Source organism: Dermacentor variabilis, chromosome 7 (genome assembly GCF_050947875.1).
Source record: "Dermacentor variabilis isolate Ectoservices chromosome 7, ASM5094787v1, whole genome shotgun sequence".
NCBI classification, from domain to species: Eukaryota; Metazoa; Arthropoda; class Arachnida; order Ixodida; family Ixodidae; genus Dermacentor; species Dermacentor variabilis.
In genome coordinates this window covers 54,181,386-54,325,564 of record NC_134574.1, presented here as the reverse complement: position 1 = coordinate 54,325,564, position 144,179 = coordinate 54,181,386, and the positions used below count along the sequence as shown (strand labels likewise).

General features: G+C 45.2%; 2 protein-coding genes across 2 annotated transcripts in view; both read left to right on the top strand.

Moving 5' to 3' along the window:
• Positions 1-38,999: 38,999 nt before the first annotated feature.
• On the top strand, positions 39,000-102,416 carry LOC142587444 (AB hydrolase superfamily protein YfhM-like). The gene is made up of 7 exons (XM_075698467.1): positions 39,000-39,292; positions 56,732-56,961; positions 68,815-68,951; positions 78,693-78,805; positions 91,090-91,267; positions 99,018-99,154; positions 101,972-102,416. Exons 2-7 carry the CDS (start codon positions 56,773-56,775, stop codon positions 102,388-102,390), a joined length of 1,173 nt encoding a protein of 390 aa, XP_075554582.1. The 5' UTR covers positions 39,000-39,292; positions 56,732-56,772; the 3' UTR covers positions 102,391-102,416.
• Positions 102,417-141,498: 39,082 nt separating this feature from the next.
• Positions 141,499-144,179, top strand: part of LOC142587445 (uncharacterized) — a 6,863-nt gene continuing 4,182 nt past the window's right edge. Inside the window, exons 1-2 of the mRNA XM_075698468.1 lie at positions 141,499-141,743; positions 142,992-143,053. Coding sequence (XP_075554583.1) covers positions 141,551-141,743; positions 142,992-143,053 — 255 coding nt within the window. The 5' untranslated portion in view covers positions 141,499-141,550. The remainder of the gene's footprint in view (positions 141,744-142,991; positions 143,054-144,179) is intronic.

Below are 144,179 nucleotides of genomic sequence, written 5' to 3'. Positions count from 1 at the left end.
GATTGGAGGTATTTATTTCTTTATTTTATTTGCAATACCGCCTCTCTCTGTCGAGAGCATAATCGGGGGGCATATGGAGCTTATACTGTAATATATATATATATATATATATATATATATATATATATATATATATATATATATATATATATATATATATATATATATATATATATATATATATATATATATATATATATATATATATTCGACACATATTCGAGCGTGTAATTTCCTCAGCTTTATAGAATAACACAGAAAAGGACAAAAGTGTTCGCTGAGTAGTCCGTACACTTAATTTGAGCATGAAAAAGAAAACGTACAATAAAATGTAATACACAAGCCAGAAGGAGAAAACACAAGAAAAAGAAAGGCATTGAAGGGACTCAAAAAGTCGTCACGATGAGACAGTCAACATGATGAAATGCTTAAATATGCTGGTGGTCTATTTAAAGCTAACGTTTCTATTTTCGTACGGGACTCAGAGAGTTAGTGCTTGGCAAATCGTGATCTAATTGGTTCCGTTTCCGTATTGCAGATGGGAAAATGATGAGTCTAAATGCGTCGGCCTTGTGAGAATATTCTGCCAATCTTTGGGGATGCTTATGTTGACTCTCACGTGACCGTGGAGAAGCGACATATTGACACTGGTCAATTTTATAAATAATATGAATAATTTGAAAAAGAAATAATAATTGGGCCTATTTCGCCTTAGCTTCTAACTTGTGAAGGCCAGAGGCAACCAACAGGTTAGCAGGGCAATTCGTACGTTTATATTTGTTGTAAATAAACTTAACAGCTTCACGTTGAATAGTTTCTAGTTTGTAATGTTTGACTTCGAATGCGGAAGCCATACTGTATGAGCATTCTCTAAAACAGCTCTCACGGATGTCGTGTAGGCTTGGGGTTTGTTGGACGGTCTTACGCATCGTTTAAGGTAATACGGTTTGCGCAGTGGAGTGGTAATCATGCTTGTGATGGGAGTGTCTCATTTCAGATCAGTTGTTAGAGCAATACCTAAATATTTGTGGTAATTTTGCTAGAGGTTGGTCATTAATAAGGTAAGTGCAGTGGGAGAGTACTTTCCTGCTACAAGTGGTCAGGGTCACGGATTTCTTTATGTTAACTGACATCTGCCAACAGTTGCATCAATCCACCAGATACTAAAATACCTGTCATGTAGAAACTGAAATTGAAACTGAAACTGAAACTGAAGGTGATCACTGTGACTGGCAATTTCTTTGTAAAAATGCAATCATCAGCAAATAAACGTATACTGCACTTTATGTTGCTTGTCATGTCATTATTAAATAATAAGAATAATAAGAATAATCTCCGAGGAACTTCGGATGTTACTAGTACTCTTTTAGATGGCATATATTCTATTAGTGCGAACGGGGATCTGTCTAACAAAAAGTGGTTAATCCACGGGGTCATTTCCCCTTTTCCAAGCAGGTTTTATACTTTCGCCATTAGTTTTTGTGTGGCAGACATAATCAAACGCTTCAATTATATTTCCTAGAACCACAATATTACTTTGCTTACGGATAGCATAAGCAAGCTCATTAACTACTTCAGTGAGCTGTGAAATGGTTCAGAAAATGCCACAAAAACTGTGTGGATTAGGTGATAGGTAGTTTGTTGTCTTTAGGAAATTAGCGATATATATCAGGATTACATGCTCGGGTAAATTACAGGATGAGGTTGGTAATGACATTGGCCTGAATGTACACAACGTGTGTGTCTCCAGATTTGTGGAGTGGAGTTACCTTTGCGACTTTCCAATCGTCTGGGAGTTTGGGAGTTATAAGTGACTTACGAAAGATCATATCATAAGAAGCCAACAAACACTGACACCAAGGACGACATAGGGGAAATTACTTGTGCTTAATAAATGAAATTAGGAAACGCAAACTTAATGGAAATTAAAGTGGACGAAAAAAACACCTTGCCGCAGGTGGGAACCGAACCTACAACCTTCGCATTTCGCGTGCGATGCTCAACTAATTGAGCTACCGCGGCGCGGTTTCCCCATCCACTTTCTTGGGTATTTATGTGTCCTAGTATAATCCTGGGTGTGTTAGCCAGCGCCACCACTCACAGACCTTGGCGGTGGACGTGGAACGTCCTTCTTGCCACAGGCGTCACGAGAACGTGATCTTTTCAGGTGAAGGCAACTGGTCAATAAGCCCACATATGCTACCTGAAGGCATCAATGTTGCCGGATTCGAGACCCTCGTTATGTAAAAAACCAGAAGAAAGGGGGTTAACCAAGGGGCCCGATTTATATTAGTCATATCATAAGAAGCCAACAAACACTGACAGCAAGGACAACATAGGGGAAATTACTTGTGCTTCATAAATGAAATTAAGAAACGCAAACTTAATAGAAATTAAAGTAGATGCAAAAACAACTTGCCGCAGGTGGGAACTGAACCCACAACGCTGGCTAACACACCCATGGTTCTACTAGGACACATAAATACCCAAGAAAGTGGACGGGGAAACCGCGTCGCGGTAGCTATATTGGTAGAGCATCGCATGCGAAATGCGAACTATTAAAAATCGGGCCCCTCGGTTAACCCCATTTCCCCTCGTTTATTACATAAGGAGGGTCTCTAATCCGGCAACATTTATGCCTTCAGGTAGCATATGTGGGTTTACTTACCAGTTGCCTTCACCCGAAAAGATCACGTTCTCGTGACGCCTGTCACAAGAAGGACGTTCCACTTCCGCCGCCATGGTCTGTGAGCGGTGGCGCTGGCTAACAGACCCAGGGTTCTACTAGCACACATAAATCCCCAAGAAAGTAGATGGGGAAACTGCGCCGCGGTAGCTCAATTGGTAGAGCATCACGCGAAATGCGAAGGTTGTGGGTTCGGTTTCGACCAGCGGCAAGTTGTTTTTCATCCACTGTAATTTCCATTAAGTTCGCGTTTCTTAATTTCTTTTATTAAGCGCAAGTAATTTCCCCTATGTTGTCGTTGGTGCCAGTGTTTGTTGGCTTCTGATGATATGACTAATAAAAATCGGGCCCCTTGGTTAACCCTCTTTCTTCTCGTTTAATACGAAAGATCAGGCCGACGTACTATTATGAGCAATATGAGAGGGAACACAGGAATGCGTAGAAAACACCCTATGACCCAGCTATGGGTCATATGCAGCCGCCGTCGGAAATAATATGGAAAGGGGGACGCTGTTATAACAACTGTTCGCACTCCCGCCATGCGTCTGCAAAGTGCGGAACTTCGCATCGCCAGCAGACAGTGATAACACTTTTACAAATTACGCCACTGGTAACTTTTCGTGCCGAATCAATACAAAAGGTAGCACAGTTCCTTACTTCGATATTGATTTATGGTAAATCTTGTAATACGGGAAGAAATGAGCTGTAAGGGTGAGTTCAAAGTAAGTTTATTGGCCGTTGCCGAATAATAAATAAGATATTGAAGCAAATGAAGCAAGCCAATAGCGTAATCCCAGCTTATGCTCGTCCTTCGTTATGTTCGTTGGTGGCCTAGTAAAGCATCATGTCGCCGCCGACTTGAACGACGGCCTCCATTCTTTGGGGCAGAGACGCGTAGAGAGCCTCGATGAATGCAGTGTCACGCTGAAGGCGCTTCTACTCACGTTCTATTGCTTCCCATAGTTGGTCGGAGTTCGCCAATTCTAGGGACTTCTTCGAAAGGTTCACTTGCATACGGCCCCGACCATGCTATATAATATTCATGTCGCCACCCTTCGCGCACCATTGATGTTGGATTACCCCCCGCTCTTCGAAAAGGCGGGAGAAAAGGCGGGTGAATGGGAGAAAAGCCCTGCTGGAAAAAATAACACCCATCCGGGTGTGGCCCACTCAACACATAGGGGATCATCTGGTGCTCTAGTAGAGTGCAATACGCAGCACTGGCGAACCTCCCATCAATTCTCACCAGTGTGCCTAGGCCTTCGTCGGAAATCGCCCCCAGACGTTAACAGACACGCGTCCGCTGGCGGTCACCTCCTGGATATTCTGCGTGTGTTTTCGGTCGCTCAAGTTGTCCACGCCAAGACCACCTCGAGCGTCTTTTGCACATTGAAATTGTTTGTCGCTGACGCCAGCCACAATGCAAAGGTCTTGGTCGTTCATTGTTGATCGGGATCGTCTGCGGTTCGGCGCATCGTTTATACATCCTTAGTCTCGGTAAGCCTGGATAATCTGTTTGACCGTTTTCAATGGGCAGCCTGTCACGAGAGCAATACTGCGCTGCGTATAGCCTCTTTTAGGCATTTCTATTATATCTTCCCGCTGTTTAAGAGGCACTCGACGCATCTTGAGGCGACAAAATCACGGTTGACTGCTCAGCTTGGGCCACTGCAGTGTGCCATGTCAATTTTCCTGAATGAACTTGGTGCAACAAAGTCACACGAAAGACAGTTTATCAATGTTTCTTTTTCATTTTTCTTTATTCTACTCGTCTGTCGTCATTGGTTAGAGCGCCGCCGCTGTTCGAAGTGCCACTGACAACCGCGTGCGTCGATTCAAATAAATAATCGGTTTGAAATACAGGGCAAGCTTGGTTGCTTATCAAGCTGTTGCGCGAAGAAAAAAAAAGAATGAATGAAAGAAAAGAAAATGAGTGGGCGTAAGTCACTGCGACGATAACCGTCTTATCGGCTGTCAGCCTATACCATATTATCGGCGAAATGACGTAAGCTGCTTTGTAGAAATGCCAGCGTGATGGGAGTGCCAACAGTTAATGGAAGAGCGCCCTCCTTTCCCCCCTTTTCCCAGCGCCATCCGCGTATCGCTCCGAGTCTGTTTCGAGGTGGATTGTCACGCGTTCCTGTGTTCCCTTTCATATTGCTGATAAAAGTACGTGCTAGACAATGCCGCATATTTGCCAAGGAAAACGGTGTGGATGCCATCAGGGGCGTTAGCCTTTTTGGGAACAAGTTTTCGGAGCAGATTAAGAAATCTAACGTCAGTGGTGTCTAAGGAACTAATACTAGCATTAATAAGAGTTCCGAGGGGAGGTTCAGCGTCATCTTCCTTGTTTACTGAGCGAAAATAAATAGTAAAATTCGTTTGCTGTAGTGATGTTTTCTTTTGATGAGGGTGGGTACGTAGAGAACGTGCCCATGGTGAAGCATCCCCAGAATATTTTCGAATTACTGGTAACAATGCACGGAAGGGCTACCTTGTAGTATTATTGTTCCAATTGTTTTGTCTTTGCTTTTAAGCCGGCAACAGGGGTAACTAGTCTTGACTTTTTGGTTGGGTAACTGGCACCCTTTCTAATTGCACGGCGTAATCGTTCAACTCGTCGCTTTGCGTGGATGACTTCTCGAGTTATAATGGGTTATTTGACAGGGGTCCTCTACACTTTGGAGCTATGATGTTACCCATGCGATGAAGTACAATGCTCTTAAAATAGAGCCATAGCGTGCTAACAGATAGTTGCTTCTAAAGCCATTGCATAAAACGATGGTAATTTATTCACAAGATAGGCAGATGTGCTACCGTCGTGAGCTCTTGCAAAGTTTGGCACTTTTGCACAGAGGATAAAGCCCTTAGATGTGCTATGTAATGGTGGGAGACATACTAATAGTTGGTGTTTTGATATACTATCAGTCACAAGAATCTGTTTTTATTTGCAGAAAAATTAGTGCTGAGAAATATCGCGTCGAGAATATCTGCTGTGGAAGCTTGTGTGCGTGTGGGCTGCAATACAACCTTTTGAATGTTCAAGCTTCCCATGAGGTCAACTAGCGCATTCAAGGCAAATGATGTGTGGTGCATTGTGACCAAGTTAATGTCTGGACGGTTACCATCTCCCATGAGGATGACTCGAGAGTTACGCATATATTGTTGCAGAATTTTTCTGAAGGGCCTCATTCACTCATGACCAGCGGGTGCACTACGAGAAACACACCCGGTGATCATTGAATTGCCATTGCACATAATGTTGCAAAATACTTTTCAGCATGTTCAACCCTTCTTTGGAACATAAAAGGAATGCATTCATTTATTAGTGGGCCCACGCCGCTGCCTCGACGTGATCAATCTTTTGTAATCACTGAGTAGTTTGGTGGTGCGATTTCATGGTTATGGATTGCAGATGAGAGCCATGTTTTAATGCCGCTGGCTGTAAGGATCACGATCAAAAAAAAGATCTGCTCAAGCTTGCTCAGTATACTCCGGTCGTTTATGTTCATGAGCGTTAGTTCCTTGGCTGCGCAATGCTGCGAGTCACTGGCCGGCTTATTTCTTCGTCGTTTTCCTTTCTTTTTTTTTGAAATGATACTTTATCATTCTTTAAAGTTCAGCTCTTAGACGCCCATTCCTGTGGCGAGCTTCGGCGTGGTCCGACGGCGTCTGTGTAACCGAGCGAACGGTTACGCCAAGGAAAAATGAAAGAGAACGCGGAGCGCAGCGGGAGATGAAAGAAAGGCGATCGCATAGAAGGAGGGTACAGCGGAACAAAGGTGGAACCATGAGGCGGAAAGCTGAGCAGGAGACAATGAGAGACGGCGTGCGCACGTGCTGAGTTTTGGCACCTTAGTTATGCGCAGACGCGTGGGTGATATTGACACGTGTAGTTCTTTGTGTTTATTGAGTGACACTTTTCACCGCCTAACAAATGATATCGCACAGCGCAGGACGCGCCTGTATGTATCGGAAGTTTCTGGAATGTTATCGATGCTTCCATCCGCTGTCTGTGACCGAACGTTGTGCAATCTGATCGCATGTGTGCGCGACGCGAATAATGTAGAACTTTGTTGACGGCACGCGGATCCCAGCGATTACTCTAGAACATTCGACGACTGATGTATAAAAGCCGACGCACTTCAACCGCGGATCAGACGATCGGCATCTGTGTTCGCCGCTGTCGTTGAGCTTTAAGTGTAGCCTGTTTTTGTGGGCACAGGTTCGCCCAATAAGAGTTAGCTTTGTCTTTCACAGTATCGCTACTGTGTTCTTTAACGTTACTGCCACGTGACATCTGGTGGAGGTGCTTTTCGTTCATGTACCGGACGCCCACGACAAGCCGTGATCCAAGCCCGGACCGCAAAGAGAGCACCAACGTAGTACCGGACCATCGACCAAGCAGCCGTCTACAACAGCTCACCCCGGAGCACGGACTTCTACCTGAGAAGACCAAGAAGATTCTGGCCAAGACAACCACAATGGCAGCCCCAGTGTCCCCCATCGTATTTCAACAACCTAGAAAGCCTCCTACCTTCCGTGGAGCTGCGCCGGACGATCCGGAAACCTGGCTCAAAACCTTCAGAAATTTCTCGACCTTCAACAACTGGACCTCTCCGGATAAGCTACGACATGTGTACTTCTCCTTGGAAGATGCCGCGAGGACTTGGTTCGAGAACCGGGGGTCCACCCTTACAACATGAGACCTGTTGCGCAGTAACTTCCTGAGGACGTTCACGAGCGTTCTCCGAAAAAGAAGGGCCGAAGTTCTGCTGGAAACCCGAGGCCAACTACCCAATGAGACCATCGACATATTCACAGAAGAGATGACCCGTCTTTTGCGGCACGCCGACCTGGAAATGTCCGAAGAGAAAAATGTGCGTTCCTTGATGCGAGGCGTAAAGCAAGAATTTTCGCCAGACTACTAATCCGAAACCCACCAAAGACCGTACCTGAGTTCCTGACATAGGCCACGGCTATTGAGAAAATTTTAGAAATGTGCACTAGGCAATATAACCGCCAAGTGCTCACGCCTCAGCGCGCCGTCCAAGCACTGGGCTCCGATGATCTCCAAGGGACCATCAGGGCAATTGTGTGCGATCTGCGCAAGGTCTTGCCTTCATCGCAGCCTCAAGTATCCTCTATCGCTGACATCGTGAAAGATGAGGTTCAGCGATCGCTTGGAGTTCCTGAGTTGCAACCTCAATTGCTGCAGACCCAGCCCGATTCGATGACCTACGCCACCCTCGCACGCCAAGGTCCGCGACCGCGCCAGGGCCCTGTAACGCCGCAATTCCGCCGTCTGCCGCCGCCGCCGCCAGCACGACCGCCCGTCGCACAGCGCACCTACGCGAGGAAGACGCACATTTGGTGCGCCCCCGACCAGCGCCCACTCTGCTACCACTGCGGCGAAGCGGGCCATGTGGACTGCCGTTGCCCATACCGCAACCTGGAATTTCGAGGCTTCGCCGTCAACCCACCGCGGCGAGGGAAGGTGAACGCCCTCGTGATATCGCCGACTACCTCGCCGCTACTCAGTGGAGCCCTCGACGACTGTCCCGTTCACCGTCACCAGGCCGCTACCTGTCGCCGCAGCGCCGTCCATACACTGGCCCAGCACGGGGCGATCCGTGAGCCCATATCCGGAAAACTAAAAGCAGCAACCGATGGGAGTTGCGGTGGCAGTTCGTCGAACTGACGAAGATCCTCCGCCGCCTACAAAGACTACGAAGAGACTACCTCTACGACATAACAATGACACGCCGCCGTCCCGACGAAGAATGGAAGCAAAGAACACGCCGACGAAAGACCACCTGACGACGCTACGTACCAGCCACATTTCAACGCGACGCAGCCGTGATCCGACGCCAAGGCCTAACTGTAACGCAAGACAAAGAACCACCGAACTGGACGTGCTTCTCCACGGCCACGCAGTCACCCACTTAGTAGACACAGCAGCCGATTACTCCGTCATGAGAGGAACCATCGCCGCCCACTTGAAGAAAGTTAAGACTGCATGAGAGGGCCCACAAATTTGGATCACGCCGACTGGAATCTGAAAGACAAGAATTACTATTCATGACCAGACTTACCCTGCCACCTTCGTTATCCTCCAACAGTGTTCACGAGACGTCATTCTCGGCATGGACTTCCTGAGCCAACACGGCGCAATCATCGACCTGAAGTCGAAGTCAATAACGATGTGGGAAGATTAAGCGATACCGCCGGAGAGCCCTCGTAGTCACCACGCCTTGTGTGTGCTCGAAGATCAAGTGAGCGTCCCACCTTGCTCCAGCATTGTTATTTCGGTTGGCACCAAAACGCCCGCTGACGTAGAAGGCGTAATCGGAGGCGACCAACGTCTACTGCTCGACCGTGAAGTTTGCGTCGCAAGAGGGATCGCTCGACTGCACGGAGGAAACACGAAAGTGTTGCTGACAAATTTCAGCCAGGAGTTCAAGCACATCAACAAGGGCACGACGATCGCATACATCGAGGAAATTCTGGAAACGAGCAAAGCGTTTGCCCTCTCAGATTCTGTCGCATCTAGCCCGACGGCCGTAGTTCCCAAGCCAGACTTCGACAGAAATCCAAGTATCCCCGTCATTAAGCAGCAACAGCTCAGAAGTCTGCTTCGACGATAGGAAGACTGCTTTACCACGTCATCGAGGATTCGACATACACCAGTCGCAAAGCATCGCATAATAATCAAAGAGTGCGCTCGACCACTCCGCCAGAGCCCTTACCCAGTTTCGACGCTGGGACGCGAAGCTCTAAGACAGATTGACGAAATGCTGCGCGACGACATCCTCCAGCCGTCGGAAAGCCCGTGGGCGTCTACTGTTGTTTTAGTGAAGAAAAAGGACGGAACCCTGCATTTCTGCGTTTATTATCGTCGACTGAACAAGATCACAAAGAAGGACGTATACCTCCTCCGACGGATAAACGACGCAATGGATTGGCTCTGCAACGCCAAATACTTCTCATCGATGGACCTCAAGTCTGGCTACTGGCAAATAGAAGTCGACGAAAGGGATCGCGAAAACACCGCCTTCATGACGCCAGACGGCCTCTACGAGTTCAAGGTCATGCCATTCGGACTGTGCTCGATGCCTGCAACTTTCCAGCGCATGATGGACACAGTTTTAACAGGATTGAAGTGGCAGACCTGTCTTGTTTACTTGGATGACGTCGTCGACTTCAGCGAAAATTTCGACGATCACCTTAAGCGGCTTGCGACAGTACTAGAAGCCATCAAGTCATCAGGGCTTACTCTGAAGCCAGAAAAGTGTCGCTTCACTTCCGATGAGCTTCTGTTCTATTTTTAGGCCTTATCATCAGAAATCTGGAGTCCCTCCCGAACCGCAGAAGACAGCTGCCCTCGCAATGTTCCCGCAGCCCATCGACAAGAAGGCAGTGCGTAGATTCCTTGGCATGTGTGCCTACTATAGACGCTTTGTCAGGGATTTTTCACGCATCGCAGAGCCACTAACACATCTAACCAAATCTGATGTCGAGTTCAAGTGGGAAACGCCGCAGGCCGACGCATTTCAAGAACTCAAACGACACATGCAGTCACCTCCAGTACTTGCACACTTCGACGAGGACACCGATACCGAAATCCACACTGACGCCAGTAGCCTAGGCCTCGGTGCGGTCCTAGTCCAGAGGAAAGATGGCCTTGAACGGGTGATATCTTATGCTAGTCAGTCGCTGTCAAAAGCGGAAGGCAATTACTCCACGACTTTAAAGGAATGCGTCGCCATCATCAAGGACGTGTGGCAAGTCCATTGTGTACGTCTTGTGGCTGCTGCGAGACACTTCAACACCTTATATTTGAGTGTCCCGTTTTCAGTGCGCAGCGCATGTCGCTAGTGAGAAACTATCATCTCCTTGGCCTGCGGTGTGAGACATTCGAGGAATGTTTATACCTCAGTGGTGGTGCGTCTAAACGTGATCAGGCCCATCGCGCCCTACTTACCTTTCTAGATTTAACTAACTTAGGTTTAGGTTTGAAGCGTGAACATTCAACATTCTGTAGTAGCGTGAGCTTCAGTGACCGGCCCTACTCTTTGTGAACTGTACTCTGTTCTACTTTAGTCTTTAGATTTGTCCTGTTGCTCTTCCTTTCCTCTTTCCACTCCTCCTTCCTATCTTCCATTTCTGTGTTGCTGTCACCTCCCTTCAGAAGAGTAGGCAGGCATTGTGCCCCTTCCAGTGGCAGCTACCAGCCTGCTCTTCGCATTCCCTTTCCTGTTAATTGTGTATATGTGTTTAAAAGAAATAATAACAATAAATCATTTGGGCTGCAACAAAATTCTCCCCTTACCTATATGGAAGGCCATTCAAAGTCGTCAGCGATCATCACGCATTGTGCTGGCTAACTAACTTAAAGGACCCTTCAGGACGCCTGGCGTGGTGGAGCCTCAGGCTACAAGAATATTACATCACTGTAACACACAAGTCCGGACGAAAACACTCAGATGCCGATTGCCTATCACGCGCCCCCATCGATCCCCCGCCACAAGGCGACGAGTACGACGACGCCTTCCTTGGAATAATAAGCGCGGAAAATTTCACTAAACAGCAACGAGCACACCCGGAGCTAAAAGGCCTCGTCGAGTATTTGGAAGGGAACACCGAAGTTGTCCCAAGGGCATTTAAGCGCTGATTGACTTCGGTCACGCTACAAAACAACCTGCTCGTTAAGAACTTCGCACCGGTCCGCGCCACCTGCGCTGTGCGGTAACATTTGTTAGGCGGTTAAACGTGTCGCCCGATAAAGACAAACAAGTACACGTGTCAATACCCCCCCCTTTTTAAAAAGCATCGACACGATGCTGCACACTGAAGTAATAAAGAAAAAGACCCATGGCAAAGAGAACAACAAAATAAGGAAGTTCGTCAGCGTCCGTAAAATGTTTTGATGTCAGTCATATTCTTGTAGCCTGAGGCTCCACCACGCCAGGCGTCCTGAAGGGTCCTTTAAGTTAGTTAGCCAGCACAATGGGTGATGATCGCTGACGACTTTGAATGGCCTTCCATATAGGTAAGGGGAGAATTTTGTTGCAAGTCACAACCACATCATATATGCATACAAGTCACATCAAGACGGAACAACAAGAAGGTAGTTGGCCAAGCCAACTACCTTCTTGTTGTTCCGTTAGCGCTGCGTCCAGAAGTACTGCACGCCCTACATGACGACCCAACCACTGTGTACCTCGGATGCTCCCGGACGCTGTAGAGGGTACACGAAAAAATATTACTGGCCGCATCTGACCGCCGACGTCGCCTGTTTCGTCAAGAAATGCCGAGACTGTCAGCGACGCAAGACACCACCGACAAGGCCAGCAGGATTACTACAGCCGATCGAACCTCCCTGCCGACCATTTCAGCAGATCGGGATGGATTTGATGGGACCTTTTCCGGAAACATCCGGTAAGAAGTGGACCGTCGTGGCGACGGACTATCTCACCCGCTTCCCTGAAACTAAAGCTCTATCGAAAGGAAGCGCAGCCGAAATGGCGAAAGTTTTCTTCGAAAATATCCTGCTGCGACATGGTGCCCCAGAAATCCTCATCACCGACAGAGTAACGGCCTTTACAGTTGAGCTCACTCAAGCCATTCTGCAATATAGCCAGACAAGCAACAGGAGGACAGCTGCCTACCTGCCGCATACGAATGGTCTCACGGAGCGCCTGAACAAACCTCGGCGACATGCTAGCAATGTACGTCGACGTCGAGCACAAGACGTGGGATGCGGTCGTGCCCTACGTAACCTTTGCTTACAACACGGCGGTGCAAGAAACAACACAGGTCACGCCGTTCAAGCTGATTTATGGCAGGAATCCGATCACTACTCTCGACGCCATGCTGCCGTACGTCTGCGACGAAGAAATTCTTGACATCACCAACTTTCTCCAGTGCGCCGAAGAAGCCCGACAGCTCGTCCGCTTGCGGATCAAGAATCAACAGAGAACCGACAGCGGACACTTCAATCTCCGACGACGCTTTGTCGAGTACAAACCGGGGTTGTTTTGGGGTTTGGACCCCGATACGCCGACGAGGACTGAGTGAGAAACTATTGCGACGCTATTTCGGACCCTACAAGGTCATTCGACGTATTGGCGCACTGGACTATAAGGTCGTGCCAGACGACATTTCGCATTCACAGCGGCGCCACGCACGATCTGAAGTGGTTCACGTGGAGCGTGTTAAAACATTTTACGGACGCTGACGAACTTCCTTATTTTGTTGTTCTCTTTGCCATGGGTCTTTTTCTTTATTACTTCAGTGTGCAGCATCGTGTCGATGCTCTTTAAAAAGGGGGGGGGGGTATTGACACGTGTACTTGTTTGTCTTTATCGGGCGACACGTTTCACCGCCTAACAAATGTTACCGCACAGCGCAGGACGCGCCTGCATGTATCGGAATTTTATGGAATGTTATCAATGCTTCCATCCACTGTCTGTGACCGAACCTTGTGTTTTCCGATCGCATGTGTGCGCGACGCGAATAATGTAGAACTTTGTGGAAAGCACGCGGATCCCAGTGATTACTCTGGAATATTCGACGACTGATGTATAAACGTCGACGCGCTTGACCCGCTGATCAGATTTTCGCCGATCGCCGACTGTGTTCGCCGCTGTCGTTGAGCTTTAGGTGTAGCCTGTTTTTGTGAGCACAAGTTCGGCCAATAAAAGTTAGTTTTGTCTTTCACAGTATCGCTACTGTGTTCTTTAACATCACTACCACGTGAGAATATCATCTGCGCTTCTGAGGGTGGGAGGAGTCAGGGTGCCGTGAGGTACCCTGGCCAGGTGGGGAGGGTACGCTCGTCCGCGGCGTCAGCTGCTGAGGTCATTCCGCGGTACCAGCGCAGGTGACAGGGATAACTGCTCCTGGAGAGGAAATGGAAATGGTGGCATCGACTTCCCTACGATGCAGGGCCGCTCTCGTCGTTGGTGGAACGAAAGCGTGAGAAGAAAGGCATGGTACCCTGCTTGACGGCTGTGCGGCGACGATGGCTGCGATATGACGCCAAATTAGAGCGTGCCGTCTGTATGGAAAGAAAGCGCTGCGTGAGCAGACGTATGTCTGTGGCGGCTGCTGTTAATCGCACTTACGCGTCACCCTCGCGTTGGCTCTCGCGCTGACTTTATGAGCCTAAGAGGTATGCCCTTGTTTCTTTAGCCTTGCCTAGGCAGGGGATGAGTTTTATAGTTACCTATTCCAAACGAAGGGTATCCTGGACGATTTTTCGGTTAGCTGTATGCTCTAGTACCTAATTAGTTTCCTCTTCAACTTCAGTAATACAAAAGACAGTCACATTTGACCTACTATTAATGAATATCCATGCTGTAATTTATTTTTTCAAGCGTTTTGGCAACGCGATTCATCCTAATCACCTGATTTTTCTAAGCATCAAGTTCTCTTTCCGTTATCGTTAGAGAGTATAATTTGCTTTCTATCTCAATCAGTGGCTTTACACTAATTTCCTTGTAGCGCACTACTACGTGCCACAATGGTCCGGTCACAAACGACGCCACGACGCGCCCAGCACACGGACGGTGCGCAAGTGGTGGTATTTGCGGAATCTGGCTTACGCCTCATTGAACATACATGGTTAAAGACAGTGATTTGTGAGCACCAGGCAGCAGCGTCTGTCTAGCTCTTCTTCACTCAAAAATTGGTGACTCCGGACTGCGCATAGGACACCGCTCTCGGTGCTGTCTTGCTGCAGTTTATTGCTGCAGACCATCTGCTTTTTTTTTCAAAGAAGCTTGCGACCCCTGAGCGCCGCTAGAGCACGTTCGGCCGAGAGCTGCTCGGCAGCTATTTGACTGGGACGCACTTTCGACATTTTCTCTAGGGATGCTCCTTCCATGTCCTTACCGCAAACCACTGACTTCCGCCCTAGCGTCGAGCAGCACCTTTTACACTCCCCGCGAAGTGAAACAGCTCGCCTACATTTCCGAATTCACCAGCGACATTCCTCACGCAAGCGGAAAATCCAACGCCGTTGTCGACCCACTTTCCCGCGCCGCCATCAATGCAATGCACTACGGCTGACTGGTCATCGACTTTACGACCATGGCTACAGCCCAAATTGTCGACGCCCTGCTCCAGCTGCTTCGTACGAGCGGTACCTCACCGGCGTTTGAAGATATCTTGCTTCTTTACTGCGGCGCGCCCCTCGGTTGTGATACATTGACGAGATATCCTCGTCCTTACCTGCCTCACCCGTACCGCAGTACCGTCTTTGATGCCCTCCATTCGCTGGTTCATCATGGCATTCGCACAATACAGCGGCTCGTCATTTCTCGTTAGGTGCGGCCCAGTATCAACATAGGCGTTCGTCGCTGGTGACGCGCGTGCCTCAACTGTCAACAGTCATCGCCTCACTACGACTCCTCTTGGAACGTTCCCGTCCCCACACGCCGAATTCAGCCATCTACACGTCAATATTGTTGGCGCCCTTCCTCCCTGTGTTAACCTGCATTGAAAGGTTCACCTGATTGCCTGAAGCGGTGCCCTCTCCTGTACATATTGCATAATGGCGGAGTCGATAGCTCGAGCTCTTATCACACTCTGGATTAGCCGCTGAGGTGTCCCTTCCAGAATTACGACGCAACGTGGTCGTCAGTTCGACCCAACATTGTTCGCCAATCTATCTGGGCTCCTCGGCGTCAGTCACATCAAGACTGCCTCTTACCACCCGATGGCCAATGGGATCATCAAACGTTTTCCCCGGCAACTGAAAGCTTCACTCATTACTTCGAATTTTCCTTCATCATGGATCGACCGCCTTCCTATTGTTATGCTTGGCTTCCGAACCGCTCTTCGCACTGACTTTTCCACGAGCACCGCCGAGCTTTCGTATGGTACCACTCTACCAGTCCCAGGCGAAGAATTTGACGGCTCGCCCACCGTACCTGCTGACATATATACCCTACCATATGCGCAGCACTATGCGTGCTGTCGTTACCCCTGCCCACCTATAACAACGTTCTTCCCGGCGTGTCTACATCAACCCTGGTCTTGAGAACTGCACGCACGTCTTTGCGCGTCACGATCCTGTGCGTCCTCCATTATGACCCCCGTAAGACGACCCGTTCAACTTACTCAAGCGTGCACCTAAATACCTGCTGCCAATCCCTCAAGTTTCCTTGTGATCTGCGAGAAGTGCGGTCTTGGGTTGGTTTTGATATCTCTTCCAAGCAAGAGCAGGCCCTCCGATACACTGCCGTCTTGATCACACAAGAAAAATGGCCATGGGCATACCAGCACTAGCAAAAACGGATGGCGCGTCCGCGTGCACGTCGTACCATAACGGTTCCTGACCTGCACAGTTTTGGCAAATGGGTTAATCATGGTCTGCATGCTTGCAGTGCTACCACAAGCAGTGACCAACCTGTTGCCACTGCGACCTTTTATAGCTCCGATGTGTGGGGGGGCTGTCTTGAAATATGTTGAATGGTCTACGCGTGTAGCTGTTCGTAGTTGCACGAGACGATCCAACGAAAAATTTGGTGGAAAGAAGCTCGTGGCATTATGCCTTTGCGCAGCCCAAGTCGCACGGAAGCACTACGCCTGTCCAGCGCTTGCGCGATAAACCGACAGCGAACAAGATATACACATTTTAGTTTTAATTGTGGTCTTCATGCTGGTAGTACTGAAATGTTCAGGCCACGGCGGCCGCATTTCGATGGGGGCGAAATGCGAAAAACACCCGTGTACTTAGGTTTAGGTGCACGTTAAAGAACCCCAGGTGGTCAAAATTTGCGGAGTCCTCCACTACGGCATGCCTCATAATCAGAAAGGGGTTTTGGCACTTAAAACTCCATAATTTTTTTTACTGCAATGTTCAGTTAGGTATAGTTATTTTCTCCCTGGGGAGGACAGCAGTAACACGAAATTCACAAAATAATTTTCAGAATACCGTGGTGTCCGCACGTCTACACTGGGAGAGGAGGAAATTTTCGTCTGCGAACGATAGTTCCACTAATAAAACCACCTTGGAGAGCCTCCACCCGAGGAAATAATTGGATTGCGTAGAATTCAAAAGAAGAAGGTAGTTAAGGAGCACAGACAATAAACTTTATTCGTCATCGATGAGTAAATGTGTGTCTTTAGTCGCACATGCGCGAAACATGTAATCCCACTGTCGCAACCACAGATTAGAGCAAGCTGCGCAAAAAGCACTTCTCGCTGTCTAATAAAGAAATAGATACGTCACTTACGCATGCCTTCGCTTTAAAAGATATATATAAAGCTTCCATCAGCTTCCGGGCAGTGGTATCTTGGCGCTTGCCCAATATCTTTATTTTTCGGAAATCTGGAACACACATGCAGCCTTGACACTGCGCAGGCAAACACGCATTACCTTTATTTTTAATTTAAAGCTCCTGTTCCCTTGCGCGATCGTTAACACAACGTCCGGTTTGCCCAACATGGTGAAATAGCGTGTCAGCCACGACATAAGGGCAATGAGATGACATAGAGTGTACAATGACGATGGCGTGACGACAACCCTATGATGGCAACCAGCCTACAGTATTGGAATGACGACCGTGGCACGACCACGATGGCATGACTGTGATGATATGACAAAGGATAAATGATAGCAACTATCGGATGACGACGCAATGACGATGATGGCATGACCGCGGCATCATGAGCACGCATGAGTGATAATACCATTATTACGTTAGAATGATGAACACGACAGCAGGGAGACGTCGTATCAGTGCTGGACCTGAAATTTGTCGCGAACACTCTCAAACTATAAATTAGCTAAGAAGATGGTATTTCTGATAATAAAAAAGATTTTACAGACCTTTTTTCAGCTAATATCACAGGCGCATCACCAAAATTATCCTTACATTGATGTTAAGAACCATAGAAGGTCAGATAATTCCAGCATCAAAGACTATTTAGAAACTGCGCTTGAGGTTTTCACAGTCCTGCATTCATATGATATTAGTGGTTTGTGGGCAACATTTAAAGGTGCCGTAAAACATTCTGGAGAATATTTTATTCTCACAATGTGTAAACAAACGCACAGAAAACCTGGATCACCCGCAGTATCATCCACTTGAAAAGAAAACTGCACACGATACGCAAAACAAGACAAAATCTATTAGCAATCGCGCATCTGGCAAAGTGTTAAAGTTCGAATTAAAAAGGCGAGAGATAACTTTTTCTGTAATATTCTGACGAACTTCATGCACAATCAGGCGTAGAAATTCTGCCCCTATCTGTCATAACCTGAAAACCCGATGGTGCAAATTGAAATCGCGGAATATCTCACACATAACACGCACGCCTATTGCTAACGCTTTCAATGCTCATTTCCAATCTGTGTTCACACGCTGTTCCCGTACAAGTGACGTTTCGTTTGTATCTGATTCAGTGATGCCCGCTGTCGTTATAACTGAGTCAGGTATACTGAACTTGCTGTTGAACATGGACACAAAAAAAAACACGCGGTCCCGATAACATTTCCAATGCGTTTCTAAAACGACATGCTGCCCAACTAGCTCCGTTGTTACACAGGATTTTTACAGTGTCTTTTCAAGCAGATCATTACCTTGAGACTGTCGCGTTCCAAAGTAATCCCGATTCACAAAGATGACAATAGGTTGCATAGAAACACATACCGACTGATTTCTCTAACAAGTTGCTGCTGCAAATTAATGGAGCACATGATTAACCTATCCATTATTAGTTACCTAGAAAGCAATAACCTGATATACCCTAAACAGCATGCTTTTAGGAAAGGCCTTTCTAGGATAACATAGCTATTGGAAATTCGCAGAGATAACAAATTCCGGACTTCAAGGAGGCGCCATATCGGTAGATTTCTCCAAAGCCTTCGATCGCGTACCTTACTGTGAACTGATTGAAAACCTTAAATTGGTATTGAATCTAACACTGACACATGGATAACGTCTTATCTCTCACTCAGATCACAATATGAATAAGTAAACAATGCTGAGTCTGAGAGCCTTGACATGTTTTCTGGTGCGCTACAGGGGTTCATGCTGGGGCCATTGCCCTTTGTTGCGTACATCAACCACATCCCAAGAAGTGTTAAGCCTAACGTAGCAGTACGTTTTTTCGCAGGTGATTGTGTTGTCTACACAATTGTTCGGTCCCTGAACAATCAAATTAAACGAAATATCTCACTAAACAGCATTGCAAATTGGTGTGAAAGGTGGGGAATTAAGTTCAACATGAGTAAAGCAGCACGCATGACATTCACACACAAGAAGTTGCCTGACTTATTCACATACAATATAAGGGGCTCAGCATTAACAAGATCAGATATTGTAAAATATTTGCGAGTGATATTTTCGAGCTCGCTCAAATGGGGCACTCAAATTTGATAACACATGTGCAAAGGCATTCAGGCAACTCAATTTCTTGCGCTGGAAATCAGTTACAGCACCGTTCCATGTCAAATTAACTGTGTATAAAACCCTTGTTCAGCCGAGACTTATGTATACCAGTATTGTACGGTTCCCGCACCTGTCTTACCTCATTGATAAACTAGATAGAATGCAGCGCATGACACTCCGTTTTATTTATCGCAGATGCTCAGCGTGTGACAGTGTCACTGCTTTACGTGAACAAGCAAACATCACGACTCTAATATCAGCATGGCATATCGCTACCATGAAGTTTTTTTCCGTTCTTTATCACGGGCGCATAAACATAGCCAAAACAAAGTACATCAGGCCACCCTTCGAACATTGTGAAAGACCAAATCATAATAAGTGCATACGACGTTTTTATGCTCGCTGCAACACATGTAAATATTCATTTTTTCCTTCTGCAATTGAAGCCTCGAACCATTTGCCAGAAGAAATTGCGGATGTTGACTCTATCGAACAATTTGAAGCCAAAATACGTGCACTCTTCTATGAGTAGGTCTACCTGCGAATGTTTAGTGCTCTGCTACAACGTTGTGCTGCGCCCCGCCCAACTATGTTTTAATTTTTCACAACTACGTCTGCACTTTCCACAGCTCTTCCCTGTTGCCTGCACTATCTGCTTTGCACTGTCTTCTTAGATCTGTTCGCTCGGTTTGCATCTTATTTGTTTGCATTGTAATATTTCTTCTGTTTTGGCCCACAAGGTTTTGCTTTGTTTTTGTGACCCATTTCTGTACGAGCATGTAAAGGCTTACAGTTTTGCTAAATAAAAATAAATATAAATGAGGTCACTGGTATCACGATGACAGAACGACGACAATGAGATGACGTTACTGAAGTTTTGATGCTATAGCGATGAGGTTACAACGACAGAATGACCACAATGGCATGACAGCGAGTGCATGACGATGTTTACTGATGATGACGGCATGACGAGAGTCGGATGTCGAAGTCAGAGTGAGAACGAACAAAAGATCGAGATTGCATCACCACGCCGGTATGACAACGAATGCATGACGGCGGCTACATGACGACGAAGGCATGACAATGGTATAGATACAATGGAATGACGACGAGAATCTGTTTGCAAGGGCGTGACCACGGCTATATCTGAAGCCTGTATGACGACTATAGGTTGATGACGACGGCATGACGAGAGTCGGATGACAAAGCTGGTGTGACGGCGATTGCAGGACCACGTCGTTGTCACGACGACGGTCGGACAAATTACGCATGATAGCGACTGACTGACGATGACATGTGTAGCATAATTACGATTGCATGGTGTCAGTATGATTACGATAGATGGGCAAGAAATATAGAAGTCGATGAAACGACGAAGGCGGTGTTACGATGGTGGCATAATGACAGTGAGGTGACGTTACTAGAGTGATGACAATGATAAAACCATAGCATGACGACGGCAGAATGACTACGACTGTGTGACGACGATGGTGCGATGACGATGTCATGACGAGAGTCGGGTGACAAAGCCGGAATGACAACGGGAATCTACATGACGTCCCCCGGAATCTAGTGGCCCAAGCAATTAGCCAACTGTACTGGGTTTGAGGAAAGTATGACGACGACGGCGTCATGAGAGTAAGATCGCAGAACTGGAATTACGACGATGGAATGACCACAACATCATCACTACGGTGGTGTGAGAAGGAATGTATGACGACTGTGTGACAATGACCGAATGACGAGTGTCGAATGACAAATCTGGAATGACGACGATGCAACGACGACGATGACATCACGATGTCGAGCTCATACCAAGTCACCCAAGCTATTCGACAACTTCGGCCACTGGGTGCGGCACTGAAGGCGTTGCGACGACGCCATGACGACTGTAAGATCAAGAAACTGAAATGACGATGGGACACCCAGGATGCCATCACTGTGGTAATGTGGCGGTGTGCTTATAAATGCTTCACGATTGTATGATGATGGTGGTGTGAGGACGACGACGTAATGAGAGTCGGATAACAAAACTGGCGTGAGGAGGATGGAATGACCAGGATGACATTATGAACACGGTCCCATACCTAGTGGCTCAAAGAGAGAAAGAGATAGGGAAAAGCAAAGAGTTGAGTTGAGTTGAGTTTAGTGGCACATAAGCAACTTAGGCTATCATGCGCCAAACACTAGGCATAGATTCTTTTTAAAAAGTTGGGGCACCTCAGTGAGTCCTTGTCTGGGCAAGAGCCCGGAGAGTCCCAACAAATTAGCTAAAGACCTCGGCCTTCTTCTCAGGGATGAGAAGGTGGATGAGGTGTTCTGTATTATGTAGTTTAACGCTCTGTGAAGTTTTAAAGTTTTATGAGAACTCCTGCTTCTTTTAAAAAGCTAAAAACACATGATACATCAACAAGCGCATCTTCTCCTAAAATCAAAGCTGGGTGAAAAGGGATGTGTTCTTTGTAAAATATGGTAAAAAACGTCTTCCTCAATGGTTCAAGTTTTCTGCATGAAAATAGGATATGGTTTACTGTTAGTTCATCTCCACATAGTTCACATTGGGGTTTGTCTTGCTTTGTTAGAATGAAGTTGTGTGTTAGGTGTGTGTGTCCTATGCGAAGACTGCACAGAATCACTTCTTTGAAACGTTCCTGGTGTGTGCAAGATTTCCATTCACCTAACACGGGTTTTAAAAGGTGTAATTTGTTGTTTACTTCATTGTTCCAAGCAGACTGCCATTTTTGCCTTAGTTTATAATGTATTAACTTCATGCAGTCGTTAGGAGGTATCTTTACTTTTGTGATTTCTTTGTGCCGGGCTTGTGCCGCGCATGCATCTGCTCTCTCATTGCCACTGATTCCGACGTGGCTCGGAACCCAGCATAATTTAATATTCAGTCCTTGTGTGGTGGCGTTTATTAAATTGTGTATAATGCCTCCTAATAATGGTGTGACTGCATTTCTTGCATGAAGAGCTGTGAATGCACTTAGGGAGTCTGTATATATGATACTGTTTGCGAGGTTCTCCTTTATTATTTTGTCTATGGCTACAGAAATGGCGTAACATTCAGCAGTGAAAATGGATGTGCACTGCGGAAGTCTTACTGTTTTTTCCCAGTTCCCTTGTACAATTGCGCTTCCAACATGTTCGTTCGTTTTTGAACCATCAGTATAAAAGTTTGTGAAGCTGCTGTATTTTTCTTCTAGTGCAAGGAATTCCTGAATTATGTGTTGTGGCGGAGTTTGTGCTTTACGGAACTGTGTTAAAGTGAGATCGCAAACTGTGGGAAAGATGAACCATGGGGGTAGTGGATTTTGCCTGTGGGTAATGCCAGGTAATGTGTCCACTATGCCAAGATTCCGACACATCTCTTCAAATCGCAGGAGCAGTGGTCTTGTAGTTTGTGGTTTGTTGTTGAAAATTACTCGTGAAGGGCATTCTGTTACAAGTGGGTAGCAAATGTGTTTTGGTAGAGATTGTATCTTAAGAATATATGCACAGGTTAGAGCCGCTCTTCTAGTTTCTAGTGGGGGTTCGTTTGTTTCTACGTAAAGGCTGGTTATAGGAGACGTTCGGTATGCACCGCATGAAATACGCAAGCCTGAGTTATGTACTGGGTCAAGTTTTTTTAGGTATGTCGGTCTTGCTGAACCATACATTATGCAGCCATAGTCTAAGGAGGAACGTACTAAGTAACGGTAAATGTGTAGTAGGCATGTTCTATCAGACTCCCGATGTTTATATGACAGTACTTTGAGTATATTTAGTGACTGGGAAGCTTTCTTTTTGAGAGTGGTTATGTGTGCTAGGAATGTGAGCTTTTTATCGAAAGTTAGACCTAGAAATTTTTGTTCATTCTTTACTGGAAGTACGGTTTCATTTAGGTGTAGGGTGGGGTCAACCTGTAGGCCTCTTTTGAGTGAGAAGAGGACAACAACTGTTTTTTGGGGTGAAAATTTAAACCCATTTTCGTCTGCCCAGATCGCGAGTTTATTCAATGTAAGTTGTATCTGTCTCTCGCATGTTGGTAAGCTGGAGGATGTGCATGCTATTTGAAGGTCATCGACGTATACAGAATACATAATGGATCTAGGAATGATTTTTGCTATCGAGTTCATTTTTACTATGAAAAGTGTCGTACTTAAAATACAACCCTGCGGCACTCCATTCTCCTGGACAAATTTCTTCGAAAGGGTTGCACCCAGGCGCACATGAAATGAACGGTCGGACATGAAATCTTTCAGGCAGTTCAGCATCCTACCACGAATACCAAGTTCTGCTAGGTCGCGGAGAATACCAAACCTCCAGGTGGTATCGTAAGCCTTATCGATATCGAAAAAGACTGCTAAACAGTGTTGCTTGTGTACGAATGCTTCTCGGACTGTATTTTCTAGGCGGACGAGATGATCAGTTGTAGAACACGCTTTTTTAAATCCGCACTGGTGGATGTCAAGGAGTTCACGTGATTCAAGAGTGAACATCAGCCTCATGTTCAAGATACTTTCAAATGATTTTGCGAGACAACTTGTGAGAGCTATAGGCCTGTAACTGCCAGGGCTGGTTGGTGGCTTTGCAGGCTTCAGAAACGGTACAATCACGGATTTTTTCCAAGCCTCCGGTATTTTTCCCGATACCCATATTTTGTTGAAGAATTGTAAAAGTGCGTTCACAGCAGCGTCTGAGAGGTGAGCCAGCATTTCATAATGTATTTCATCAGGGCCGGGTGCCGTCTGTTTACCTGCGGACAGTACTTTTTGGATTTCGTGAAATGTGATTAATGTATTATAGGGCTCATTTGTACAGCCAATTGTAGGAAGTTTTTGTTTTTCGGTTGTATGTTTGTGCTTTAGGAACGATTGAGTGTAGTGTGAGGAACTTGAAACATTAGAAAAATGTTCCCCTAGTACGTCTGCCTGTTCCTCTATACTTGTTTGTGTGCCAGGAGCTGTTAAAAACGGGATTGTGAAAGGGGAGAAGCTGCCATTTAATTTGTGGACTTGTTCCCACATTTTTTTGGATGTGGTTGAGCTGTTAATAGAAGATATGTAGTTCTTCCAGGAAGTTTTCTCAGCATCTCGACGGATGCGGCGTGCGTTGGCTTTCGCCTTTTTAAAATTTACAAGATTTTCATTGGTTGGGTATCTACGGAAGATGCCCCAGGCTTTGTTTTGTTTCTTTTTTGCTTCCTTACATTCTTGTGTGTACCAGGTTTTTTGATTATGTCGAACCACTCCCGAGGACTGAGGGATAGCTAGCCGCGCGGCATTAATAATACAGGTTGTGAACAGTTTGTTTTGATCATCGACATTTAGATTACTTGAGAAAACTTTTTCCAGGGTGGCCTGCTCTTGAAATAGTGCCCAGTTTGCCAAGTGTAGCTTCCAACGACGTGGTTTGCTTAGGATGATTTGTGGTGGGGATGATAGGTTAATTTTTACAGGAAGGTGATCACTTCCGTAAGGGTTGTCAACAACATCCCGTTTAAAATCTGTAAAAAGCGATGGGGAACTAAAAGATAAATCTAAGCAGCTCATCTTGCCTGAGCTCGGAGAGCAATATGTGTGCTTTCCTGTATTGAGCAGGCAGACATTATTTGATAGAATAAAGTCTTCTAAGATACGGCCTCTAGTGTCTGTTTGGTCACTCCCCCAAAAAGATGAGTGAGCATTAAAATCCCCTACTACTACATATGGCTCTGGTAGTTGTTTAAAAAGTGCTTCTAAATCATGAAGTGTAACATTTATATGTGGTTCCAGATACACAGTACATATTGTAATTGTTTTAAAATCAAGGACGGTGACTGCTGCAGCTTCATATTTCGTTTGAAGCCTGATTTCATGAGTAGCAGCACCATTTTTTACTATTATCGCGACACCTCCTGAGAGCCTACTCGCTTGCTCTCTATCACAACGAAATACTTTGTAGTTTTTTAAGATATTGTTATGTTGTGGTCCTAAGTTAGTCTCTTGTAAACATAAAGCTACAGGAGAAAATGAGTTAAGGATATCTTTTATGTCGCTGTAGTTTTTAAGGAGTCCACGACAATTCCAATGTACTAGGAACGTCATGTTTAATTATTTTGTAGGGGTGTGGCTATAAAGGATTAGGTTCCTCGTCTTTGAGGACCCGTTATTGGGGTTCTTTCTTTTTTTCTTTTTTTTAAGGAAGTTGTGCCTCCGCAGTTGCGGGGGCGGACTAGAAGTTGTCTCCATAGCCTCTCCTGAGGCACTGGAGGTCCGCGACACCGCGGGTGTGCGTGTATCAGGCCTCTCCCGTTGGGGAGAAACTTTGCGGGCCGCCGACTTGAGGGCCGGCGGGCTCTGTTTTGTAGGTGGCAGGACAGCTTGTGCTGTCTCTGCCTGGGGCGTGGGTGGCTCTGCCGGAGGCTCGGTAACTGTGGCCTCAGCAGGAGCCGAAGGTTGGTGTGGCGCTACGCCCCGTCGCACCACATCAGCGAAGTTGCTTCTTCCATTGAAAGAGAATGTGTTCGTCAGTGTGATGCGCCTTCTTGCTTCTTTGAATGAAATGTTTTCTTTGGTTTTCAACGTGATGATTTCTTTTTCTTTTTTCCAGGACGGACACGCCCTGGAGTACGCGGCATGTTCTCCTTCACAGTTTACGCAATGCGCTGCACCGTCACAGTTTTCAGAAGTATGTTCTTTAGAAGCACATTTTGCACAAGTTCTACGGCCCCGGCAACTCTGTGAGCCATGGCCAAACCTCTGACAATTGAAGCATCTGCGGGGGTTGGGAATGTAGTGCCTTACAGGTATCTTTAAGTAGCCGACTTCTATTTGTTCAGGAACTGTGCTGCTGTTGAACGTGAGGATCAGGTGTTTTGTGTTGATTTCTTTGTTGTCCTTCCGGATTTTGATCCGGTGAACGTCTATGACATCTTGGTCGGTGAGCCCTTCAAGCATTTCTTGTTCTGTTAGGTGAACGAAGTCGATTTCTGATATTACACCGCGGACAGTGTTGAGGGATCTGTGGGATGTAGTGGAGACAGGGGTGTCCCCAATGGATGCGAGGTTTGACAGTTTTGTGTGTTGCACATTGTCACGAAGTTCAAGCAGCAAATCGCCACTAGACATTTTTGAAAGCTTGTAGCCAGGGCCGAGGGCTTCTGTCAAGGACTTGGATACTGTGAATGGGGACAAGATTCTTGCTGGCTTTTCTTGTACTTCGCTATGTATTACATGATATTTCGGGAAGGTAACTTTCCTTTTCTGGAAAAATTCACTTGCTTCGGTCCACCCTCTTTTATGAGAGGGGCGATCATTTTGGGGGAAAGGAGGAGCCATAGGAAAAAATATATTGTTCAGCCGCGGTGCCAGCCGCCCACCATGGAGCCCAACGAGGGGACGCGACAGGAACATGCGAACAAGTCCTGCACACGCCAGCTGTACATCGAGGCTATAACCTAATACGACATAACCAAGGTAGGTTAGCCCCACAAGGTTAACCCTTGCCACCTACGAAAAATTGAAGTGAATGGAAGATACAAGAAGACAGGACAGGTGTGAAAGAAGAGGGTAAAGAAAAAGCGTGTGGAGGAAGAAGACAGGAAAAGGTGACTGCCGATTTCCCCCGGGAGGGTCAGTCCGGGGGTGCCGTCTACGTGAAGCGGAGGCCAAAGAGGTGTGTTGCCGCCACCGAGGGGCCATAAAGGTCCAAACACCCGGCATTGGCTCAACCCCCAGGATCCCCTTTTCCCCGGACACGGCTAAGCCGCACACGGCTACGCGCGGGAGGGTCCAACCCTCGTGTGCTCGGGTACGTGGTGTAGCAACACACCAAAAGCCTGCTGACGCAGACGCCCCTGCGGGGGGAAAAGCAAAGACAGGAAGGTTAACTACACATTATCTCCGGTTGGCCACCCTGTACCGGGGAGGTGCAAAGGGGTGCGGTAAAAGAGAAAAAATGAATACGGAAAGAAAGGTAAGAAAGCACACCACAGACATGCAATACAGAACTGTTTCTATGGGCACTGTTATAAATTTTGCGAAGGCGTAAGGTAGTGGTACACAGTATTAACGTCGCATTAATACATTCTATCTCCCACAGTGTACAGCCACACGTCCAGTGCCTTTTAAATAACGTAGCAATGCCCTCATAGTGGCTCGCGCTGATGTTTGCGTAGGTGAATTACCAAGAACGTGTTTTCGCTTAGTAGGAGCTTGTCCACTTCGTGCACCAGGCTGAGAGGGCTGCTCATGCGACTTGAAACGAGGGCACTCGCAAAGAACGTGCGAGATCGTTTCGCTGCACCCGGAGAAGTCACAAAGTGGGCTATTGTCAATTCCGATAAGAAAGGAGCATGCATTTGAAAGTGCTACTCAAAGCTATACCTCTAGACGGACTAGAAGGGTGCAGTCATGTCGTGGAAGGTCGGACGGAATACGGAGCTGTAAATTAGGGTCCAGAATATGAAGGCGAGTTTTTACGAAATCGGATGAGTTCCACTGAACCAGCGCTTGGTTACGCGCAAGCGCGAAGTTATTGTGCTGCGTGGGCTCTCGAAAGAGCAATGGCAACACAGTTGACGCCGTCATGGGTAGATCGGGCAGCGGTGCCCGCTTGATTATTGTCACGCATGCCACAGTAACTAGGGAACCACTGATATAGTAAGTTGCAAGCTGTTAGAAAGCTTGGGCACCTGGGTGTGGGGTAGAAGGCGTGACAACGAAGACATGACGAGTCTAAGATCACGAAGCCGGAATGACGACGATGGAATGGCCACGACGGCATCACGACCAGGAGCCCATACATAGTGACTCTAGCAAGTAGACAACTTGGGTCACTGGTTCGGCATGGGAGGATAGATAGATAGATAGATAGATAGATAGATAGATAGATAGATAGATAGATAGATAGATAGATAGATAGATAGATAGATAGATAGATAGATAGATAGATAGATAGATAGATAGATAGATAGATAGATAGATAGATAGATAGATAGATAGATAGATAGATAGATAGATAGATAGATAGATAGATAGATAGATAGATAGATAGATAGATAGATAGATAGATGAAAACACAAGTTTGACGCTCTCTTTGCTTCAACCCAAAATGAAGCTGGGCGCCATCCTTTATTGAGCGCGGGTTATTTCAATGCCCCGCATTATGCCTGGAGGTACACAAGAAGCACTTCCAAAGGCTGAAAATTATGGAATTCATAGAAGACTCGTGCCTTCAGGTACATAGTAACGTAGATACACCCACAAGACTCAGTAATAGTGTCCCCGTAGATACGACACCTGATCTACTCCTCTTTCATTACGTCAAAAATGCACATTGGCACCGACGAGACTAGAATCTAGGTAGGGATCATTATATTGTTCAAACCTGCCTTGCCCTCCAGCAAAACTCCTTTTGTAGTACTCAATATAACCGACTGGACTGAAATCCGAGAAAGCAGGGCAAGGCCGATGGCACAGAACATTCGTAACACAGAACAATGGGTTGATCAATTAAAGGATGAGGCGCTTAAATATAGTACGACCCTGCCCAAGGAGGCACAGATGCAGGAAGTGCACGCCAAACTCCTTCACATGTGGACGGCGAACAGCTCGCCTCTACGAAGGTGGAAAGCACAACGCTATAATAGGAAGGCCAGACGGCAGATAGCGAAGCTGAACCTTGAAATCCATGACTACACGGAAAAATTTGCTCAAGGGCAACAGGGACAAAAGTGCATAAGTGTGAAAGTTTTACTGGGTTACTGAGTACTAAGCGGACGTGAGAACAATGGACGCATCTTCTTGATCCGACTGAATCCAAAACTGTGCATGCTCGTAGGATCAATGAACTAGTGCACGAGCAAAAAGGTTATCTTGCAATCTTTTTCGAAGAGTTACGTGATGGACACTTTCCCTCTCAGACAAAAGATATCCAGTTAAATTATACGGGATCTTCCAACCTGGAACTGGACGACCGATTACGTAATCTCGGGTTACACACGCTATGGCCAACTTAAAAATAACGTTGGCATCGGGGCCGGATCAGGTCTGTAATAAAATCCTTCCCAACCTCGACAGGCAAGCGGTTGCTGCACTCACAAAATGCTTCAACCATTGCTTGGAGAAGGGAACCCTCCCCTAGCAATGGCGAGACTCCAGGGTACCCTTTAATTCAAAACCAGGCAAACGCATCAACTCCGATGACTTAGGCCCCATTTCCCTTACGTCATGACGAGGCAGATCGCTTGAAGAAGTTATGCTCAACCGACCGACGGCATACGTGGAGGAAGCAGGGATCTTTACAACCGAAATGCTGGGATTTCGTAAGTCGTTAGCTAGTGAGGATATCATGCTGCAACTTGAAAAAAATAAAATTATGCGGAGCCCAGGTCTCGACACCAAAGCTGTACTCGGACTTGACATTCGTGGTACCTTCAATAACACCTCCTTGCAACCATACTGAGGGAACCTAATGTACAAGGCATTGGAGAGCGAACATATAAGTACATCTACATATGTATCACAGATAAAACGGCCACCATTCACATGGGTACCAACGAGTGTTTGTAATTCAGCCTGGGCAGCTTTGGAACGACTCAAGAATCGGTGCTGTCCCTCTTCCTGTTTAGCGTCGCTATGCTAAACATCGTCTGTAAACTTCAGGCAATCCCAGGGATCCCTTCACCCTCTCATCATCATATGTGCCAGGACAGCAGATCACACGCACATATGCAGAACTCTTGCAGAACGACATGGACCAGGTTCATGAATGCGCACGGCAGCTCAACCTGATGTACGTTCCAACCAAATGAGAGCTCACTCTTCTCCCCGCACACAAACGAGTCGAAAAACATATGACTCCAATTGATATCACCTTAGATGATAATCCCGTTCTTATCGTAGATAGCGTTCGGATCCCAGGTCTCAACGTTTAAAAAATATAAGCAATACAGAACTACAATTAAGAGACTTCGGCAATCCGTTGATCAGGCAATTAGGCTATCGGGCAGAGTATCGAACAAGACAGGAGGCCTGCGACAAGGAGAACTTCTCCAACTGGTCCAAGCCATCAATTTACCTCACATTATGTATATTGTGCCCTTCGTCACTATAACTAAATTGGAGGAGGAGGAGGTTAATACACTTGCCGGCAAGGTTCACAAATGTGCCTTCGGCCTACCCGTTGGAACATGTACGGAACGACTCCTTCCCACTGGACTGCATACATGGCACATTCTCAGAGTTAATTAAAGTCCACCTTATTGTAGTGTATTACACACTCGCCAAACTCACTACCGGATACATGCTTGACAGCCTTGACCCTCCCTTCCAACTTGGACGCGAACTTCCTCTGTGGAGTGAGCTCCGAGCCAAATAATACGTACCACCTGTTCTCCGGAAGATGCACCCACACTATAATCACATCCGGAGAGTGGCTCGTGAGATAGCGCTGCACCGCCACTACGTCAAACTACCCGGGGCACTATACGTAGGTGCCACAGAATGGCTCTCACGTCCACCTAAACTGATGCTCACAGCAGCAACTCCACAAGGCCAGCTGCTGACTGTGACCTATAGGCACTCTTAATGCCTGCAAACAGACTCCCCAGAATATTTCCGGTTAAGCCCTCTGTGAAACAGAAGTTACGATAGACTATAACTTTATAGAACCATCCAGCTGGCAATAGTTTTGCTGTATATTTGGAGTGTTTGACAAGCGAACTTTGTTGTTAAATTCAAGAAATGTAGCGTTACATCAGCTGAACGCATGGCGCACATTCTTTATATCTGAACAAACCAATGTTATGCGCCTGTCACCTATGCGACAAAATACTTCCTTTTTCTTGGCTAACATGACTGTCAAAAATGCATGGCCGGAAGTTTTCTGGGGTTATGAGTGCACCGCTTCCACAACTTGGATGAAAGTCGGCCCACTTTTATTTCTAATATATATCAACGACTTGCCTAATAATTTATCATGTAACATCCGCATGTTCGCTGACGACTGTGTTATCTACCGCAAAATAACTAACATATCTGACCAAACAGCCCTACAAAATGATCTTAATAAAGTGTTAGACTGGTGTAACCGCTGGCTAATGACCCTTAATCCTAACAAATGTAAATTAGTTTCCTTCCACCGCCGCAAAAACCCACTCCAATTTCCTTATAAAATCGCTAACATACCAGTTGGAACAAGTGAATCCTATAAATACCTTGGTGTAACATTAACCCCTGATCTTTCCTGGCGCACCCATGTCACGAATATCATTTCATCGGCTAACCGATCATTAGGATTTCTAAAACGTCATCTGCGTCACTCACCCTACCACGTAAGACTTTTGGCTTACCAATCGTTAATTCGACCCAAACTTGAATACGCATCACCAATCTGGAGCCCTCACCAAGTTTATTTGATTAACGCTATCGAAGCAGTGCAAAATCGTGCTGCTCGCTTCATTCATTCTTCTTATTCATATGATATCAGTGTGTCATCCCTTAAGAATGACTCTGGTCTGCCCACTCTTTCGTCTCGCCGCAGGATCGCCACACTATCACTTTACCACAAGTTTTATCACAGTTCTTTCAGCCATCCACCTTACATCGCTCCCGCCGCTCGCACATCCCCCCGCACGGGCCATCCACTTCAAGTCACCCGACCCCGTTCTGGCACCACTACTTTTTCAGCATCATTTTTTTGCCGCGCAGCTTCAGAATGGAATGGCCTTCCCCACGACATTGTTTCAATCACCTGTCCATCACGTTTTATTCAAAGTGTATCCATATACCTGTCTTGTTAAATACCTGTGGCATTTGTAACATCTCTGTACAACCCACCCCTTATGTAACACCCCCCTGTGGGGTCTTTAAGGAAATAAAGTGAAGTGAAGTGAAGGGGTCGAAGGACCCCCTAATTAGTGGAGGCCGAAGGGAAAGCCATAGCAACGGCTCTCACTATCCCCTCGGCCCCCACTCACACCGGTAATTTTAAATCAGCCCTGTATTACTCTGGAGCTGTGTGTATAGGCAGACTGGATGGAATAATCGCACGCAAATCCGTAATTCAATCCTATAATAACTCGTAAATCGCATAAATCGTAATTCAAACGAGTGTATCGTTTGGACTCCTGCGCACGAGGCCCTGCCAGGCGACAAAGCCACCTATGCCTGTGCCCTAGGTTTCACGAACCGGACACAGATGACAGAAGGGGAGACTGAGCGCCGCACCCTGCGTGATGACTTGATTACATATCACGACATTTGCTAACACTACAAGTCATCTCGACGCACTTTACCTATGGAGGCAACTGCAGACACACACAACCACTACTCCATCGCTCGTGTACAAACTGTACCCCGATCAATCTCTCGATCTCGGCTGTTATCTTTGCGCAGCCCCTTATACTTACTATAACCACATTCTTCTAGAATGCCTAGACCAACCTCCTCCCCCACCTTAATAGTGTGCACCTATTGGGGGCTTCCCTAGGCAGCTACGAGTCCAATCTGCAGGACGATTTCCTGCGCTGGGCCATGGAGGTGATTCAGCTCTACCACGAGTAAATGTATCTGTAGCCTCCCACACACGCAGGTCTTGCAGGGTTTCAATCCTCACAAATAAACAATGGACCATGCTGGGTGTGAAGCATCCAGTGAAGTTCCACATCCGCCTCCAAGGTTTGTGAGTGATGACACTGGCTAACACTCCCAGCGTTAGTTCTAGTAGATGAAAATAAATTCCCCAGAAAGTGGATTGAGCCGAGGTAGCTCAGTTGGTAAGAACATCGCAGGCCTAACGCGAAGACGTGGTTTTGTATCGAACCTGCGGCCAGTTCTACTCACAGCGAAGCTGTAACGATACACGATCTACAATCCTCCAGGATCGTGTCCATGTGTCGACACAAAACTCGAACCTTCTCTTTCGGCGTCCCCGTGAGACGCCGCCTGCGTTCGTGCAGTCGAGTACACGCCGTGATTGCGGCGGCCTTACTAGAATAAAACACCATTACGTGGGCAAACCCCGAAGTTAGTGCAATGCTGGGCCAACCCGCAGCGGAGGTGAAGCAGGCGTTAAGGTTTTCCCATACGTGGGCCGATCCCAAAGATAGTGCGATGTCGGTCCCACCCGCAGCTGAGGTGAAGGTGGAAATCAGCACTTCCCATATGTGGGCCGATCCGGAGCATAGTCCAATACTGGGCAGACACGCGGCGAAGGTTAAGCAGATGTCAAGCACTCCCCATACATGCGCCGATCGAGAAGATGGCGCAATGCCGGGCCGAACGCGGAAATATATATATATATATATATATATATATATATATATATATATATATATATATATATATATATATATATATATATATATATATATATATATATGTATATATATTGCACCTAACCCTTAAGGAAAGGAAAAATTTAATCTCAATTGGTCACCAGATCCGAAGCCTTTTGAAGCCTTTTCCAATTAATGGTCTAGGCTAAATTCCACTGCAGGTGCTTTGAAGCCCTAAGAATAAAAGTTCTTAAATATACGCTTCTTGGGCTGTCTAAGTCGTGCTTAGTCGACCGCCCACTTCTTTATTTTTTTATAGTGATGCTTCTTTTACGGAGTTTTTATTTGAAATAATCGCTTTTGTGCATTTTAGTATTTTTTTCGCTTCTAGCGTGGGGTTTACTTTCAGCATTCTGTACTATTTGCATTCAAGTTGGCTGAGATTAGTTCGCTGAGCTTTTCTAGTTCATCGCATTTCCCTGTACGCACGTCATGCTGAACTGATGAGGCAACGGTATTTTGCCTCTTGCTGCTGAAACGATAAACAACCAACTGGCAATGAGGTTTTTGCACCATACCTATACGAATTTGTGAAAAGGAAGACACCATTCAGATTGCCGGTCCAAGAGTAAGTGACAAGCGATCAGCGGAGAAAGATGGGTGGGTCAATGTGAGGCACTGTGAGAAATTTAAAAAAAATACAAATTAAAACTAACTGCGCATAACTGCACAATTGCTAGCTTCCAATAACCCGTCGCCGTTCCCGAAATCCCGCATTCAAACTTAAAACAGCTGTGACACGCGCAGTGCAGCCGTCGATAGCATTGCTTTCTGAAGGCTTCTGCTTCTAGAACTCACTACAGACGAAGCCAGTTCCTTGCTAGTCGACGCTGATGAACACTGGGTCAAAGCTCAGAATCTCATCACATGCGCACAGGAAGAGGTGTAGCACCTTGGAAACTATATAGAGCACGTACACTTCTTTGGAAGCACGTAACCGCGGCACCTTGTTGCATAGGATGGTGTGTTTTTACAGCCTCGCACGATGATTGTTAGCCGAGACAGCATTTGCATTCTACGACAACGATGTGAGGGGTAGCTCTGAGAGAGATGTATCTGCAAGACCATCGAATCACGATAAGAAAAGAATACTGGGAGACATGGACGAACAGTTAATTTCAAATAACTCTAATGATTATCCAGCACGTTCTTATATTTCTACGTGCATTGTGTGTGCGTCTTTTGAAAGAGAGAGGAACACAGCGGTCGCCTCAACCATGATGACTGCTAAGCAGCGCTTTTGTTCCAGTGGTCAGCCACATTGGTTAGTGCGGCAATTTTCCTTGTAAAAATACCTGGTAAATAGCCTTCGCTATAAGTATTGCGGTGTTAACGTAGTATCTACCTCATCTATTCTTGTCACGCATAAGGAAGCAAAGGAAGAGGAATACCTGAAAGGAAAAAGAATCCCAGGTAAATCAAGTACGCAGACACAAGAACACAAAATTAGGTCACATGTCCGTAAAGCGTGTTTCACAAGCAAAAATTAATCAAGCCTTTTCCCAGGCAACAAGTGGAATTGTTACACTAATTATAGCTTAAACTCTCCAATATTTTACTAGATTTTTATATTTTATATATATTGTCACGTGGTAGTGACTGCTACCATAAAGGCAAACAAGTACACGTGTCAATATTGATACGTGTAGCTGAAGCCCAATGCTATATACAATTTATTTACAGGGACGCTAACGGAAGGCCAAAATGGCGACACTATATCAAGCGGGCCCGCGTTGTCTTCTTCCTCCTCAGTGCAGCCACACTGTGGCGACTGTTCCGTAGCAATATATAATAATTTTTATCTGAAATTTGTCCGCTTTAGATGCTCTAACGGATGCAGTTTATAGAAGGCCCATATCTGGGTTTTTGATACAAACGGAGAAATTTATAAACTGCGGTTTTTCATTTTTTCTCTCACAAATTTTTAAAAGTTATGTCAGAATAATTCAGGCCTTCAATCAAAATTTTGTTTCAAGTCATTACAATTTCAATTTCTCTTTAAAATGCAAGAACTTTCATTAAAATACACCAAGCAGTTATCTTAGAAAAGAACAGTTTTGCGATTTACGGGTATCTGAATAGACGGCATAGGAGTAAGGCCCGAGCTAAAGCTTCCTGTTAAGACTGAATGGTCAAGGTATGAGTTACCAGGGCGCCAAACTTTATACCAGAAGCGAGATTGCTGTCACTCCGACAGTGTCTTCGACAAAAAGTACCCTTCAGTATTCTGTACAGTACGAAGAACACTGGTCAATAATCAATGACCCTGCAAATGAAGGCACCATTATAACTGAACGAAGTGTGCAGTAAGTTGACGCACACTCACACCAACAGATGAGTTTCCTCCACCAGCTCTACGCGCACCACTGTCGTTCCAGCCATCCATCTCATACTGAAGTTCAAGATCCCCTATATGACAATGTTCAAAGCAACATGTCCATGTGATCGGACATTCTGCAAGCACAATCTTGAAAGTTTGTCGTGTTTGTATTTATTTGAAGGCCGCTCTCCGAGTTTGCAGCTGGTCCTACCATGCAGCACACATAAGCAGTGACTATTTTGAAATTTCCTCATCAAGCGCTTTGTAATGAACATGAGGTCATATTCTTATGGCTGCCAGAGGACTCTGTCGCTGTCAGTAGCAACCTTCCTCGTAATGATGCGCGATGTTCGACTGGGGGTCCGAAGACGTGGGAAATTCACTCACCGTAGGGCCGTAGGGATCGTATCCCTTGGTCTGACATCCAGGACGTTATGACAAGGATGTTCACATATTTACATTTCAAGAACATAAGAAGGACAGTAACAAGTCCAGTTCAAGTATAACCTACTGATCTCTCAACGAAGATACCCTATCGTCTTTTAGTTTATCGTGCTGCTCACTTCGCCTTCCTTGAGCACTCTTCTGAAGCAGTCTTCCGCTTCGGCTCAGCCGAAAAGAAGCGCGTGGCGCTGAGCGCTAACAGGAAAATGACACAATAAGGACACACAATAATCCCGTCTCAGAGACAGGCGTGGCAGTTTGGGCCTATTGATCTTTCCTATGAACGCCTGTGTCCAGTTCGTACTTTTTCTGTTTTCAGTTCGCACTGCACATTCCATCGCACCTCTTTTCCGACGATGCAAGGCTAATGTGCAAACTCTTCCTAGGTGGGGCTTTTGTAGAAGCTTTCTATTTCCAGGTTGGAAAGGCAGGCATTTGCATCTTGGGAACCTCTAAAGATACAACCACCTGTTGTGTTTCTGTACTTGATATGCCATCAAACATGAAATTCTGTGGATACCGTAAAGCAGGCTGGACTCGATACAGTTTCGAGGCCCAAACGTTTCTGGACCATGATCTTCGTGCGTCGGAGGCTCACTCATAAGACTACACTGGCATCGCTGAGAAAAGATTTAAATTCAGGTAGGGTAGGCGGCTCTGCGGTTACGCACTGTTAATTCCTGCATCAATTGCAATATATCTCCAGTATTCGCAGGCACAACATATCATCGTAGGCTATCATCGATGAACGTGCAAACAGATCTTAAGCGTAACTTTACGGAAACTTTGGCCTGGCTCAGGTTTATTTTACTAGGACGTCCTGTCAATGATCAGAGCAACGGACTCGCTTTTTTAGAGAGTCGGTCGTTATTAAGCTTCAAAGGGGTCATAAGCAAATTTAGGCATTATATACCAACAACCCGTACGCATGCATCATCCGGTGACCGTCAAATCAGCAAAGTGTTAGTCTAATGTTTGCTCCGAAACAGCTCAAAATTCAAACCAACGCCGGAGGCCTTTAGTATAAGAGCAGCCAATCTAGTCACCGGCGCAAGTGACGCTGCAGCCTTTCTTTCATACCTCGTGTGACACATCCGCGCCGTCAGTGATAAGAACGCGATGTAGGAGCGAACAGAAGCGCCAACAAATGGAGGATTCTTATGTAAGCGCTGAGTAATGCCGTAACTTGTACTAGGGAGCACTGAAGTACCTACGAGAGAAAAAGAAGGTGCCGGCTTCATTATAAAATTGTTACGCAACCTCCCAGCTGCGGAGGTGCTGACGGCTGGGAAGGAATGTTACTTCGGGAGGCCCTGTGTTGACAATATTGAGACAACCCAAGAATAGGTGGCTCGACTTGCTCGCACCAATGCTTCCCATTTCATTTAGTTCTGTCTCTCGTATTACTGTGCCGTTTTTACAAATTCATTTAACGAACACACTCTGCAAGGTGCTTTAGAACCTACAGTGTATAACAAAGCGCAAAATAAACATATATTGTATGCCACAGGTGTAAGGAATCACTGGCGAATTGAAAAATACAGCGTCTGTGTAGCAGACCAACAACAGATGGCGTACTCTCGTTAGCTCTTTCAGAAACAGCCAATCACCTTTAGCGATTTCTGTCAGGGAAAATCTCTGACTCCGCCATTTGGGTTTTTGCAGACTTACATATCTTAGAATGCCATCCCAGACTATTGGCCTGATCGCGGTGAAGATAGGCACCTTTCCGAGATGCGAAGCCATATCGTTGTTGCTCCGCACACGCTTTCGATTGCAGTCAACCCCATCAAAGCGGTTCGCACACTGATGAAGAACATACCAGGATATGTACGTTGGCAGAAGGTCCTTCCATTATCTTTTTCGCTAGTATCGCGCTACTTGGGCTTCGTTGAATCTGTATACCTGCGCGAACGCAGGTGACTGAATACGATTTCGACAAGTCATCCATCACCTTCGGAAGTGTTTTACTTTCAAGTTTGAGGCTCTCTTTACTAGCCGAGAAAACACGCTAAATGAAAACCAGAAACACACAGGAGAAGACAAAAGACTTCCACTGAATTTTTATTTACAGAATACATCGGATGCGAAGAATACGTCAATAAGCGGATTATATTCCTGATGGCTCCAGGTTACTTTCCCTTCCAAATGACTGTTGGAAAATAAGCTGCATATAACCTATTCCGACGGCTTGTTTGTTAATAAACAATAACCGCTTTTTGGTCTCAGTTCTATTCACACCATGAATTCACCCCTTTCCAGCGAAGTAAACATCCAAGACAAGAGCCGTGTGGTGGGTGCGGCTTGTTGTCGTCTTGCATCTTTCTGCTGTTACTTCGCAATGCATCATTCCGGGAGCGCGCATCAACTAGCTCAAGTTTCCGCTCCTATTGCGCTTTTTGTTTTGTTTTTTTCCCGCTGGTTTCATCGCGCTCCTCTACACTGCACATTGAAATTTTCGAGGTGTTCACGTGCGCTCGTAACAGCGCAGCAGTTGCTGTGATCAAGAGCATAAAAGACGTGCACGGAAGGGACTACGTAGTCTATAAGTGCACTAGTTATTTCTTTTGTTTAGCTTCCGTTATACATTCACACGTCGAGTTCACATGATTGCGCAAGAAAAAACACCAAGGGGCCCAATCGTTATTAGTCATATGATACTATATATATGTACATATAGCCTGGTGGCCATAACAAACAACCAAGCACATTTCACAGTTGAGAGCATTGAGAGCAGGGATAACGCAATGAGGACAATAGAGGGGCCGTGCAGAAAAAAACTGCGCACCTGGCGCAAGTATTGAGAGGCATTTTCCTGCCAGAAATACCAAGGGCTTGCGCATGCAGCTGCGTCGACGGTGCTGTTCTCTTTGGGGTGAAAAATTGAGAGACCTTTGTGCTTGATTTTCTCTTATTTGCTTATTTGTCACACTTTTTCACGAAAGGATTACTGTGGCTTTCTTACGTCTCTTTCTACTGAGTATGCAAGCAGCCAACTAAGAACGCAAGAAGGCCTGGGTCTGCCGCGTCCTTTAGGTTTGCCGGCTCATAAGGTAAATCGAAGTGACCCGTTCCCGGCCTCTGCCTAAAACTTGAAACGGCTTCATATCTCAACACAGATTGCATCGTTCAAGGTAAAGTGCCGTACGGGACCTCAGTGTTTATTCCTATGTATATCAATCAATCTAAAGCTGCAAAAAAATTGAACCCGACTACGTCGTGTGTAGGCTTCCGATTGCCTTATTTATTATTGTTAGCTTTGTCTTACCTAATTACAGATTAAGGTGTTGAGTTATATATCCTGTTGCTTCTTGGCCATGAGGTATAGGTTCAAATATGTTTTACTGAAGACTCAACTACCAGTCGTTGCCACATATTAAGGCTTCTGTGAAATACGTAGATGCGCAATACAGCTTACCGAAAGGCAGCGGGCAGTGGTGCTTCTACGAATCACGAAAAAAAAATAAGCATGAATATCGTATGTACACGAATGTTGTTAAGAACGAAGACTAGAAATAGACTACAGCTGTCTGTAGTTTTAACAGTGTTACGTACTCAAAGCTGCACTGCTATCATTTATCAGTAGAGTTTCAGTCATTGATACCCTAAGTAGGGGAAGAAGGACAGTTGTTCGCAGGAATAGGCAAGTTATCTAGGCAAGCAGCCAACTTAAGAAAAACTCCTGTTTGACTTACAAGTCGTGCACACGCTTTAGTCTACTTTCGATCTTTATTTAGTTTTTTTTGTGTGTATACGTAGGGCGGAGCCTACCTGGCACCTGTTATGAGCTGTCAAAAGGAAATACGAACGAGCTCAAGTACATCATGCGCACATGTGCACAATATCCGCATATTGAATTCACCTTTTTCGTCTCTATTGTAATATACTGCCTCACACAATTCTAACGGCCTTAGGAGATGCCTCACTCAACAGCACGAAGTGCCGTGCAACGCGCACAGCTAGAGAGAAAGTAGACGTCACGCTTATCGCCGATTCCTGTACTTCCGCCTAGAAATCGCTGACTTCTTTATGCAACCGCCATACAAAAGCTCTTGTGCTGTATTTTAAATTTAAGCAATATAAAATGTCGCCGCTTGCAACAGCTGCATATTGCATCATCGCTTTTTGCACGGTACGAGTGGCCATTTTTGTCACGAGAAGGTAATGACAGGTAAAGAAAGAAAGAAATTTCTGAGATCAAGGTGGCAATTGTGCTCAATACAGTGCTTGTTGTTATGGTATGCGGGATGTTCTACGTCAACGGCGATCTCGTCGTGAACACTTGTGAAACTTTTGTCTGCCTATATTTTTGCAGCCTACGGCTTATCTGCACTTGAAGGTATGATAGCTTCTCGTTCGTGTAGCGAGGCGGGTCTTCTTTTGGGCTACGTTGCATAGTATGTAATTTACAAATTATTCCTCTAGCGAAGGCTACGTGGCAGCACACGTTCAGAATTAGTGAATAGCGCCAAAGCGCCCGCCGTGGTTGCTTAGTGGCTACGGTGTTGGGCTGCTGAGCACAAGGTCGCGGGACCGAATCGCGGCCACGGCGCCCAAATTTCGATGGGGACGAAAACACCCCTGTACTTAGATTTGGGTGCACGTTAAAGAACCCCACGTGGTCGAAATTTCCAGAGTTCTCCACTACGGCGTGCCTCATAATCAGAAAGTGGTTTTGGCACGTAAAAACACACGTCTTTTTTTTAATAGCGCCAAACGCCTACAGGAGCCCCTCAATGTGCAGTGACTTTCTTGCCTAGATTTTTTCAGGCTGTAGTTCTTGCCATAGTTCATAGCTTTTTCTTTCTAAGCTAGAGCCTATAACGCTAGGAGTATTGTAGACATCGAATGAGTGGCCAAACACGCATGGAAAAAAGTCAGCGTGAATCCAGCGCTGCATGGTGTCATCCCGAATGAAAGATGCAACATAGCTTTGATTCCTAGCATTTCATCTCTGTTGCAACAGCTTAGCTATAAAAAAACGCCATTTTTATTGGCACTGAGACGGTCTTTCGATAGTTTTTAACCATGTGATAGTCCACGACTGAAAAATGAAGCCTTAATGAAATGTAAAAAGAAAATTAAGCATCTGCAAAACGAAATGAGTCAGCACTGGCAGCTAAGGCGCCATGACAAATCGACATTATGAGTCCCAGCGATATTGGACTGTATTGAGTAGTTTAGTACCGTGCCCAAAAACTGCATAGTTGTCACTGTGCTTGCGTTGTCGGAATTATCAGCTCATTCGCAATGCAGGGTTTCAAGAATAGCTCATTTCGGGCCCGCTACTTTTAGGTTCCATGGCCCAATTTGCCTGTGCATTCTGGAATTTACAGGATTCCCATGAGGTAGTTCAGGTTGGCCTGAATACGAGTGGCAATGTTTATTGGCGATGTATGTTAGGCAGAATGCCTTCCGGGCGCGAGACCCCTGGCGCGTGAGCTTTCTTCATTTCAACTTCTGAGAGTTTGCGACTGGGTCGTCAAAAAAGATGACGTAGGCCGCACAACTTTGGCTACTTCGGAAGGAGTCTGCAGTCATGTTGCCTTCTTTTCCACGTCCTTAGTGGTATTGAGTCCGTTTCGCGCATTCAGATGGTGACGAAACATCCTGAGGCCTCAGGGATTCCTGTTTCGATTAATCTGCCAGGGACGTAGGAGTTTCCTCGCCGTCTGGCTGTGTCGCAGGCGTTCCTCATCATACTCTCTTTCAACATCTTCGGGAGTATTGCCTAACGGTACAAGATGAGTCCTGTTGCATCTTACAGATGTGCCATCCGTTTCGACCCAATATGACCTGGGTTCTGCTGCCCGCGGTTGAACGGTGCCTGGCTTGCCTAAGTCAACGATCGATACTTCCAAATGGTCACACTTCCCTTGGGGACCATCATAGTGCGTATTTTGCTTCTGAAGGTAGTCATCTTCAAACGTGCGCAACTTGTAGTTAAGGAGTCGCGGAAGAGGTGTCACGGCAGCTACTGGACAGGATGTGCGCAGTTTTCTGCACATCAGAAGTTCTGCTGGAAAGCAACCATTCTTGAGGGGACTTGAGCATTCGGTAACGGAAGTCAGGTAGGGGGTCTTCTGCTTCCTTTAGAGACTGCTGCAGGATCTTTACAACAGCTTCTGCTAAACAATTTTTTATGGGTACTTGGGACTCGATGTCACGTGCTCAAAGTGGTAATTGCAGGTGAAGCTCGCAAAAACGAAGCCTGGAGCTTCCTAGAATTGTGGCTTATTGTAGGCGTCAAAGACTTCTGGTATCCCGTTTACCAAGGAGACAGATCTGCAATGAGCAACCACCGCTGCTGCTGTGAGCGTATCAAATGGGACCATGCAAGCAAATCTCGAATAGTAGTCAGAGATGATGAGGCGCCAGCATCAGTCAATGCAGGACACGTATATTGTGACTCGGTGCCAGGGCTCTGCAGGGAACGCAGTGGTACTCACAGGCATCCCATACGGAAAGTTTTAATGTGCTTGTCTCGGTCGACTTCAATAGCTGGCCACAACACACAGTCTCTGGAAGTTCCTCTGCATTTGTCGATACCAAAGTGCGCCCCACATAGCAGAAGAATAATTTAGCTTTGCAATTTGGCTGGTACTGGTATGCGCGAACCAAACATGACGAAGCGTTTAGCCGTCGTTGTGAAGCCAGTACTCTTTGAGCATCAGATTGAAGTAGTGACGTACTGGCTTACCGAAACTAGTGAGTCTGCTTAGTTGGGAATGAATGGCGCCGTACTCTTCTCTTATCAGCTAAAAGACTCAATAATTTGGGAAAAGAATTTCGAAGATCACGTGTGCAATAGAGCCTTCAATGTCTCGTGCCAAGTCGGACGCTGTTGAGTCTTTCAAAAGTTGTGATTATAGGTTCCTCGATTCGGAGTTGTTGAACTGAGGCAGAGCCTCAGTTCAGAAACGACAAAGCCATACTGGACCTCCCCCGCAGCGACGTCAGCATAAGCAGGCTTTGGTGTGATGCGATACCACGCACCTGGACCCTCTCGCGCCTAAGCATGCACGGCTTAGCCGTGTGTCGAGAAACGGAATCCTGGGGGTTAAGCTGATGGTGAGTGTTTGAACCGTTAAAGCCCCTGGCGGACGAGCACACCCCTTTGGCCTCCACTTCGCTTAGACGGCACCCTCGGACTGACCCACCTGGTAGAAATTAGCAGTCGCCTTTTCCTATTCTCTTCTCCAATCTCCGGCTTTCTCTCTTACTTTCCATGTTTCCTGTCTTTTCCTCGCGTCCTTTTACTTCCAAAATTTTCCGGTAGCAAGGGTTAAACTGGCGTATTTTAGCCAGCCTTGGCTATGTTACATAAGGCTACAGTAGCTAGGTACAGCTGGCGTCTGAGTTTAAGTTCTCGTAGCATCCACATGTTGGGCTCCGTGGTGGGCGGCTGGCGTAGCTGCCGAAATCAAATCAGTTCTGCGTGGCTAAGGCGTCATTTTCCCGATTCCTGACCATCCTCTTTCCAAAAGAGGATTCACCAAAGAAACTTTTCAGCTGTGCAGTAAGCGCGAAGAAACGTTCCCACGCCTGTATGTGTACATAGTCAAGATCCCCAAAAGTCGGTCAGAACTATTTCACCTTTCACTGTGGCTAAATGTCTCAGCGACACGCAAGGTGCTGGCTACGAAGTGACAAAAATGAGCAGGGTCGGCTTTCGTTTTGAAGTTCGCGACACTCGACAACACGGTAAACTCTCGAATCTCGTAGCCTTTAGTAATGTGCCAATGAGTGTTACACCATATCGATCACTGAACACAAGTAAAGGAGTTACCTCTGATGAAGATCTCTTGAGCCTGAGCGAAGAAGAGCTCCTGGAGGGGTCGAAAGAATACAACTTGATTTAAGTACAAAGGATAAAGGTCAAGTGGGACGACCAGGATAGTCCAACTAAACATCTGATCCTGGCCTTTGCGACGAGTATGCTACCGGAAACCCTAGAAAGAGGATACCTCAAAATTTCAGACAGCCATTAGATCCCAAATCCCCGAAGATCTTTCCAGTGTCAAAGATATGGGCATGGTTCGTAAAGCTGCCTATGCCAACTGATCTACGCAAAATGTAGCAAACACTAACGCGCCGACAAATGTACCGGTACGCTTCACTGTCCCAACTGTGACGGTGGACGCGCAGCATACTCTCGAACTTGCCCCGAATGCAAAAAGACATAATCAAAGTAAAAACTAAAGCAAAATATTTAGGTTCGAGAAGCGGGGAAATGTACCACAGGGTATGCTGATGGGGTGCGCAACGGGGCAGGGTCGCAGCAGACTCCGACATCGGCCCACAAAGGGTGTAGCTGCGGCTGTGCCACCAGCCCCCTTGCTGAAAGCAGCAAGGGCCGCATTGCCGTCTGTGGAGGCAACAATGACCTCCGAGTTCGTCGGCTGCAGGGTCTCGTCTCTCGAGGCGAAGCTTACAAAGCGAACACGTTGCACAAAAAAGTGCGCGCCTCGCGCCCCGCAAGACGCAATGTACACAACACCTACCCAGACGGCACAGTCAGTGCCTAAGGAGCAGCGGCATTCTCTTGACCGCACCAAAAAGGACAATCCTCTTGTCAAGGGACCTGGAAAGGGCCGTGTGAGCTAATCTTCGTTTCTTGAACACACAGTATAAACACTTTTCTCATTAGGCAGACACAAATAACGTAATAATAGAGAACTTCACAATCTAGATGACATTATAGAAGTACTACACACACATAACCCAAAGTTGCTGTGTGTTCAACAGACACATCTGAAACCAAGTCACAGAAACATTCTCCCTCAATACGCAATATATCGCAAAGACCGTGACCTGGCAAACGCCTAGCCCGGCGGTGTGGCAATAGTTGCCGACAAGTCAGTAGCTTGTCAACAAGTCGCCTGTCAGATGTCCTTTGGGATAAGTCAGTTGGGACGATTCTTTTACGTTGGTAACCGGTGTTCCATTTATATACCTCCAAGTCATCTCGGGAAAACAGATTTCTATAACCTCATTGATCAGCTTTCCGAGCCCTACACACTCGTAGGAGTTTTTCACGCTCAGAGCACAAAGTGCGGAGACTCACAGCGCGACGCGGGAGGTCTACTTATAGAAAACGTCGAATAAAACTCCGGTGTACATCTTCCAACCTATTACAATCTTTATCATAGTTCATATTGATCAATAGACTTGCAATTGGCTCTGCTTCTAGTTTTTACTTAGAATGGAATGTAATCAAAAATCCATTCGGAAGCGACCGCATTGAAGTAGCTCTAAGCATAGTTACAGAACATGACTCTTCTCCGTATGCCCCTAGGTGGAAACTAGCCTTCGCCGATTGGAACCTGTTTAAGGAATCGATATCTATAAAACGAGATTTTAACAGCGAATCATGTATACACGACGCAGTAGCGTATGTGACCGCTTTTATCATTTACGCAGGAGTGAAATGCATTCCACGAACACGTGGCAGCTCATGCAAAAGATGAGTGAGTGCCTTGGTGGAACGACGACGGCAAGCAGGTGCGAAAGAAACAAAATAAAGTATGGTGCATAATCCTTCAACTGCGGACTGCAGAACATCTGAGTTCAAACACATTCACAGGAAGTTCCTCTCAGCATGAATTCGTACACACAGGAGGCAAAAGTATGGAACGGCTTACGAAGTCTTAGGGGGCAGCAAGGATATCTATTATGGCTGGTAAACGGCGAAGGAAACAACCTAGAAGAGCAAGCTGATGCGCTTGGGGAATACCTCGAAGGTTGTCTGGCTCCATGTATTATTGCCATCGTTCCTTCATTATAAAGAAACAGAAGGGCGTAAGGCATTCGAATGCGGATGCAGACAGCACGAACCATACAACCGTCCCTTCGACATCGCCGAACTGAAAGCTGCCTTGATCGCATGCAAAAGCTTTGCGCCGGGGGCTGACAGGACTATGGCCGAGATGCTAAAATAGTGGCACACTGACACGCAGATGCTGGTGCTTGCGCTTTTTAACACAATTTTAGCCACCGGATACCTCCCAGCTACATGGAAGGAAGCTAAAGTTGCCCCAGTTTTAAAGCAGGGCCAATATCGATCCTCGGAAACAAGTTACCGCCCAATCGCACTGACCAGCTGCCTAATAAAGCTGTTTGAAGAGATAAATAATCGCCGTGTGTCGCGCTTTCTCGAATTCCACAAGTTGCTCGACCCACATCAATGTGGTTTCAGAGAAGGGCGGTCGACAATCGACCACCTCGTACTCGTCTAGGCTAACATTCGTGACGCATGAGCACATAAAGAGTACATTTTGTCAGTTATTCTTGTCATTGAAAAAGCAGACGACACCACGTATTGCTACAGAATTTTTTGGAATATTTCAGGAATAGGTATCGGAAAGAACATGTTAAACGTTAGTGAAAGCTCCTTACCAAAGCAGACATTTCCTGTTTGAATCGATAATGCTTTGTCGAGGTCGTTTAGCCCGGAAACTGGTATACCACAGGGTGGCCTAATTAGTTGTATCCTTCGTAATTAGAAAAGTTAAATCTTCGTGCTAATCAATTCCGTGGAGTGTGTTTCTTCTGCATATGTCGTTGATGTGTAAATTGCATTTTAGCCGTGTATCATCGCAGTCTGCGAACTACACGTTCATTATTGTCTAATCAAAGTGTCCAAATTGGCTAACGAAAGTGGGTTTAAGTTAAATCCCCAGAAAAGCGCCTGTGTCATCTTTACAAGAGAGGCCTCGTGCCAGAGCCTACTATCGAACTCCATGGACGGCGCTTATCTTTGATGGCGGAGCACAAGTGTTTAGATATGATACTTGGCACTAAACTCTCCTTCCTTTCACACACTAAGTATCTAAAAGTTAAATGCATAACACAGTGAATATTCTACAAATAATGTCCAACACTATATTAGGCAGTGGCAGAAAGTCTTGACTGATCCTCTCCGAGAGCTTCGTACGACCACGTTTAGATGAGTGGTGCCATGGTGTACCATTCTGCTGCACCAACTGCATTAAGGATACTGGATCCAATAAGGGATACGGACACAAAATCTGAACATTTTACGATAATACAGAAAATGAGTCCTCAGCGTGCGAGTACACCGAAAACAAGTAGTCACTTCGCTCATTTTTCATCGGATGGCTCTATTTTTGGCGTTTTTGTGAGCGCGCGCAACGCCGCCCGGCCCAAGCGAGTTGGAAGGCGTGACGTCACGACACCCCCGTCGGATAGCCAGCCGGCCGGCCACGGTCATTCGAGGTGCGCCGCCGCCGCAATCGCGAGCATGGATTCGGGTTCTGGTGCCTCTACTAGCGATGACTACACGTCTGTAGATGAGGACCGTTCCAACTTAGCGAGCCTTCCGCGTCAAGCGGCAAAGAAGTGCAGGCGGCCTTGAACGTGCCGGTCAGGCGGTCCGGGCCAGCAAAATGTTAATTTCTTTTTCTAGTAAACTTGAAGTGCAGCAGCAGCAGTTCCTAAAATTATGTTACGTAGGATGCAAAGTGCCTAGTTTCGTGACCCGCGTTGAGGCAGAAAGGGAGCTATTACGGCTGAATCGTAGGTAGCGTAGCTCGTCGCTTTGTGCTTACCTACGCTGCCGGCTTTCGATCGCTGCACACTTCGTTTTTACGCGACGAGGCACGGCATGTGTAGAATTTTCCAGCCGTTTCATAGCCCTGTGTTTACGGCTACTTTCACATTCACGCCATTAGAAGCCATTTACTGGTTGAACTCGTTTAGATGGGCGGCTGCGCTAGGGACCCGTCGACCAGATCACTTAGCTACACAGATTCTGTGGCCATAGACAAAGGAAAGCCTTTAGCTGTGACATTTAATAGGGAAATGCTGCGCGAACAACCAAGTCATGAAACCCAACGCATGATTATGCAGAGACCTATGAAAATCCCTAATTTTTTTGCTTGAGGTTGAAAAGCAACGTGTGAAACGGCAATGTAGATAAATGTGCTGCGCATTTTAGATTACTACACATGTATGCTGTTGTCTGGCGTTCATTCACTGGCTGTGTTTTGTATATTTGATCAATTAAAAGAGCGCTCGTATGCTGTCGTTCAATATTAGACGCAGCGAGAGTGCACACAACATGACTATTTTATGCATGTGATAAACACATGCATCCGCAGGGTAAACAATTTCTGTCACAAGCCGAGAATATCTGTTCTTGCACAGCCAATGAAAGGGTAATTTCCCTTCTTTCAACAGGCACTCCTGCGGTCACCGCTGCGGCTACATGCACACAGAAAGAGAGAGGGTCTGTTGCAAGAACAACAAAAGTTGGCGAACACAGCTAACAGTTACGAATGCGTCACTAAGCACCCGCTCTTTGAATTGCATTGCCTCAACAGGAGCCTTTTGAGCGGCATGCCAAGGCTTTTGAGCACAGCCGGGTTAGCCCGGTCGCATAAGCATCGTTGACGAAGTGGTCCGCGCAAGTGAAGCCATTTTTTAGAAGTCTCCATGCTGGGTGTGGTGGCTGACAGGCACGTATGCAAAGTTCACGCACCTTGTCTCTGGGAGACATGCGCGACGGCGTGTCACGACCGATAATGCTGTTATAACAGCCGTGGACGCAGTATTGTCTGGGCATTTTCTTCCGCTGCGAAGAATGCTTCAATACCGATCGACGACCGTGCGAACACGCGTGTAAGATGCACCACCTGCATGGAGCGCTGACGGGGATAGTGTTTCAGACAGACCACGTGCGAACATAGCCGACGGCGATAAACAAACGCTGCAAGGGACCGACACTCCGGAAAGACTGCGCCGGCTGTGGCTGACCTTGGCCGCGCGCGCGCGGGCACGCGGGGGTGTCATGACGTGAAGTTTCAGCTTCTCCCGGTGGCCGCTTGGAGGCAAGGCGCAACAGAAAATCGCAAAAGAAAGGTGTTTCTCGTTGTTTTTTTCTAAGCAGCTTGTTGTATTCGTCATTTTTAACAGTTCAACTTTTGTTCTGACGCAGAAAACCACCCACCAATTTTTGTGTCCGTATCCCTTTAAGGCGTCCGATTGTCCACAGGAGCCTTCGGGTCAAAAATTTTGCGCAAAGCCGCTATGTGGAATTGAATGAATTGTCACTTAATTTAAACTAACTTTCACTTAATTTAAGTAAACTGGAGTAATACTCAAGTTTTAGTTATTTTATGACAGTGAATTCAATCCCTCGACACCTACACGACCGTAGACAAAACCACATGTGCCACATTGTTTCGTAATCGACTTACAACACGAGAGCCCACTCACTGCTTGTCAGAAGGCTAAGTGATGAAATGGGTGTCCCGTTCCTCGAACACGCCTAATGTCCCCAGCAAAGCTGCTGCCTCCGTGGCAGTGGTGCTGGTGACATTAGGCGTGTTCTTAGGCGAAATCTCAGCCGCCCACGAAAGTAGTTCTGCCGAGTAATGCGCATCTGCAATTGTTTTTGCATCGAATAGAAACTGCTTAGAAAATCGGCATGAAAGTTAGGCCCCACGCAAAAATTAATCACTGATTACAAGAAAGGTAACTTCGGCGCATTTAACCGCGAACTTGCACTCTTCTACGAAGATTTTCGACAGTCATACTCTGCTCGCTCGGTCAACGCCAATTGGAAATTATATAAAAACACTATGCAAAACTTCAAAAACATATATATCCCTACTATCTTTATAAATGCCGACAAAAATAACCATTGGTTTACGCAACACCTAAAACGTCTACTTAATAAGAAAAAACGCCATTACCGGAAAGCAAAGTTAACTAATAATCACAGAGCTTGGGATATGTACGAACTAAGCGTCAAAAAATACGTCAAGGAATTGAAAGCTTCCAAAAACAATTTTTTTTCAACTGACGTCTTATGAATCCTTCATTCTAACCCTCGCAAATTCTTTCAGATTATCTCCCCGCCCAAGCGCCAAACTCAGCTGCAGCTATCAGACGACGACAACGTACTAATCGAAACTGAAAAATGTGCTACAGCCCTGAACAATTTCTTCACATCAGTATTTTCTCCTGCTATAAACTTCAGTTCTGACGAATTACCATGCCACTCGCTGACCACAATGGCCGATATCCAGATTAACGCTGATGGAATAGCTGGGCTAATACAGGCTCGACCGCGTCCCCCACAATCACCTACTTGCCAAATTATCTACTCTTGGAATCCCCCCATCACTGATTACTTGGATCGAACATTTCTTAAAAGGACACGTACAATACACATCCGCTAACTCTCACGACTCACACCTTTCTGATGCTACATCCGGTGTCCCCCAGGGAGCAGGCTTATCCCCGCTCTTATTTTTTAACTATATCAATGACCTGCCATGTAACACAAAAACTAGACTTCCATTTTTGCTGATGACTGCGTCATCTACAACGCCATCCATAACCCTGGTGATTCCATTGACCTACAAAAGGAGATAGACACTATCGTTTCATGGTGTGAAAAATGGTTCATGCCTTTTAACCTTTATAAGTGCCAATGTATGTCCTTTTCACGTAAGCGCAGCATTACAAATTACGCGTACCACATAAGCTCAACTACAATACCAGGAACAGACTGCTATAAGTATCTAGGTGTTCAGTTGCCATCGTCATTATCATGGGTTACTCACATTGAAACAATATGCGCAAACGCCTCGCACACACTTGGTTTCTTGCGTCGCAATCTGAAATCTGCATCGCCCGCTATAAAAAAACTTGCATATCAGACATACGTTCGGCCGAAACTGGAGTACGCATCATCTATCTGGCACCCCTCGCAAGCATATCTCACCTACGAATTAGAAGCCATTCAGAATCGTGCTGCACGCTTTATAATGTCAAACTACTCAAGTAAAACCAGCATAAGTGAACTAAAACGCACACTCGATCTTCCCAGTCTCCAATCACGTCGTATCATCTCGCGTCTCTGCATGCTTCACTCTTTCTACTATCACCCAATAGCCAGACACCCTGGACTACAACTCCCGCCTAGAATCTCTCCCCGCCTAAACCACAACTGTCCAATCGGGCACATTCACTGCCGTACGTCTTTGATGAAGGATTCTTTTTTTCCAAATGAAATAGCGCTGTGGAACACTCTGCCCGACTGTATTGTCTCTTCCGCCGACCACACGACTTTCCGTGAGAAACTAACAATCCACTACACCTAGCATGGTTTGTCAAAAATGCATTTGCTACTTGACCCCTTTTAAGTAATTAATTAATAGCGATTCTTTCTCATGCATAGTATGTTTTTAGTAGTATTTTATGGTTTCTTTACAGTAATATTGATGATAGTACCGCTTGCTCGGTTCCCTCCTGAGCGTTGTTTCCTTTTCTATTCTTCGTCTATCTTTTCTTCCTCTTTTCCCTCCTTAGCGTGATGAAGTGTTCCTCACAGTTTGTTTGCCCTCGCCTTATGTAATGCCTCCGGGCCTTGTGGCTTCAATAAATGAAACAAATTTATAATATTGAGCGCACTTGAGCCAGTTTTTTTTTTATGTCACTCAATTCTCCTGAGCAGACGATCGCGTTCACTGAATGTCTGTTGCTGCTGAAAACCTAAATTTACGGTTATCGCAAATAGCGCATCAGAAAAATAATATTTTCTGCCTCAAATGACTTCCATTTCTTGCGTTACTTCTGCAATCAATACCATGCTGCTCAAATACCTTGTCGCCTTGCTTCTGCACTCCAACCTTGCTTTGCTCCAATTGCTCCCTTTATCGCTTTCCTATTCAAGTCAGCGAAATTTTGGACAAAATTGGACAGGACATCGCACAGCCGCGTCTCCTACAGAGCATGATAATCGGCTGAGTACACAGGATTCGTGGGTACTCGCCTCAACGTGTGCAAAGGCGTTTTTAAAGCGGCAAAGCAAAGGCTGGTTGCGACAAAGCATGGCCGTCTTTTCACGCACCAAGGCTATTTAGCGAAATGAACACCAGCAGTGCATGTGCCCAGGGAGCTCCTTAGCACACGATGGATCCTTTGGGGGCCACTTGCTTACGTTTTGCCGAAGCAGTGAGCCTATAAAAAATATGCGGAAACACATCACTCTGGCAGAAATTTATCGAATTTACGAAAATTTTTGGCGATAACCGTTACATTTGCTAAAATCTCGCTAACAAGGCGTAACTGTCGTGTTTGCCGTGGCTACCGCTAATAAACCCGGTAGCCCTCTGATAGAAAAATTCATCGAGTGCAAAGGAAGGGAACCGCAACTTGAATGAGATACTGTGGAAGCCGAGACATATACAACAAGCAAAATTCATTGTCGAGGTTCCACCGGCTTCTTCTTACGCTCATGTATTTGTGATTGTTTGCGCCTGCTAAATTGCTGTTTTTATTATCAGTTTATTGATTTATATTAAAGCAAATTCATTATACTCTTGCGTAGAAAAGAAACGAAGTACACGGAGGTGCATCGCTTCCAACCTTTTCAGTTAAACTGTATTTAATTCTGCCTAAACAGTTCTTAAGCACAGCTCTTGAGTTTAAATAAAACTTTCAGCATTTAACCTACTAGTAGAAACGCAATAATTCTCGTTTTTAGATCGGGAAGTAATCTCTGTATGTTCGTTGCCGGCCTTTAATTTCGTATAGTGCGCATTGAAATGTTGCATTGCAAGAGAAAGATCAACAAGACGAGTAAACCAAGCACAGAGAAAACGGAGGCAAACGCTACTACCTTCACAGTCACGGCGTACTACTCGACCTATTTTATGCGTTTTGTCGAATAGTGCAAGAAGGAAGCTGCGGTCAGTGGTCTGAGGGCAAACTGAAATATCTGCTTATCGAACGTATTTTCCGTCAATGCACCTAGTACGGTTCCACAACGCTACTCTCCCAGTGGCACTGTCATGCTTGACAGGGTATACGACGTGCATTGAACGTCAGCAGTAGTGAACGAATCGTTTTTCCTTCTCGGTAACGCTCGCACCCAATAATTACCATGTACGTGTGATTTGACCCTGTAAATATTTTTAATGAACAAAGTACATTTTGACATCACTGAACTTTCAGACATTCACTAATTCCATAATAAGTAACCGCTAAACGACCTAATTTATCTTGTTTCTCCTGTGATCAATAAATGAATTCTGGGGTTTTACGCGCCAAAACCATGATTTCATTATGAGGCACGCCATAGTTGGAGACTCTGGGATAATTTTGAAAACCTGGGGATCTTTGACGGTCCTCTAATGCACGGGACAGGGGCGTTTTTCTTTTTTTTTGCATTTCGCCCCCATCGAAATGTGGCCGCCGTAGTCGGCATTCCATCTTACGACCTAGTGTTTAGCAGCACAACACCTAACCCACCAAGCCACCACGGTGGTTTCTCCCATGTGATACATGGGCTCACAGTTCACTGCCATAATCCAGTCCGAACTCTGTCAAGATGAAGTCTGAAAAAGTACGTTTTATGCAAACTGTGTATTGTAGACTGAACCGTGACAAAGAAGTACTAATATTGATTAATGCGGCGACGCTGTGGAGGCACTGGGTATTTCAAACAATGGGATCAAAAGGATCTTCAAAAAAATCGAAGATTTGATAATTCAGGGATTTCATACAGGTTAATATTCCCGCAAAGGCAAAGATTTATAAAGGACTCAGAGCAATAGCAGGAGAAATAATTACGGAAACTAGTCATACTTTTAGTGGAAGCTGTCATTCGACTCATTGTAACACGAAGACTTGCAACACGTCATCTGAGAAGTTCATAACTGTTTCCAGAACTGCAAAATGCTCAGGCTACTAATTTTCGTAGTGTAATATAGTATGGACCAACTCAACCCCGAAATTCGAAACAGAGATGCAGAAGTGTGCAACTGTCAAGCCCTCAGCAGATGTTGTGCGTTATGTGGCATGTTTAAGCCTGATTATAGGACGCGCACAATGTAAGCGTCCTTGCCCAGCCACGCCCTCACTCGCACCATGCTCACTCCACGAAAAAGTGTAAACAGCTTTCTAGAATAAAAAAAATCATCCACCTTGTACGGGTCCTATTTGCTAGCTTATATTTCTCTAATTTACACGCAAAGAAACTGTCCTGGAATTTATTCAAACAAACTGGAAGTTTATGCACCGAATCACACAGGCATTGCGTTCATCGAGCTTTCCATGATGCCCACTCTGATTGTGTAACCAGCCGAAGTTGAAACCGTTTTGAACGACGTGAGAGGATGCAATTAGTAAAAAGTAAAACTTAGTAAAGCAACAACATGTTACGCGTAGGCTTCGTCTTCAAGAGCAACAATAACGAAGGGAAAGGCCTTTAGCAGAGCCGTCGGCACTTAAAGGACCCCTGAAACGGTTCGGACAAATTTTGTAGACGCGTAGGGTTCAGCTTAAGTAGAACATTCGCACCACAATTTAAGTGAAGCGTTACGTATTAATGGAGCTACAAGCGATTAGAAGTTACCCTCCTCCCTACCCATGCTTTTCCTCCTCAACTCGTTCGCCGAGCGAGCGGGCCTAAGTTCCGCCTTCACTGGTTCCGCGTCGCGATGCGACGTCACATCGTCCACTTCCGGTTGTTTTGGAGCCCGCCCCCGCCCGCGCGAGACCTCTCCGCTAGCCGCTTGGCCGTCGACCCCAAGCGAGAGCTATCGAAGCAGCGTGGTTTGCGAGCATTCTGTCGTAGCGCCGAACATGTCTGGTATTCCGTTAACCACACACTAGCGGTAACCACAGGCAAGCTGGTCATTTCGGCAAATGACTGGAGGCATAAACTGAAGCTGATGAAGGAACTTTAGCGTAGACGTACGTGAGCGGCCTGATCGGTCTGCACGGTCCATACACTTGTTGGCGCAGCGCTTAACCAGCCAAACACAGCACTAATATTGCTCTAAGCAAGTGTAAAACATTTTAAACACTTATAAAAACAACGTGTTGATGATTACACTCCTGCGAAAAATACACACCAGCAACAAAGAAGAATACACTTCGTTGCTGCTACTGCGTATGGTTGAGCTCTGTGCCACCAGGTGGCTGCACCGTGCAGACCATTCACATTTGCCCTTCTGCTCATCTCATGGGTCATCCCGTTACGGCACAGTCAAGCGGCCAAACTCTGTCCCCTTGCGCTTGCGTTTGCCCTAATACCGGACTCGCGAAACGCTATTGCGTTAGTAATCTTCCGGTGTAAAGTGACGGCCACAAACGCGCAAATCCTGGTGCCGATCGTATAGCGGCAGTCCGATGCCCAGCAGCCAGTTCGCTCGTACGCTGCCTTGCAGAGGGACACGATGTCGCAGCTTGACACATTGCCACTCGCTACGTTTGCAGTCCACAAGCAACAAAGTCGAATCATAGTGCTCGCGAAAAGACTGAGACCGATTCTGACCGCGGAGCTCTCGTCAAGATGGAGTACGTTGTAACACAAGCAGACGACACTTTCTGTGTGCCGGAAGTGCTCAAGTGTACTGAAAAATTATTCTTGTGCATTCTCTTTATGTTACTTTCTTTTCATAAAAACAATTAGCTAACATTCCAACTATTATGAAGATCACTTGTTTACCATAAAGTTGGAAAAATTATCGATCACGCGCCCTTGCCAGCCAATCGGATAGCTCGCCCCACTGACGTCGTATGGGTGATTTCGGTCATATGGGTAGGGGCGGCTTAAAATTCCGCCGAGCACTGTGCTGCGATCGGCAGCGATGTACATTTTTAAAACCTTATAATAAATTACACGCTTTACGCGTGGCACTTAGATGTGTCAATTAATGATCAGAAGGACCTACTCAAACGACTCAGTACGTTTGTAGAAAATCGTCAAAAGCGTTTCAGGGTCCCTTTAAGTGCTTCGCTACTAACTACCTGTGTCTACACATTTCTTCTCCACGCGGTTGCGCGTAAGCAAAGCTAGATCCTGTGGCAGCGCTTGTCAGGAGGACAGACATGCATAACGCCCATGCACCTTGCGCACCTATCGACTCAAAACACAACTTTTTTCGCAGATGTGTATCCGCACGATCGCACATCATTGTCACTCTTTCTCACTCGATTTCACTTAGATAACATATTAATAGCGAAAATTCTCGTAGTGTACTTTGGATGCTTGTTTTGTTTCTATTGTTCACGTTTCGTTAGGCCGGAATGTATAATATCCGTGTAACTAAAATAGTAGTACTAGATTTTCTTAAAAGAAAGGCACAGAGGCCGTAGAACGAAAAAGCAAAAAAAAGAAAACATTACGAAGTTATAAATAAGTTGAAACCAAAAGCCAGCTTCGGTAACTTGATTGAATAATGTATTACTCTACGTTTTAGACTTCGCAGAGCACACTAGTCCGTTTTTTATGGCAAAGTAACAGCAGCGCAGTTCGTGGCGACACTGCCAGCTGATTCTAAACGAAGTCTCAGGCGGTTTGGCCACACGCAAACGAGCATACCTTATGAAGTGATTCACTCTTATTTCTGTTGGATCCACATAACTCCTGACGCTCAGTACAGCTCTGATGCGTACTGATTCGGCAGTCCGCATGTTGAGCTATTAATAATAAGAAGGTTTACAGTTTATTCTCACCCATAAAAAAACATTCCATGCTGTACGTGCCTCTAATATGCATTTTTCAACATGTTCTGCGCGTTTATTTTCAGGTCACTTTTTATTTCAGGAACGCTTATTCCCATTTTTAAACATGGTGGCTGCATCGCTTGCAAAAATAATGATCGTGGCTATCGGAACCAGCATGTGGGTGTGGATGCAAGCTTACGTCAAGATTCAAGTTGTTTTGCACGGAAAATCTATCCTCACGCCTAAACCTCGGACAGAACCACCACAGTTCACGAATGAAACGTTTGGAAGGCATGAATACGCAAACCTGACCGTAAGTTGCCCCCATTTTACTGGCAAAGGAGTACTGTCATGACATTTTCGGCTCACAATATTTTGTGGGAAACGAAGGGCAAGGACCTCGAAGTTCTAGAAGAACTACCAGAAGGTCTACGCGCGCGTTCAATATTTTAATATAAATCCTTTTCTACGGCCAGTTTACGTTTCGTTTCCCGGGACTTGGTGATTTAATGTCGTCGAAGGCGGTCACGTGCGAGCAAGATATCACGATGTTTTGGAACTTGCTCTCGCTCGCTCGGTCACTTCCTCTGCTGCTGCTCATTGTGAGGCCCCAGAGTCACACAATAGACGAATGAGCGAGCGGGAGCGAGTGTCAAAATGCCGCGATGTTCTTTTTACTCGCCGTCACCCTCTGCGTCGAAACATCGTGACTCATACTCCTAAGAAACGAAACTGAAACTGGCTGAAAATATCAATTTTAATAAATCCTTTACGGTGCTCTTGGGTATGCTTGTTCTTCTGCCAGGGTGATGAGGTCCAGAATCTTAATTTGCTCTAAACATGAAAAGTCGAAAATAATATGGCACCAATACTTTAAAGTGATCAGATTTTCAACTTGTTATGTGATGGTGTATAATATCTCTTGTCGGGTTCTTCTTTTACGTCATGATGTCAAAAGAATATTCTCGTTAGGACACCTAATCAATTAAAAATTGACTTTCTGCAACACACAAACAATTCACCGCCTTCTATATTATTCAAAAAGGAGCGCAATGCTTGTTAGATTGATGTTCATTCGAGGCCTCTTACGTATCTGACTGTCGATCGAATGTATAGGAAAGAGATAGTCTGCCTTCACACTGCTCGCGACGACTGTTAGCGACTGCTGTTCGAGTTGGCAATGCAAGAGATTGAAAAAAAAAACAATATGCCCTGGAGGTAGAGGCAAGCTGAGACTCCCTGCAGGAAGTTTCATAACGTGCGGTTAAAGACGTTTCGTTCACGTTGACCTCACACCTTTTTATTGTCCAGAGACGGGAGCACAGCATCTTGCCAGTGTATAATTCACGACCATATCAGCATCTGTGGAACTGCTCAGCGTCGATATTGTACTTAAATATTTTACAGCGATATCTGTTACGTGCGCACTCCCATAGTCACTTTGGTGTCTGTGGCGGGTGCCCGTGTCTACCAGTGTCCGAGGCTAGAATCTGAAACTGTTTTGAGAGAGACCGAAAAAAAGAGAAAAATGCGTACTGCTGAAAGTGTATTTATATTCCAGTCCCACAGAGTTTCAGTTGGAGGTTTTTAGCCTCAGCCGTCCCAGTCTTACATTCTTTATTACTTTTATTCAATCATACTGAGGTTAAGTTATCACGGGCGCACTTGCAAACCGGTCGAGGTAAAAAAAAAAATATGCGATGCTTTGGTAAGGTGCAAAAAAAAAGTAAGGCAGGAAAGAGATGGGAGAAATCGCAGGCCCTCTTGACTGTACCGACGAGCCCCGCTTCCACAATGATTGAATTTTGCTTCCTCTCGACAAGAGAATGCTCCGCGCACCTCGGCTAATGTTTCCTACAACCGGTTCCGCATGGAGCAGTGCAAGATAAACTGGGCTTATTATTGCGCTTATGCCAATGCTACAACACAACATCAGAGTGCACCTGCAGAGCTATGATTGGCCTTGCTCTGCAGCCGATTTATAAAGCAGTGCGAAGCCGAAGAAACTTAAACGTAAGCAGAGGTCAGAAGCGAAAGAGAGGATAGGAAAGTGAAAGAAGAAAAAGCCGCGCCTCCTTGTAGTTCTTCCCTATCATAAAGCGTCACCTCGATAAGCAAATACGGTAAGAACTACAGTGAACATTAAATGAATTTTTGTTCTCTAAAGCAGACAGCCGGCGTTCATGTTGGAACACTTCCTGAACATAATACAATACGAACCAGTTCAAGATTTATTGCGTAATATTTCGCTGTCTATCACTTCGTAGCTTGGTAAAATGAACAAACCAGCAATTTATTTGTTAACAGCCACAAATACATAAGTCTTTTTGTTTGCAGCCAACGCCCCCGACGCTCCCATTTTGTAGTCTAGCACCAAGGCTGATGACCCACCATTATGTGAAATATTCAAGGCCGCACATGAAAGCGCACCCTGCTGAAAAAAAAAAACTAGCGGATATACCTCCGCAGGATGGGTATCTTAGATATGGAAGAGGATAACGCAAATTAGGGGATGCCCGAAAGCCCTATCCACGACAACATACAAGGCTCCTACGCAGATCATTCTGTCGCCAGGGCACCCGATCTGTGCACCAACCTGTTGTCAGGCATAAACCCACCACCTGGGCTCCCTTCTGGTCCAGATATGCATTCTGTTGCGCTAACATGGCCTAGCCAACACCACCTAGATAGCACAAGGGCTGTTTACTGCGATCCATGATGTCACGCTACCTGGCCCCAAATTTCCATTGACAAGGCTGGAGTGATGAAAGCAGTGACGTCAAAATCAATGTTGCCTAGTCGGGAGCACCCCCATTGGATTCTATGGCAGTCGGGCCGGGTAGCATGACGTCATGGATGGGAGTGAAAAGGCCTTGGGCTATCTAGGTGGTGTTGGCCCAACACGGGCACCAGCAAGGACAAGCGCTGAAGCGCTCTTCATATCCCGCTCGTGGTTGATACAGAGAATCGTTCGAGCACTTGATTTGGAAATTTTAAACTTCGTGCAGTCTCCTCTCTGCTCTGCAGAGCAAGTCCGTTTACCGTGATCGTTAAACAACTTTTGCTGACTAATTTCCTTCGGAAAGTTCCCGTTTCAAGTCGACAAGAAGTCCACAATTTTGTTGCAGAATCTTTTCCAATCACGGGCCTCCCCACTCACAAGTTGCGAGCTACGTGGGTCGTTTGTGACATGATGTGCTGAGCTCTTCTTCCGCTTCCTCTTCTATCTGATCTCTATCCTCTTGAGGATGGTCCGTGCGGTGTTTCTTTCACACCCAAATTTAAAACCTGCGTTTCTTTTTCTTTCGTGTGGCGTTTATCGGTTTCCATGAGATAAGCTACAACAGCTAGCCGGAAATGGCGGCTTTCCAAAGCAGTTCACAATCTAGTGTGAACGCACTGAGCTCAGTCTGCTTTTGCTAAACCTTATTGCGCGCGACCGCAAATGTGGCGCACACTCTGTCGAGTCACCGACGTAGCAGTTGGAGCACCTAGGCTGCCACTGCGTAGTACGAGCAATTATTCGAAACTTCTGGATAGAAACTGCGCACCGCGGCAGCAGTACGAAATTACAAGAAAAAAGGAAATTGTGTGCGATTTCTCTTGAAGTTCGAAGCGGCCACGGTGGAAGCCAGTCCAACATTGTGCGCTAGAATAATAGGATTGTTTCGTGTGCAGAGTAAATATTCCCTTCTGGAAGCAAACAATCTGCTTGTAAAGCCCGGGCATGTTCTCGAGCTGTTCTCTGCAGTCCAATATGTCGCGCACATGCATGCTGCAGTGAAACCGTTCTGTTTTCTCTTTCAACAGAAAAGCACCACCCACGCATTTACTTTTTTTTTTAATTTCGAATGCTTCACTCTATGTTGGCAGGTCCGGTATTTAAAGAAGGTTTCCAGAATCTTGTTTTATATTCCTCTTTCAATATACGAGTGCAGCTCTTGTGTAGCACTCCCGCTAAATGCTATCCACGGTCTTTCTGCAAAAATAATTATAAGTTGCGACAGTTTGTAGAATAGACAACCCACTTCTACGGGTTCTGTATATGTATGTTTTGTATTATACGTCCGTCACGTGACGATAGCGGCTCTGCACTACTAACAATTCGCATGGCTTAAGTCTGCAATGATTACCCCACGTTCCCAGATTCTGTTAGCACCGTTCGCTCACCTCTTCATTCCCCTATGCTGCCACTGCCGATTGTTTTCTCGAACTAGTTAAAGCTCCCTGTTTTTTCCTCCCATCTGCTACCAGAATGCATTATAATTGAGAAGCATTGTTTGCCTCATTCCAGCCACTTTGTGGTAGGCAGGTAGATTCTTTTGTTGCCCCGTTTTGGACCTCTCGAATAAAACGAACTGCGTGGCCGATGGGGGAATGAAACTGCGGACTTCCGGCACAGCAGTCCGAGGCTCTAACCATTACGCCACGATCGCGCGCGTACTCCTCTCATGCCAAAGTGGACTACCTTTATCGGACCTACGGGCACGCGAATCTCGTGCCAGCTTGTCGCACTCTTATCTAGTGTCCACTTGTACTTTGCGACGCTGTGTTCAATACACTATCTTGGGCATCTGTCCATATTCCCCATTCCTTCCCTCGTAGCACCGGGAGCTACGAAGCTGTGCGACGTTGTACCGCCTTCATGATTGGGCCAGCTCAAACAGGTTTTAACTCTTCACCACGGGAGGGAAAACACTATCGTCCTTATACATAGCCTACATGACATACAGATAGACACGTTGAATTATATAGTACGTAGTCTCTGATGACGTCACAATCCGTGTTCCTCTCGCATCCGCTGGTCCAGTGCCTATGTAGAACCCAAGAATCGGTGTCTTGAACATGGCGTCCAACAGCCAACGTAGAAGTCACGCAGTAGTCGTCCCCGTTGCATTGCTGCGGTTGTCGAACACACGCTTCCGTCTGACACATAGCTGCCAGCCTCACGCGAACGCGTTGGTCCACATTGCAAAGCTTTGCATAGCACAAAACGATGGTGTGTGCCAGCTACATGCGAACTACTTTGCATAGGACCGATACCCACAGTGCGTGGGATCTGCGTAATTTTCGACTGTGGTTATGCTATCAGCGACGCTCAAAATGTCTATGTTGAACGTCTGTTTCGCTTTTCCACCTTTCTACTGGCGCAAGTTCTGGACCTGCCCCAATGATCTGGGTAAAGAGGCCACGTGTTTTCCCCCACTCGATGTACACCAACTTCTACGCAGCTAAAGACGCACATACTCTGCATTTATGCACGGATGTTAAACTTCCTTTATTGCCTTGAAGCATCCCCAGCTCTAACACGAGGTCTCGGCACCGTTGAACGTGTCATAATATAACCGAGAAATTTCAGAACGGAACGTGCGTCCGAGCATACTTATTGAGTCAACCAGCACTCTTTGGCCGTTTCCTGTTATACAGTTTAAGAAAAATTGCGCAGATCCGAAGCACTTTTCGAAACCTATGTCACGGCCGCTCAATGGAAACAAGGTGCGGCCTGCCGAACGCGCCTCTCCGCCGGTGATTGCGATAGTTCTTGTTCTCTCCGCCGCGCCTGTAGTGGCGCTGCACATCGGCGAATGAGGGGGGCCCACGGGGACTCGGGAGGCCAGGTTAGGTAGTAATGAAGAAGGTGGAACCTCAGACTAGCATCACCGTCAACAATAGAAAAAGTATCGTCGTGCAAAAGGCTACATAACTATGCACGGCGGCAGATGAAACGAAAAGTGGTTAGAGATTGAGGAGCAACAGTTACATTGACAACTAACAGGTGTGCATGCGCTTACAGAAACGCACCTTAGAGACTCGGGAAGATCCACCAGTGATTGAGAACTGTTTGGGAAGGGTGTAGTGGTTCCAGGGCTTACATATGAAAACGCAGTTATTTGCTTGGGGTTAGGCAATGCGCGCCGGCATGCGACCCGGCGTCGAGATGTGTCGATTGCGCGCGAGAGGGTGGCAGGCGCGATATTCGGCAAGGGAAAACGAAGCAGAAATAAAGACAGTACGAGAAAAATGAAGACAGGCAGGTACCGCAGAGTCACTTCAAGTGCTCTATTTGTGTGTGTTTACACCGATGACTTCCTCAATGATGTGGATTTACGAGTATCTTCAGTTGCTTTCTGTGTCGTGAAGGAAGCGCAGCTTCAGATATGGAACTAAAGATATAGAGTGGTACTGACGTGCAAAACACGGTTTCTGTTGATTCTGAGCACAGGTTTAAAAAAAATAGGGCTTCGTTTAAGATGACGCATGACTCACAGAATGCAAATTTGTTTTATTTGAACCCTACTGTTCAAGGTTTGCAGTCTTCTCTACAAACGCAGGACCTTGCGGGAAAGAGGCTTTCTTGAAAGCCTGAGCACACTGTCCAAAGAACTGGTAAGGTCCCCAGCCCAGTTCGCCAGGAGGGGTCTCAGGAACTTTTTTAGAAATATCTCGCAAAGCTCTCGACAGTGATCATGGTCCGTACACTTTGCACACCACATGAGCGGGCAAACCGTGAGGTGTGGGAGCACAGCACATGAGAGGAGCTGGCACAGTTTCCCACAGCGATAAACTTCAACAGACTGCAGAGCTAATTCGACGAAAGTACACAGCAGCTTGCATAACCAGACGACTTCAGGCCGCGGGTAGCTCAGTCCACCTTGGTCAAGACTGAATGTGAAGTGATACGCTCCAGCCCGCGAAGCACTTCCTTTTAGTCGCACCTTGCATTCACGGCACGCCACCTGTATAATTTCACAGATTCAGATTTCACTAATTGCGTCAATTTTCTTCAACTTGACCAATATTCAAATGGCTAATCATAAGAGTAGGCATGGTCATTTAAAAAAATAGAGCTCACCTTCTGCTCACAGACGAAAGCCAGGTACCCCGCCATGTATGTGAGCGGTGCGAACTCAAGGTGTGGAGGGACCTCGTCGTGCTTCATCACAGGCTGGAACTTCCACAACACTGCCAAGGCTGCCTCCGGTATAGCTGGGTCTTCTCGGTCACCGTCGTGGTTCCAACCTTTCAGCGCTGTCTTGCACTCTGAACTTGATGGCGCGTTTCCAGTGCTGGCAGCCTGTAAAATCCCGACCTGTGCCCCAGAACATGGTTGGTGATTGCCACTTTTGCAAAAACCAAAACACTAGACACTTCAAGAAGCAAACAGCAGCCGAACCTTCAGCAACTTCTCTGCTGTGAAGACTGCTGCTCTTGCATCAACTCGGTCATTACCGCCATTGAATTGGCGGAAGCAGCTGAACACAGCCTCTACTGGATCGCTGTTGAGCCCATGGGTCAGTACGTACTTGAAGCTGCAGTGTTTTAAAATCCAAACAAAAACAAGTATGGTTAACACCTTGAAGTCACGCATCACATTAGCCAAGCTATAATCAGAACGTGAAATTAGCAGGCAAATTTTCGCAAAATTTGTGCTTACCCCAGGTCGGTCAGCATGTACTCAACGACGGCAACCGTTGATCTAGTTGTCATTACGGTAGCCTCGTAGGTCTCCTTTGTAAGCGACTGCATACGGGCTTTCATGCTTTCACGTCTCACATTTTCGAGGTAACTGATGAAGTCAGCTTCAAGCCAAGCCAACCTATCATCCTCAGTTTTGACGAATGGCCTTTCCCTCGATTTCCAACCAGAAATGTCATGGAGGTCATACCACAACCCAACATATTTCATGAATGTGATAGTTGACCGACAATCCTGAAATTGCGCAGCCTTCTCATGTGATCGAGGATTTTTTTGAAGGTACTCGAGGATGGCGATTACCGTAGGCGAGAAAACGAATGTCGCGCGGCAGACCTTCATCTTTTCAAGATTGCTGGGTTCAACGTGAGCTCGGCTCAACAGTCGCACTGGCTTAACAAGCATATCTCTCTGGATGTTGTAGAGTGTCTTCAGGAAAACGCCTCCTTTGATTGGCTCGATACCGTCGGACATTTCTCTTTCCAGCAAGTTCGTCCTTAAGTTTTTGATCAGGTGGCTGGGGTCAAATGACAAAAATAGAGGCTCGCCTTCGCGCTCTGGATGTGGGACGACATGCTGGAGTGTGTTGTCATCGGACAAGTTCCGGAACATGGCTGTGTTGGTTTGGTGGTTGTCAGTGACAATGCGGACAATTCGAAATCCTATTTCTTCAACTGCCTTGATGACACTGCGCGTCAGGAGAAGGAGCTTATCGTGCTTCAAATTTCTCGTAAAAAAATAACCTACTGGAATCACATATACTGTTGAGAGTCCACGCAAAACAAAGCAAAGAAGCCTGTTGGCTACCACAACAGCAGGTTCTCGCGCCTGGCACTGTACATCGACGAGCCCAAAAATTCTATCCACTTGTCGATCATAAGTAACTTTCTGCTGTATTGACATTTCGTCAACTATGAGGCTGCAGTACGGCTCTTTTTCTGAGAGTAAACTACACCTTTCCACTTGGAGACGTTCGCGGATGAGGCTAGTTATTCCGGTCTCTCCTGTAGATGACCCAACAAATTTCTGCAGCGTAGATCGGCAAGGCAGCCTGAGAAGCTTTCTCGCTCTCACGTGTTCGTACCCTTTACGAGACGTTGCCTTCCACAGCACACATTCTCGAACTGTATTCTCTTGCCATGTTGGTCTGACCTTACTAAAATTTTCAACTTGTTCAACGAGAAACTCGGCAGTTTTGTCGCCCTCCGCTGCTGCTTTTCTTATCTTCGTTATAGCCTGCACCGCCTGGTCCCCTTCGTATAGCTTTAGCTTCTCCTGAACGTCGTCGCATTTTTTTGCAGCTTTTGTAGTCGCTCGTTGAGTCTGCTAGCTTGCATTTGCAGGCGGTGCGCGTTTCTCTTGGTATTTGCCATAAAGCTTGTCAAACAGAACGTAGTCTGGCATTCTTGCGCTTTCACACCGCTTTGCAAGCTGCATCCTGTGGCCAAGCAGTTTTCCGGACCAGCGACCTCGTCCGCATGCGGCGGCGTTGCGCGCAGCTCGACGTCGCCTTCAAATTTACCTAAGTCCGCATCAGAGCGGCGGGACGCTTCGTTTTCAGATCCTGCACACAGCTCCTGCAATGAGTCGCCTACTTTAGTTATGACAGTGGCAGGTGCGACACGTATTACTGGTCGGCGTTTCTTCGAAGCCGCGGGCAGCATGTATACAGGGTACGACGGAAATTGAGTCGGCACGGCTGTCGGCCGCAGCACCTTACGTTTTAATCCTTCCTTGTAGTCGTCCTCCTTGAAGTGAAGCGAACAAACGACGGCCCTGGAGTTCGGCACCCACTGGCTACCTTTGTGGTTGCCTTGTCGCGAAATATGCCGCAGCCAGACATCCCGGAGTTGTTCCTTCGCCGGCAGCTCGTGGTAAGAAAGGTCGGAGTTCCTCGCAGCATTGGATTTGCATCGCGGCACACAACAGTTCTTTGGCATTGCGTATGCCGTGACGCATCTAATGACTCCACGTTAGAAACGCGTAACGAAACAGCTGGACGATAAAATAAAAACGTACGTGAAACAGGAACCACGCTACTTCTCAACATTTGCTTCCCGGCGCATGGACCACATGGACGGCCGGCTCTCCCTTGGAAACGTGCGCCTTACGTTCGCTCACGTTCGCCGATGTGCAGCGCCCCACCCATAGTAGCGGCCGCAACTGAAAACTCCGCTTGTCACTCCCTCACCCACTGACGGCGCGTCATGCGGCAGGCCGCACCTTGTTTCCATTGAGCGGCCGTGCCTATGTAATGTCAAGCTTTCGTCATGAGTTTATTGAATCCCCATAAATTTGCCTACTTCATTGGTGTCTCTATGGCCTATCGGCAACTGGCTCGAGCGCAACTGTGCTATGCAAAGTGACAACTTTCACGTTGGCTTGTATTTCTTCATTTTTCTGACTTATTATATATCTATCGCCCGCTTTTCGGCCGTTTCCCCGTTGTTTCAATGTGAAACAGAAAGATAACCATCCTCAGTATCTAAATGCAGTGACCATCTCCAAAAGCTAGTGGGTGTTTGCACAATATGTGCCACCCGGTTTTGGACCCATTCGTTCTTGTACCTATGTGTGATAATATTGAAATCATCATCATAATAAGCACGCGGCAATCATAATTAGTTGACATTGACACGGAAGAATTATACGCGAGATTGTGGCCTAGCGGTTTGAGCATTGGGCTTCCGTGTTAGGGGGATGAAACTTTATTGCAGCATCGGGCATGTAATTCCATTTTTTAAGGGTGACCTACTCGTGAAAACAGCAGCCACATCCAGCGAGCCAGCAGCCACGGTCAAGAAACTCCGGGAGAGTTCACCAAGAAAGCTTCACGTTAAAATGCAGTCCTGATACTGCGTTCAAGAAAGTTGCTTCAGCGGCATCATGCGTAAAAAGTGACCATAATGTTTCTCGAATGAACAATGTGGTCCTGGATTACCTCCAGAGTGCCGCATTGATCCCCAGAATTTCAAAGTGGCAATTCGAAATTCCGGAGACTAAGTGCTATATAGAAAATGTAGCATTCGTAACTTTAAACATACCGTAGACATTTACAATGATACACCTTGACTTTGTCAAGAGCATTGCGAATGGAGATGGTAGGGCGAATCATGTCGATCAGCCTCTATTGAAAAGCAAATTTGTCCTCTGGAAAAATCTTATTTTTTTGTAGTTTACCCGCGCTGCTCGCCAGCTTGGTCACATTCTGAACTACTTTGCCAGTGCAGGAATTAAAGTTAGTTTTCCCCGGCCGCGTTAGAGAATGTAGGCTCGCAACTGCTCTGCTTTATTTTCAAGGCAGCACACTTAAACCAGTCTGAGAAACATCATGCTCTTACACAAATTTTGAAAATTAGTCTAATGTAGGAACTTTATTGTTTGTTTGATTTGTAGCCATATTTTACAAAAGTGACTCAGTATTTATACTACGTACGTACTGTTCCAAGTTCTACTTGATTGTACCTCTGATATTGAGCAAGAACCACGTTTTATGCTTGACCTTGCTTTGAAGCAATAGCTCTAGGTGTCTGCATCAATTCGAGTTTCCCAAGTTTCTCATAATGGTGAATAGTGCCGCAGCCTTGCCTGTTTTTACGCGTCAAATGAAAAACGAGGCAGTTTCGCCCGGTACTCATAGCGAAGTATCATATGAGTATTGATACTCATAGCGAAGTATCAGACAAAACAATAAGTAAGGTTCATAGTTTGATTGGCTGTGTAAATTTCAGTAAACATTCGCGTACTAACTGAATTAGCAAGCATGATGCCAAACTAGATAAATTGAAATAAAATTAATGATATCTCCGAAGAGATCGACGTTAGCGCATTTAACCTTCCTTGGCGGTCTGTCACAGGCATCTCGTACAGCTTCAACTATTGAGCCTAAGAGAACTGGAAGATTCCAACTATCTTGGGCTGTCCCCGGTGCCAGCTGCTGAGATCATAAGGTGGTGCGGCACTTTTTCGAATATATTCTCAAGTCGCTGCCCTTCGCCTAAGCGCCATCGTGATGGAAGGACTTCACGTTAGACGGCAAACTAGTCCCACGGCCTTCTCAATGAAGCGTAGGCCTGAGGCGCCAGGATGGGTCCCATTTGCGGCCACCGCCATTATGTGGGCGACATCAACACGGCATTGACGTTGACAGGAAGCGAGGGTCGAGGTCGATATGCTGGGCCCAAAAGGCAGGGTTTTCAAACGTCTGCCCATTTTTCGAATGCTGGTTCGTTTTATAAGTACCGGCCTTAAGGAATACACGTGCATTCATTTATCATGTGTTATGCTGAAGATTTATGACATTCGATAATGTTTACCAAATAGTTCTTAGGTGCTCGCTTTCTTCAGCTCTCCGTTTTAACATTTTCACTGCAGGGGTTTGTATGTTCTACTGCGTTAAGTTTAGTGTTTGGGTATTTATCAACTTGATTTGTTTGACACAAGTAAGTGCGATGAGTCCTTGAGCCATACATTCGTCCAGTGATTCGAACTGTATAATAACGATGTGTGTTTAAAGTAAATATTGCAATTTTCATTTAATTTTAAGGTCGCCAAACTATTGCCCAGGCTCCATTCCTTCACGGATGTAAAGCCCACTATGTTTTTTTTTTTACGTTTTTCTCTATGGAGCTATAAATTCTTCAGTTGACTACTTAGAGTGTTTTACATATCGTCATTCTGTTATTTTGCCTAGAACATAACAATGCATTACGTGACTAAAGGCTGTGAAGACACTCGTCCAGACCGTCCTATGCTGCTGATGCTGCATGGATTCTTGGATTTCTGGTACATTTGGAACAGGCAGATACCAGTCCTCGCGGAACAATTCTGGTAAGCGCGCCTCCATTACTAAAATTTACATTAGGATGAGCGAATAATATGCAGGTTGCTCCTACTACAATCTGCCGTAGCTAACATAGAACATTGTGCCTTCTGAGCAACTGTTCTTCTCGAGTTATCAGTTGTCATTGTCCAATAGAAAAGAAAATAAGAATAATGTAAGGCCGTCAGCTTATTAGGGTTCTTCCTTGCCAATGTAGCTTGGGAAATTCCTTGCAACAAAGATGCATATGCGTGAACTTTCGCGCAACGTTTACAATAATCAGGTGTTCAGTCGCAAGGACGCATAACAGCAGCAAATACAAGAAAGTATAGGTATTCACCTAACAATTTTTACACACTATTTCACATAAGGTGGACCATTTTGTGCGTGTTACAATCGGGGAATTAAATCAACAAACTCATTCAGAAGCGATACAAATACCAGTTCTGATATCAACACCCCGAAATGTACCACTATATAGAAAAGTGATGCCAGTAGATTTGTACGGTCGTGCCTCATGAAGGCTTATTCAAATTATATGTCACGGGCGCACAAAAACACGCATAGAGCCTAGTGATTTTCTCAGATCTGCGGCACAGTACAAGCCCGTAGCGATGAGCGAGTTCGTTTGAAAACTTTCAAGATGTAGCGTAAAATAATTAACAAAACGTTTAGTCACTGAACTCTTCTTTGCAGGGAATTACACACTCTGACGTTTGCGCATCTCTTGCTTGTAGTCTGTGAGTTCTGTCTGCATTACCCGTATTATGCTGCGTAAGGCGCACGACCTGCATTATTTTTTGTGTACGCCCCAATTCTCATAAAAAAATACCAGCACGAAACGGACGTATACACTTGCTTTGTAAAGTGAGTGGCTCTTGAAGATATGTCACTATTTAAGAAATTTCATAAATAGTTATGCAAGGCAATCAGTATTAATTGGAAGGGGACGTAAGCGTCCTTATTGGTGAAAAGAATATGCCGCATATATGTAGCAGTTGAAATACGAAAGCAGACTTGACCACTGCAACACGATGTCTGCAAGACCACTAGCTGGTTAGGCAATGCGATATGTTTTACTGGTTGAACGCCCAAACTTATTTACATCACCGCCATCCTTCCATTTGTTTCGCACTTCGTTATAGTGTGTTGCCGCGACTATCTACACAAACAGGTTTTTACTGTCTGCTTCGGCAGAGCTACAAAATAACAAAAGCAGGAAAACTTGGATTGAATGGACGCTTGACCTTGAGGTATCCTCACGAACTTCGCGTCTGTGCAGCAGCAAAATTTGATACGGACGGCTATGAAATTCCGAGGCAAAAAAGAGGGACGTAGATTACGTGGCAGCGGAAATATTGTATTGGTCTGGACAAGCGGTGCCTATTTGTGGAACTTATCCTTAGAGGCCTGGATTGTACAGTACCAAAGAAATTAACAACTGAACGTTTCACAAGTTTTCGTACACTGATTGAAAAAAAATTCTGCATAAATGGCAATAACAAAAGAGTTTATTTAGCAGCATTTTTTTTAGCATTGGACCAATTATTAAGACGGTAGTCCATGCGAATATTGTTTTTTTTTGTCCAAAGCCTGGAAGGCACCAAATATCGAAGATTAGAATGAAGTGTTCTCCGACTGCACACCTGTTAGAAAATGCAAAAGGGTTCACCGTCTTGTTCCCTAATTTTCCCATTCCTTTTCTTTAAAGGACCTATTAAAGTAAACCTTTCTTGGCCTTTTTTTCCGGTTTGGGCGTTTGCCTACGTTGGCATGTGAGATATATTTGTGAATATATCAACTATATAGACAACTTGGGGCATTGAATCATTCGATATGTGCCCGAAGCGGCAACTTGCTGCTTGGTAGCTTAGTAGACAACTTGGGTCACTCGGTATATGACCATTCTTGGAGAATCCCCGAAAGTGCATGTCCATCTGTGACACAAGCAGTATGAAGCTTTATATGCATTTAGATATGTGTCGTACTTCTCTGTGCGTACACCTCTCATCAAACTTCTTCTATCGACTAGAGTCATGCATCGCCTTCGTGGTCGTGACGTCGACAGCTAACATCTTCAGGTGGCGAGGCGGTCAGCCGCTACTAAGTGCCGCTACTTTGCTAACTCAAACAAGCTTCACGTAATCTAGACTCGGGCATTGCGTCAGGTGTGATTTATCATGTTCTTCTTTTATTTTTTTACATATCAATGTTCAAAAATACGGATGGGTTGGAAGAGCCATTGTTGAAGAACTTTGGCGAACTCTAACAATAAATGAAGATATGTTGATACGAGGGGAATCTTGCCATTCATATATAATGAAATTCTATTTTTGTGCACAAGTTTATCAATGTTCATGCTCCTGTGGGGACATATCCTTGTGAAATGAGTGGGCAGGTTATCTGTGTTCAAGTTCTTTATCAAGTTCAAGTTCTTTATTTGCATAATAATCAGGTTACAAATGGGGATTATACATACATACAGACGGAGGTCCCATAGTCAATAGACTGTACAGGGGACCTCCCATTACAAATGAGTAGGATATATGAATACAAAGCAGCTATATGCAAAGACAAAAGACACCATGTTAAGTTAGTCACTAGCTTACGCAGTAAAATATTTAACGAAACAAAGCACTTATTAATATAATGATAACGATCAAATTGTTATATTGAGTGCAAAAATTTACGAAGTTTTGATTTGAATGTGTAAAAATGAGAGAATATCCTAATATGACACGGTAATGAGTTCCAAAGTAATGTGGCTGAAAAGTTAGTAGTAAATTTACCATAATTAGTTCTAGGTTTTGGTAGTAAATAGCTGTTGGTAGAAGCGAAACGGGTAGACGTGGAAAATGGATACTGGCTGGTAGTAATTATAGGGAACGGGAGCTTTCCGTTAACAGATTTATAAACAAGTATTCCAAGTGAGTATTTATTTAGTTTCTGTAACGATAAAATGCCGTTAGATCTGAGCAATGGAGATGCTTCCGATGTGTAGCTGCTACGTGTAATGATGCGAATTGCTTGATTTTGGGTATGCTGTAGTGGAGATAAATGTGTAGAATACGTGTTTCCCCATGATGATATGCAATAGTTAATATGCGTGTGAATAAAAGCGTAGTAGAGGGAGATGAGTGTCTTCATATTAAAGAAATTTCGAACTTTAATTAATATTCTAATTCCATATGCTGCCTTCTTTGTTAAGGATAAAACATGCTCGTCAAATTTTAGGTGTTTATCTAATATGACGCCAAGAAACAGTGCACTATCAGTAGGATAAAGTACACCAGAGGCAAAGGTTAGCGATGGATACACTGAGATATGTTTTTGTTTAGCTGAGAAGATGACGAAGTTAGATTTGGCAGTATTAATGTGTAGTTTGTTAAGTTGGCACCAGGTTATAGTATTTGCCGCGTCGTGATTAAGCTTACACATCAGTGAATCAAGACTTTTGTCTGAGGAGAAGATGGTAGTGTCGTCAGCGTAAAGGATACAGTCAGAGGACTTTAGGTACTTTGGGAGGTCATTAATGTATATTAAAAACAAGAGAGGCCCTAATATAGATCCTTGTGGTACACCAATGTTAGTTGTTTTAGGGTGCGAGTAAGTGCTGGAGATTGATACAGTGTATTCTCTATCTTTCAAATAGTTACGTAGTAATTGCAGTGCCGGGCCAGTTATACCAATAGAGTCTAATTTAGCAAAAAGGATGTTATGAACAAGTGAATCGAATGCTTTAGAGAGGTCAATAAATAATGCACCAGCGAAATTTCCAGCGTCAATTGCCTGCCGAATCTTGTCTGTTAGAAATATTAATGCCAAATCAGTTGAGTAACCTTCCCGAAACCCAAATTGATTTGGTGATAGGATGCAAAATTTTGATAAATAGCTTGATAAGCGTGTTACGATTAGTTTTTCGATAATTTTACTGAAGAATGAAAGTATAGCTATAGGGCGGTAGTTAGATGTTAGACGCTTATCTCCCTTCTTGAAAACAGGGATTATTTTGGCTTTCTTCAAAGAACTTGGATAAATTCCTGTTTTAAAGATAAGGTTCACTATGTGACAGAATGTTTCAGATATTAGGTAAGCTATCGTTTTTATAAGAGAAGGGCTGAAGTTATCAAGACCAGGTCCTGTATTTTTTAGACTGGAAATGACTGTGACTATGTCTTGAGGTGTTGCGGGATAAAGGAAAAAGCTATGGGGCAAACGGGGGTAAGTCTCGGTCAATGAATCTTCACACTCTTCATTATCTGCACAGAAGGAATTAATGAAGGAGTTTGCAATGTCCAAGGGAGTATCAAGGAGAAGATCCCCCGACTGTATCATAGTTATTTCGGAAGTATGGTTCGACCGACCTAAAAAAGAGTTTAATACTTTCCATTGCTTTCTGACATCATTACCTGCAGACTTAATTTCATTTTCATAATACGTCGTTTTAGCCTGTTTGAGCAGTTTTCCTAGTAAGTTAGAATATTTGTTATACCTTTCGTGAAATGCTGTGTTAAATGGCTGTTTTTTTGTTTTTCTGTAAAGGTTATCTTTTTTCCTTAAGCAATTTAGTAAACTGGTAGATAACCATGGGTTACGGGGAGCTGAAAACGTTTTTTTACAATTCATTAGTACCGTGGAATCTGAAATAGCTTTAGAAATTATTTGTGAGAATGTATTATAGGCAGTTTCTGGGTTATCACATACCATTACTGGGGACCAGTCTGAAGCGGCAATTATTTCAATAAAAATTGACGAATTAAATTTCTTTCTGGTGAAGTTTGCATCGGTAATGCGAGCAGTAGAAGTTAAGCGCACGAATGTTGGGTAATGATCGGTTATTGAAGCTTCGACCACACCACAGTCAGGGTTAGTAAGAAGATTGGATACTATGTGGTCAATAAGCGTGCCCTGTTTATCCGTGGGACAACGAGTCGGAAGAGTAATTAGGTTTTCATATCCTAACCCATTGAGGCAGCTAACGTAGTCATTAAGTAGTGTATTGGATGTATCTAAAAGGTTAATATTAATATCACCCATGATAATGACATTTTTCTGTTCGAATGTTAAATTATGTAGCAAATTACCTAGGGCTAAGCAAAACGCGCTTCCAGATGATGAGGGTGAACGATAGATGCAGCCAACTATTAGGTTTTTCTTATCTTGTGAAAAGAATGTATCATCAAATTCGACCCAGACAGATTCACAGTTCGCCACGTTAAGTGTCAAGTCAGATCGCCTGTGAAAACGCAACTCTGAGGACACAAAAATAGCAGCACCACCATGATTACTGTTATCACGGTGGCAGTATTCGGCTGAGTATGAAGGAAAGCAATACAAGTTACTGTGGGAAGCGGAGAGCCAGGTTTCACTAACGCAGATAACAGAGAAATTATGACGGGTAGATGATAAAAAATTTGTGATGCCATCCATGTTTTTTTGCAGACTTCGCGCATTGAAATGGATTAGTGAACGGCAGTGCGATGAAAAATAAGCCTCAAGTTCTTCAGGTAAAAAGTACGTAGCCATTGGACAGAATTTAAAAATTGAAAGTTGGAAGGTCTATGCAAAGTTAGGTAATGATAGATAGATCAGAATCAGAAGCGATGCGAAATACCCTACTATCGGGAGATTTCCGCACTTTGATTTGACAGTTTTCTGTCCAGATGAACTGCCAACCCCTTTCCTTCTTTAAGGCAAGCGTCCTGGAAAACAAACGCTTATTGTCTGGCGATAGATGCTCATTGATGAATATCGCCTGCGAGTGCTCTCCTGAAAACCCTATACTTCGGGTATTCAGTCGAGCCTTTCGCGCCTTCTTCATGAATTCAGTTTTTTTTGATCGAGAGCAAAACCGCACGATTATATTCTTTTGGCCAGACTTTGCTGGTACGCGATGAACTGTGTCAACATCTATGGCTGAGACTGTGCAGTTGATTTTGTCGGCGATGGCAGTCAGGATTGCGGTACAATCCTCCCCCTGGGTACAGGGCACCCCCTTTATTTCTAAGTTATTTAATCTTGAGTATTGCTCAAGGTCAGCTACTTTCCTTTGAAGGGCCTCGTTTTCTGCTTTCAGAACGCGGTTTGCCGCAGATAACTCAAGCTGTTGAGATCGGGTTGACTCGACTACTTCGTTTAGAAGCTTTAGGCTGTCATCCATGCGACCAACTTCAGTTCTCATCGCACCGATGTCTAATCCTGTGTCCTGAAGCTTAGTTTGTATGCTAATGACAAGCCGGTCGACCAATTCATTCAACCGATGTTTGAATATAGCTTCTAGCTCGTCCATCCGCCTACAAAGTTCAGCATTTGTCGGCATTACGAGGATGGCTAAATAGTGAACACAATGCGAGTACGGTAACAGAGGAAAGCAATAGCAGCAACAACTGTAGCAGCAGCAGTTGCAGGACTTGAGAAATTCTAAAAAAACATATCGAGAGTAATAAAAGCAACCGACCTGTGAAACCAAGGAAGTTTGCTTAGATGCGTGCTTGGGAATGCAACTGCTGCTGCTACAACAGTGATGCTCTCGTCGGGACGGCTTTTATGGCAGGAATCCGGACTGCGTAGAGTGCAGCTTGGGGGTGGTTTCAGCGGAGTGCGCGCCGAGATCAGCAGGGTAGTCAGCGCCGCGCAGGCACGTGTACGATGCAGGGATGACCAGCCAGGTAGTCACCGCAGCTATCCAAGGGACAGCCGATGCAGCTAGCCTGTGAAACCAAGGAAGTTTGCTTAGATGCGTGCTTGGGAATGCAACTGCTGCTGCTACAACAGTGATGCTCTCGTCGGGACGGCTTTTATGGCAGGAATCCGGACTGCGTAGAGTGCAGCTTGGGGGTGGTTTCAGCGGAGTGCGCGCCGAGATCAGCAGGGTAGTCAGCGCCGCGCAGGCACGTGTACGATGCAGGGATGACCAGCCAGGTAGTCACCGCAGCTATCCAAGGGACAGCCGATGCAGCTAGCCTGTGAAACCAAGGAAGTTTGCTTAGATGCGTGCTTGGGAATGCAACTGCTGCTGCTACAACATAATTCGTTTCTGTCTATCATGACGCGTCTTATTGATGTTTATTTTAGGTCTTCGCGTTCACGGAGAACACTGCCCTGGTCATTTGACTACATGACGCGATGAACGTCCTGCTTATGATGTACTTTAAAGCGATGTAGTGCCTTTTCGGAAGAGACGCTGGAATAATCTTAACGAGAGGTCTGTGAAAGGTGAATTGTGGTATATAACGTTGTAAGTCTTACATCTCTCACAAAGACGTGACCCATTGCTCGTCCGAACTTCAATATTGGAAGATGTCGTTGTAGATCTGGGGGCACATCCACGTCTAAACCACTGTACCTCGGCGATACACGCCTTCTGCATTTCGCTTCCAAAACTTGATCACTGCTTTCGCTTACGCGCAAATATAAGTTTGGTTTTTGCGGTATAAGGTTTACGTGCTCGTTCAACGAGACGCTTCTAGTTGATGTCCACTTAGTTTTGCCGTTAGAATGCGCTTCGTTCCCATAAAACACACCCACTAATAAATCCTCATTCAACAATTCCCGAGTAAACGCAATTTTTCTCCTCAATAACGTGGTCTATTAGGCAAGAAAACGACGAACGTCCAAAAGCTTCGTTTTAATACAACAAAGCCGTCATACTCCTCGTGTCACAGTGTCCCATTCATTCTGGAGTATTAGCCAAGACTCGGCAAAAGTGCCACATACCCGGTTTCATATACGCTGCGGTCCATGTTGCCAATTTGTAAATACAGCAGCCAGTACATACGCAATTTCTGAAAAGGTCCATAGATGTCCACAAATATATGCGGCGGCAAAACGAAGAACATCAAACTCCGGAAAGCTCCCAAGAAAGATTTATCTTTAAAACAGAAACGTTTTTTGCAACTGCTGATCTGCACATGTCTTTTAAAAAGGAGAGAGAAGCGAAACTCTGAGAAACTACTACATAGGTGTTAACTTGCACTGTAGACATGCGTAAATTAGAAGCTGTCGTCAATCTCTAGATGTAAAATTGTTTAGCTTGCAGCCAACTATACGGTATCTTCAGGCAGATTTCGAATGTATTATGAGTGGCTTAATGCTGTAACGCTAACAACTTCTCTTTGAGCACCGCGCCAACAGGCTAACAGAGTGTCATGTAAAGAAATTCAGCGTAAGAAAGTATCATTTCCTCCTACGCGAACAAGCTTTTAAGATATACGCAATGCCGAGAAGTCTTAACTCGAGACTTTCGCCAGCCACGTAAAAAAAAAAATCTACCTTCCATTCAGTAAAAATATTTGAGAGCTATTTTGGAACTTTCGTTGAGCAAATTTTCGTATCCAAAATTTTATAGAAAACGGCCCTTTTAGGCCGCATATGTATTGAAGCCAGCTAGAGATCAGCCGGGTGTTGGGCTGCTGAGCACGAGGTCGCGGGATCGAATCCCGGCCACGGCGGCCGCATTTCGATGGGGGCGAAATGCGAAAACACCCGTGTGCTTAGATTTAGGTGCACGTTAAAGAACCCCAGGTGGTCAAAATTTCCGGAGTCCTCCACTACGGCGTGCCTCATAATCAGAAAGTGGTTTTGGCACGTAAAACACCAAATATTATTATTATTAGAGATCAGCCGCCGAATTCTCAAGCAAGCCTAGACTTGAAGTCGCGTCTACACACCGACACATGGAGCGTAAGCGCTGCCTCACAGAACGAGGCGTTGCGCTTCAGAAACGCTCCTCGGTGATTATTATACGGTGACGACGAGTGGCTTGAAAGACGGTTCTTCAATCTAGTGCATTCGTGTATTTCCCGTGAGCGGTTGGCGACAATATTTTAGCCCCGGATTCACCGATGAGTGCGAGGAGCACTTACTGTTTAAGTAGGTGTGTTGCTATCCATTTCGGGAGTTGAAACAGTGTTGAGTAAGGAACACTCTAAACTGCGGAGTAAACTGTACCTAACGAATTCCTGCACGTTTACACTATATAAAGAAGGTCCTAATCTGTCAGAATGTACATTCACACCATTTTGTGCAACCCAAACCTCGGCACGCAAGGTAAGGCACTAAAGGTTAAGAAGCAGAACAATTTCAATCTGTCCCTAAGGACCGTAGTACAGCATTATACAAACACCATGCCATAAATACGTTAAGACAAGTGTTAAACATTTATTTAGTGAAAAGTGAACGGAAATGGGATAACGATTAAGTTAAAGGAAGCTAAAGTATATACGCATATGTATGTGTTTTATTGGCGTAAGCAGCTCAGAGCTGCCGCAAATTCACTGCATCCTTTGCAGCATAAAAGGCAATTTTCAAAACCCGCTTTATCATACAGTACTGGCATACCGAAGTATAGGTGAGCGTTCCAAAGCAACTCAGCACGGTTATCACAAAAACGTGTGATTTGTGTTTCGCGCTTCTGGTTAGAAAAGAAAAATGATCAGAATGTACTTCTTTTTCGAACATATTATTTAACTTTGCCTCCAGAAAATAGAGTGCTTTTTCGCACTTATTTTACTCTCATAGTTGGTGACTCTTACTTTCGCTATCATTTCCTTGTCGCGTTCAAAAAACTGACTGTTTTGATGAAGGACGCATTTCTGGTGAATCAGTTGTAATAATTTCCTTTATTACCCTTGAGATATGTGGCGTAAAAGTGGCTATTTAAGGTCACTTCATCAGGTCTTTCCGCTGTCTATTACATTCGCTTCTTCGACAGTATTTTCGCTTCTATGTTTTTTTTTCGTTGATTTCAGTGTCGTGGCTCCGGATTTGCGTGGATATGGCCTTACTACCAAGCCCAAGAACCCGGAAGACTACATGATGACAAATCTGATAGAAGATCTAAGAGAACTTATCCAAGTTTTATGTGAGTAGAGAGCGTTCTGTAAAACTTTAAACATGCTGTGATAATAAATTACTATGAACCCGCTTCATCTGCGGACTAATATTGAACGTTACAGTGGATAGCAAAGTGCATATAGCGAAAAAAAGAACTATTTACTGTATCATGCAATACCGCTTGAAATGTTTTGTTCTAGTGTTTCAGTTGTCCAACGTGAATCACTTCTAATAGAGGACATTATAAATAAACTAATGCAAACGTCGCGATGCATTCTGCGTTTATAACCGCTGTTTTGATACTGCGATATCTGTCCACAAATGGGGTCAAATTCTAGAATCTGCTAATCGTCGAACTGCGTTTGCAGAACCACGACAGACAGTCTGCTGACCTAAAGGCGAACGAGGACAAAGCACGCATTTAGCAAAAGCTGGAAAATGGTATAAATATCAAGGATATCCCGGAACAAGCACACTCACACAACCCATGAAAACTCAACGACAGTCACATGTGACTGACATTGTTCAATAGCATGCTGAAACATATGGGATTAGGTCTAAATATGTGGACATATTATTTCACGTTCTCTCACCATTAAATTTTATCTATGTTACGCTGTCAATTAGGCTAAGCCCTTCTTTCTTGGACAAGGTGTTAAATTAATTTATAGAACTTAACGTGCAAGAACCACGATCTGAGAGAAGGCACGCCGTAGTGGGGCACTCTGGAAATTTGGATCATATGGGGCTCTTTAACATGCACCTCAATCTAACTACTCGGGTGTTTTCACATTTCGTCCCCATCGAAGTCTTCTGTTTCTTGTTTGTCAGCTTGTGCAGCTTAAAGGGCTCCAGAAAATAGCGCATCTTCCTCTCTGCCTCTTCGCAATCTCTCTCTCTCACTTATCTCTTCTTCTGTTGTGCAGTCAAACTGAAGACAACGGGCAAGATAATTCGCATAAGCCATGCCAAGAACGCCCAGTAATCAAAGCCCTATTTATCAGTACGCTTTTTTTAGGTGCGTCATTGTCTCATTAGTTAGAGTGAACAACTGTGCCACCCTATGCACCAAATCAAAAACCGCTACTAATCGGAACATTTCAAAACAACGCTTGGTTCCAAAATGTCCAGAGAAATATTTATGTTCTCTCGTATAATTGCCACACCAAACCACAATAATTATTTGTGTGTTGACTAATAGCTTGTATTTTCCTGTGTTCGAGTCAATATAAGCACTTTAGGACTATATGAATGCAGATATCGTGCCGGCACACACGGAGGATTTAAAGTTTAGCTTATCGGTGATGCAGTGAAGCAATAAGCAGAAAGTGATAGCAGTTGAGACAATTTTGTTGCATTGCTACGTTCGTCATTCTGTCAAGGTCTTTAGCACAACGTTGAGTCTGAAATAAAGAATATTGTGAAGGCATCATTATGCTAGTGATTAATAGTTCGGTCTGCGCATATGCATCTTCAAAGGTTTCGCAGCAGTGCTACGGTGGTAATATTGAAAGCAACAACGCTTTCTTGGAGCTTAAAATTATGATTTGCGGTGCAGCTCACGACGATCACCAATTTTATAGTTACGGAAAAATTAAAACGGTCATCGAGAAACGCCGTTCAATAAAGTTAATTGGCACATTGCAAAACGGAGTACCAGACGTGTACGAAAGCAAAAACCATAACTTTTGTTTAGTAGCAAAAACAAAACGAAAAGAGACGTTGCGAAGGCACCTGAAAAAACACTGCCCAAGAGTACGGCCCTGGTAAGTTTCTTGCAACCGGGATTAGCTGAGACGAGCGATATTTACCCTTTTTTGGCAAGTTTACGGCCAGTGAATGACTGTACTGAAGGTAAGCACTGCAGAGGTGTAGCCCTGAGATGGCAGACCAAGTCCGTGGCCCCCCGAAATTTTTGTGTACCAGTATACGCGACAGAAAAGAATGTGTGACAATGACCACCTGCTCGCTGCCTCCCCTTTCACTTGCTCAGTGCATGCCCCTCACCCTCCCTCTCGGTATTTCTGGTTACTGCACTGAATCACGGTGACTGGCTGCATACTTGAAGTGACCGCATGACATATCAAAAATTGAAGCGCTTGGCGTTGGAGACACACATAAGGGGAAAAAAAAAGTGGCATTGCACCTTTAAAAAATCTCGTGCGCAAAGAAGCAATTTACTACACATGTCCTTACTGCAAAACACATACCATATTGCCCAATATTAAGTTTTTGGGGAAAGAAAGCGTTCTCGCAAATTTTGTCACAAGAAATAAAAGAACGCATCGCTATGCCGGAAAACAGCTTTCCTGAGCAGAAAATGAACCCACGTTTGCGACAAAGTGCGGAACTTCATGGTGTCACACTCACACGCAAGCAGCCGATCGGTCTGCGTTTTTCGAGTGCTATTTACATATATCAGAATGTTTGTTTTATGTCAGGAGACGACATAGTTTAAGACAACGTCGCAGTGGAACGGCCCCACAATTCTTCCAAGATTCGCATCGTCAACAACAACTGGCTCACACCTGCGGGAATACTAAGGAGGTGCGGAAATCTAGAATTGCTTGCTTTGCCGTGCACAGCTGTGCCTTTCAAATGAGAGGTGTGCACACAGATGGCACTACGCGCTCATACATGGCACTTATACAGTGAGGAGAACACGCATCTTCTACCAGCTGTTCTTTTGGAAACTTCCATAAAAATGGCCAAATGGGTTCGATTCCTTCCTGAAATGCACCAAATGAAGTTTCTATGGTTGTATGCAGTCAGCGTTAAAGCGAGATGTCAGTTGTAACAAAAGCGGTGCACATTCCCTAATGCCATCCTTTCACGCTTGTTACACGGCTGTTCTCTATATATGTGATGCATTGGACTGGATTCAGCATTACAGTGTCGATTTAACTGAATTATTATTAACATTCAGTTTCGGCAAGTACATTTGGAGAATTACGAAGAATTCTAATCGTGAGAAATAAATTTACAACACAACAAAAATTGGTTGCTGCGAATACGGCAGGCATTAAAAAGTCATGACTTGCAGTTTTCCTACTCTTGAAAACCGTTTAATATAGCATTCAACCGGTACTAACGTATTCTCACCCTACACAGCACAACATTGAGGAACAGGAGCGTGAGTTTGGTGCTGAAGATGATGACGCTTCAGTAACTGGCCTGCTGTGGACTTTGTGAATTGCGTAGACAATGTAAATAGATTTCCCGTCTGGCTACGTAAATACATTTCCCGTGTGGAAAACTGCGGTTTACGTGATTTCGCTCATATTGTATGCATACACATGGCAGCGCGAAAAAAGCGCTAAAGAAACGCGAACAAGGCAGGGACACGTCAGCCATATGTGCGCGAATACAAAGAAGGCATACGTGAGCCCGTCCTGTTCTACTTGTCATTTCTTTATGCGTGTTTCTTGCAGACTGCCTTGCCTATAAAAGCAAAGGCGCTAGACAAGAAGCTTAGAGCAACGCGACGAGTTGTGCCGCAAAAGATGTTAGCGTAATGTTAAGAGGCAAGTGGATCGAGGTGTCAATTAAAGAGCATAAGAGTAAGTCAGAAAAGAAGAGAGAGTAAGAAAGAAAGTCAATCTGGCCATTATTGTCATGTGTGCTCCTGTAGTGCGGTGATGCGAGCGAAAGACTGATGCCACTCATATACATACACGTACCCAAAAAGCCCCGTGTTTATTATACAGCCGCTTTTTATCCCTTTTTTATCAGTGACATCACATAGTCCGTGCTCACTCGTGCTTGGCCAGAACGAGATAACCGATAACACCACAATTATCGCGATAATGGGAGAGCTCCGGCAGGAAGCTAGGTGGTGTGAATAAATTGGAAGATTTGCTGGCCTAAGATGAAGTCAACTGTTGTAAGACAGGCATAATTGGTGATGACTGGGAGAGGCTTTCGTTCTGCAGTGGACGCAAATAGGCGGTTTGTGACAATCTGAGGATGATACGAGTTACAAAGCTTAGTGCTTGCTATAGTCCAATTCACGTACGTAGCGTCTTGTGAGCCGTATGTTTATTTAAGCAAGAAAAAGACACCCCCCCCCCCACCCACCTAAAGGAAAGGAAGCAATGTGTCGCAATCTGCGTCGGACCTGGGCGCAAACAGTTTACTTCGTCGTCATAAAGATGCAGGGGATCCATGAGGAGAAACGACTTCCACAACCGCATTCCACTAATCTTTGCGCTACCTTTAGTGTGCATTAATTAAAATACGTACGCAGAGCTTCTCACAGAGAGCTTATCATACATACATACCTTCCCACCATCGAATGCGTTGGCGAAATCCTGCACAAGCAAGCTGGATAACCTGCAAGCCGTAGCCAACTTTGGCGGCAATCAGGGGTAGCGCGGCTGAGGTCTTGTTATTCAAACGAAAGACGCGTGTAGAAGTGGCTGTAGGCAATAAATTGTTTATAGAGTTATAAGTTAGAGCAAAATGCATGTGAAGTTGCACGAGAATTGTCCTTCGAAATGCTGAAATCAACAAACATAGTGCGACGTAGTTCCGAACAGCAAAATTGCTTCACAAGCTTAGAGGTAGCGCATCGGCCGCGTCTCCGTCTTCCACGTTGCAGTCTGGAGTTCGCTCCCCTGCCGCTATTTTTGGATCTTCCTATGTGTTGTGGCAGCTTTTTGTCATGGAGAAGACTTAGATCTGATAGTGGCAAAACGACAACAACCGGTGCGTCTCACTGCTGCTCGACAAGCACATATACCGCGATGTTAAATCATGCCTATAAGTGCGTTTACTCTGATTTTTCTACAGTACCGTTTATTCCGCTGTTTTTGTATGCACACTGCAGTGCACATAAGACCGGCGCAATAGACTTATTTGCAAGCGTCCCCGGATAAACTGGTGTGTGCGGCTGTCCGGAAGTGGCGAGCACGCACAGCTTCTGTCATCTCGGCTTGCGAGATGTAGGGGGCGAAGAAGGTTATCGCTTTCACCACGCCAGAGCATTAACCGGCGACAAAAAAGACACGAACAAAAAAAAGAAAAGAAGAGGGAATTCGTATCCTACCAAGGTACCCAGCGCAGCAATCAAAGATATTATCGTAACGGTTTGCAAAACGGCCATCTTGCGATCATTTCTGCATTTGTTGTATTACCCACTCACTATCCCCTCGACAGGTTTTCGCCGCAGCTGTTTTTGTTAATTACGAAGTTGTTATAAACCGATTGTTGTGCGTATTACCTACGCTATACTCTAACCTTTACCCACAACGAACTGAACGCAAACATTCACTGCATGTTTCATCAGAAACGCCAGCCCTCAGCCGCCTTGTCACCAATTACTAATGAAGGGGTATCAAGGGAGCTATTATCTTTAAGTTGATGTTACTGGTCCGCATAATACGCCTCGTGCACCGCCTATAGAGGCACCGCTGAAAGCCACCTAGCGGACGCTTCCAACAGTACACGCGGGAGCCGTAGCAGACGACAACCCTTTGCAGCAAGGATGGCTGCAGTTCGCGGCTGCGATTTCTCCTTTGTTCGGGTGCCAGGCTGCTTCTTCTGCGGTGACAGCTGTAGGGAAGATGCTGACCTCTGTGCGAGCGGGTATGAACACGATGTTACCGGTGTTTGGGACAACATGGTCCACATACGTGCAAGGTGTGTCCCGCAGACAAACGCCATGAACCCCATTTACATGACGTGGAGCCCATGTTCACTAGCCGATAAATTTTGTTGAGTGATGCGATCTCTCGATGGTTCTTTTTTATTCTACCCTTGCCGCAGTGCTGCTTCTGTACCTGAATAATAAGCACCCGTCGTTAGTGCTGACTTATATCAAACAAATCCGCACGGTGCAATCTCTGCATATGCCGTTGTGATTTTTCTGCCGATGAATCCATGTGACATCTCAGAATAAGTGCAGTCGAAGTCGCCTCAAGAAGATAATTGCCAATTTATTGATGGAAACGCGTACACTAGCCAACCAAGTCACCAAACACACGGGTTAATAAAAGCGCGTCTTAGTGCTGTACCGCCGATGCAATTCTGCTGCATACGCCGATGAACTACCGTTCCCGCTGCAGTTTGTGCAATTTTAAATTCCCCAAGGGAGCAAGGGAGCTGCTTGGAAACGTACAAAGCTAAAGACTGACTAACGTTTTAGTACTTTATTATATTACTAGAGAGAGGTGCCACATGATATATTTAAATGCAGAGCAGCGCCAGTCAAAGTAGATGAGCGCTGGCGGTAAGGCCCGGTTTAGTCGTCTGCAGCGTAAGTATAAGAAAGAATTCAGTTGAGTGCAAAACTCACGTGCAAGAAGGGACTACGTTGTGAAACAAACCTCAGGCAGCATCGAGGTGTGATGACTTCCCAAACGGGACGCGAACTTTTCAGCGAGAAATGGAACAAAAATACCATATGCAGCAGCTATTAGCAATTCTCGCCCTGAACTACCTATTTTCTAAACACATTTCCAAAAACGCAAACAATATCTAAGATGCCCTCAGGCGAAAAGAATAAAGCTGTTAAAGGAGCACTTCCTTGGTATCATTCCGATAAGACACAGCGTGATTTAGACCCTTTACAAGCAAGGCAGAGTGAAAACTTCGCAGCTCAAAAGAATCGACAAGAGTTATGCGTGGAGCAACTAGCAACAGTTAAACATGTGCAAAACCACGCACAAAATAGATGTAAAAACATGATGTGCGCGACAGCTGGTGCGAGGATTTACCGCGCCACATGAAACCAACAATTTCAGTTCTTGCAAACTTCAGTAGCTTTAACATACAACGCAATGCACTCGTGCAAAGAAGCGGGAAATAATATAAGCGGCAAACAGCATTTCGAACTTGAGCGAAATGTCTTTAAACCTCATGCTGCACTGCAGACGAACTTCGTTGCTCACGCGTCTAACTATGATTGAGGGGAAAAAACACCGACGAGACAAAGGAGAGGATGAGAACAAGAAATTTCACTTCGAAGTGACGATCCATTTTTGCTACCGTTGCTCCCGCTGATGAGGCTTTGCCGGGAATGATTATACCGTATCCCCGGCACGTTTTCACCGGTATTTGAGCCCCCCACCCTGCAACAATTCTTCTTCGACATTCCCTGAAGCTTTGGCCACCCCACACGTGCGAATGGTGTAGCCTATCTTGCTCTGAAAACGTGAATAAGACGGAGAAGCACGACCAACGACAGAACACACTACGGCGCGCGCCAGGCTCCTCTCCCGCGTTTTTTTGCGCAAGGCCGCCACCAGTGGCGCGTCCGTCGGCGTGCACGGCGCCTATAGTATAACTAAAGCACGCTCCTGTAAAAATGTCGAGAAAGAACTGCTTTGAGAGACAACGTAAATGGTACGACCAAAGCCACTCCAAGCCCCTACCTAAGGGGGGGGGGGGCACAGGGGGAGGGAGAGTCCGGGCCCCCACCCCCGAAATTAAGGGGCGTACCCCTCCCCTGCCCCCTGCCCCCTGCCCACGCCCCACTCCTCACACTCATTCCAAAAGCGCCGCCAAATCAATGTTGAGACTTCACAGCTACTCGGCGGTGAACATGTTGCTGTTTTTTTCACTCCTTTTGGATCGCGGTAGTTATCGGCATCTTCAAAGGTGTGAAGTCCAGTTTTCTCATCGATTCGGGGCCCGCGCGATTAACTGTTTTCAGTTGCGCCATCTATAAAAACGGTCGCGCGCATCGCTGTTGCTTCGTTAGTTCCACCTTCTTTGTTTAGACTGATCCAGGGACCAGGAAAGGGATTCAGTTCGTAGTCAGGTGGTCCGTACGCTCGTGGAACGAGTTGCGGCAGGAGAAAACGCCAGTTGCGTTTAACTTTTCCTCTTGCTTCATTATTTTCTCAAGTAACGGCCCGCCGCTGCGCTGGCAAATTCTTGAAAACAAACACACGTGATACGTGTTAGATAAGGTGCTAAATAAAATAATACGAAACAGCGGCCATCTTCAAACCCTGCCATAACCGTTAAACCCACAAGAAACATGAATGTCACCCGTTAGCTCGTCTGGTTTTTCCCTAATTGTACAGCACTTTTCGTGCAAGATTGGGAACTGGAAACAAGGGTCGCACGGCTGAGTTCAAAAATTAAGCGACCTACTAAGGAAGAGAGCCGAGGCAACAGCCAAAGAGGACGGAAAAGCGAAAATTAACAGATTTAACCGTTGTTTGGGAATATATTTATGGACCAACACCTTTTTATCTAAAAAGGAATTGGAGACAACGCCGTCGGAAATGTAGAATGATTCCGTGTATTTTCAATGCCATTTCTACAGTTAGCATTCAAGCCGCCTGACGTAGTCACTTCTCTGCTGTGTTTATGTAGGTGTTTTTCTAACCTTCGGCGGTGGGTGCAGTACGTCTAGATGAACCGTAGCGTCCGGCGCTCTACGTGGTTGTACGATACCGGCGGCCTCGCATCGTTACGCAACTTGCCAAATGACAATACGAGTCGGTTTTTGCACTTGGTAGAGCAGTAAACGAGTGATGCGAAAGAACTGCGATTATTCCGCAAATATATATTTTCCTACATTTCTTCCACAGGTAATTCAAAAATGCTGCTGGAGATCTTTATTTTAGATTTTCGCTTGTTTACTTATTCGTGGCAGTGTTCTTCCTGCGCGAGTCCATTTGATGTGGCGCCTTGTTTGTCAAATAAAGAAGAGGTATATGTCACAGGCGTACCTGTGAGACACACCTCATTTCATGTCTCTTTTGCTGGTTTACGCGTCTTTTTGGTGAATGGTAGGTATTATTCACGTTTGTACTAGTAAATGTACCCCTTTCCCCTCATATTCATCGAAAAGTTACCTTGGGTTGGGCACCCCTCGCGAAAAACAGTTCTGGTTACGTGCCTGGACCACTCCCACCTGTTCGCGAATGAGAACTGAAGGCGGCTTCACAGCTATCAGCGGAGTTTACTGTTTGATGAGAGTTGCTGTACTCGGCTTTGGTTAGTTAACGTTCCCGTTTTCTTTTTCTTGATCGTAGTTTCAACTTCCGCATCCTCGTACTTGCTAAATGCCGCAAATTGACGCATTTGCACCAATTGCTTTAGTAGATCCTAATTGCATCATTGGTACATCTCCAAGCACCGTTTTCATAGTATCCCGCAGAGGGGCACTGAAGGGAATACAATTCTTTTTGTGAAAGCGCACGTTTACGCTATGGCAAACAGATGTGGCAATTACAGCACTGATCAGCACGTCGATCTTCGCGGGCGGCGCCGATTTAGGGATGCTTCACCACAGCACACACAAACTAAGCGTTTATGCGCCGCAAGCAAGCATTTAGCTGCTCAGCGTGCTCGTGGTCGACGTATCGTAAAGTGAAACAGGCTATAAGCTACGAAATGCATCAAAATGCTTGTATATGAACATTGCCTCACCTGTCTAACATACCTGTAAAAAATGTAAGGGATACATTAGACGTATCCTTAGCCGCAACCAAAAAGCAGAAGGAAAGGAAGAAGTGCAAGCGCATGTGGCGAAGTCTGGTAGCCCATACAAGCCATTCGCCCTGCGCACCTTATTTCGCGCTTTTTGCACCACACCGACGCGTGGGCGGCACATTTCAGCTTCTAGCGTCCTCTGATGCGTTGCTTCCTCTCCCTCCTGCCTGCCTCACCGGATTCGCCCACGTCAGCATGGCCGTCTTAGTTCGATTGGCTCCGTCCAACTCTCTCACCACCCTGTCCACCTTCAGCGCGCTTTTGCTGACAAATTCCCGTGCCTCGCTTTGTTTGAATGTGCGGGATGCCCAGTTCTGAGCAGATGTCTCGACTGTGCCCCTACTCATCCGCCACTCCTTTTTTCCTTCTTTATCCCTTCAACCTACTATAACATTGACTGCATGCCTGCCAGAGGCATGCCTCTCTGGTTGAACAATTGCACCTACTGAAGTTTATCATCTCTACACCGAACTACTCCACCAGGATAGCAAGCCCTGTATTGAGGCTCACGGTATTTCCAATGAGGCCCATGCATGGAGAAATTGCCTATGCACATAGAATTCAAATCAATGAAGCGAGGTGCTTTCTTCAGTTATTTGTGAGAGGTGTAGTTCTTGTGGACCATCTCATTTCTGATGCACTCAGGGATTCATATTATTTATCAGGGACCCGCAATATAACTGTGCCAAATATTCAGGAGTGTAGCGTATTTTTCTGAAAAAAATTCTCATATGCTTGCATTCTCTAGTGGGAGCTTACCACGGCCATCGGAAATTAAAGGGTACAATCATTGCCTTCTGCTGGTGCTAACATAAGGGGTAGAAACGTAGAGGCTAACAATGAAGCTCGGGAACAAGTTAAGGACCATGAAAAGAGCGATTTGACGAAACATGTTAGCTGCAACGGCAAGAAAAAGAAGAGCGCGGTGCGGATCAGAGAGCAAACGACATTAAGAAATATAAATGGAGCTCGGCAATCCATGTTGTGCGCAGGGCGGTGGACTATTAGAGTTACAGAAGGGGTTTCAGGGGAAGGGAAGTGCATTTGAGGATGGCCGAAAATTAGGTGGGGTGATGAAATTAGTAAATTTACAGGCGCAAGTTGAAATCACTTAGCGCAAGATAAGGTTACTGGAAGAGGCCTTCGTTCTGCAGCGGGCATAACATAGGTTGATGATAATGTTGATGATGCTTCTGTTTTCTCTAAATATTTAATTGCGTGAAACAACAGTAATTTACATATGTGTACGGTAACCACATCGATGCAGCTCCTATGGAGGTATCGTAAAACTGTTCGCAATACAAAAACACGGAATGTCAGATGTTGCGGCTCACAAGCATGTAAAACGGATCTGTGCGTTACAGTAAGTTCTTCAAACGTATTTGGCAGGAACGCTGTGCAAATACAACTCCGGACTGTGATGCTAGGTGGCGAATGCCTTGTGCTTTCTTTCTCACATTTTGCACTAGCAAAGCTCTGGTGAGAAGTATAAATAAGGCAATTGTGGCTGGTGAAGATTCGCTTCCAGGATAAATAGCAGTAGAAGAGCAGAAATGATTATTGCAGCAATGCCTACTAGCCAGAGAAGATGTTGCGCAGCAAAGAGGCCGTACCAGTGGCAAACATGGCAATTCAAATATGAAAGGTTCAACGCCAAACGTTACAGGCAAGGCAATCGCAAGCTGTGGCTTTTCCCCAATTTCATGGTGGTTTACATGCACACATTATTCCAGGCAATTCACAACCGCCGAGCAGGATCTTTTCCGACTCTTGACACGCCGTCACCGTCACACAGTCGTCGTCATACCTATGTCGCCATGGCATCGTCGTCACGTTGTCGTGTTACCACTGCCATCACTTGAGAAACGTTATCGCGTTGTCTTCATGCCGTCGTCGCCATACCACGTTCGTGGTTCCATGGACGTAATTCCTTCTTCTTAATTCTATTGTAATCATGTTCTCGTCATTCAATCGTGTTCATGTTACTGTTGCCATGTTATCGTCAGCATTTCACCGTCGTCATGCATTCGCTATTATACCCTCGCCTTCATTCCATTGGGATCATTCAATCCTCGTCATTAGGTTGTCGCCATAAATATATGTCATACTGTCGTCACCACACCATCATCGGTATACACTTGTTGTGTTCTCATTGCGCTCTAGCCGTCGTCATGCTATCATCTTTATGCCATAGTCATCATTTCGGAATCATCTTATATTCACCCTGCCTTCATCGTCATACCGGCGTCATCATTCTTTCGACGTCATTCCTTCTGCGTCATTCAATCGTCGTCACTGCTTCGTTTTTAAACAGTCGTCTTCATGCCGTCATGCCCATGGTGACCATGGCCAGGGAGTGTGATAGTAAAGTAGGTCGACAACGGAGACAGGGTATCGTCAGATATAGCTGAACCATTCAGCAAAACTCGCAAAATGAACACCACAGATTCCAAATGAACATGTCTTCAGCAATAGGATTTGCCACTAGATTTTTTCAGCGCTAATCGAATTGCCATCAGCAGTCATTGGGAGATTGACTGTGCCCGGATTTTAATTTCTGAAGAGACAAAGCATTTTTTTTGCAGCTTTCTGGTGTTCTTAAATATTCGAACGCCAAATAAGCTTGATGTGTATTCGCAAATACACGAGAAAATTTAGTTCTTTAGGTTTAAGTTGGAAGTTTATTTTCATGTTTAATAGGGTAATGTGTGAGAGAAAATATTTTTAATGACTGATCGAGAGTTATTTGGTCGTACATGTAGGCGTCTCCATGCTGTTGCCTATACTATTGATGCCATTTATAATGCCAACACGTGATCATCTTACTCTTGAGGCTTAACTTTTTTTTATTCTCGACTGCAGTGGTGGCGATCAAGAGAGATATTGTGCTTATCGGACACGACTGGGGTGGAATGACTGCCTTGTGCTTCGCAACCATGCATGAAAAGCTAATAGATGGTCTCATAATCATCAATGCAGTACACCCTATGGCCTTTTATAAGCAGCAAGAGCGAAGTATGAAACAAATAAGAAAGAGCTGGTGAGAGCATTGCATTTATAAATCTATCAACTCAAATCAATTTGTTTAAACAATGTGATGTAACCTAACTACAGCATCCTGGCTGGTTCTTTGTCAACATGCATTAGCGCTTTCGCATGAATTCGGCGGTTGGTTTTACAACCGTAGCATCGGTACCGTCTTGCGTACAACTGAAAAAAAAAATGCATGTGTACTTCGAGAGCCTTGGGTATCAGGGATGGGGAAGATAACCTATTTTCATGTGCTCGTGACGTGCTTTAGTCGGTGCTTTAGCAGCCCCAATCTTTCACACAGTCGATATTCTTTGGTCTCTCTTAGCCTACCTACCGAAATTAAATATATATATATATATATATATATATATATATATATATATATATATATATATATATATATATATAGCCCCGGAGGCTCAGTCGTTATTTCTGTGTACTCCTGAGCTCGACGTCATAAGTGCTCAACGCCTCAAGGCGGAACCACATGGCGCGATTTCAGGCGCCATTGACGCGCGTATGGTGGGACGCGCGCGCCATTTTGACGCGTGCCCAGCATGCTCCGTCGCGATATCGCGCCGCCGTGTGCTGCTGCTCGGAGTAGAAAAAAAAACGCGTCGCGCGGCGCGTCCACCAATCAGAGTTCAGGTAAGTCACGTGGCATTTGGTCACGTGGCATTTTGGTTCTTTTCTCGCCACCAGATGGCCCTGCTCTCTGCGCATCTCAGCGGAACCTCCTTGGCGGAATTTTTTTTTCTCCCGGCAGAAATGGCGCGCGCGTCAAGGAAAACGTGTGCTACCGTGATTTCGTTCGCGCATCGTGTTGGTTGGCGCATCGTATTCACCTAAAATGAACAAAGCAACCTTCAACGAGGCCCTAATAACTAAAGTGGAGAAGCGTCGCGTCTCATCGCTAATACTGGCAAGACAATTTGCTAATAATATTACCAGTGTATGGTGTTAGCTCTCTTCTCACCAAGCAGGCCGCACCCACATGTACCTCCTGACCCGCATTTTTTCTTGCTTCAGTATCAGCATCCCCCTTAATAGTAGCAATCGCCTCTTCTGCTCGGTAGTAAGCGGCAGACCCTCCTTTCTATATGTGAAGTTGTAAACAAGCAGCGGCTTCTCAGCATGCGGAAGGTACATAGTCGCAGTTTCGCACACAATATTGCTGCTTGAAATTAAGCTTGATAAATACACTTCGGAAAGAAATGTCGCTCTCTAATTACGCTCAGATTATTTTTATTGTTGTGTTCTGTAAGTTTAAGGGCATATTATATATGCGGTAACAGAGACAATACATGTCGTTGAGAGTTATGTTGTCTGGCAACCCGGCAAACGCGGCGCGAAAGCGCCGCACCTTTTTTTCGTGCGGGTGCTCGCGCGTCGGCGGCAACGCGGGCGTTTGCCGCCCGTCGCGTTTTTCGCTCGCCAAAAACGTGCCATGCGGTTCCAGCTTCACACCTTTAATTCGAGTGGTTATGTTGCGATTCGCGACTTTCTCAAGAGAAAAAAAATGGCAGACGATTACGTTACTTCCTAAAAAGGCATTTCAGCGAAGCTCCTCAGCTGTTTCGGGTTTTCGATATATTGAGGCAAAGAATTCGAGCAAGACATGTACGTACAGTTCACTAAATGTAAATTGTTGCTATACGACGCACTAGATTGCACGAGTCTATGCCACCTTTCCAAGCATGTGTGTGGTCTATGTCCACGTGAACATGCTATAGAGCATTGCTTCATAGAATTTACAAAATTCTGTGAAGCAATGAAGCAACTTACAAAAATCGGGAAGATTCCTCATAGGACATGTTCGCAATAATTGGATTACACAGACTCTGGAAAAGTAGGTTGTGCGTAGACATGGAGAAATCCCGCGAACAGCGAAATCTTTTTGTTTTGTTCTTTTGAAGGAAGCAGTGGTTTATGTACTAGAATGAGCTACAATGCGTGATCGCGTGGCAAAGGGGTCGCGCGTTGTAGCTCACACTGAGTGCGATAGTGCGTAGCGTGTGCACTGTTTAAGAGTGGCAGCCTGAGTGGATGTCTTTGTTAGATGCATGTGTTTACCTGCCGGGTTACTATGTGTGTACACATTGCTTGTAAATGGGTATTGTGTGTTTTTTTCTACACAGTAAAGGGAATAAACAAAAGCGCCTGTTGTATGGTAGTATGGAGCATGGAGCACAATAGTATGGAGCATGGAATCCGACGGGCCCCTTCTGCTCCGTACAATGTTTCCGCAACCCAAATTCCCACGCCTAGCGTAATAGGAAGAATCCTGTCGAGACAGCTGCGAGGAGAGCGAGCGTACAGCCGATAAAATGTTGCGCATTCTGTGGTCTCGGGCTTCGCGGTGTTGTAAGTGTAAGTGATATCTGGTATCTGGAATCAATGGACAATGGTGCCCATTTCGGATGACATGTTCGCAAGAGTCTTGTTGCTGCGCTCTAGAGTTCATTACCCGGCGGGTGATACGGAGTGGCATGGCGGAAGTGGCAGGCAGACAGACGCAACATTGTCTCAACGATGCCCGTGATCACTGATAAAGACTCGTGAAGGAGCGTGGCGTAGAATGACATAGCGAAGCATAAACTGTGATGTGTGGAAGGCCTTTGCTGCATGTAGTGCCGCAGTTTCTGCGTAACGCGTCAGATGGTCGACACAGACTACCCATCGATTGGCACTGTTTGATCGCGGAAATGGGCTGAGGAGATCGACATCAAAAGCGTCCAAGGAAGAGTTAGGAGGCGATACAGGATGAAGAAGTACGGGCGTCGTAGCCGTCAGACACTTGTGAAGTTAGCATTGTTCCCAAGTCAACACGTATCTTTCGGTGTCGTCTCGTATCTTGGCCCAGTAGAACCTTTGCTGGATGTGGTGAAACGTTCGGGCAAAGCTCATGTAGCAGTAGGTAGCGCCGTCGTGCATAAAGCGAAGAACGTCCGAACGCAAAGTGCGTGGAACAGCGGGAATCAGGCGGGCTCCTTGGCTTGAAGAATTTTTCTTCTAGAGGATGTCGTCGAGGGCCATAAAATATCTTAGGTTGGCGTACTCATTCTCAGGGGCGAATATAGGCTATAAGCCCCGGTCGTCATGTTGGGCTTTCCGGAATGTCGTGACATCAGGGAACGGGGCGTCGATAGCCTCGATACACTGCTCGAAGTTGTCGGCGTCGTACTCAGTCGTAGGCAGTCAGCGTCTGCGTGGCGGGAACCGCATATTTAGCGTACTACAAAGTCAAACCATTCTAAGCGCATGGCCCATCGCACAAGTCAGCCCGATGGGTCACGTAGGGCGGCCAACTAAGAAAGGGAATGATGGTCGATTCTGACTAAGAAACAATGGCCGTTGACGGCGAAACTTGTGAACGGCAAAAACGACTGCCAGGCGCTCCTGTTCTGTCAGCGTGTGGTTGCACTCTGCCTTGCTCAACGAACGGCTTGCATAGGCAACCACGCGTTCAGCATTGCCATGACGTTGGACGATCACTGCGCCGAGGCCGATTACGCTGCCATCGGTATGAATTTCTGTAGGAGCAGAAGAATCAAAGTTGCACAGCCCGGGCCCCAATGTCAGCATGAACTTTAGCTGCCTCGATGCAGAGTCACAATCCGGCGACCAGGAGAAAGGCACATATTTTTTCAGCAAGTCAGCCAGTGATTGCGCCTTATCAGCAAAGTATGGTACAATACGGCGGAAGTATGAGCCTAAGCAAAAAAACTTCATAGGCCACCGAGAGATTTAGACTTCTTGAAGTTTCTGACAACGGCGACCTTCTTGCAGATCCGATCTACCGCCATTTTCGGCCCACAAGGTGTCACAGAACCAGTGCTTCGCGTTCTCCCAGACGACATTTCTTGGAGTTCAGTGTCAGTGCAGCTTTCTACAGGCAAGTTAGAACAAGAGCAAGGCGATGGTTATGTGCTTGTAATGTTGGGTCAAAGATCACCACATCGTCCAAGTAACACAAGCTCCTTCCCCATTTGAGACCGCACTAAATTGTGTCCATATATCCTTCAAACGATGCGGGGCATTACAAAACCGGAATGACATAAAATTAAATTAAAACAAAGCTACTGGCGTTGCAAAAGCCGTATTTTTGTTATCAGTTGGATCCATAGGAATTTGCCAATACTCGGATCGCAAGTCTACCGAGGAAAAGAAGACGCTCAATGCAAGTACTCGATAACATCATCGATGCGAGGAAGTGGGAAGACCTCTTTCTCGGTTATGGAGTGGAAACGTCGATCGTCAATACACAGCCTCCATGACTCGTCCTTTTTCTTAACGAAGATTAAAGGCGTAGCCCAGGGACTCGAGAACTCTTGAATAACGCCGGTGGTTAGCATCTCGCTCACTTGCTCTGAATTGATTTTACTTTCAGAAGCGGAAACTCGGTAAGGCTTCTGTCAGAGAGGACGCACAGATCCGGTGTCACCTTGTGACAAGTGCGTGAGTCGGTACCTGAGTTACGTGTGCCTTCCGTGCAAAATGAAACAGTTTAGCGTGTCTGGCCAACAATGTAACTAAGGCTCTCCTCTTCTGCGAGGGAAGAGACTTGGTAATCATTTTTAAAGGGACACTAAAGCGAAACACTAAGTCAGTTTAGACTAATGAAGCATTGTTTGAGAACCCTGTAGGCAGTCATTAAAAATAGTTTGATTATTAGATGAGAAAATGAAGGTCCAAGTATCCTTATTTGGATTTCGCGCCGAAACCCCAGCGCTGGTACGTCAGCGTGACGTCAGGGATTCCAAAGTATGTTTTCGCATTTGGGCCGCGTTGGCTTGCCATGTTTAATATTTCGTTCCTTTAGAACACAATGTAGTCAGTCTGTACCGCTATATATAATTAGTAGGCCCTAGAAGATGCCATCAAAATCCAAGACGTCAAAGCCCCCAGGTGCGGGAACTTAAGTAGGCGTCGCCACCCGTATTTCGTTCTTGCGCTTTTTCTGGCTTACTGAACGTCTTATCGTTGTAAGAGTGGTGTTTTTGGTATTGTAGAACGGTAATTTACTTATACAGAAGAAATCATTTTTCACTTTAGTGTCCCTTTAAGTACTCCGATTCTGTAACATAGACACCAGCAGGGTCAGACTCAGCGCAGTCGCGTAGAGTACCAATGTAGATGGCACACTCCTAAAACAGAGCAAGGCGCATGCCCACCGGGAGCATAATTGACTTGGCTGCACAGTTCAGCACCCATAGCTATGTTTTTCCGCCAGTAAGCGATAGAAAGCAGCGAGGCACAAGCATGTTTTTCTTCACACTAGGCAAGCGCAACGGCTCTATCACAATGTTAAACAAACATGTACTCGGGTCGGTTGTCGAAGCATTAATTAGCACGCCGGACGTGGACCAAGCCCGAAGAACAGAATAATTTACTACAACGAGGTGGTCGTTTCAATAGGGAGGGTGCTGGCAAGAGCGGGCAACAGAACTTCGTCTGTTCCGCAGTCCACAGTCGCACGGCACCCTTGCAAAAAGTCGATGCCAAGGATATTGTCGTGCATGGAATGAGCAAGTACTCAAATATCACACACAGGAACAGAAGAATGCCGACGCAGTTGCTAGCGTAAGATGTGAAGAATGGTGGATGAAAGGCTGGCAGTTAGTGAATAATGGCATACATCAACGACGGTGACGGCCGTGACGTTGCCCAGACGTCCAAACTTCGAAGTGATGTCTTTTAAGGGTCTCGAGGGTTCGACGGGACTAATCATGTCAGCCACCGATTACAGGCTCTCCTTGCTGATAAGGAAGTGATAAACATCCTCGGCTATACCTTTGAAAATCTGGTCCACCTTGTGTCCTTCCACCCTGTGGGCGTCAACCGACTTGCACAACTTCAGTATCCCTTCAATGTACTCGTACGTTCTGCAAATCTTCCTGTTGACGAGCCTTCTGCGACAACGTCTCCTCCGCACGTTTCTTCTTCGTTGCCGCGTCTCCAAAGGATTCCTAATTTACTCCAAAACTGTTCACAGGTTGTCAAAGTGTCTTCATGATTCTCAAACCATACCGACGCAGTGAAATGAAGGAACAACTCAACGTTAGACAACTAGCTAGTGTCATTCCAGCCATTGGATCGGCTCACCCGCTGATAGTGGCTGAGCCATTCATCCCAGTCATCGCCGCCACGACTAGTAAAGGTCCGCGGCTCCCTGTAGAGGTAAAAAGGTGCTCTCGCGGACATTTGCCGGATGTCTCCGTTCGAGCTCATTTCTTGAGGTAACGGCGCCAAGCCCACACTCCACGGCTGCGGTGAAGCTCGTAGTGTGGGGATTCTGTCGTGCAGCTACTACCTAGGTAACCCTAGGTAGTAGCTGGCTTCCCCAGCACCTGCACCACAATTGAATTGTGACGACGGTTCGCGTTTATATTGACACCTGTACTTATCTTTATCGGGCGACCACGCTTCGCCGCCTAAGAAGTGTTATCGCACAGCGCGGGACGCGCATGCATGTATCCAAAGTTTCTGGAAAGTTATCGATGCTTCTATTCGCTCTCTGTTGTCACCGAACCTTATGTGACCTGATTTCATCGCCTGCCGCGAATGGTGTAGAACTTTGTGGAAGGCACGCGGGTCCCGACGAGTCTGGAATATTCGACGACTGCTGTATAAAAGCCGACGCGCTAGACCCACTGATCAGATTTTCGACGATCGCCGACTGTGTTCGCCGCTATCGTTGTGCTTTTAGTGTAGCCTGTCTTGTGGGCTCAGGTTCGCCCAATAAAAGCTAGTTTTGTCTTTCACAGTACTGCTACTGTGTTCTTTAACGTCACTACCACGTGACAATATAAAATATCAAGAATGCAAAGGTGTCACTCAGCGAAAGCAAACTCCTCTAAACTCCACTCGCAGGTTTACGTATATATGTTCTCCACCATGACATCAACACTTACTAAAGAACCTGTGGCTAGAAAATATCTGCAGGCCACTTAAGGATAGAAAGTACGGCGTTTTACATGGTAAAACCGCGAGCTGAATATGGGACATAGTGTAGTTCCGGACTGCGGAGTAATCTGGGCCACCTGGCGTTCTGCAACGTGCAGCTATATCTAAGTAAACAGGTGTTTTCGCATTTCACTTCATCGAAATGTGGCCGCCATGGCCGGGATTCGATCCCGCAACCGCGTTCTTAGCAGCGCCGCCTAAGGATGAGTATTCAATATTCTCGTACTGAATCAGTTCATAGAACCAACACCAGAAGGAAAGCTCCCGTAGAGCCCACCTATTTAAATCAGCAACCGCAGAGGAGCCAACCTATGTTGCCGCTCTGCGCAGGCGCGTAGACGACGAGATGCGATTGAGACAACACGCGCAATCAATGCAATCCCGAGCCTACTTCAGTATTGTGGCTCCATGCAGTTGTACCGCCTGCAAACGCACCCTTTTACGCAGGGTAAATGTTACTCAAAACGTTTACATGGTCATCAGATATTTCTAAAGATATACACGGAACGAATTTTACATATTGTCTACGCGTACTTGCCAACGTAAGGTTTCATTTTGCATCATATAATGATTATCTTGAAGCTTACAACTATAAGAGGTATCAACATAACGGCATCCTTGTGGTTGCCCCTATGTTCGCACAGCATTTCCTCTAGAGTCATTATAGTAACTTCACTGATAACGACGAGATATCGAGGCTTGAGAGACCTTAGTGAAATATTAAAAAGATTCACGACTGAATAATAGATTTATGGTCAACAGCGCTTTAAAGACAAGTGACTTTATTGCAGGTTTATGCGGCCATTCCAGCACCCTGAAATCCCTGAAAAGTATATCATGATGAAGGATTTCGCTCTGTTTGACAAGATGCACAAAGGATTCACATTTGAGGAGGAAGAGGCCCACAAGTACATGTTCTCACAGAATGGTACTGATATGTTATTTTATCGGCTTGAGAATAGCGGAATTTGACGATAACAAATGGCCAACTACAGGGCGTGCTGTCGCTAGCGCCGCTTTTGCTTGTCCCGTTTCGTAGGACGCCTCGAAAACGGCGTTGAGTTACGTGTTATGAAATTTTTGTTTTCAATGGCAAATTTCTAATTTTCGGGTTACTTTTGGATCCAGAAAAACCTAATTTATTACTTATTCTGTAATCAGTGGTGTTTACAATCTACTCACGATAGCAAAAGCCACTGTTATGCACCGTTGATTTACAACACATCATTGAGTTTTATATAAAACTGGGTACCGGTATTCACAAAAGTCTCTTACGTTAGAATTATTCGCAAGACAAAATTGGAGCCAGTCCTGATGTTAAACATATTATTAGCACAGGTGACCTGTCAACGACGAAGTGCACTTACGAAGAAAAGAGAGTGAAATCGGCTTCTGGCCGCTCTCACTGAGGCATCGGGCGGTCACCTCTACTGTGTGGTCACCCTCGGTACCAAGTTTGCTCAATTTTCCGTGGATTGCAAGTTGCTTACCAACGAAATCATTAATACAGACTTATATGACTAAACTTTAATATTTTTCAGCCCCTAGCCATGCCATAAAGCCTGCTTGATATACTTGCAGAAAGCATTTCAACAAATAAGCAGTAATGCGAAACATATTAGTGACGTCTTCAGTGAACCTTTCAGTATATTGCAGAGCGCTTAAAGATAGTAAAGGTCACTAACACGACTTCTGCCTGTGGTGTTCGTGCATGCATGCGATATTTTGTTTCTCACCAATAAACGAAAATATTTACAAAATTTCGGAAGCAAATGCTGCTATATGCAGATCAGTTATGTAACATCTGAAATACACGGCCGCCGAAGCGATAACTACAGAAATAAGCAACGTGTGTTGCTTGCCCACCGCTCACAGTTAAATACTTGGCAGTAATTAAATCAGTATAGAGCTTGCGAACCAAACTCTGTGCGCTGTTTCGAACAATGATATTGCCGAAAGTCCTTGTGTAGTTTCCTATTAATTAAGAATAAGCATGTCAATTGAATAATTTGTTTATTCAGACGATACTGTAGTTGTCATTGGATGAGGCAGATGGGGAATATCGAAAGAAACACAATATAAATACGTAACGTTTAGGTACATGTAATAAATATAAATCAGACTAGAACAGAATGTAAACACTGGGTGTTTCTGCGAAGTCTCTTAAACGTTTCTAATAATATCTCTTAGTGTCTGGGTGGTTCCGCATTAAAAAACTGTTATGCAGATACAACCCACAAGTTGGAATGTATGCGAAGCGAAGTTTTATTGAAACTATTCAACGCCATACAAGTAATAGCGAGCAACACAATGGTGTTTATTTTTATCCTGTGCATCGTGTAATTTTATGCATTTATGTTTGTATCGAACCCACCGTCAATCTCGTGCTACTTTTATGTCTCGGCTTTAAATCGCTCAAATATATGCCGACATGCAAACACCGAATCATGTGGATACCCAGTGCTACACGTCTACGGGGCGATGACACCAGGACAGAGGCGGTTTATTATGTTTGTCGAAGGGAAAATGGCGGCTATAAGTGTACGTAGAGCTATGTACGACGCCTGTTCAGTTACATTTAGGTATTGTGTACCTCTATTCTCAGAGTGAGAGATTCACTCTCTGCAGTATTGGCCAAGAGTAGGCACACCCACAGTGGTAGACACCGAATGGTTAAACAAAATAATTAATAGGGAGAGAGAGAGGGAAGTTGTACGCGAGAGACAGAGACGTTAACCAGGCTGAGCTTAGTAGGCTACTCTGCACTGGGAAACGGGGAGAATGAATTGAAGTAGGAGAAGGAAGAGGACAGTTCACGCTTTCCACAGGTATACAGACAAGCACTCATCGCTGCGTTACTCACAGGTGGTCACTCAGGCTGGCGCGTTTCAAAAAACACAGCAGCGGCTGTGGCCTTGCACATAGCAGACGCATCCGACGCCACAAGCCGAAGAACGCCGCTGTAAAGTGGTGTTGAGCAACATATCAAAACTGTGAAACACGAAACTTTTTATTGGGCGGTTTTGTGCTCACGAAAGCAAGTGAAACTTGAAGCGCGACGATAGCGGCAAACACAGTCGGCGATCGCCCAGCGTAATCACTTCTGCCCGCGTGCCTTCAAGGAAGTACTAAACAATTCTCGCAACTCACACAATCAGGTTACGAAAGTTTCGGTGACAAGAGACCACGGACAGAGCCATCGATAATATTCGAGGCACTTCCGATACATGCAGGCGCCTCCTCCGTCGAGCGATAAGGTTTAAAATTTCTTAGCCGGTGAAAGGCGGTCACCGGAGCAAGATAAAAACGTGCACTTCTTGGGAGTACTTATTTGCTATATGCCATATTAAGAGGTGGATGTGCCGTAGAAATGCTTTTAAACTAACAAAAAGAAGAGAAGTGCGCACTGGGACTAATATGTTGGTCAGGATAAAGGGTTTTTTATGCCCGCTTGCTGGTGACGTAGAGGTGCACAGTCATATGCACTCGAGAAAAAGCCATGATAGGCGTTCAAATGGTTAGCAGTTGTTTGCTTGTTTAGAAGGAGCACGCTATTGGGTCTATCAGAAGTCACGTAGCAACCGGGTGGCAAGGCCTGAACACTCGAGTAGTCGCAGTGTTTTCTGACCGAGCGGCCGTGCGATTAGAAATATGAAGCATTAGCATGTTGTTTACGTCATGCGTGTAGCAAACTTGCTAAATGTGCCTTTTGTCGCATGTCTATTCCTTTCGTTTCACTGCACAGGCTCGCTGACTAGCGCCCTCAACTACTATCGGGCCTTCAACAAAGACCAAGACCAACTCAAGAAACTACCCTACCGCAAGATCAACGTTACCACCATTATTCTATGGGGAGAGAAAGACCAGTTTCTCACCACACGCATTGCGACGTACAACCAAAAGTGGTTGAGAAATTCCAAGGTAGTTTACTACACGCGGGCAAGTCACTGGGTGCTTCGGGAGTGCTCCACGGAGGTCAACGAGCACATTCGCAATTTCGCGATGGACGAATGGGAGGATGTAGCACCAGAGGAAAGGAGCCTGCCGGCATGGAAACCAGCTGACAATCCATGCGCCGTGTCGATGAAATCGGGCAAGAAAAAAAAAGAACCTTCGTTTGCGTTTCTTCCAACCAATGTGTTCGTCCCCAATTTCGCGCACTAATACAACGTTCACCGTGAGCTCTCTTGCTCGGTGTTTCGGTTTCCTTTAATGTAAAGAAAAGAGTTGGTAGAGTGTTCAGAATGTATTTCGCGCGATATAAGGATTCGTGGGACAATATGCAGGATTGAAACACTATGTTAATAAAGTATATAATATGCGTGTTACCATTTATGTAACACAAATTGTGGCTTTGGCTACATTGCTCTTACGAATCTATAGTTTACTAAGGCGCTCGGCCAGCACACATGTCTGTAAAAATCAATAAAATTATCTCTTGAAGTAAAACAACAACGACTCTTTCTGTGTGCCATCTACCTTGTGATGTAAAAGTTGAAAGTCGCTTATTTCATCGGTCACATAGACGTAGGCCTTCGTCGAGAGGTTGTTATAGGAAACGTTTCATTCTGTGAAATGCTGGCTAAGGTATGTATGCCCCGAGTTTCGTATCTGCTTCTTAATTGCCATTTTTTCATAACTTTGGGATCCCAATTATCAATCGCTGTGTTGATTATCCCTTTAAACATGAAGTGATCCAAGTTGAAATGATTTTATGCATTCGTAAGCAGGTTTAGCACTGCTGTTATTACGAAATGCTCGAAGAACATTTACTTTATAATGTTTAGCCCCTGAGTCATATAACGATCACAATAAGACGTAACCTTAAACCTAAGTCTTTTTTCCGAATCTTCTCGGACTTTTGAGACTGTGCCTTCTGCTCTCTGCCCGAATGACTCCCAAAACAAGCGTGCCCTCACAAAAGAAAACTGGTGATCTACAGCAATTTGTACTGCCTCCATAGGTGGCAGCGAGCGGCTGCGTTCTCCAAAGAATTACGCAATAAAACAACTAAGCGGACCTGCAGGTATATATTCTCACTACAACAAATATACCCTTTCAAGCGCATAGCTATTGAATTAAAGTAAAAGATTTATGTCTCCTCGTCCGAAAACTAGCTCATTTGCTCGGTAGCTTTCTAGCCGGCTAAAGTGAGCTGATCCAGGAGAAAGTGTATCACACGCTTGCGCAGGTGACGTGTTTAACGTGCGTAACGTGAGGATCACGTGTGGGTCACGTGGAGGCGTCTCCACGTCTTGCCAGTCTGGCATGTAATCCCTATGCTGCGAAACCTTGGGCATATAGATGAACATTTATAGCAGCTAATTACCCACTTCACGAAAGCTTCGATTCACATAGATTTTAAGAAAATCTGTGGATCGCACGCACTGTAGCAATCGATGTAACCGAAGCTTTGTATGCTATTTGCTTTGATTGACGAGAATGTGCGGTGATGTTGGTGGCGAATGTGTAATTTTTTTCACCGTTTAGTCCAATACGAGAGTGGTGAGTTGATGTTAAACGGTAACTTGCGTGAACCACTGCTGCTTTTCTGCGTACTTCACAGAACACACAGGAAGACGTGGTTGCATCAGGCGTTGTCCTGCGACATTGCTTATATTGTCTTAGAGGGTAGATCATTATCATTGTCACACATGGTATGTCGCATCGTGGCCGCAGTGGTCCGCACAACGTTTCTCTGCGTAGCGAAGACGCTCCCGTTCCGCGCGACGCTTCTTTCGGAGCTGGTTATCCTCGACGCTAAGTGGTCGCTCTAGAGCCATTTTTTTGGCGCGTGTTTGCGTACTCCCTCTGCATACGCGGTCTGCACACTTTGGAGACGCCAGCTCCAAGCGCTTCAGGGTTTCGACGATTGTAACGTTTGCACTATCACAGGCCAGCACGCGAACTCCACAGCTCAGCACCTCCCTTTTTGTCGCATGGAAAAGCAAGCACAGCAAGTGCCATAGTGTGCAACGCTACCGAGGCAGCACATGCCGGGTTGCGTTTAGGGTTGCGCGGAGGCGAGCGCCATCTGGTGGCGTTGCAAGAAACTCAGTGGCCCGCGCTGTCCAGATTACAACAGCAGCAGCGCCCGGAAGGTCGGGAGATGGGTCAAAGAAATATTTTATTTAATAAGCGCTGTAATGGAAGACACAAATAGCTTTCTTTAGCCCACTAGGGTTGAGGATTGGGTGAGTTGGTATTGCATTCTAAAACTGGTACAGCAGAACATAGAAAGGAAGGAACAAGTCGAGCCAGCCAGATGAAAGAACATCGTTTCACCTGGCCGGCTCAGCTCGTTTCTTCCTTTCTTTCTATGTTGCGCTGTGCAAGTTTTAGAATTTCTTTAGCCCGACGAGTTTGAAGCCTGCTGCACTCTGCGGTAGGCTGCAGATCCGACACTCGGCGAAATTGCATTGAAACTCAACACTGCGTCCTGCGCACCGCTAATGTGACATGATGGCATGTTTGTAAAAAAGCTTCAAAGAGAAGCCTTCATTGTTAATTTTCCACAGCTTTGCTGACCGTTGTTTCTGCTGACTTGCACAGTTACTGCACACAGGGCAGCACATATACATAACAAACCGACGTATATAAGCATCTGGATTACCTCTACATTTGTCCACGGCACCGGTTGAATTCTCTACAGAATTAGGAAAAAAAGAAGTGGCCATTAAACATCCTCTCTTGTTAAAATATGCACCTTCGAATCCATATAACTCTTTCATTACTGGGCGATCGCAAGGCATATACATCAGCTCGTTCTTGGCGTTGTGTTGTACAAACTATTGCGCCTATATTAATTTTATTTTGCCGTAGGAGGATGTATTTTAGCCTAATATTCAATGCATTTTTGCGAATGCACCTTCACATATATCGTTTATTATCTATAAAATGAGGCTTCAGATTAAAAGGTAACTTTTTCGCAGGAATTATTCAAATGACTATTATTTAAATTGGCCCCCATATGTCACATACTCTTGTTTTAAAACGCAACACCAACAAATCGTTTTGTAACGCCACCAGTGGAAAACAAATACTGTTCCCCTTTTGGTTAGTTACAAAGAGGAACACCGGAAGCTTTTATTTTATGGTAATAAAGAACATTAACAATGGTTTATCATAAAAGGTTCAGATTATTGACAATAAGCTCTAAAGGTTTCTCTTTATTTTGGTTCGTAGTTTTCGACAAATTTCACACCAAATATATGAAGAAATACAAAACATGGTATTTTGAGAAAAACACACTCTTACATTTAAAAAATAATCAGAAGCGTTAATAAGGCTCCAGCAGAATACTCACCATTCCTTGTATTCTTTCCATCATACGTTTCATGGCGTTGCTTTACCCTTTTCGTCATTCAGTGCTCTTCGTAGGGCTCCAGAACTGTGCTTTGGCTCCCCTTGTATTCTCAATGCAGGCGTGAGAGATCTCGCAGAATGCACAGGATTGCCGCCAAGTGCACTTACACCAGCACTGCATTCTGCCTTTTCATCAAAGGCTGCTTTGTATGAGCTGTTACTATGTTAGGGCCCACGAGCGTAGATAAATACGTGCGCAAAATTGGGCAAACATCTATGAGTAGCTTTATAACTAATGAAATGCACAACGACAACTGACAAATACGTCATAAACTGAAAGTAGTTTGTTTATTAAGGCGCATTATTCAACAAACATGCATGTTATGCGAACATTTCGCGTATTTTTTGCACAGAAGGGGGGGGAGCTTTGTCGCCTTTATTTAAATAGAATGCAATGGTCGTCCAGGCTTTCCGTTGAAGTGTCTTTTTGCTCACATGTGTTGTATAATTTACGGGCCCTGAAAACGCGAACTCCAAATTCTAATCTTTCAATGAAAACTTTCTTTTCTATGTTTTCAGGGGTTCGGTGCGCCTGCTGGTCGCTTTCCAACTCAATTAGCTGGGCCATTAGGCACACATACTTTTCTGTGAGTATTAGCTGTTTTTTTATATTTATAGCCATCCAACTAAAAAAAAAAATACTCCATGTATGTTTGTCAATCTGAAAAACTGGTACATGCATCATAGGCAGCGAAGCCGTACAAGCGAGTTCTTGAACCCTTCATCGGAAGTACTAGGCGTGAGTTTCCTGGATCCTGTTCTGGATGATTACATCCTGGTCATATAACCGCTTCAGACAGTGCTATTTCGAAAGTGTTTCCGCATCGGGGCAAATAAATACAGTGAAGTAGACACTCGTATGAAGTGAATTATTGACGTTTCTGCCGGGGTGCGACCTTCATCAGAATACAATGCATGGCGTAGGTACAGTTTATATACATGCTCATATCAACCAGATGAAGATATGTTAACATAAAAAGCGGAGAAAACGGGCGAACAGAATGCGCGTCAATCGTTCTGACGAAGAGTTGATACATGTCTAAACAGATGGCATTTGCAAATAGATCATTTCAAGATACGCACAAAATATACAATTCGAAAGAATTATCAGGTGACCGCAAAAAACGCTATCGAATAGGTACTATGTCACCTATCAAGAACAACAAACGAAAACAGAAGCGAGAAATGGTGACGGGCTAGTAAAAGGGGCAAAATAGTGTACTGGTAAAAACGATGGGAAACGAGGGAAGATCCCTCACAAAATCTTTTAAAGAAAGTCTACAGACATTTGTCTATAAAGTACATAGACTGTCTATAGACATTTCTTTAGACTAATCTATAGACAGTCTATAGACTTATGATCATACACTTTTTTATAGACTAGTCTATAAAAAGTCTGAGTCCATAAACTGCCTAATACTGTCTATAGATTAATGAAAATTCACGTTTGTAGACAAATATCCGCAAAATGTTTATAGGCAAAAGTGTATAGGTTTATACAGTTCTCTTTTTGTAGACTGAAGTCTGTAGAATGTCTATAGACAAAGGTCTATAGACTATCTATAGACATTTGCCGATAGACATCTTACACTTCAGTCTACAAATGTAGAACTATATATACAGTTCTACTTTTGTAGACTGGACTCTATGGAATGTCTGTAGACATTCTATAGACTGCAGTCTACAAAAACAGCACTTTATAATCCTATACACTTTTTATGACATTCTGCAGACATTTTTCAACAGATATGAATTTTCATTAATCTATATGTAGTCTGTCAACAGCCATTTTATAGACAAGTCTACAAAGAGTGTATAAGGCCTGAAGTCCATAGCTATCTGCTATCTGCAAGTTAGTTTACACTTTTGTTTACATGTGGCAGCAAAAAATTTTGATTGTATTTATGCATGTGCACCTGTTGCTTTTCATGTGTACTTATGCATTAATGGTAGTAGACTAATAATGCTACTGAACCAGCTGTACTTTCATATATGTTGCTTAAACAGAAAGAATTGAGGGCTGAATCATGCAGTGCAAAAAAGAAAACAAATGCACTAGCAATGAAATAACTGTTTTTATTGCACGAAATAATAGATTAATTTCTTAAAATACATATCTTATGCTAGTATAGAAAGAGACTAAATATTTACTACTTCCCCTTGGCAAGCATGGTCGCCAGGCTTGCCTTGACCTTTGTGTCCTTAGACCAAAAGGTGACGCAGGTGTATGCTGCAAATAAGTAGATGCAGCAATATGAGACAAAAATAACAAGTGTGTATTCTTTGTATGTTCATTAAGCAGCTTAATATATTTGCTCGAACCATCTAAGTCGATACGTAATGCGGTTTAACTATGACCAATGGCTGCTTGTCAATACACATCAGTACCATTATACAAAGTTTATTTTATGGTATGGTGAACAAATAAAGTCACAACTGCTGCTCGTGCCCGCCACAGTATGTTCCCTTTTATGACAAGTTCATATATGATGCATTATTGTACTTATCCCAATTTATATCTATATTTATTGCTGAAACGTGGCCCGGTTGGACTGTCTGTACATTTTTTTGGCTGGTAGTTAAGTATGCCCCTGCAGAGGGATATGCTCAGAAGACGTGACTGGAGTATTCACAGTATCATGCCAAAGATTGTAATTGTAACTCTTAAATGATTGTGTCATTGGCTATAACTTCAACAGAAGGCAGATAAATTGATTGCATTGAGTTTCGTCACTTAGTTTCTTACAGGTAATGAGGCCTGTTGGCCATGCTAACAGGTTTCCAAGTTAGGTATACCACATGAGCACCCTAAATACCGCGCGAGCACTTTGTGTGATGGCACGACAGATATGCACCTGCTAGGAAACAGAACTGATACTATAGTTCGAATGAATTCTATCACAGTAAATTATTTAAGGTGCTTTCAAAGATGAAAATTTTTTCTAGGGTTTCGAGGTTCAGGACTTTTAGCTAATACAAAAAAAGATCAATTCAGTAAGAAATGCCATGTCAGTATGGTTGACTTTCATTTTCTTCAATAAATGGGCCAATTTTCCTGAACTTTTTACGAGGTTAAACGGTTTGAAAATATATTTACCAGAGAGATTCTCTAGAAACTTTGTATGACATATAACAAGACAGCATATCTATGTGGTCATTTTAAGATTTCGCGATCTTTTCCCAAGCCTTCCCTGGTTGTTTTATGAAAATTTTCTGGCAATCTATGACGCCCGAAGCTTAAGTTCAATAAAAAAAAATATTGCGGTTTAATGCTTGCCAAGTACTGCCAGTCCATAATACTTAAATAAAACGAATAACACGTCAGACACTTGACATGCAGTATTAGATCCAATTGACTTGAATCCCTTGTTTAATAAAGCTGACAAGGGCTTGAGCAAGTTCGCAATTGATGGCCACACGAGTACAGCACGGAAGACAAGGAAACAGAGATACACACGTAAAGCACGTGCAATAACGTGAGGGAAAACTATTCAATGAGTTATTTTTGCGGTTCAATACTAGTTTTCTATATAATTTGTTCTCATCACTTTTGTCTCTAGTTAACTTTGTTTACCTCTGACTAAAGACTACATGGCAATATGAATCAGTACCAATATGATGTTTCGTTATACAGCAGTTAGACAATCGTAATATAAGCAGTTAGACAATCGTAATGGCCGCCGGTGCCAGCAACGGTACGTTTCGTTTCAAGGCAGGTTCATGTGACACCCACAGTGTACTTATCAAAATAAAAAATGCGACAAACCCAGACGATTCCTATAATGATTGCTTAAACAAAGATACCCGGCTGGACGGTGCACATTTTTCACGTGTTAATGCAATATGCCCGTGCCGAACTAACATGCTCAGCATACTGACTGCAGTTATGAACAATCACGTTAAGGATTGCAATTTATTTCCGCTTAGAACAGTCTGCAATGTCTCTTTTCTCATACTTCTAGATGAATACATCTGCCACACTTTCTCTAGAATGCACATGAATGGGGGCGTATTGATAAGGTTACTTACCAACTAAAACATGTTACGACCTCTTACGTGGGTTGATAAGGGTAGAACAAGTGCAATGTCCACTAAATTATTTGAATAATATGTGCGTTATCTACTAAGAAAATACCACCAAATGGATAATCTGGCTATTTTTTTTCTTTTGTACAGCGCCTATATTATAGTCTGTCCAAGACGACCGCACTAGATGCAACAGTAATGAAAAGCGGAACACTTATTACGCACGACAAGGGCTTCATACCATGCACGACTGCCACATGCGAATCAGCGCCAGCAGCTGCCTAGTGATTAACAGCACGTAAACTGCATAACGCTGAAGCATCGAAAGGCTTTAACGCTTTTCACATAGTCCGAAAGATAACTTCTGCTGCTAAACTGTTTATTGGCACGTGTACTTATATTTAACGGGCGACCATATTTCGCCGCCTAACAAATGTTATCGCACAGCGCGGGACGCGTCTGCATGTATCCGAAGTTTCTGGAAAGTTATCGATGCTTCTATCCGCTGTCTGTTGTCGCCGAACCTTGTGTTATCTGATTTCATCGCGTGACTCGAATGTTGTAGAACTTTGTGGAAGGCATGCGGGTTCCAACGATTAGTTTGGAACATTCGATGACTGCTGTATAAAAGCCGACGCACTTGACCCGCTGATCAGATTTTCGACGATCGCCGACCGTGTTCGCTGCTATCGTTGTGCTATAAGTGTAGCCTGTTTTTGTGGGCACAGGTTCGCCCAATAAAAGTTAGTTTTGTCTTTCACAGTATTTGGTACTGTGTTCTTCAACGTCACCACCACGTGACATTATAAAGGAGACTAAAAAAGCCTAACTACCGTCAAAAGCAATGCCTTCAGTTTGAAACTTGTAAAGGTGCTTCCCCTAGCGACTAATTTAGTGTTCTCTAATTTTTTCGGCTAAGTTTCGAAGCTGCGAGAGACTGAGCTTATCGCAGGTTTCATGCTCCAAAAGCGTTTGTGGTTGCATATATTTAATAGGGTAAATCTAGGTATTTCTGCTAGATATTTTTTCAAGTCTCGTGTTTTGCTTGCGGTAACTAACCAAAACTATTTAGATTAGTTGCCAGGAAGCTTAAATATACTGCTACTTTTAAACTATACGAAAATGGCAGCGCACACACTGCTGATATATGCCCCGCAAACACGGCCTTTCATTAGAGTACGCTAGCAGTTATTCAGCTATACGTCTCTGTTTGAAAATTCTTCATGCTAACACAATTTCGAGATATATACGTAAAGCGTGTCACGAGAATTTCACTACACAAGCGGCGCAGCATTCATCGCGGCCGGATCGAGTGCCATGAAATCAGATCTACCACACTGGCTGCTTAACGCACGCAATCCGCTTAGTGGCAGCTCAGTATCAAGTTACAACATGCTGTACTTCCTTTTTTACGCCTATCAACTATGACGCTAAAATCAACAAGCGTGAGCTATCGCTTGCCGTAAAACATTCCGTATAGTAGAAGCGAGAACAAGAGCATGTTATCAAATCATGCCAACGACAAACCGACACTATACCCGAGTCCCCTGCGCTACATGCAGCCGGTTCGCGCTACGACATGCGCTCACATAATCATGAGCTATTAGCGCAAAACATCTTTGCTAAAGCTTACCATTCAGTGTAGTTGACGTGTGATGCCATAAAGAAGACACGCATACACAGACACCAATGTTCAGGCAGACGCCGCACACGGCAACAAGCGTTTACGTGCCTGGCGCACTCGTTGAGAATTCAAATCGACGCGGACAGATGGCGCACCGCCGCGCATGCGCAGGAGTTCCGCGCGCCAGGGCATGCATGCTCCGAGGAGTTTGAGCGCCTTTTCATTTTTCTTTTCTTTTTGTCTCTTGCTCTCTCTCTGCGCGCCATGCGCGCCTAACGGTTTGTTTTGTTTTCCATTTTTCATCTTTTTTTTCATGGACGAAGGAAATGCGCTGGCAGGATGTATTACAAACGCTGTGAGCTATCGTATGGGACTGGAACGCCCACATGGATGAATGCGCTGTTTGTAAAAGCAGTTACAGGGCCCTTCAGGCGCTTGCATTATCGCCAGCTACGATGAGTAATACAGCGCATTTGTAGCTTGTGTTACAGCGTACGCTAGATGTGATGCCAGCACGTACGTTAGTGCTAATTTTCCGCTCCGATGATAGGCCAAACCAATCAGTACGGCAATGCGGTACTCATATGCGTGGCCGCGCAGGCATACCGCCTGCGAAATACTGGCTGGGCTCAAAGAATTTGGCACGTATTGTAAGTGAATGAGAAACTTTGATGAGGTTATAGTGCAGGATATCAGTCGACGAAAGACCACCCGATGTGAGTGATGCAGCCGAGATATGAAGACAATGTGAAAAGTATCCGAGAATCGGACGACACACAACGCGCACACCACATGCGCGACATCGTTTCATCGTACACTCACAAAGGCCGCGTTGTCAGCTACAAACATTACGAGACTCTTTGCTGTTAGCTTGATGCCTGTTTGTAATCCGCTTGTAGCTAAAGTTGGCGTTCATACCATTATTATCACAATTGGATCGGCGTTTTGCTTTCTTTATTCTACTGCGGCAAAAGTCATGCTATGACAGCTGTGAAGACTGTCTTGGTATTGCCGAGAGCGGCTACGTATATTATATCATGTGGTCAACAAAAGCGGAGGTATACATTATGTGTATACTAAAGTATTATGTGTATGTGTATTATTATTATTATTATGTGTATGTGTATTATGTGTGTATGTGTATAAAACATTATGTGTATACTAAAGTTTGTATACGCGTTTTCCCCGGTTGGCCGGCGGAGAGGGGAGGCTTTGTTCCGGCCGCAGAACTCTCCACGTCTCAGTAAGGTGCCTGGTGGTGGTCTCGCGCGGACGATGCCCTCTCGGTGAGCGCATATTTTCCCCCTCATCTTTTAAGAGGTTCAATACTTACAAGCATTTGTCTCGCAAACCATATTTCTTTCAAGGGAATTTTCCTCGTCTCAATAATTTCTCTGGTCGTATTCGAGTGCTGATTGCCGTGTTATTGTTTGTTAACGAAGCTTTCCCCTCAAGTCTAAATATTTTAAGGCAGTTTGTCGTGTGCGTATCATAGCCACGCACGCTTATATCGCCTTCCGTTTCTCTACCACGGTTCCGCTTTAAAACAACGGCGCTGAAATTTTGCTTCAGAGACTCTCCTTTCCTTCCTTCTTCTCCGCCCTTAAACTGGCTCTCTTAACTATACTACACGCAGAGACAAAGCAACAACGCGCGCATTAGATCCCATAGATGAGATGAATATTTACAATTATTATAAGCGTTATAATTATATTCGAATGCTGATTGCTGTGCTAACGTTTGTTAACGAAGCTTTCCCTCAAGTCTAAATATTTTAAGGCAGTTTGTCGTGTGCGGATCATAGCCACGCACGCTTATATCGCCTTCCGTTTTTCTACCACGGGTGCGCTTTAAAACCATGGCGCTGCATTTTTTGCTTTCCTTTCCTTCCTTCTTCTGTGCCCTTAAACTGGCTCTCTTAACTACTACACGCAGAGACAAAGCAACAACGCGCGCATTAGTTCCCATAGATGAGATGAATATTTACAATTATTATTAGGGTTATAACTATATTCGAGTGCCGATTGCCGTGCTATCGTTTGTTAACGAAGCTTTCTCTCAAGTCTAAATATTTTAAGGCAGTTTGTCGTGTGCGTATCATAGCCACGCACGCTTATATCGCCTTCCGCTTCTCTACCACGGTTGCGCTTTAAGACCACGGCGCTGCATTTTTTGCTTTCCTTTAATTCCTTCTTCTCTACCCTTAAAGTGGCTCTCTTAACTATACTACACGCAAAGACAAAGCAACAACACGCGCATTAGATCCCATAGATGAGATGAATATTTACAATTCTTATTAGGGTTATAATTATATTCGAGTGCTGATTGCTGTACTATCGTTTGTTAACTAAGCTTTCCCTCAAGTCTAAATATTTTAAGGCAGTTTGTCGTGTGCGTATCATAGCCACGCACGCTTATATCGCCTTCTGTTTCTTTACCACGGGTGCACTTAAAACGACGGTGCTGCAATTTTGCTTTCCTTTCCTTCCTTATTCTCCGCCCTTAAACTGGTTCTCTTAACTACTACACGCAGAGACAAAGCAGCAGCGCGCGCATGCGATCCCATAGATGAGATTTATATATATATATATATATATATATATATATATATATATATATATATATATATATATATATATATATATATATATATATAGCAAATTGTAAGTCATAGCTCTCGTAGTACAGCCTTCCGGGCCGTTCCCTTTTTTTTTCTCTTTTTTTTTCGAAAGTAGTTCTATTAGGGTTATTATAATTACACGGAAGTATTTCTTGTAATTAGAAACAGCGCGCGCTTTAGATCCTAGCAAAAATCGACTGTCGCGGACAACACCAGCCCCTTTCCACATAAGTATGAGGCTCGGAGCAGGAGCTATGGCGCTTGAAAGTAACCGCAGGCTTGACGAACCAACCGACTGAGCTACCTTTCCGGGCAACATTGAAGGATCACGAGTTCAAATCACAAGTTATGTTCCTTTTTTCCCCCTTTTTTTTCTTTCTCTTTAATGTCTTTTCCTTCATTTTATCACTGTACGGAAACCCTCCTAAAAAAATTATATATCCTCAATTATGTGTGGCCGCACATGTGGAGGTCATAAATACCAGGTTCTCTAGCCGAGTGCCATCCATGCGTTATAACCGAGCTCAGATTGGCCCACCTTGACTGATCAAATTGGGCACCACTGTAGGTTAAATGAGGCGTACAACTCCTTCGGGACCCGCCGTGGTTGCTCAGTGGTCATGGTGTTAGACTGCTGAGCACGAGGTCGCGGGATCGGACCCCGGCCACGGCGGCCGCATTTCGATGGGGGCGAAATGCGAAAACACCCGTGTACTTAGAATTTGGTGCACGTTACAGAACCCCAGGTGGTCGAAATTTTCGGAGTCCTCCACTAAGGCGTGCATAATCAGAAAGTGGTTTTGTCACGCAAAACCCCATTCTCCAATTTTTAATTTAACTCCTGCGGGGACGGTAAAGTATCCGTCTCCAGTGCAAAAGGACCGTGATTCAAATCCCGGTGCAGCGCAATTCTCCACCGGAAAATAAAGAAAAAACGTGTGTTGAGAAAATTGCACAAACAGGCCTGGAGTGCAGCCTGATCCCGGTGACCAGAACCGGTAACGCACTCTCTCACCAGAGCAGGATTGGCCACCCTGGTGCAGTACTGGGCCACAACCTCCTATATGAATACAACAATCAAACCCCGGCCCTCAGTCCCCAGCAGCCGCGAAGCAACTGACCACGGCGGCGGTCAGATCTGTGACGCTGCAGAGGGTGCTAAGAATACCTGGCTCCGGACAGGCCGCCATTGGAATCTGAACCTGGCAACGTTTAACGTTAGAACGCTATCTAGCGAGGCGAGTCTAGCAGTGTTATTGGAGGAATTAGATGGTAGTAAATGGGATATAATAGGGCTCAGTGAGGTTAGGAGGACAAAAGAAGCATATACGGTGCTAAAAAGCGGGCATGTACTGTGTTACCGGGGCTTAGCGGAGAGACGAGAACTAGGAGTCGGATTCCTGATTAATAAGGAAATAGCTGGTAACATACAGGAATTCTATAGCATTAACGAGAGGGTGGCAGGTCTTGTTGTGAAACTTAATAAGAGGCACAAATTGAAGGTAGTACAAGTCTATGCCCCTACATGCAGTCATGATGACCAGGAAGTCGAAAGCTTTTATGAAGACGTGGAATGGGCGTTGGGTAAAGTCAAAACAAAATACACTATACTGATGGGCGACTTCAATGCCAGGGTAGGCAAGAAGCAGGCTGGAGACAACTCAGTGGGGGAATATGGCATAGGCTCTAGGAATAGCAGAGGAGAGTTATTAGTAGAGTTTGCAGAACAGAATAATATGCGGATAATGAATACCTTTTCCGCAAGCGGGTTAGTCGAAAGTGGACGTTAATCAGTGGACGGAAAGTGGAGTTAATCAACAAGCGTAAGACAGCGGACATCAGGAACTATAATATGGATAGAATTGAACAGGCTCTCAGGAACGGAGGAAGCCTAAAAACAGTGAAGAAGAAACGAGGAATAGGCAAGAATCAGATGTGTGCGTTAAGAGACAAAGCCGGCAATATCGTTACTAATATGGATGAGATAGTTCAAGTGGCTGAGGAGTTCTATAGAGATTTATACAGTACCAGTGGCACCCACGACGATAGTGGAAGAGAGAATAGCCTAAAGGAATTCGAAATCCCACAGGTAACGCCAGAAGAAGTAAAGAAAGCCTTAGGAGCTATGCAAAGGGGGAAGGCAGCTGGGGAGGATCAGGTAACAGCAGATCTGTTGAAGGATGGTGGTCAGATTGTTCTAGAGAAACTGGCCACCCTGTATACGCAATGCCTCATAACCTCGAGCGTACCGGAATCTTGGAAGAACGCTAACATAATCCTAATCCATAAGAAAGGGGACGCCAAAGACTTGAAAAATTATAGACCGATCAGCTTACTGTCCGTTGCCTACAAAGTATTTACTAAGGTAATCGCAAATAGGATCAGGAACGCCTTAGACTTCTGTCAACCAAAGGACCAGGGAGCATTCCGCTGTCAACCGAAGGACCAGGCAGGATTCCGTAAAGGCTACTCAACAATAGACCATATTCACACTATCAATCAAGTGATAGAGAAATGTGCAGAATATAGCCAACCCTTATATTTAGCTTTCATTGATTACGAGAAAGCGTTTGATTCAGTCGAAACCTCAGAAGTCATGGAGGCATTACGGAATCAGGGTGTAGATGAGCCATATGTAAAAATACTGGAAGATATCTATAGCGGCTCCACAGCCACCGTAGTCCTCCACAAAGAAAGCAACAAAATCCCAATAAAGAAAGGCGTCAGACAGGGAGATATGATCTCTCCAATGCTATTCACAGCATGTTTACAGGAGGTATTCCGAGACCAGGAGTGGAAAGAATTGGGGATAAAAGTTGATGGAGAATACCTTAGCAACTTGCGATTCGCTGATAATATTGCCTTGCTTAGTAACTCAGGAGACCAATTGCAATGTATGCTCACTGACCTGGAGAGGCAAAGCAGAAGGGTGGGTCTGAAAATTAATCTGCAGAAAACTAAATAATGTTTAAAAGTCTCGGAAGAGAACAGCAGTTTACGATAGGTAGCGATGCACTGGAAGTGGTAAGGGAATACATCAACTTAGGGCAGGTAGTGACCACGAATCCGGATCATGAGACTGAAATAACCAGAAGAATAAGAATGGGCTGGGGTGCGTTTGGCAGGCATTCTCAAATCATGAACAGCAGGTTGCCACTATCCCTCAAAAGGAAAGCGTAGCAGGGGGCGGCAGAAAGTTAGGTATGCGGATGAGATTAAGAACTTTGCAGGAACGGCATGGCCACGATTAGTACATGACCGGGGTTGTTGGAGAAATATGGGAGAGGCCTTTGCCCTGCAGTGGGGGTAACTAGGCTGATGATGATGATGATGATGATGATGATGATGATGATGATGATGATGATGATGATGATGATGATGATGATGATGATGAAAGTCTACAAATAGGCTCTGCAGCAATCTCAGCATGATACAACTTCAGTGGCTTATATCAAACGCAGCTCCGTATTATCCACCGGTACCTGCGCTTGGTTACAGCGTACACGGATTGGGCCCAGATTAACGATTTTTGTTTGGGCTGGTGACCACGAGGTCGCGCGATCGAATCCCGGCCACGGCGGCCGCATTTATATGGGGGCGAAATGCGAAAACACCCGTGTGCTTAGATTTAGGTGCACGTTAAAGAACCCCAGGTGGTCAAAATTTCCGGAGTCCTCCACTACGGCGTGCCTCATAATCAGAAAGTGGTTTTGGCACGTAAAACCCCAAATATTATTATTAACGATTTTTGTCTATCGTCAATCTATAGACGGCATGTAAACCTGAAGCAATAAGAATTTTACAATATCGGCTGTTTTCTACGTCATCTCACGCTTTACCACAATCGGTATACGGGCTGTTCGCACGAGTTAACATCACCTTTGGTGACGTCCCACCCTATGGCCTTCACCGGTGGTGATATAGCAAACCGTGGAAAATAATTCGAATTGCAAGGAAGTATACGGGATGTTTCACTTAATTTAAGCCAGACTTTAACATATGCAAATGCTACATAGCTGGAGAGAACCAAGGTAATGTTGTTTGCCATCGCTTGGAGATACTCAGATTATTTTTTTGCATTCCCCTGATTAGATAATTAGTGTTAATTTATTTCTCAATTATGTTAATTAGAGAAATATTCTCAATGATAAAATTGTAGAGCAACATTAAAAACTCCCGATACAGCTTTCTGTTGCTCAATACGTGCTCGATAGAAGTGTTTGTCCGAGCGTGAAGAAGCCCGCGATTACACGCAATGTGACTCGAGCGGCCGGTCGCGAAGCAATATATATATATATATATATATATATATATATATATATATATATATATATATATATCGCACGGTCTACTGTTCTTTTTTATGGAATCCCTGATACAGACGATGAAACTTGGGTGACTTCGGAGCTGTTCGTGAACGAATTTCGTTCCAGCAAACTTGGTGTTGTCACAACTTTCATTGTGAGAGCGCATCATTTGGGCCGTTTTTCTACAAGTAAGGCGAGACCAATCATTGCTAAATTTTACGATGATAAAGAAGTTCAAGCTGTGCTAAGAAATGGATCGAAGCTGAAGGACACTGCCTTCGGCATCGCTCGTGATTATTCCGAAGCTGTCCCACAAAAGCGCCGTCATCTCTGGCCGTACGAGAAGTCTGTAAAAAAAGAAGGTGACCGCATTCGTCTCGCATTCAACAAGCTTCACATTAACAACGATACTTATGTACGGGACACTGAGGCTGCTGGAGTAGTATGTGTTTCTCGGCATCCCACGCAAGAATGATCGTCTGTCACACCCTCAAATCAGACCTCAGCTTTCCATTTTCCTGAAAGATCGCCATGTAATGCTTCAAAAACAATTGCTTTCCTTTACACTAACATCAGAAGTGTTGTATCGAAGGGTGTTACTATCTCTTCACTAATCGATTCATGCTCGGCATCACTTGTAGCGCTAACCGAAACATCGCTGACTGATCTTAGTCCTGATAAGTCAATTTTTCTCACCCAGACACGTTTTAACATATTTCGATGCGACAGACCCTACCGTAAAGGAGGTAGTGTACTCTTGGGGATAAGAGATGATTTGCTAAACGTACCTGTGATGATTAGTTCTTTTCTTGAATGTGTGTGGGTTTCTTTTAAGTATTGTTCAGCTGATGTAATTATTGGTGCTGTTTACCGTCCTCCTAATATGAATGATGGTTTTTCGTCTGAATTTCATAGAATTCTGTGTGAAATATGTACGCGTTTTCCTAACTGTAATTTACTCATATTTGGAGACTTCAACTTCCCTAGTATAAACTTGTTCTCACAATCCGTCACAGCGAGTGAAACCGAAGCTAACATGTTTCTTCAGTCATGTCTTCATTTTTCACTAGCACAACTTATTACCAATCCCACGCGTCGCTCATCGTGTACCGCCAATATTATAGATTTAAGATTAACGAATAATCCGGATATTTGTTCTGACATTATTCATCTTGGCGGCATTTCGGATCATGACGTAATAACAGGACGCATTACCGGTGCCTTTAACGAAAAGAAAACTACTATTAAACAAATAAGATGTTACAACAGAGCTAACTATGAAAAAATAAATTCCGAATGACGTTACTTCACCACCCAGTTCATGAATCAATATTTATTGCGCACTGTTGAGCAGAATTGGGATTTATTCATGAGTACTTTAATAAACATGTTGATGACTTCGTTCCACTTATGACCATCCGATGTAGCAGCAGTGCACCGTGGTTTGATCAGAAGTTACGACGTCTGAATAATAAGAAAAAGCGATTTTACCGGCACGCACTAAAAGAATGGTTCTCTAAGAGCGTGGGACAAGTATAACAAATGCGTCAAGGACTACCAGTCGCTCCTAAAATCCACTCGACGCCAGTTTTTCAATCACGACCTATCATCGCTGGTAACCAACAACCCTCGCAAGTTCTGGCGCATCATAAATCCTAGCTTTCATCCTGATATTTTGCTTACCGACTGTAACGGCGTCATAATTAATGAGTCTGAATGTGCTCAGGTTTTTAACGACACCTTCTCATTAGTATTCACCAAAGAAGACATTAGCTCATCCCCTGACTTAAATACAATCCATGAAATTTGCATGCCCGCAATTGTGATTAATAAAACAGGTAACTTAGCTTTATTAAACAATCTGAAGATTACTAGTAGTTCGGATCACCTCGGCTTTAACAATAAGATACTTAAGAGTACATCTCAAAGCATTTGCGCTGTGTTGTCCTGTTTGTTTTCGCAATCATTATCACACGGACTAATTCCTAATGAATGGCGGATAGCCAAAGTAATACCTATATTTAAATCAGCTGAGCGTTCCTCTCCATTGAACTATCAACCAATCTTGTTAACCAGCACGGTTTGCAAATTTCTTGAGCATATCATTCATAGCCAAGTCATTAACTACCTCGAAGATCATAACATTATTTTCAATTATCAGCACGGTTTTGGCGAGGTATTTTCATGTGACACTCAACTAGCTGGCTTCGTTAACGACTTAAAATTGTCACTTGGCGCGGGCTTTCATATCGACGCCGTGTTTCTAGATTTCTCAAAGGCTTTTGATCGGGTTCCTCATAACAGACTTCTACTGAAATTAGTTCAGCGTAACATCCACCCTATCGTGCTCGCTTGGATTAAGGACTTTCGGTCATCTAGAACACACTTCACCTCGGTTAATAATTCTAACTCCTCCGCTACTAATGTGACATCTGGTGTACCACCAGAAATTGTGCTCCGACCTTTGCTTTTTTTTAATATATAGTAATGATTTACCCGCCTGTGTAACATCTAGAATTCGAATTTTTGGTGATGACTGCGTAATTTACCGTAACATTACTAGTGAAAGTGACCGCCAATCCCTACAATCTGATCTCAACGCAGTAAGCTTATGGTGCTCATCCTGGTTAACGTCATTAAATGTTTCTAAAACAGAACAGATATCTTTCACTCGTCGCACAGATCGCATTCCAGCCACTTATATTCTTAATGACAGTACTGTAGAACTAACAACAACATACACGTACCTTGGTGTGCACCTTCAGTTTGACCTATTGTGGCATCACCATATCAAATTCACCCTAACGTCTGCTAACCGCTCACTTCGTATTCTCAAACGTAACCTCAGACTATGCCTTTGCACTTTAAGAAACTGGCTTATATAACTCTAATACGCCCTAAAATCGAATATGCTGCGGCCATCTGGGACCCTGAGCAAGCCTACGTTATCAATAACATCGCATCCTTGCAGAACCACGCTGTTCGCTTCATATTTTCAGACTACTCACACTTCAAAAGTGCTACAGCATTAAAAAAACGTACCGAACTGCAAGATTTGTCATATCGCCGCAAACTTGCTCGTTTAGCACTTTTCCATAAACTTTATCACCATCCCTACCTTCGAAGTGATTTATTTCAGTCACCTCACGCCATCTTTCCGTGCCGTGATCGCTCTCTCAAAATTAAACGTGTGAATTGTCATTCCTCGTCTTGCGCCAATTCATTCATTCCTCGTACTATCGCCGAATGGAATAAATTACCATCAGCCATCGCCACAGAAACTGACATCATAAAATTCCAAGAGTTTCTTCGCTGTGACGGCAATGTGTAAAATTTGCTGTTTTTGTTTGTGTTCATTTTTCCTATTTGTGTTACGCCTTATGTTTTATTGCTCTTATTGCTGAAATGTATCGCGTTTACTAAAAGCTGTATCGCCCCCCCCCCCTATGTAATACCCTCTCCTGAGGGGCCTTCAGGGGTAACGTGAATAAGTAAATAAATAAACATACTCGAAGGAGCGCCACATGACGGCAAACGATATGCCATGGGGCTCATTCAGCTGCAGCTAACCACTTTTATAAAATCCTTAGTTCAAGTTACATGAAACACCCTGTACATGCAAGTCTATCAGCAAAACGAGAACAAGGTGAAAGCAGGAGCCAACGTTTCGACAAGTGGACTTGTCTTCTTCAAGACGATATTCGCTTTCCTCGTCACAGTATAGGTGGGGTTCTTCTATAAAGGAGAGGGCGTCAGGAGGGTGGGTGCGACAACGAGCGAAGGTGTGTAAGCGGCGAGGGTGTCGAATTGAGAATAAAGGAGTTTTGTGCACAAGGCCAGGGACACGGCCGTCTTTCAATCACGTGTCAACGCCCGTGTGTCAGCCGGCGTGTCAACGGCGTGCGCAGCAGCCCTCTATTACCTGTTTCGCTGGTGGTCCTGGCTGTCGTGTCTCTGAAAGAGATAATAGAAGCGGCAGAAACCAGTGCTCGTTAAAAAAATAGTAAAGGAATTGAAAATACTGAAATGGAATAAATAAATAACTAAAAGCTAAAAAAACGGAAAGAATAAGTAGAAACCAAACCAAAACTAAGAAACTAAGAAACCAAACTAAGTGTTCTTGCCTATAGGTTGAAATTTAGCATAGCGAATAGATTCTAAAGCTCCCTTTGAAACGTTTATGTCTATTGGTTGCATTATCTTGAACTTATGGAGAAGGTATGATCCTCTGTATTTTCTTTCTCGTTCAGAACGGAAATTAGACTGTAAGATATAGAGTTCAAGTTCATCAAAGTTATGACCTGGTTGGTTGAAATGCTCGGTGACGGCTTTGGGAAGCTTTTTAGGTGTGTCCGCGCGATGTCCGTTGAATCTGACTTTACTGATTGTTCCGTTTCACCGATATATATTGTTTCTTGCCGAAGGAACATTCAAGCATTTCAAGCACTTCGCGTGTATAACTATTTGAGGTGATTTTAATTTTAATGTCACTTTGAAGGTGCCTGCAGGTTTTGCACCTGGGGCGGCAACATGCTCTTATTACGGGGGAATGACGCTGGCTGACTTTTTCCGTGCTCTAACATATCTTTAATGTTCCTTTTGTGGCGATCGGTCACCCTTGGTACCTCAGGGAACGCTTTTCTAAGACGCTCGTTACTTGATAATATTGGGTGGTATTTTCGTAGGATGGTCCTTACGTTTGGGAGTGCATTAGAATATTTTGTTATAAAAGCTGGCGGTCTGTCAGCTTCAGGTGTAGGCTGTTTCTTCGCTAATTCCGACTGTCTCTCCAATCTTGAAGTTTAATAATCGTCTTGAATTTCCATTTCCCCCTTCCCAGTGTTTTCCCTGTATATGCAAGAAATAATTTGATTATGATAGCTTGAAACTGCCAAATCTCAGCAATGAATAAATGATACTTTCAATGTAACGCGATGCTCAAATGAAAGAGCATGTTTTCTTTCTGATGGAGAAGCCGAAATCAGGTACAATGAAATAAGAATCCCAAGGTACAGTAAACCTGCATTGTGCTCATTTGCCTGAGTGATATTTTGTACAACCAATGCTATGCGTACATTAATGGTAAGAGAGATGGAGCACACCAATACTTGTCACTGTAACTTGCGGATACAACTTGCAAAACATACTGCCTAAGCTCATGTGTTTTCTTCAGAGCATCCTTACCTACTTCTTTGTGGTTAACCTGTAAAAATGGCAGGGCATAACAGACAAGACAATACCAGGTAGTCTTACCTTGGAGTGTTACCTTGGCGTGTCTTGGCTAGAAGAAACATTTTGCAGAAAGAGTTGAGAACTACCAACTGCAGCACTCATTTTACAGCAGTGCTATGTTGCAAAAGGCAAGGCGGTTAATCAAGCTAACGTCTATCTAGCTATGGCAATACACAGCCGTAGTCCGTGTTAGCTTTGCGGAATAATCATTGTTTGTTTGGTTAAAATAATTCATTAATTCCTCAAACGCCCCTCTCGATGTATTACAGCTATTTCATATGGCTTGGGCTTCTGTTCCATACAGAAAATCTTTTTCTAGACTGGCCTTGAAATGATACGCAGTTTGATCGGCGACGTCATTCCAGTGCCTGGCCGTCTGAATAAAGAAGGACTCCAGGTACAAAGAAGCACGTGCGGGCGCCAGATACACGGTCTTCCTATGATGGATGCGAAATGGCCGTTGCAGGAACGATTGCGGAGTTAACGCAGGCAGATTTGGAAATACGAAAAAAAAGAAACGTTGAAATTTCCTGTCTTATCTGTAAGTCATGAAAATTGTTCTGTAAGGGCACGCTACTGTAGCATAAATACTCGTTAAATATAACGACAGCTGTCGAACTTGCAATAAATTCGAGTCTCAGACTGGACAGAAATAGTTTATTTTCGGTCGTAGTTTTGTCGAATACACTAGTGATGTTAACGGAAGTGGTGTGACCATAAAGAAACGATGTGAGTAATCAAGAACGCAGTTAGCTGCCTTGCTTATTGTAGTACGAACGCACCACTAGCCTACCAGCCTAGATTTTGCCTCAATTAATCCTTCTTATGCAGGCCCACGCAGTATGGAAATAATGTATAACCGACGGTGGAATCGAACCACGACCGCCGAGCACAACAGCACGGTGCACTTACCATTAGGCTACGGTCCCATGCATACTTCCCTCGTTCCAAAGCCAGCCAGCTCTTTGAAACGCTCGGCACATGCGACCCATGCCACTTCCTCGTTTTATATCTTTGTGACAACTAGCGCGTGACGTCATGAAACTCAACCGCGCTCTCTATAAAATGTGCACGCGGGCCGTGCCGCTTAGTCACTACTCTGTTACGCTTCGTTTTGCGCACAACGACGCGCGCAGCCGTATGTGTGGAAATAGTATCAAGATAAACACGAAAAAAAAGAACTCATCGGTTCCTACGCACTGAGGGAATCAATGTAAGCGAAGCTTTGCATGCTGTTTGCTTTGAGTGATGATAATTAGCGGTGAGGTTGGCGGCGAGTGCGCAATTTCTTCAGTGTTTAGTCCAATACGAGAGTGGCGAGTTGATGTTAAACGTTACCTTGCGTGCAGCACTGCCCGCTTGCGTAGTTGACAGAACAAACAGGGAGACATGTTTGCTTGAGACGTTGTCCTCGACCATTGATCATAAAGCCTGAGAGCGTTCGAGCAATATGGTTGCCTCACATGGTACATCGCATCGTGGCAGAAGTGTTAAACTGTCATTGAATTGGGACGCTGTACGTAATTGAATTATTATATAATTGTGTGCACACATCGTATACATACATTCGCGGTCTGCATCACGTTTCGCTGCGTAGCGGAGACGCTTCTGTTCCGTGCGACGCTTCTTTCGGGCTTGGGTGCGCTCGACGCTGAGGGCACGCTTTCGAGCCATTTTTCTGGCGCGTGTTCAGTGCTCCTTCTGCATACGTGGCAAACACGCTGCCGACACACCAGCTCCAAGCGCTCTCTATAGGCTGTGGACGATAGCAATGTTTACACTATCAGAGCCCACCTCACGACCTCCTCAGCCCGGCACCTGTATTTTTGACGCATAGGAAAGCAAGCACAGCACGTGTCATACGCACAAACAACGCACCCCGGCCCGCGGCGGCGCCGGTCGGTTTGGATGGATACTATGAGCGTCCCGTTTGGAACGGGGCGGTGGGTGGCGCCACCACGTTCTTGTTGTAAAATTCGCTAATGCCCTAGCTATGTTAAAAAGGAAAGCAAAAGAAAAAACAACAACTACGAAGAATTCCTATCACCAAACTATCTGGGCCCCTTTATTTTCATATGCCTCCTTTCTTCGTCGTTTCCCTATTACACCAGTCTTCCAGTCGCCTCTTACTCTCTTACTAATCTCTATTGTGGACATTTTGCTTTCCCCCTTGCTCTCTCGGAACCCAAGGGTTTGAAGGAGGCCAGAGATGCCTAAATCGACCACTGGGCACATATCTTCATATTCCAATATAACATGCTCCATCGTTTCCCTAGCGTTACCACAGTAAGCACATGCTTCTTCCTTGTTGTATCTCGCTTTATAGGTGCGTGTTCTAAGGCGTCCTGATCTCGCTTCGAAAAGTAGTGTTTCACTTTGAGTAATCATAAATTGTTTCTTTCCTGATTTCATTTTTTCCTCTTAAAGTTACTCATGACAGGTTTCTTTTGCATTGCCGCCACCCATGAGATTATTTCAACCTCTCTGACTTTCCACTTGACGTTCTTTATTGGCATGTTGCTCACCATACAGGCCGCATAATTACTGGTAAGCATCCTCGTTCTTTTCCTCCGCTGTGAATCAATGTTTTTCCTGTACAAATATGTGAACACACTCCCATCCCATTTACTTTCTGCCATATTCATCAGCCGTTCTTCATAATAAATTTTACTGTGAGCTACCCTCACTTCAAAACATGCCCAGCTCATATCACCCTGCACAGCTTCGTTTGTAGTTCTCTACGTGAACGCCCAGTGCGATGCGTCCCACTGACCTTTGGATGTCATCGAGTCCTGATTGTACCCCTGACTTCAAGCAAACAACCGCATTTCCAAATGTAGGTCCTGGAACTATACAGGGTGTCCCACATAACTTGAAGCAAGAATTTAAAAATTAGAGGGGCGTCAGAAGCGAATTAAACCGAATGCAGACTCCTCCCAATGTCCTATAGTAACTCTTAATATTTTTTTTGTTTTCCCCATAACTTACATGGTGAAGCACCAGCAAGATGATGGAGTGGAAAATGATGTAACTGAATTAGGTACTGTTATGTTCGAACTGTCAAGTGTGAGAAACATTCAGGCGTACGTTACCATGACAAGATGATTTGCGTCGTTCCAGGAAAGGTGGGTTAGTATAAGCCTGGACATCGACCTGTTAACTGCGAGAAATGTTCGGGCGTGCGTTCCCATGACGGGATAATTGTCCTCTTCCCCGAAAAAGCGCCACCCCTTTGCACCCTGAGCATACACGAAGGGGAGGACGAAAAGAACAAAACCCCAAGAGCAGGAGCTCGCCGACGGCAGAACCTGACGAAGGCACTGATATTTCCACAGGCTCCTCAAGTTTCCCAAGAAGACATCGTCGACCACAAGACCGCGAGGGGTTGTGTAAGGTCGTCCTGGCCTCCGTGTTAATGAGAACCGCTCCAGACTCAGACAGAGTCACAACCATGTACAGGTAAAGAGAATACAATTATTTCTATTATTGTTTTCATCATCACGATTCCCGCCTTTGTCGTCGTTTCCTTATACTTGCGATGAAGACACACTTCACCCGGTCGAGATTGTATCAATAATTAATGGTTGATATAAGATAAAACGAGCACTAAGGCGAGCAAGTTGCGCAGTTTTACAGTGTACTTTTCGACCAGTACTGATTTTTTCCCCATATAGCATCATGGTGCACACTGATTAGCTAATTCGAAAGCTAAAACGTTAAAGCGTTTCGTTCTCCTTCCGTTTCCATTACGAAGGCGCACCCTGATATTTCTTGAGGGGACAAATAATTCGTAATGACTCGCCTCTCTTCTGCGGCCATGTTTCTCACTATTTTCATGTAGAACGAAATGTACAAAGGCTAACGAGATGAAAAAAGATGTAATAAGACAAGAAAAACCGAGTCAAAGGAATTTCGCATTTCATGATATGATGGAACGTAGCAAAAAAAAAAAAATCAAGGAAAAAGAATGCACGCAGTCACATAGTTTTCTTATTCTTCAATTTTGTGCTCTACTTTCGTCATGTTTAGACGCCAAGAAGCCCCAGAAAAGCATGTTGGTTTACATTTCAGTTCCGTTTATTCAATACCGTGCACTTTCGATGCTGGGTATGTGTTTGTGGTGGTCGTAATTTGCCCCTTTTGCACGGAGGGGAACATTTGTTTCACATCCTGAGATGTGCGAGAACAAGTACGAGCAGTACCTACAACGTAATGTCGTCGATAGCCGATGCAGCATAAGAACGCGCAAGGCGCGGCGATATACGTTTCTCGAGATCAAAATATCACGACTGTACTTGAAGTCACCTGAGGAAATCTTTGGAAGACCTGCAGGCTCCTTCACATAATAAAACAATTTCACTGTTTACTCCAAGTTGCGTGTTTGTCACGCTCAAACTCGGAGAAATTGAGATAATTTTACGAGTTTAAAAAAACAGTTAAATTGCGGTTGCAAATTTCAGTTGCCACAGCACCATGATAATTTCGAACAAAATAAGGGCAACACTTGACTTCAATCAACCAAGAGAAAAGGCTGGCTTCAGGAAGGGATATTCTGCAATGGATCACGTTCATGTCATTAATCAGGTAATTGAGAAATATGAAGAGTACAATCAACCCCTCTATGTGGTTTTCATAGTTTATCAAAAGACATTTGATGCAGTAGAGATATCAGCAGTCATACAGGCATTACGTAATGAATGAGCACAGGAGGAGTACGGTAATATCTTGAGAAATATCTACAAAGATTCCACAGCTATCTTGGTTCTCTGCAAGAAAAGTAGAAAGTTACTTGTCAAGAAAGGGGTGAGGCAAGGAGAAACGATCTCTCCAATGCTATTCACAGCAGGTTTGGAAGAAGTATTAAAGCTATTAAGCTGGAAAGGCTTAGGAGTGGGAATAAATGGCAAATTTCTCAGCAAATTTCGGTTTCCAGATTACATTGTCCTGTTAAGCAACACTGTGGATGAATTACAACAAATGACTGGGAACCTTAACAGAGACAGTGTAAAAGTGCAGTTGAAAATTAATATGCAGAAGACAAAGATAACAATCAAGAGCCTAGCAAGGGAACAAGTGTTCAGCATAGCCAGTCAGCCTCTAGTGTCTTTGAAGGAGTACATTTACCTAGGTCAATTAATCACAGGGAACCATGACAATGAGAATAAAATTCACAGAAGAATAAAAATGGGTTGGAGCGCATACGCCAGACAATGTAAGCTCCTGACTACAAGCTCACCATTATGTTTGAAAAGGAAGGTATACAATCAGTACATCTTAGCGGTGCTGACATACGGGGCACGAACTTGGAGACTTACAAAGAAGCTTGGGAACATGTTAAGGACCGCGCAAAGAGCGATGGAACGAAGAATGCTAGCCATAACGTTACGAGACAGGAAGAAAGCGGTGTGGATCGGAAAGCAAACTGGCATAGCCGATATACTAATTGACATTAAGAAAAAAATGAGCTGTGCAGGCCCTGTAATGCGCAGGACGAATAACCGGTGGACCATTAGAGTTACAGAATGAGTGCAATAGAACGCAAGCGCAGTCGAGCACGGCAGGAAACTAGGTGGGGTTATGAAATTAGGTAATTTGCAGGCGCAAGTTGTAATCGGTTGGCGCAGGGCAGGGGTAATTGGAGATTGCAGGGAGAGGCCTTCGTCGTCCAGTGGACATAGATAGGATGATGGTGATGATTATACGAAGTAATGATAGTAGTTTTATCAGACGTATAAAGCTGTAAACAGGTGTAATAACGAAATTAACAAGCACAGTGCCACCCGCGCGCACAAGCAAACATGAACACATCTCACTCGATGACCGCCGGAACTCGCTGTCAAAACGCTGGAGTGAGGAAGCGCGGCAGCATCAGCGAGCCAACTGACCCTGCTGCCTCTCGCACCCCCAACTCGAGCTAAGCCGCGAAAACACAGCACACAGCGGACTCTGTCCCCGTCGCACATGGCTTTCAAGACGCAGCGGCCCGGAATCGAACACGCCACCTTCCTTCCCCTTACCCCGCAGCCTCGCGCGCGACGAAAGACGGCGCGCTTCTTCCACGCTTTCCTCCCTTACGTGCGTAAGATTGAGCGGAGAGCGGCGCTCGCCCTCGCAAGCTTTTACTCGCACATACAGCATACGACGCACGGCAACGATTGTATCGCCCTTGGGCTTACGGAACCCCACGGTGACACCATCTGTGAAGGTAGAAATGCGCCTGAAGTGTCCATGTAATTGCTACCGTAATAAACGAGCGTGCTTTACAGAGACGCCTTATTCATCAACAGGCGAAGCAAATAGTTACCCGAAGGAATCTTACAAAATATTACAGCACCACGCTGAAATTGGTTGCCGTGCGCAAAGCCTATAGGTGAGCGAGGCTGTCGGTCGTTCGGCGCCATCCGTATTGTGCAGTTCATCGGTGGTTATCATCGTTTAAAATGCCACATAGTTTATTGTTATAGTGGTTTGTTTCAGTGTACGTAATGTCGGTCTTACTTTCCTGCCTGCTGTTTTCGCCGAAACCACAGTCCCCATCGTCCGTCCTTATAGAGAGGTAAAGAAAGAAATAAGGCGAGCAGTTTGACCGACAATTGGGTTAATATTATACAGCAGGCTCTGCCTGCAGGGCTGTTATACGCCATGTGCATTAGCGAATTCGTTGTCGCTCAAACTCTGACCACTTTTCGAGCTTTCGAAGGTTGGTCTTCTTTTAGAGCTGCGTGTGCCATGCAGGAAGTAGCTAGCTGAAAAAGAAACAAAAAGAGCAATTGCAGAACTTTGAACTATCGGAAGTTTTTTTTTTCGGTGTCTTTTATACTGATTTTTTCGTCATTGCAGTTTGCCATGACTGAGATGGATCTTCGATAAGTACTTTTCTGAACGCTTTAAAACACATGAAGTGGCCGCATTGTTCAAAGAAGGAGAAAATTTTATAATTTGGAATGTTTAATGAGGTCATGGATAACTAGCGATAGCTTATAGAAGAACTGCGCATCGTCGAATGTTTTGGGGATTCATAATCAGGGGCACTCCAACAAAGCGTTACACATTAGTACGTGTGTTATATGTTTTTATTGAGGTGAAAATAAATAGAAGAGTTATCGTTATTTGCTGGCGATGACTGCCCCTTTTGACTTAGCTAACAATATAGGATAAAAAATACGAAAAATCTATCAATTTTTGCATTAGGTAATTTACTTTAAAAAAGGACATGTATCGACATTGTAACGGTAAGTTTCTATCGAAAAGCTTTCGTTGAAACGAAGTCCGTGAATACCTGCGTAAAACAAGTTTGTTTTAGACGTTCTAATAGTATACAGTTCTGCGTGGTACGGTGGAGTCAATGTTCGCCGCAAATATCAGCGTCTGCAAAGAGGCGTTAAAGTGCCTTTACTGCTTTTTGATGAATCAACTTTTGGTGGCCTTGGGCCTAACACTCTGGCAAGCGAAAATTCCGATGGGATTCGAGTAAACGGAGTTCTTCGAGGCGCGATCTCTGTTTAGTGCTCTTTGGACATTTGCGGAGTAAGTGCCGTGCTCTTCATCATGGCCTCCAGAACATGTTGGAGAGGACACTTGCTTAATTCTAAATAAAAGTACTTTGTGTCAGGAGTACCAATGCGTAGACAATGCAAGACGGTATCGAAGTACCGTGGAAGCTAAAGGTCCACCTATTATTCAAAATGTGGGTCAATCACATGTAGAATTTATTCCTATGGCCACTCTGTCAACCAAGTGGACAAACACACACACTCTTGAGGTTTCGTAATATTCGTCGTTCCTAGGACTGGGTCCCGGATATAAAGCGTTTTTTTTATTCTCTGTGTGTGTTTCTTTTATTATCGCATATTTGCAATATTTCCATGAAAATTCAAGGCACTGAAATCGCTAAATTTCGGATACGTGTACACTGCCGATATCATATTGTTACGTCCAAGCGCGTCAAAGGGACGCGGGGATCAAGAAGAGAGGGGAAGAGGAGAACGAAGACTGTGCAGCGGCCATTCCTGTTCTTCATAGCCTGCCGTTCCTGCTGTCGCACGCCTAAATAAACCCCTTTTCCCCGTGCTTGTAACAAATTGGTGGACGGTGCGGGGTACACCTCGTAACCACGGAGCCTACGCTGCTACAACTTCGCCGAAGCCGTCGACTTGCCGGACTTCCGCCACCCTCACCTGCCATGCCTGAATACGCCTGCCAGATTCCCGAAGGATCTGACGCAGCTTCAAGTTCCGTGGCAATACTACCCGGTGCCACTCACGTTCGGAGGAAAAGCCGGGGAAGATGTCGACGAGTGTCTCACGAACTACCGAAGGGTGAGCCGGCCTAGCGGTTGGAACTCGACCGCACAATTGTCCAATGTTGTGTTTTCCCTCACCGACACAGCGCTCGTCTGGTATGAGAATCACGAAGACACGCTCACTTCATGGGAGCTTTTCGTCGAGGAGCTCAGAGCGTGTTTTGGTGACTCTAGCGCAAAAAAGAAACGCGCTGAACAGACGCTTTCGCAAAGAGCTCAGATTCCCGGCGAGACCTGTACGACTTATATCGAAGAAGTGCTGAAACTGTGTAAAATAGTCAACTCTCAAATGTCTGAAGATGACAAAGTTGGACATTTGTTGAAAGAAATAGCCGAAGACGTCTACATTTTTTTCATCGGCAAGGAAAGCTTGGATTCCGTGTCTGACGTCATTCGCCACTGCAGGACCTTTGAGACGCTGAAGATGCGACGGATAATACCGAAGTTTGGTCGCCTGGCTAATGTCACGACGGTGGCAAGTGTAGACCTGAGCTCGTGTGTTGACCTTCCATCCACTATACGGCAGATTGTTCGCGAAGAGTTGCTCCATCAGGAAGAGATGTACCGTTGCACACCCGGCATCACTGGCGCGTACTCACCACACGAGATGAGAAACACGGCCGTTTCGACATCATGGCAACCCACGGTGAACTCAGCGACCATCGAGTATAGGTCTACCCCACAAACGAGAGGGGCCATGAGCTATCAAGGTCATGACTACGACCACCGCCCACGCCGCACGCACGCCTCCCAGCGGCCGATGCCTAGCCATGATGAATGTCACCCACCTACTATCTATGCAGTCGACAGCAACATGCGCGACTACGTGGAAGAACATCGCAATTTGAGGCATCTGCCGGTGTGTATCCAATGCGGTGTCGCGGGCCACATAGCGTGGTTTTGCAATCGTCGCCCAACAACGTGGAATGGTCGATCCGGATCTTCAACAAGGCCTACACCTCCTACGAGGACAACTCAACAGCCGTACACCACCTCTTGGTCAGCTGGCGTCCCTTCAGGCAACGATTACTGGCAGAGAAGCTTCCGGAGCCGCTCGCCGGCATCTGACAGGAGTTTGACGCCACCGCCGACTTCTCGTGCACCGCGTTTACGTCAATCTCCATCGCCAGTGCGCCGCTCCGCCTCGCCTTCACAACCGGAAAACTAGCTGGCGCGGCCGATGGGGGTGACGTCGCTCGACACGTGCTATCGATAGAAATGTTCCCTGCAGTTGCTATGACTAAGAACAAAGTGCATGTAGTTGATGGTGTTGCTGCAGTGGCTATAGTGGATACCGGAGCAACTGTATCCGTAATGAGTCTCGGTTTTAAAGGTCGGTTGGGGCGTAAAGTTGCATTTCGGTGGGACCAGGCTGCAACGTTTTGTGGAGTGAGCGGCGAGTCGTTGCGCCCTGCTTGTGTGTGCACTGCTGACGTATCCTTGGCTGGTGGAGTTTTCGCGACGGAGTTTGTAGTTATTCCCCGATCGACGCACGAAGTGATTTTGGGCATCGACTTTTTGCGACAGTTTGGTGCGACCGTCGATTGTCGCACGGGGGAAGTTTGCGTCGATGGCCATGTTTCGTCCGGGCTCTTAGAGGAGACTTGCAGTCAAGGTGAACTTTGTGTATCTGCAGATACTGTTGTGCCTGCGTCCACATCTGTGTGGGTGGCCGTTGTGTGTCGCGGTGAAGTTCCAGACAGTTTCGATGCCTCCGTAGAGCCAATGCATCTAAATTGTATGAAGAAGAACATTTTTGTCCCTCATGGTGTGGTATCCAAGGTAACGGGCGTGCTGGCTTGTGGACGGCCAACTGCTCGGCAGAACCCGTCCTGCTTCCAGACGGCTTGAAACTCGCCTACTTTACAGAATACACGTCTTCGTCCGTAGCCGTACTAACAGATCCGCCGTGTGAACCTGCTGACCTTCGCCACGTCTCAGACAAAAAGCTTCTGTCTATGATAAACAAGTCACTCAGCACAAGGGAGCGCCATACACTGGTGGATACGCTTTCTAAGCATCTGTCAGTGTTTGACTTTGCGCAGCCGGACAAAGCGTTCTCGATTCCCGAGTCACGAACACGCCATACTATCGATACGGGATCTGTGCGCCCGATCAGGCAAAAGTCTTATCGCGTGTAGCCTAACGAGCGGAAGATAATCGTGGAACAAGTGAGTGACATGATGAAAAATGGAATAATACATAAGTCCTCGAGTCCTTGGGCAGCTCCGGTCACACTTGTCAGAAAGAAAGACGGTAACTGGAGATTTTGCGTCGATTACCGAAGATTAAACGCCGTGACTAAGAAGGATGTCTACCCCCTGCCCCGGATTGATGATGCAATTGATTGCCTGCATTCGGCCTCTTATTTTTCTTCAGTGGACCTGCGCTCAGGATATTGGCAAATCCCGATACACCCGGCAGACAAGGAGAAAACAGCCTTCATAACCCCGGATGGATTATTCGAATTCAATGTGATGATATTTGGGTTGTGCAACGCTCCAGCAACCTTTGAAAGGTTCATGGGCACCATTCTGCGGGGGTTAAAGTGGAACATCTGTATGTGCTATCTTGACGACGTTGTTATATTCCGGCGCACATTCAATGAGCACAATGCGCGCCTGGATATTGTCCTCGACTGCATCAAAAACGCTGGCCTGGTTCTGAACTCCAAGAAATGTAACTTTGGTGACCGTCAAATCCTTGTGCTGGGTCATCTTGTTGACAAAGACGGTATCCGGCCTGATCCCCTCAAGACGGCAGCTGTCGAGGCATTCAGTGCACCGCAGTCAGTGAAGCAACTTCGTAGTTTTCTGGGTCTTTGCTCTTACTTTCGCCGATTTATTCCTGGTTTTGCTGACGTCGCTTATCCTCTGACAAATCTGCTACATAAAGACGCACGGTTTGAGTGGACACCCGAGTGCGATTCCGCATTTCGTCAGCTGAAGTTTCTGTTAACCTCCCGACCTATCCTTCGCCACTTCAATCCTACTGCGCCGACAGAAATCCACAAAGATGCTAGTGGCGTTGGTCTGGGTGCCGTATTGGTCCAACGCTATGACGACCGTCAGCATGTGATTGCTTATGCAAGCCGCTCATTAAGCAAACCTGAACGGAATTACACGGTGACAGAGCAAGAATGCCCCGCTGTAATCTTTGCGGTTCAGCGATTTCGCTCATACTTGTACGGACGCCCATTCCAAGTCGTCACAGACCACCATTCCCTATGCTGGCCCCGTGCTGGCCCCGTGACCTATGCTGGCCCCGTGAACCTTCGCGACCCTTGTAGTCGCCTTGCGCACTGGGCTTTGAGGTTACAGGAATATAACTTCACTGTTTCCTACAAGAGTGGCCGAAAACACGCTGACGCAGACTGCCTTTCCCGTATGCCGCTTGCCACGACGGACTGCGACGCAGAAGATTTTGATCATCTCGTCGCTTCTGTGACACCCGCTTTTCCAGATATCGATGCGTTCAAAGCAGAACAACGGACAGACACTAAATTGGAGCCACTCTTTACTTCTGCCCATTCAAGTGCAACCAGCAGCTACTGTGTACGTGACGGGCTCCTGTACAAAAGGAACTACTCAAGCACGGGTGCACGCTTCCTTCTCATGGTGCCGGAGCGCCTCCGGCCAGCAATCCTTCAGGCTATGCACGATGACCCTACCTCCGGTCACTTAGGCACTGTGCGCACACTTTCTCGCATTCAAGAACGCTTTTACTGGCCCCGGATGCGACATTCGGTTGAGTTTTATGTCGCCAGCTGCATACAGTGCTAACGTCGGAAACGCCCAACCACTGCCCCATCTGGTCTCCTTCAACCTGTGCCGCCTTCCAGCTCACCCTTTCGGCAAGTTGGAATTGATCTGTTAGGCCCTTTTCCAAAGTCATCTAAGGGGAACCGCTGGATAATTGTCTGCGCCGACTATTTCACACGCTATTGCGACACGGTGGCTATACCATCAGCAACTGCCACCGAAGTGTCGCTTTTCTTGCTTCACGCTATTGTTCTACGACATGGACCGCCTGGTCTTATCATAAGCAACCGGAGACGTCAATTCACGGCGGATATCGTGGAAGAGCTTGTGCGTTTATGTAACTCGCACCTTCGGCACTCGACGCCGTATCATCCGCAAACGAACGGCCTCACTGAGCACACTAATCGAACAATCACCAATATGCTTTCCATGTATGTTGCGTCCGATCACAAGAATTGGGATGAAGTTCTACCGTTTATTACTTACGCCTACAACACCGCCAAGCACGAGACAACCGGCTACAGCCCCTTCTTCCTTCTATATGCTCGGCCGCCCCGGTATACGCTCGACATTTTCCTCCCTTTTTACCACCACGACAATCCTACGGTCGCCGATACGCTATGCCTCGCTGAAGAGGCTCGGCGACTTGCGCGTCTGCGGACTTTGGCATCACAAGAAAACTCCAAAGCCCGCTACGACGCACGACATCGGCCTGTTACATATCACCCTGGTGATCTCGTTTGCCTTTGGACTCCCACAAGGAAGCGCGGTTTGTGTCAAAAGCTGCTGGCGAACTACGATGGACCGTATGTTGTCATCGACAAAGTCAGCGAAGTGAACTATACTCTCGCGCGCCTCACTAACACTGGTAGACGTTCTGCTAGGACACAAGTCGCGCATGTCGCACGGTTGAAATCATGCACGCCACGACAAGCTAGTTGACTCGCCCAGGGGGCTTTGTCTGCGAGGGGAGGTATGTTACGTCCAAGCGCGTCAAAGGGACGCGGGGATCAAGAAGAGAGGGGAAGAGAACGAAGACTGTGCAGCGGTCATTCCTGTTCTTCGTAGCCTGTCGTTCCTGCTCTCGCACGCCTAAATAAACCCCTTTTCCCCGTACTTGTAACAATATATATATATATATATATATATATATATATATATATATATATATATATATATATATATATATATATATATATATATATATATATATATATATATATTGTCCTGTTCGATGAACTGTCACAAGGACTTATGGTGCGGAGCGTAGATGTACAGACGGTTGTCAGGTGGGCGGCTTGGGTGTAGCCTCCCTTTTGACAGCTAATGGCGCCTTCATGAGTGCAGTGTGTTCAATGGGGCTGATTGGTTCATCTTGAGAATAAAAACAGGAACAGCGCAACACAGGACAAGCGAGTAAACAGGACAGAGCGCTGCCAGACAGCACTCTGTCCTGTTTACTCGCTCGTCCTGTGTTGCGCTGTTCCTGTTTTTAATTGATGAGTGTAATCGGGGACAATTCCACAGCAGGTGCTTTAATTTAGAAACCTTTCTAAATATTTACAAACGCATGCTACGAAGCCTTACAACACCGTTACATTGCGGAAAGCTTTTATCAAGATCGTTGGTGGCCACCATCAATATCCTCCCGAAACGTCACCATCGGTGAAGCCTCTATCCAGCTGCCACTGCTTTCCTTGTCACGTGGTGTGACGAGGCAACTACTTCTCCTCAAACAAGCTAGTCATGCTGAGCACACTGTCCACTTTTGCTTAAAGTGATCAAAAAGCCGAAAACACGGACTGGGAGGTATAGGCCGACAATCAGGCTGTGGGAAAGGGCGTCTCCAAAAGATAAACGTGTCCGCTTAGCTTACCGGCAAAAATAATCAATTATGGTGAAAAACGAAAAAGCAAAACGTCCGGAGATTAAGAGAAGGGACTAGATGAACCAGACGAGCGGCGTCCCCTTCACTGCACGCCTCAGTATGCTCTCTAGAAGGTTATGTAATCCGTATGTAACCGTATGTTCTACAGAAGCCAGAGATTGCACCTGGAACGTTCTGGAACTTTTGCCGAGCGGACGCTGACCGAGATACAAAAAATAAACAAGAAAACTTCGAGATCTGCGACTTCACAATGTCATACCGGCACCGCGAGTTCCGACGCGAAACAATAAAACAATGAATCTTCTGACCTTCATTTTCTCTTCTAATAATCAACCTATTATCGCAATATTGACAAAAATACACTCTTGAAAGAATCTTTTATCAGTTTAAACCAACTTAGAGTTTATCTTTAGTGTCCCTTTAAGCACCGATCAGGCAAGACTCCGTAATGTCTGTGTTATAATTCTGACCACTCGGTGTTTGCCCGGTAAACGAGTTCATTCCGCGCCGTTGGAATGCTACTCCCTGGTCCGAGAATGTAACTCGCCTGCTCGTTGCTTAGCCACGGAACGCCATAGACAGCCACTGATCCGCGGTGACGGGTTGTCCAGGAAGCGACCGTTTCTGAACAGAGTTTCGACGCCGATTTCAACGCGAAAGTCGAGGGCAGGCACCTGCAGGCTATTAATGAGTTCTTCCCTTGCTTTAGCGCAGCTCAGCTTGAGTACGAAGAAAAAGGGCAGGTTACAGGATGAGCGCTGTCTTTTTCCTTCATATTCGAAATGAGTTGCGCTGAGGCAAGACAATGATATGATGCGCCAACTCGCCCATTCAGCAATACTATTAGTGACAGCTGACTGCGTTTAAAGAGAACAGTCGGTTTAAAAAAAAATGGTGTGAAGGCGATGTACTGAGCGAAGTGCCCCTATAGACTCAGACAAGACACGCGTATAGCTGGGCTCACTTCTATTGCGGCCCTGGTAGCCTTATCTCGATATACGAGACATTTCCGAGAGGGTTACGTCGTTTGGCAAGGCTGTATTTTGTTCCAGTTATACCCGGAATTAGATAGTCGCGTGAGTCAACAAGCCGAAGGACAGGCGCGGTGCCCTCCAGACTGTGGCTTCTCCGGTTACTCGCAATGGTGTCCGCTGTGACGCATAAGGGTTATGCGGGCGTCACAGAGATTGCGCTGTTCGAATGCATGTAGGGGGGTGGGGGGCTTTATCCGCAACCTTAAACTATCACGTGCACAAACATGGCAGCCTCTTGAGCGCAGATTTATCTGTACACTATCCCATTCTTCATAGAGATCACAGCACTACTGAATCAACGAAGGTAGCGATGATCCTTCGTGGCGACAGCGTTCGCAGGGTGACGCAGCTACAGGCTGCCGACAGACTTTACCGCGTAGTATTAGAGGTGTGGTCAGTATAACTATATTTTTAATAAAAGATTAATAGCAACGGCAACAGTTTATCTCCAATATTTATCGCGTGAGTGAGTGACTACTGGCACTAGAGGACCTCGAGCAGTTACTTATAATGTCGAACATAAACAAGACAGAGGTCCTCATAAAGCTAGGAGTGCGAACGAAGTCATAAACAGTGGTCGCACAAGGGATGTCTCGAAACGCTGGCTCTAGCCTGAGACATCCTTTGTTCCAACGCCGTGGATCTGATTGGTGCTTGCATCTCTGTTGGCTTAGAAATTATATTTAACTTAGTAAGATTTTTTTTTCTCTTTACCAAAAATGCATTTCTGACTTAGATATTGCAATGCGGTTTTACTTGTTCTGTATAACGCTCGGCATTCTATTTTGGTTCACGTGAGCTTGAGAATGGTGTGTTCAAAACCATGCAAAGACAATATGCGCTGTTAGGACAGCGTGTGAAACTTGATCCTTGGCCAGGCTGGCTGCAGCCACGTGTCAGTGAGCATCGTGAATTATGTGGTACCCGATCAACCTTCCTTTCAACTAAAATGTCCATATTTATTCATATGGGGCTTGCGGTTGCGTAATTGAAGCTGAAACGTGCTGGCATAACGTCTATTTCATTTCAAACCAGTGACTGCGAGCACTTCACACGTAATGACCACGAAATTCTTCAACAGGGTGTTCTGCGTAATTGTTTGCCGCAGTTGACGGGTTGGTTTATCGGGTTGAACGTCAGAAAGCGACATGAGGGCTACGACAGATGCTGTAGTGCAAGGGTGGAGGGTACCGGTTAATTTTGACTACGTCCTGGGAGTCTCTGACGTGCACTGCGCGCACGGTGCACGAGCGCTCAGTCTGCCGCTGTCGAAGTATTGCTTCGTGGCCGGGACATAGAATCACGCGACTTGTGTTCATCAGCACAATGCCGTTGCCACTGAGCCACTGTGGCGGATAGTCCCTCAGTGCTTAAGGAAGCCCCCTCTTGAAAACGCAATAAGTAGATTGCCACCACATTTTACCATAATATAATGAACTAAAATCCGGAAAGCACTGCTAACCTCCAAATACTCATTAAGTGTTCACACCTTGAGCACTGACGGGCCACACTTTCCGAATCACAAGTTTTCTGGCGTAAATAATGTTAGCCTATCATAAAAATAACGGATTCAATTTATAAAAAAGTTCATCATTGATACGACACAGTTTGCCATGCTCGCGGGCAAGAATACCGCGTCTTGAAAAGTTTATTTACATTGTTTAATAAATACAAGAGTAAAGATAAAAAACCACCATGGCAACCCTGAGTCAAGTACAGACTCAATTATAGAGGTCACACCTGAAGCACTTAAATGATCCCTGGAACTAACGTACTGCATTGCTTCTTTCAAGCTCTACGTAACGTTTTTCCTGAAACGCCCTCTAAACGCACTCGATAAGCAGATTTCAATTTGTCGATGTAATTCAGATTTTGTTGAAAATTGCGCATATTTCGAAGTGTCGGAAGGACGGAAAATGTTTTGTTGATGTAGAGGTAAATTCCTTGAAGTGTATTTAAGAGTCAGTCTGCATGCTTGAAATAAATAAATGGAAACCTGCAATGATAGCAAAGTGGCGCGTCTTTTGCGATACAAGCGGGTGAGTTAGAGAAGATCCATTCAGAAGTACCCCCCCCCCTACTCCCACAAAAAACAAAGACAAAGAGAGAAACAAATGAGCTGCAACTTTCAATTTTCATTGCACCGAACAGCACCTTTTCTATGTGTTTGCATATGTGTATATATATATATATATATATATATATACATATATATATATATATATATATATATATATATATATATATACGTGTGTGTGTGTTTGTGTGTCTGTGTGTGGGTTCTGCTACTGCACTTCAGTTGCCAAATTGAAAGCCGCAACGCATACAAAGTCTATCCATCGAATAATGTAAAATAGCTGCGGTATATATATATATATATATATATATATATATATATATATATATATATATATATATATATATATATATATATATATATATATATGTATAAAAGGACATTGTAACTGCTTTCATTTTCTTAATATACTCACAGTTGCTATTGCGGGTGAGCTACGATTTGGTGAACGGAAATTAATCCTGTATGAAATGCCAATCTGTTGTACGTACTGTTGAAGTTATTAGTGTATTGTATTGTATTGTATATCAAGGCACAATGTGGGTTGTGCACTATCGAAGGCCTAACTTAGAATTATGGCAAGGCTTTATGCTCCAGGCGAGGGCCGTGTCCACGGAGGCCAGCGGTGTCGACTTCAGAGATCAGCGGGGGAAAGGGAGAAGCTTATCAAGCCTGCCAGAATTGCTGAATGCCATACGAAAGAAACACGAGAAAGGCAAGATGACAAGAAGGAACGATAAAGAGGAAATGTCAGAGAGATTGCACAGAAGTTGATAGCTAACAGTTGAAAAGAATATACTTGGGAGCCTTGACACGGCCTAAGGGAAAGTTTTACTTTCGGGCTCGAATATCTTTATCGCACCCGCATTGTCCGTTGTGATGCAAGTATGGCGTGATGCCCACCATGATGAGCACTCCACGCCAGTGGTGCAAGCTCACGCCCTATCATATACCCTGCATCTTTCCTGCCGGCGGGAAAGAGAAAGGGAAAGACTTGAAACAAATGGAAAGGGCTAGGCCCTATTTAGGCGAGGTGAAGGGAGCATTGAGCAGTCTTTGCTTCGGAAACGCCTTCAGACTAAGCCAACATGAAGGTAGTTCTGTTCCTCGCCATAGTTTGCGTCGTCGCCTACGCCGATCACGAGGAAGGCCACAACGAAGAGCAGCACGAAGGCCACCATGGGAACCACACTGAGGACCAAGGGCACCACGCGCATCATCATGCACACGACCATGCACACCACCATGGGCACCATCATGGGCACCATGGATCTGTCTGCAGTGAGTCTCGTCGTGGGTTTGCTAGTGCACTTCAGTTGCCAAATTGAAAGGCGCAACGTATGCAAAGTCTATCTCTCGAATAATGTAAAATAGCTGCGGCGTTATTTCAGTCCGTTAGTCGTCTGTGTCGAAACAGAAAAAGAAAAACCCAGCCTCCTGGCTTCTTTAACGAAATACACAATGCACACAATAAGTGCACTGGCACTGCCATGCAGTAGTGCAGTGCGCATACAATGTAAACAAAAAAATCAACTTGTCACATTCTTAAAGAGTACCTGAAGAAGATTGCGCAGGTGGAAGTATCAATAGTATCAGGGAATGTTTTCGTTAAATATTTTTGTTTTCATTAATACCATTTCGAGCACCGTCATTTTATTCCTGTGATATTAGGATGTATTATTTGATTTGCTTCAAATCTCCAGCAAAAACCTCTTTGATTTCATCTCAATACAGTTTCCATCTTAGACATACAGAAGTTCCCAAGATTATGTACACAAGCTCTGCGGATAACTCCAAATCTCGTTCATCAAAATAAAGTATCACTCTCAAGTAATTTCTTGCTCTTGATCTCCCCCATTTCAAAGTTATATAATCACAAGAATAATAACTTCTGAAGTTTTCAAATTACATTTCTCCGCTTCAAGGAATCCGTCGCGGAAGATGATTCTTTTGCCCGAGAAAGCAGTTACTGTATCTGTGATCACTGTGAGAAACGTAAACGCTACAACGAAGCTATATCTAGGAGATACAGCATTATAGAAGCTTTTAGAACGCGATTTAGCAAGGTAGTAAACATATAAATAAATTAATCAAAAGTGATTAATTTATTTATTTGTTTAGTTGGTTATTTAGTTATTTATAATTCTTTATTGCCTGTGTTCTTAATTACACTGTAACAACACTGTAACTACGAATGTGAACCTGCAACCATGATTCACTGCACGATAATTCTGCACGATAACTGTAATGTCTTCTTGGCCAGAACTATAGGAAAAAGGAATTCTACACCACCGACAGGAGCTAACGTCACAGAAGAACGCCGTGCAAGCGCTACTGCACTTCTTGCGATCTATAGCGGCCTTTGTGAACGTCTCTAACTGTAACTCCCTTCGTGTGTGAATTTTTTTAAACCCTCTCATCTCTATTCTCATTCAAACCCCATCTCCCAGCTCCTGTGTAAGGTAGCAAACCGGAGACCAACGTCTGCTAACCTCCCTGCCTTTCCTCTTCATCTCTCTCTCTTTTCAGACCTGCCAGCGGAGTCACTTGCTGCTGTGGTGGATTGCGTTCAACAAAACGTCACTCAGGAGGTACGCTTTCCAGTTTCATTTTTTTTTCATATTCCTAGTCGGCCGTTGACTAGTATGAAGTTGTTGAAGACAAGTCACACACCATTTGCACGCTATTCTAAAATACTCATTTGTACTCACTACGCTTTCAGCGCATTTTCGCCTTCGCTTTATGACAGAAGACTATTCTAGCCCGCGTGCAATTGCGTCACACAGGCACCCAAGCTACGGTACTAGCGTCAATGCGCACGTGCGACGAGCCATCGGACTGCTGTTCTGACAAAGACGCCATAAGCTGCTATGAGCGAGGTGCGCGCTTGAAAAAGATGAGGGGCGAATTCAGAACGCTTTTTCTTCTTAAGTACTGCTCGTCATTCGTCAACTTGTCTTCACTAATAATATGTTCGCTATCGTGATTGGCCAGCGCCTGCTTTCAAAGATCCTTCTAGAGCACGTACCGCTTTCTGAACGTATGGCCATATTTTATATATTTATTTTGTTGCGATAGCAGTTCTATGGACACTTCAGGCACATTTTTGCCGTCACCATTGGCGTCGCCGTCGCCGCCGCCGCGATATTAGGCATAAAGCCCAAGGGCGATGACACCGTCGCCGCTCATCGTATGCCGTATGCGCGAGTATGCGCGAGCAATATGCATGGGTCAGGTTAGTCTACTTCTGATTATAAAACAAACTATATACTAAGTACCGTCAGAGACTGGAGCGTCGCGAATGCGGAATTTCGCACGCAGAGCGATATTTCCTGTTAGCAATGTGCTGAAGTTTATATTTAAGTTTTTATTCTCAAAGTTTCATTCCACATGGGTTACAACAGTTAGATATAGCGCGCAGAATGGTCGATACATGTGAAAGCGGAGGCGCGGCATGGTGCATGTCGACTTCAAGGGTAAAAAAAATAGAAAATCAAAAGAACTGGTTTAAAATACGGACCCTAGGTTTCGAATGGAGAAGACAGTACTATCACCACCAAGCAAGCACAAATAAGCCAAACTCCTGCGTCCCCCTCCTGGCGCCTAGGGCACCTGTACACATCCCTTCCAATTCGCTTCCAGTGGAAGATGAATAGTAGAGAGCGGAAGCATCTCTCTAAAAATAAGGACGTTTTGAAATAAACAATACGGCCCCTA

Bases quoted from the DNA above. Each gene is read 5' to 3' on its own strand.
- LOC142587444 (XM_075698467.1), top strand. From the start codon at position 56,773: ATGGTGGCTGCATCGCTTGCAAAAATAATGATCGTGGCTATCGGAACC. The intron at 56,962-68,814 runs GTAAGTTGCCCC...TATTTTGCCTAG, and splicing joins ATGAATACGCAAACCTGACC to AACATAACAATGCATTACGT. The intron at 99,155-101,971 runs GTACTGATATGT...TTCACTGCACAG, and splicing joins GTACATGTTCTCACAGAATG to GCTCGCTGACTAGCGCCCTC.